The 143,471-nt window shown below is 53.1% G+C and overlaps 2 protein-coding genes across 3 annotated transcripts; both read right to left on the reverse strand.

The window, feature by feature from the left end:
* Positions 1-802: 802 nt before the first annotated feature.
* On the reverse strand, positions 803-54,496 carry Aqr (aquarius intron-binding spliceosomal factor). The gene is made up of 35 exons (XM_042687738.1): positions 54,355-54,496; positions 51,275-51,331; positions 50,556-50,596; positions 50,221-50,256; positions 48,675-48,795; positions 47,147-47,287; positions 46,249-46,317; positions 45,139-45,239; positions 44,065-44,141; positions 41,366-41,430; positions 40,701-40,817; positions 36,406-36,519; positions 36,125-36,228; positions 33,281-33,383; positions 30,026-30,146; positions 27,333-27,474; positions 25,190-25,368; positions 22,932-23,099; positions 21,259-21,428; positions 19,602-19,843; positions 18,152-18,298; positions 17,623-17,692; positions 16,240-16,350; positions 15,464-15,573; positions 13,618-13,753; positions 13,138-13,347; positions 12,883-13,020; positions 11,127-11,198; positions 10,223-10,410; positions 9,160-9,331; positions 7,750-7,920; positions 6,741-6,826; positions 4,386-4,560; positions 3,968-4,081; positions 803-1,305 (listed from the first exon to the last, which is right to left on the reverse strand). Exons 1-35 carry the CDS (start codon positions 54,427-54,429, stop codon positions 1,018-1,020), a joined length of 4,431 nt encoding a protein of 1,476 aa, XP_042543672.1. The 5' UTR covers positions 54,430-54,496; the 3' UTR covers positions 803-1,017.
* Positions 54,497-57,736: 3,240 nt separating this feature from the next.
* Positions 57,737-67,752, reverse strand: Znf770 (zinc finger protein 770). 2 transcript variants are annotated; one of them, XM_042687739.1, is made up of 3 exons: positions 67,685-67,752; positions 66,325-66,390; positions 57,737-61,916 (listed from the first exon to the last, which is right to left on the reverse strand). In XM_042687739.1, the coding sequence occupies exon 3, from the start codon at positions 61,859-61,861 to the stop codon at positions 59,756-59,758; it is 2,106 nt and encodes a 701-aa protein (XP_042543673.1). In that variant the 5' UTR covers positions 61,862-61,916; positions 66,325-66,390; positions 67,685-67,752; the 3' UTR covers positions 57,737-59,755. The 2 variants fall into 2 exon arrangements, with proteins under 2 accessions (XP_042543673.1, XP_042543675.1); XM_042687741.1 differs by lacking the exons at positions 66,325-66,390; positions 67,685-67,752 and having other exon boundaries at positions 57,737-61,610; positions 61,735-61,827.
* Positions 67,753-143,471: the final 75,719 nt, after the last annotated feature.

Here is a 143,471-nt window from a genome sequence, read left to right on the forward strand (position 1 = left end):
TTCCCCGTACACATGCCCACACCTGCTTTCCCATGTTTGTGACAGACTGCCGGGCTGGATCTTTACCCTGGTACCAACCACCTGCATTCCCAGCAGCTTTGGGCCTACACGTCCAGGGCCAGAGCTGGCAGACCAGAGGTTCGCGCAGGCCCCCCCCCCCCCCCCCCCACATCTAGCCAGCTGTTTCTGTGCTGGCACCATGCTCCCAGGGTCCTGAGGTCATTCACTGTTCTACCCTACCCCCGTGGCTGCGTTCAGATGCGGGACAGTGCTACTCAGAGCAGTGTGCTCAGGAAGCACTTGAATGAGAACTTGGTTCAAACGGGTTTAGATTGGTCCACACCACTCTTGCTGCTGTTTGCTAACTACATACACCTCCACTGCTGGGTCCTGTCCTTCTACCTGCTCTATCTGAAACGTCTTTGACCTGAGATCTCCACGTAGGTGGTGATGCACCAACAAAACTAAATCGACAGACACTCAGGGGCTCTGCCCACAGGAGCCAAGACCAAATGCACTTACTGCCTGTAGCAATCTGCTGAATGACAAACCTGCTCCTGTACCTGATTCTACCTTGGTGAGGAGAAACTGCCCTATTGTCTGGCCTTGTTTCATAGGTGTGAGCTGGGCTGTTCGAATCAGACACAGTCAGACTCTGGCAGACCAGAGAGACCTGTGGTGACTGGGCCATGCTCATCTTCTCAGAGAATACAATTTGTTACCTCGGACGCCTGCGCCAGGCTGCTCATGGCTAACTCCAGTGGCTTCGGTCTTTTCTTCTAGAGTTCACCAAAACCGTGAGTCTGATTTTATTCTATAGAAAATCATTTTAATGTGTGATTATAGAAAATTCAGTGAACAAATATCAAAGGACTAGGTTATTTGCCCTTGTAACTGAACAAATGAAATCCGAGTTCTTGATATACATATATACAAGACAGGGAGAGATCAGGTCACAGAAATAAGGACTGAACAGGTGTGCCACGACAGCTGTGCAGCATAAAATTCAAGAAGTGCTTAGTCCTTGGACGCCCCCTCCTCAGAAGGGTTAGCTGGGGGGTCCACTTGGGGCTCGGCGAGACTCTGGGAGGGGGCTCCTGCCACAGGAGCAGAGCTGGCTTCTGCCTGACAGGGGGGCTCCTCGGGCTGAGGGGCCAGGGTCTCCTTGCTGGAGCTGGCATCCGTTGGGCTGGGGATGATGTCACCTTGAGCAGCCAAGGCCTCTTCCTCAGTTTCCAACTCCACGTCTGGGGTCTGAACCTCCTCAGCTTCTTCTACCATGGCAGGCGGCAGTTGTAAGAAGGTCTAATAAAAAAGACAAACCCACAGGAAGAGAGGGAAATAAAGGGAGCAACCCCATTCACAATAACCTCCCAAAAACTAAAATATTTAGGAATTAACCTAACCAAAGATGTAAAAGAACTATTTAATGAGAACTATAAAAAGTTAAAGAAAGAAATTGCAGAAGACACTAGGAAATGGAAAGACCTCCCATGCTCCTGGATAGGCCGACTTAATATAGTAAAGATGGTGATACTTCCAAAATTAATATACAAATTCAATGCAATTCCTATTAAAATCCCAATGACGTACATCACTGAAATACAGAAAACAGTCCAAAAATTTATATGGAACAACAAAAGACCTAGAATAGCCAAAACAATTCTAGGGGATAAAGACAATATGGGAGGGCTATCCATGCCGAACTTCAAACTCTACTACAGAGCTATAATCACAAAGACAGCATGGTACTGGCACAAAAACAGACCCGAAGACCAATGGAACAGAATAGAAGATCCAGATATAAATCCACAGGCCTACAGCCAGCTGATATTCGACAAAGGAGCCAAAGACATACAATGGAAGAAACACAGCCTCTTCAACCGCTGGTGCTGGGAAAACTGGGCAGCCACATGCAGAAAACTAAAAGTGGACCCCAGCCTATCACCATGCACCAACATCAACTCAAAATGGATTAAAGACCTTAACATTAAACCTGAATCTCTGAAACTACTGCAGGACAGAGTAGGAGAGACACTTGAACTAATAGGCACAGGAAGGAACTTCCTGAACAGAGTCCCAGGGTCACAACAAGTTGGAGAGAGACTCGACAAATGGGACTACCTTAAAATAAAAAGCTTCTGCACAGCTAAATCTATCGCAACTAAGCTAGAAAGACAACCAACCAATTGGGAAAAAATATTTACCAGCAATATATCAGACAAGGGGTTAACATCCTGTATATACAGGGAACTCAAGAAACTAATCCCTCCCAAACCTAACAAACCAATTACTAAATGGGCAAGGGAACTAAAGAGCGACTTCTCAAATGAAGAAATAAAAATGGCAAAGAAACACATGAGGAAATGTTCATCATCCCTGGTGGTGAAGGAAATGCAAATAAAGACAACCCTGAGATACCACCTTACCCCAGTCAGAATGTCCCACATCCACAAATCAGCCAACGACAAATGCTGGAGGGGATGTGGAGAAAGAGGAACCCTATTACACTGCTGGTGGGAATGTACACTTATACAACCACTTTGGAAAGCAGTCTGGAGGGTCCTTAGAAAGCTAAAGATTGACCTCCCTTACGACCCAGTCATACCACTTCTAGGCATCTACCCTGAACAACAGGAACCAATATACAAGGACACGTGCACCTCCATGTTTATTGCAGCACTGTTCGCAATAGCTAGGATATGGAAACAACCTAGGTGCCCCACCACAGATGAGTGGATCCAAAAATTGTGGTATCTATACACAATGGAATATTATGCAGCCATTAGAAATGACAAAATAATGGCATTTGCAGGGAAATGGATGGAGCTAGAAGGAATCATGTTGAGCGAGGTAAGCCAAGAACGAAGAGACAAACGGTACATGGTCTCCCTCATAAGTGGATGCTAAATCCAAAAGGTTAGTGATACGACAAAACTAACAGGACTTAAGAAACAAAGAACTCCCGCTCATCTGGTTGAACCACTACTAAATATCCTCATGCTGCTGATCACAAATATGGTATATAACATGTGAACACTGTTATATATTACAGACTGTGGTAGACAATTTGCTCCAGGGAAGTTAGAATGAACTTGTGACTTTGAAATTATGTAATCATTTAATCACAATCAAAAAAAAAAAAAAAAAAAAAGAACCTCGGGGAAGGGAGGGAGGGAGGGGATGGTAGGGGGAAAACAATGGAGGGGGTAACAATGTTCAAGAGGAAGTGTACTCATAACCTCACTCATGTAACTGTGACCCTCTGTATAGTAGCTTTACAATAAAAAAAAAAAAAAAAAGACAAACCCAGGCTAGACAGGTGCTCTACTACTTGAACTATGCCTCCAGCTCTCTTTTTACTCTGGTTATTTTTGAGATAACCTGGACTGTAATCCTGTCTGAAAAAAAAAAAAAAAAACCAAAGCAGGGTGCCGGTGGCTCACACCTGTAATCCTAGCTACTCAGGAGGCTGAGATCTGAGGATCATGGTTCAAAGCCAGCCTGGATAGGAAAGGCCATGAGACTCTTTAAGTAACCACCAGAAAACTGGAAGTGGTGCTGTAGCTCAAGCGGTAGAGCACTCACCTTGAGCTGAAGAGCTGAGGGACAGTGCCCAAGCCCAGAGTTCAAGCCCCACGACAACAAAAAAGAAAAAAAGAAAACCCAAATTGCATTACTAGGATGAAATACGTTTAAGACATCAACTATAAGCCGGGTGCCAGTGGCTCACTCTTGTAATCGTGGTTCACAGCCAGCCCAGGCAGGAAAGTCTGTGAGACTCTTCAATAAACCACCAGAAAAACTAGAAGTGGTGCTGTGGCTGAAGTGGTAGAGTGCTCTCACCTTCAGCTGAGGGACGGTGCCCAGGCCCAGAGTTTAAGTCCCATGACCAACAACAAAAAAACTCAAATTCAGCTCTAAGCCGAAAACAGGTGCCCTCAAGAGTGCACGTGAGCAAACTTACCTGTTGGTAGTGATGTGTGGTCTGTATCAAATGCATGTACATGTTGTACACAAAGTTTGCCATCTGAGGCATGTTCTTTATGATCTGTACTTCATGAGGTGGTCTCTCTCCATTCTAGAAGGAAGACAGAGGAAGCAACTGCTAGTGAGAAAACCTAGATGCAAACTTTTCCACAGAACCCCATCCTAGCGTGAGACTGGCTGCCAACCCCATGGGGGATGGGTGTGGAGATCCTGTCTAAAGTCACAGAAGCCACTGGCTCTCCGTACAGCCAGGGAGGGCTGTCTACAGGGAGACAGGAGTGTACACAAGAGAACTTCAACATGGTCTAAAGCAGCAGTTTCTAATTGTGAGCATACTCCAAAGAGGCACCAAGGTAACTCAGAGAGGAAATACTGAAGCACTTTCCGAGGCCCACCTTCCTGGCTGTTGGGAACGGCTCTGTAGGAATGATGTGCAGATGGAGCGGGCGGGCGGTGAGCTGTGTGAAAGCTGGGGTCAGTTCGAAGCAGTTCTGGAAGAGGGAGACTCTGGCGAAGATGTAGAGCCCGAGTCGGGCTCTGGACATGGCCACCACTAAGCGACGGACATCCCTTTGGGAGCAAAAACACAACCCACCTTCAGTTCCATTACAGATCCAACCAAGTATTCTTTTTTTTTTTGTCAGTCGTGGGCCTTGAACTCTGGGCCTGGGCGCTGTCCCTCAGCTCTTCAGCTCAAGGCCAGCGCTCTACCACTTGAGCTACAGCGCCACTTCCCAACCAAGTATTCTTATTAAATTACAGCAACCAAGAACTAAGCTGCTTGAGCCAGACGCTGGTGGCTCACAACTGTAATGCTAGCTACTCAGGACGCTGAGATCTGAGGATTTCCATTCCAAGCCAGTCTGGGCAGGAAAGTCAGGTAGACCCTTAGCTCCAATAAACTACTCAGAAAAGGCTAGAACTGGCACTGTGGCTCATGAGCCAAAGCAGCTCAGGCCCGGCACCTAGGCGGAGTTCAGGCCCCAGGATGGGTACAAACAAAACTTAAACTTCTTGAACTTAGTCCTTTATCACTAGTTTTTTGGGGTGAGGAAAGAAATCACAAACAGATTGACAAAAATCCAAGTAACCCTACGTATGTATTCTTGCAGTTCTGGCCACTGAGACAGTGGGTCAGCCCCTTCCTCCTCTACTGACTCCCGTTCCTTCAGTGCCAAATGCTGCTCTATGGTTTCGTTCAAGGGAAGCAGCCAGAAAAGGTGAACGCAATGTGAGGAGTGGTCACTGGTAAGGACACAGCTTCTTGCTTAAGCAACAAAAACATGATTCAACACATGATTTTTTTTGTGGATCGTGGGGCCTGGGCGCTGTCCCTCAGCTCTTCAGCTCAAGGCGAGCGCTCTACCACTTGAGCCACAGCGCCACTTGCAGGTCTCACAGCCTGGCTATGAATCGCAATCCTCAGATCTCAGCCTCCTGAGTAGCTAGGATTAAAGGCGCGAGCCACTGGCGCCTGGCCATTACATAATTTCTTATCTCACAAACCCCACTGCAACGAGGACATAAGAAAGGTGAATTGTGAAGGTCTACGCAGTGTAATCTCAGCAAAGCTCTTATTCTAGGCTCTCTTGATTACAATAAACACAATGTTTTCCTGCTTGCAAAAGGCAAGATTCAGTCTATGTGGTGAGATTCTAGTTAGCGCACCTAGACCGAAGGCTCTGGGAGAGACCAGAAGTATGACAGGTACACCCCCTGCCAGAATCTGCACTTCTTCCAAAAGAAAATTTTGGCACGATCAAGTTATTTGAATAAGGTGTTCTTAAGAATATTTAGATATGCTAGCTGGGTGCTGGTGGTTCACACCTGTAATCCTGGCTACCTCAGGAAGCTAAAATCTGAGGATCATAGTTCAAAGCCAGCCCAGGTGGGAAAGTCTGTGAGACTCTTACTAACCACCAGAAAATTGGAAGTGGCACTGTGGCTCAAGTGGTAGAATGCTAGCCGTGAGCTGAGGGACAGCGCCCAGGCCCTGAGTTCAAGCCCCATGACTGTCCCCACCCCCCCCAAAAAAGTTTTTTGGATATGCAACGTTATTGAAATAGGGGTCTAGAATTTGAGAAAGGCAAGTATTAGGAACCACAGTGAGTTTTTAATTACCATAGCTATTATGAAACTAAATAATGCACATGCTTGACAATATACAAGAAGGAACTACGTATTCAAATGCTATCATCTTGAAGCAACTTCTGAAAACATGGCTTCAAGAGTACAGTTTCCTCTTCCATACGGCTAATCCTGACAAGAGGCTGATCTGATCACTACTGCAAACTCCACACAGACCTTAATCAGTGTTAGGGGAGAGACTAGTTAAAGTTAAATAACAAACTGGAAATGCAGGACAGGAAGATAAATGAAGTTAAATGGCTCCTTTGTAATAGGAGAATGTCATCCCTGTCACGTCTCCAACACATAAATATATCACAGTAAGGGATTAAAATAGATTGTTTTTACAGTTCTTAAAAAAACAAAGGCTGCCTTTATCTCTGAACACTGAAGCTAAAGGACCTTGTGTGGAGAGCAGTTCGAAACCCTGCACCATGAAAAGTCTACTCCAGGGAGACTTTTACCAGTCACCTCTAATTTCTGATGAGATCCCAGCAGACACAGAGTAGATTCATTGTGATTGATGACAAAACACTGTCTGAATGTAAATGAAGAAACAGTGACAGTGGCACGGATGAACTGAAGTCCAGTTCAGTAAAATCCTGAGAGCTTTTTCTACTCACCTTAGATGGCCCACTGCCCTGGTCCGCACTAAAGACAGTAGGATGTAGTCATTCTGTTGGCCTTGAAATCTATCCACAGTAGTCACCTATGGGAAATGAAGTGTTACTGTTTTTCTATTTTTTTTTTTTTTTGGTCGGTTGTGGGGAGTGAACTCTGGACTTGGGCACTGTCCCTCAGCCACAGCGCCACTTCTGGCTTTTTTCTGCTTATATAGTGCTGAGGAATCGAACCCAGGGCCTCATGCATGCAAGGCAAGCACTCTACCACTGAGCCAACTTCCAGTCCTTGTAGTGTTATTTTCAAAAGCACAACAGACCGTAGAATGCTATCCAATCACACATTAGACATTCAGCACCTGTTTTAACCTTCGCTTTTGCTAATGTGCAGAGTGCCAGTGTTCACGAAGGCAAGGATGATTACTTCATAGATAACTGGTCTGTCAGTTTAACACTCAGGAAAGTAGCTTGTTGTTTACCATACATATATCCCCAGTATCTCACAGCAACTGTCTGCTCCTTATTCATGCCTTGTTTTTGTTACTCAACTTTTTATACCTCAAGTTCCATCATCCAGAATTCTTCCATTTTTCTGGCTACATTATTTTTCAAGGTTACAGCAAATTGTAAATTTTAATAGTTGTAAATTATTATTGGAAGTGAAGCTGTGGCTCAAATGGTAGAATGCTAGCCTTAAGCAAAAGCTTAGGGACTGAGTTCAAGCTCCAGGACTGGCAAAACAAAAAACTCAACTCTTCCTCCTAAAGTAAAAATTATATCCTTGGGGGGAAAAAACTTATGTAGTTCATATTTCTAAATTACAATAAACGTTTTAGAGACATGGGCTTCTAATTATTAGTACTAAAAACATTCGGTGCGGTGGCTGAAAGTATGAGCTGTCACAGAACTGTAAGTTTTCCCCCTTACTTCATTTTCCCCCTTACTTGAGAGCACAGTGGAGACAAGGCCATGCACACAGACTCCTCGCAACGTTCCATTCTGAGTGACTCACCTTATTTGGCCTCCCGATGAGCGGGTTATTCCCACACCGTCTGTTGATGATGTCGCGGATAAGGTGCTTCTGCCCGTTGTATGTTGTTAGAATACTGATTCTGTCTGCCGGGTAGCCTAGCAAGCACATGTACATGAACAGCGCAACCACGTACTCTGCCTCCCCGAGGTTCTGGAACACAAGCAGAGCCACATGGGTAAGCTTTTGTTTCTACTTCATAGAAATGGCCTGTGTGGTACAACCTGGGTGCTGAGCATACTTAAAGAAGTCAAAAGTTAACCTGGACTCAAGCACACTGGCATGAAAAGGGCAATCCTGCTCTAGGCTAATACACTGGCACTTGCACCAAAGTTACCAACTTACAGGGCTGATAAGGATGTGGGACCACTGCATGGGACCACCACGGTAAGACCAGTGACACCTCACACACTACAACTGCACTTCCACCCGGAAAGTCACATCCAAGAAGCCAGTACAAAACCCAGTCTCAGGCCTATTCTAGCAGTGCCCAGCCTCAGCTTCCTTCTCACACTGCTGCTTGCTTTCTCTATGCTCTGTCTGCTCTCCTCCTCCTCACAACTGCCATCTTATCTAGAAGATCGCTTCCTATGAGGCAGGGTCTGGCTCATCACTGAAGATGAACCTACAGCTCAGTAGAGACAAAATCTAAATAGTAGATGAGGCAACAACATCAAGTGAGAACATAACGGATTAAGATGGATTTCAGGTGAAGGCAACAGGAAAATGTACTATTTCTGCAGGTGTTGGTGACACAGTTCTTTGGAAGACAGGAAAAACAAAAAATTGTGAATCACGGAATGACCATAAAAAGCTGGAGGTGAAATCCAGTCTCTACGATTTGGTATTTTTGGCAAGATTAATGCAATGAGGTCTCGAGTCATTTCTGCATCGTTCTCTGTATGAGACATCAAGTAGTGGCAAGGAAACAATGAAGATTCTATCTGTGCACCTCATCTTCTCACCCCGGTTCTTAAAACGCACCACGGAGAAAGTGCACTCTTAGCTTTGGGTCATAATGTTTCCAATTCTCTCTACCCACGCGGCTTACTTGTAGGACTGGGTAGCCAGTGTTGGTTTACATTTCTAGTACAGCAGTGTGGGACTTTTGTCGAGCCAGTGGCCATGTGGATGTCTAAATGTTTACAGGCCATACAAAATTGTCACTGCAGGCAGACTGCCCACAACAAACCTTCCCAAGCACCAAAGACTGTAGGGACTTACGCAGCCTGAGGATCAGATGCTCCCCACGCCTGCTTTAGTGTATCTTTTAGTTCATAGCTTTTTCCTAGTTGCAGTAAGTACTCTAAGGGTTTGGCACTGCTGAGAGTCAGGCAACTCTCAAGTCCTGCAAATGCAAACTAAACCTCAAAGCCACATGCCTTTCCTCACCTGGTAAAAGTATGGATTCGGTTCCGACTCTCCAACTCCCTGGAAATCCTCCACGTTGATGAGCTGGAAGTCATAGAGCAAGCCAGCGTTTGCGGTACTGAACTCCGGCAAGAGCTGCACGTGGGGTAAGTTCCCTAGGTTCTTGTATCGCCAGTTGTACAGGTTGCACAGGCTGTCCAAAGACAAACAGCCCCGAGGGGCGTCAGGCGCCCACATGACGCCCTCCCTCCCGGGCAGGGGCTTCCTCTAGCTGATACCACATCGTGCAGCAGTGCCTGACTTCTCCAAGGATCAGGAGACTTAAGAGACTGTGCAGACGTCAGCTCTGCTGTGCCTACAGCTTATTGATAGGCCAGCAAGTTAAGAAATGGCCAGGTGCCGGTGCCACATGCCTCTCACACTGGTTAGCAACATGGAGGCTGAGATCTGAAGATCATGGTCCAAAGCCAGCTTCAACAGCAAAATCTGTGAGACTTACTTCCAGTTAACCAGTGAAAAAGCTGGTAATGGAGCTGGCTCAAGTGGTAGATTCTAGCTGTAGCCTTCAAAGAAGCTGAGGGTCAGTGCCCAGGCCTTGAAGCCTGAGGACACACGCCTGTGTGCACAGACACACAGACACACACTGGGACAGCACTGTGTGTAGTGAGGTCAGGGCACTGGCGTATTCTCTTTTGCTTTAGGTTTTAAATTTTTACTAATTGCTGGCCATGTTCACATAACCCAGCTATCTGAGAGGTAAAGAGCAGAGGATCGTGTCTGTGGCCAGTCTAGGCAGGAAGTTAGTGAGACTAAGCCTGGACATGGCCAGTGGTGACCCCAGCGGTTCAGGAACCACAGATGGAAGTCTGAGCTGGCCAGGGGCCAACGCCTGGACCCTATCTGAAAAGGATGAATAGCTCCAGCTCTTCCTTAGCAAACACCAGTCTCCTAAGTGCTAACAAACAGGCAGCACCATCAAACTGTTACAATGTAACAATATACTGTCCTTGGGCCGTAGGGAATGCTAAGCCCTACAGAACTCCTGTCCTTAGATGGATGGCAGAGGTGCGCTTTGGCTCCTTACCTGGCCCTGGCTCTCCCTTGCGCATCGAGGTCCACAGTAGGAACCCCGACCCGCACAAAGCGGGTGAAGAGGGACTGCTCCATGTTGGAGTACTTCTGAAAGGCCATGTTCTTGATGACTGGGGGCAGCTGGTGGTGGTCACCAATCATGATCCATCGTTTCAGTCGACTAAAGCCATCCTGCGGGTTCTGGAAATGAAAAACGAGGACGTGGCAAAATATTCCAGTTTGTACAGCACAGTAGTTTCATGTTCTTTGCCTAACCGTGTCATTAGCTTATAAACCTGGACCGCTAGCCTCACCGCGCACGGGCATGTTCGTGGGCCCTGGACATGGCTGGCAGCGGGCAGGGAGAGCCCCTTTAACACGTGTCCTCCAAGAACACAGAGACACCCAAAGATGAGTCTGAACCTTCCTTAATTCCCAATTAACTACTTGCCATGCTTCCTTGAAACAGGCTCCCTACCGGATAAAATATATTCAGTCCAAAGAGCTCTGTGCAGTCTACCCTTCTTACACGGGAAATTCTGTATTTCATTTTCAATGCTTCAACAGTAAACAATACTGGATAGCCAAGAAACAGTACTACATCACTATTGAATCAGTAATTTAGGCATGAAATGAAAAAGTAATTCACTGAAAACTAGAAATACCAGGAGCTGTAAAGAAAGAAAGAGTACCTACCGTGCATAGTAATGTAATTTTCTTGATTAAAATGATTGCCTTTTCAAAACTACTTTGTAGATGCATTTCCCAAAGCTACAACTAATAACTCAGGAATAGACTAAAGGAAGATACCAATAGCTTTAGAACAGTGTCAAGAAAATGACAACTACCCCCCAAACTGCAGCTGCTGGTTTAGATCCTCAAGACTTGCACAGCTGTCTAGATTCTTTGCATCTTACCTGCAGAAGAAGTGGTATAAATGTTTCTATTTCCAGAATCTGAGCAGCCTCTTCCATTAAAATGTTGTCATACTGAAAGACATGCCAACGACTTGAGATTAAAACGTTATTCAGAAGGGAAGCTCACAGCCGTATTGATGGTGCTGTCCCTGCATCTCCAGTCGCACCTTAACCGCAAGAACGCTCCCGGGTGTGCCCTCTGTGCCTGCAGTGAGAACGCGGGCATCGTTCCTCGTGGTCTCTGCGCTGTACATAGCAGCAGCTTTGTAATTACATAGCCTTACCCCAGATGACTGCACTCATCACACACAATCTACTTGTGTGGCTCCATGCTACCCCTGAGGTAGGCCGTCACCTTCACAACCTGTGGTCACTCAGAGCTGCCCGGTGACTACTACTGGCCATTTCCACCTCCGCCCTCTGCCTGCCCAGCTCATGTTGCCTCACACTGGCGGGGAGACTCCTTCACATGGCCAACTGAAGGCACTGCGGACTACCTAATTTAGGTTGAGTTTGTCCAAAAGGCTTTTAAACTCTGTTTGAAAACAAAATAGCAAAAAAAAAAAAAAAAAAAAAAAAATCTCATGCTAAATACTTTTTTAACATAGAAAATGTCTACTGAAATTGTGATGGGAAACATTTTCAAATTCATATGGTTAGTAACTTGATACACTTTGGTTTGACATCAAGTCAGTATTTTAATTTATGTGAATGAAAAACTAGTAATTTGCAATAGGTAAGTTCACACTACCTTTTAATAACTTCCTGTGTATTTGTCCTACCTAGCAGCTGAGAACCTTTCAAAAGAATTCTGTCACCTGGAACTTAGCACTGTTGGTGAGCTCGAATACGTTAAATTGTTCTTTCAAGCTAGGCACTGCTGGCTCACACCTGTAATCCTAATTACTCAGGAGGCTGAGATCTGAGGATTGTGATTTGAAGCCAGCTCAGGCAGAAAAGTCTCCATGAAACTCTTATCTCTAGTTAACCACTCAAAATATGGAAGTGGCACTATGGCTCAAGGGGTAGAGCACTAGCCTTGAGCACACAGAAGCTCAGGAACAGCACCCAGACTGAGTTCAAGCCCCACAACAACAAAAAATTGTTACTTCAGGCAGGCAGCACACTGGTAACTTGGCATGCAAAGCCCGTTTTAAACAAGCTATGTGCAGGAAAACGATGCGTAGTAAAACCAGAGCTTAGGTTGGCGTCCCTAGTCAAGTCATAGGTTCTCGCATTCAACTTTGCTGCTGCTCAGTCATGACATTCCACTAAGCCAGGCCACAGGCTACCACCTTGTCATCTTGTGTGTGTGTCATGCGATCGAGACACTTCAACATCTCATCTTGAAGTCTAAATAGTAAGAGCATTTCCTACGCTGAAGCTAAAGGCTTTTATGTTTGGAACAAATGAGTAGCTAGGACTTTAATATGTGGACAGTGTGAGCATCTATGATGCCTCTGGTGAAACCACCCTGAGAGACTTGGGTAGCGTTAGTGCTCTTCAGCAGTTTCCCACAAGCGATGCTTAGTAAAAGTACCGTAAGTATGGGATTCTAGGTAGAAACCTGGGACTATGCATTAGTACTAACGAGCACTGATAATTAGCTTCAAGTCCATTTGCTATTCATACAAATGAGTTACTTGACAATATCTCTTAAAAGTGGATGACAGTGAGTACGAGAACTTCCATACACAGAAAATGGTGTAAGTAGTTAAAGACGAGCGGCCAGACAACAAATGGATGAAGGTCTTACCTTGAAGCCTAGCTTGACCAGGTCGTGTCGTTTTAAGGCAGCGTGCGTGCAGGTCATAGCAATGATTTTGGCTTCCTTCACCAGAAGGTACTTGGATCTGTCCAGGCCACTGCGAAGCAGCTCGGAAGCTCTGAACTCCTGTTGGGAGAGGGGGCGTCGACATGGGCCTTCAGTGCAACAAACCCAGGGATGCATACAACAGGTCAAACTTTAAGCCACAGTGTAAAAGAAAAAAAAATACCTGTGAACGCTTACCTCAAGCTGTGTGAAGATCTTCTTAATATGCCTGAAGCATCCCTCAGCAATCTCCATGTCTTCCTCGTAAGATCTGCCTTTAAAGATAGGCTGAGGTGCGTTGGCAAAGTACTCGTGGAAAGGGAAGCAAGCGGCCACCTCGGGCACCTCGGGCAGTGTGCCCCCTTTGCTCTTCACTCTGCTCATATACTCCTCCCAGCGAGACATCACCTGCGGGATGGACCTGAGCTTGCTCGCTGACAATATGGCTGCGTAACAGCGGTAACTGCAGCCTTCCACTGAATCATCGAGCAAAGGTTGCTTACCTTAAATAAAGCTCAGAGATGATAAAAGCACTTCCACATTCATAATCGCTTTGGCAATACCACAGGTTTTCATCTTAGTCCCCCTCCACCCATCCCCACAAGAAGCTCCTGAAGAATCTCAAGAACCCATCTGGTTTCCAATGGGCCTCCATTACAATGGCGTATGATGCGTTACCTGATACAAGAAGAAATACCCCGCAGTCTCACAGGTGTACGAAGCATCTCCAGGAACCCCCAGGCTCTTCTGCAATCGCTTGACTTCTTCCAAAAGTTCTATTCTTCGAGCCAGGACATAGTTTACTCTCCCATACCTAGAATTAGTTAGATAAAAAGACAAAACGGAGATAATTCATTAAGAGAAACTACAAATGGCCAAACCACGTTACTTCTTGGTTCACGTTATACAAACACTGCATAAGGTGGACTGACCCAGAACTTGCTTGTCCACAAATACATTATCAATCAGTCTCTTTAGTTTTATAACGAAACTTCCACCAGCAGGACAGTGTGTCCTGGTGCTCGCCCAAGAACAGTTTCCAGCGAGGTGTGTCAAGGCTCTGTGAAGCGCTCCTCTGCCATCCTGTTACCTATGTCTTGTGCAACTGGGTGCCCAAACCTGGCAGGCTGTGCACTTGCTGAATGAGTAAGAAAACACCCACAGACACAGGAAAGAAACTGGTGTTAGCAGTACCTAAAATAAGGCGGCTTTTTCAAGTTAGAAGAATACAAACACTAACTTTTTTCTATTATCAATAGTTAAATATTTTCTGCAATGAGGAATTTTTATCAATGGGAAAGAAAGGAAGAATGCTTATAAGACATGCAATAAAACATCAGACTCTTGTGATACAGCAACTAGACTATGAGATGTTTTCTGTGTAACTATGAGTGGTCTACCTCTACTATTTCACAAGGGAAAGTGGCATTACTTTTTAGTGTGTGTTTGCTAGTACTGGGGCTTGAACCCTGGGCCTGGGCACTGTTCACAAACTTTTTTTCTTGAAGCTTAGCACCTTGCCACTTGAGCCATAGCTCCACTTGCAGCTTTGTAATGGTTAACTGGGGCAAGTGTCTCACACGTTTTCCTTCCCTGACTGGCTTTAAACCATGGTCCTCAGCTCTCACCATCCTCAGTAAATGGCCATTGGCACTATTTCCCCTTTTAATGATGGTAAAGAGACACCCAGAATAATGAAATGAATAAGCACATATATTATTAGCAAGATAAAAGGCATAGACAAAGATGTTTTGGCATATGAAAGCGTTTTAAAAATTGTCTTATAATGTACTACTGTAAAAACTTCTGCTGTAAGTACATATTAAGCATTACGTCTGCACCTTTATTTTCACTTAGGTATATGATTTTCTAATCACAAAGAATGTCTAACTTACTTCCTAAGGTAGTTTTAACACAAGGAAACACTTAGGGGATAGTGCAGAAGTATCTCTGGCTGACTCCACACTAAAAATCTTGAGCCCCAGTAACCCAGTGTGTTTCCTCTGCACTGCCCAGAAATTTAATCTTCTTCTGATGTCTACGACCAGTTTACTCAAAGGTCATGTTTAATCCTAAACCTATTAATGATGCTTATTGTTTGAAGCTGCTGCAAAATGAATTTAAATATAATGAATTTAAAAGCTGCCATAAGGCAACTTTGAGAAAACGAAACATTTAATGGCAGAAGAAATCTGGTTTGTACAATGTTAGTCCACTTACACTTATACTATCAGAAAACCATTAATTTGCTTTTCACTAAAACCACCTCTTATTTTTGCCCTGAAACATATGAAGACTAAGTCTCTGCATGAGCAGTGACAAAGCATCGTCTGAAGTTGTTCAGTGTTGAACTGTGCTGAGCGTCTTGAGGAGTCAGCAGCAGAGCCTGTGAACAGAGACCCAGCCCAGCCAGACTTCCAGGGCCACACAGCCGGAATAGGCTGTGCCAGAGCCATGTGGAGTTAAGCTGGTTATCCTCAGCTCTTCAGAGGCAGCTGAACACACTTTTCGCACAACTGCTTACCTGCTGAAGTCCTTCTCTGTCTCCAGCTCTTCTTCTCCGTGACCAAGACGCAGCAGGTGGCGTTCGTCAATGTCCAAAGCCATAATTTTCTCAAACAACTGGTTTAGGGCCTGAGAACAAAACAAAAAAAGACAATGGTGAGTTCCAAAGTCTGTTGAAGAATAACAAAGACACATACTTGGAAGCAGTACTGTCCATAGGTGATCATCAACACAGAAACGGAAGGGAAAGAATTGCGCATATTAAGGTATCTATCATCTAAACAAAACTGCTTTTATGGACTTCGGATACTGCCATCTATGTATGTACACCTGTCGAAGTAAGTAACTGGAAGTTATAAAGCCCAGCTACCCACAGACCTCTGCTTCTAATTTATCTTTGTCGGTCTTGGGGCTTGAACTCTGGGCCTGGGCGCTGTCCCTGTGCTCTTAAGCTCAAGGAGTGCTCTACAGCTTGAGCCACAGCGCTACTTCCAGTTTTCTGGTGGTTAATTGGAGATAAGAGTCTCAAGGACGATCTCAGTCTCCGGAGTAGCTAGGATTATAGGTGTGAGCCACTGGTGCCGGCTGCTTCTAATTTATGAACAGAGAAAAGCCCTGGCTACAGGGACTTTCTTCCAAGCCACAACAATTCTTAGACCCTGAGTCTCACCCTACAGTAACTTTGTCTTACACACACTGTTACACAGGTGCAGAGAACTGAAAAAGGCTTTCCAGTGGCAAAAGGGCAGAGAGGAGGCAGCTGCAGCAGCCGCGCACACACCATCAGTTCCCCACCTGGTTGGAATGAGTGACAATCAGAGTCCTCTGCTCGGGGAAGTTGTGGTAGATGTTGGAGATGATCTGGACGGCCACGTCTGTTTTTCCTGTGCCAGGTGGGCCTACAACCTGAAAGCATGATGAACAAATCAAACACTGTTGCTGTATCTAAAAAAAGAACTGTACAACTAAAAAAAAACAGCAAATGGGGGCTGGGAAGGTGGCTCAGTGGTAGAGCGCTTGCCTTGCATGCCTGAGGCCCTGGGTTCGATTCCTCAGCACCACATAAGCAAAAAGAAAAAAGTCGGAAGTGGCGCTGTGGCTCAAGTAGTAGAGGGCTGGCCTTGAGCTGAAGAGCTGAGGGACAGCGCCCAGGCCCAGAGTTCAGACCCCCCCCCCCCAAAAAAAAACAGCAAATGACATAATTCACTGAACAGATTCAACAGCACAACAGACAGGACAGGTGACAGTAAACAAGGACAGGAAAATCTAGTATCCGGTGCCAGGAGGGCAACCTGTACAATATAGAAAAGAACTGTGAAGAAATAATAGCTTAAAATGAAGCTAACTGGTCCCAAGAATATGCTATTTAAAACTCATTTGTGTAGAATTAAAATGATGAGAAGTGTCATGTAAACACTCATCAAAAGAAAGGTGGATGACAGTATTAACACCACAGGGAGCTTGGGGAAGCCAGCAATGACCACTCTGCCCAACATGAAGAGCCAGCGCACAAGGTGACAGGACAGTCCCCATCACAGGGTTTCAAAATGCACTAGGCAAAAATCGAGAAATGGAAACACGAATTACACCTAGGGAATTCACTACTCTTCTTTTAATAGAAGTTGTTTTAGTTCAGAAAAATATTATCAGGAAAGATAAGTATTCAGCAAATGTGTGTGTGTGTGGGGGGGGCGCCTTCCTACAGGGCGGTTCAGTAGGACAGATCACACCGGGACGGATGGGCTGTGTCCGGCCTGGGCCATGGTGAGCTACAGGGGATGGACACGTGCTTCTCGCTGGCTGTGCACAGCCCGCCTACATACACTGATCGTTTCAGTGTAAGCATCCAAATGGCCCTTGGTAAAGAAAAGGGATTCCCCACCTTGTCAGTCCCTACAACAGAACATTAAAAAGAAAAACTGATCATACAAAGTACACGTGCTGACCGTGCCAGGCTTAGAGGAGAACCGAGCGGTGGCAGGTACTTAACTAAGCAGAGCACAGTGCTATAGAAAAGCCGCGGTTCTGGCCACATTCTCATTCTGCTGCTGCGAACTGAAATCGGCAGCACAAGATGCTTCAATTACTTGGCAGAAGTAAAGTTGGTTTGCTTTGCGCTTCAAATAGGACGTACTGGAAGCAGTCCACGCGGGAGCCCGTGTAACAGCAGCTCCTTACCATGGTCAGCCCGGGCTGCATTCCTGCACGGATGGCCTCTATCTGCGTGTGAGTGAACTGGATGGTATTGCTGTCAAGCAACAGTAAACAAAGGCTGGTTAGAGGCACACGTGACAAAGGACATTTCGTACAAGAGGGCAGTGACCAGAGGTGCAAAGATTTGCTCCGAATTTGCACCTACTTGCCCAAGCTCCTTGGCAAAGGGATGACTGCCCCCTCCCTTGCCCCACATTAAGGGCAACAAAACAAAGTCTATGGAAAGACTGGTCTCTGGTAGTGCACTTAGTTCAGACCTCATGTGGCCAACAGAGGCTCTGGTTCCCGAACACAAAGCAGAAACTACAGCAGGTGAACACGGCTGCCTTGCTTTCATGGTACCAGGCCTAAACCGCCTCAACTATTTGGCTGACTGAAAGAGTAGAAGGCAAGATGGTCTAGACTCTCCAACAGTACCCCAAGGTTTTAATAGAACCTGGAAGATGTAAAGCTACCCACTCGCAACAGTGAGCACGTAAGCCAGTCAAGTTACCGTTTGGGCTGGTTGTAAGGGTACGGGCCCCGGTTAGGGATGACGTGAGGCTCCACAATCAGAGTTTTTGCTTCCTCAGTGTCTTCGCTGTCCCCATTGGAATCTTTCCTTTTCTTCCCTTTTCCACTTCGTACCGGGAACGTTATCCTGTGACAAGAGCAAGACCTTTGTGCACGGCCCAGCATACACTGTCCAGTGCACACCGTGTAGAGTGTCAGACTGTTAGAACCACACTGTGCTCACTATGAGTACACAAGCCCAGAACCACAGAGCAGGTGCACAAGTATTCAAGTGGGGGTAAAAGTTGTCTCCCACGAATGGGAGAGTCAGACAACACACTGTGTCTCGTGCACAGCACTGTTTGGTTCATGTCTTTCACTCCTCCAGGAAAGAGACTTGGCGGGACAGGTGGCAGGGAGGCTGTGGGTTTTTGCTGCGTGTGGAGGCCTTGCTGTGACTTCTGGGGACATCAAGGATCCAAGGCCAGCTGCGGAGCCTGAATAGGAGGCAGCACTCCACGGATAGCCAAGACTTCAATCAACTTTCCAAAACAAGCCAAACCACGTATACTTTTCTAGTCCTCCTTTCCACTCTTCCAAGAGGAGTCCAGCCTAAGAGGCTCAGGGATGAGGCTCCAGCATGACGGCAGCTCCGCCAGTGTGGAGGGGAGAGGGATGGGGAAGATGCGCGGCCCGTGTCGGGAGGGCCTGGAGACGCGTGCGCAGGAGTGGAGGCCAGACCACGCCTGTGGCAGGCGTGAGGAGGGTCACAAATACTGGGTGAAGACAATGCTGAGCTTTCACAATAGGGAGACGAGAACAGTGACTGTGGAGGAAGACTAGGCCTGGGTGCTACAAGGGTGGTTTGGTTAAGGAGAAAAGCCCTGGGCTTCCATGCAGTCCCGAGCGTGCCAGCACCCAGAGCCTCAGCAACTTCATGCCGTTTCTACTCCAGTTGTAAAGCCAAAGTTCACGTACTGTCAGATGAACCTGTGTTTGGGATCTATAGCTTAGCTAACGTGTTCACTCAGATACTGGGAGGAGGCTGGAGACTTGTGGAAGGGGCATTTCTCACTGGATTTTCAGATTAGGAACGCTCAGCTGGTGAAGTCTCTGCTGACATTCCACAGGGTGAAGAACTCCAAAACCATTTCTGGTCCTAAGCATTTTCTATGAAGGGCATTCCATCGGTATTTAGAAGCTATGAAAGCAATCGAGACTAAAAGGAATCTTTTCCTAAAATCAGAATAAAGTTCACCATCACATGCCTGGGTACCTTAAGATCTTGTGTAAGATGCAGTGGTGTTCTTACTGCAAATGCTGTGTGTGTGTGCACTTCTCTTCAGACGCTATGTGTTTGCTGCGGGGAAGGCTGGGGCAGCCGCAGTGTGACACTGCACCCTCGGTCCAGCCCACGGGCTCAGGGGTGCGGGTGCAAACACTGACTTTACCTGAACGGGGGAATCTGCAGAGCGGGGTCGCCCACAGTCACTTTGACATTATGACCGGGAAAGCTGGCCTTCAAGTGTTCGATGGAGAGAAAGGTGTCGTTGAAGTCGAGGGTGGAGATCTGGTTGGGCATTTTTGAGTAGTGGGCGCTGCTCGGGTCCCCATAGCCCAGAATGATGTCGTGCAGCCAGTCAGGCACCACACAGTCAGTGTTCATCAGGTTCCGTATGGTCTCCAGCACCGCCTGTCAGCAAAGAGAAAAAAGTATGTCGGTGAGACCCCTCCAACATGGGTGCTGTGGAACGCAGAGCTGGCTCCGGGGCCCACAGGCTCCTAGTGGCTCAGCCAGGAAGCTATTTTCTGCTGACAGGTGCTTGGCTGGACTGATACCAAATGCTGAGTTAACTCAGCAAGAACAGTTTATCCTGTGGGTTCATCTGGGCAGTGAGATGCAGGGTCTGCCCACTGGACTCCTACTGAGTAGGACGAAAGTCAGACTCATGTAAACCCAACAGAAAAAGACTGTAAGAGCCATTCAAGAAGCTGCTGGGTGGGTCTTTCCGTCTACATCTCAGTGCTTCAGTGCTAGTCTCTCCCTGGGTCAGAGGCCTGCACCACATGTCTACTAAAATCAGCTTGCTAAGAACAAGGGATACAACAGACAGTGAACAACACGCTCAAAGTCGCTTCCAGTAACTTCAGAATTAAAGATTTAGGACTATAGAAAGAAGTTACCAGAGTACTTAACATCTGCACCGTCAAAGAGACAGCGCGGTGGGACTGACGGACAGAATGGCAGTGCTGCCTTTACACCCACCCTCGCGAGAGCTCAGGCTCCCTGACAGCACACACACCTCTCATTCACCTTCCAGAGGCTGAGAGCACTCACGCCAGCACGGACGGACAGCAGATGCTGATCAGGTGCGTCAGCCTCTATAAAACGTGAAACCCAGTTCTCTACCTTTGTCAGTAAGTACTTCATTCTACATAACGCAGCTGCAAAAACGACCCAGGTTTGGGGACAAGGCAAGAGCAGGGTGCCCACTGAAGGGGACGTGGGGTGGGTGCAGCCGCCCTGCTTCCCCACCAGAGGGCGGCGCACACGCCGAGCCGCCGTGTGCGGCGGAGGCACAGACCAGGCCAAGGCGTGGGTGAAGTTCTCCAGGCGAGGAACGCCATGGGCAAGGTCTTGTTACTAAAGAACAACAAAAGAAAAGAAAGCTCATGTGGCTGCCCTGAAATGAGTCAGGGAGGAGAGAGCGTGACCAGGGAGGCCGGAGGCCGTGTCAGGACAGGTCTAGGACTCTGCAAAGGGTCGAGGTGCTGCAGCGAGAAGAGCAAGCGCGGCGCAGGAAGGAAGCTGGAGGCGGGGAGGTCTGAGGCCCAGGTCGCGGTCATGAGGAGCCGAACCGAGCCCACCACACACCACACACCGTGAGCTAGAGAGCCACAGGGAGCCCAGCGGCCCACAGCCCCCGCGCCCGAGCAGGAAGAGCACTCCTGTGTGAAACCAACCAGCAGAAAACAAGGCTGGAGGCCTACGGGAGAGCCCAGTGCAGGCACCCCAAAAAGGATTCTTTAGAAGAACGCGTAAGTAGGACCGCCTTCTTAGCAGGTCTCTTCTACCCGTGGTTAAGCCTCCCCGAGGGCCAGCGTCACCTTGAAATTGTTCTCCTTGGGTTTCCTCCTCATGATCACGTTGAACGTGTCGTACACATCCTCCGTTCCATTCTGGATTGTGCTGGTCATGTCCTGCTGGTACTGGTTGGGGTCTAAAAATACTCTAAATGTCCTGGACTCCCCTCGAAGATTGGGTCTGGGTTCTGGTCCTAGAGGGGTTTTGCAAGTGTGTCAAATGAAATGTTCCTCAAATATTAACGTCAATGAACTGTGAGCAGGCTGCCCAGACCCGCTCCCCCCACAGCCTCCTGCAGATGCTTGCTGCTCCCCTGACACCTGCAGCGTGCCATCCCCGCCACGACGCACTGTCCCAGGACGCAGCCACTCGGCATGCGCACACACGCACATACACGCGCACGCACGAACCAAGACCTAACAAATACTTTTCAGATGAAGCTGTAGCTTCGTGTATCGAGACAAGCAGCCCCGTCAGGGCAGTGGCACCAAGGCTCTGGTCTCAAGATCAGGGCAGCAGAGGCCGACTTGAGTTCTTGTGGCCGAGCGGTGGGCGCCAGCAGGATGCAGTTCTCATGTAACGATGAGTGTCGCCCCCAAAGGCAGGGCAGTGGAAGGCCATCTCAAAGACGACTGGACCCCAGGGGCACACTGCTCCCAGAGCAGGCTTCCTCACCACAAAGGACCCGCCCTCAAACACCCTGTCACCACCCTGACCTCGGCACACATGTCCCCGGGAAGGGTAGAGCTGTGTCCAGCTGACAGCCCCTTTCATGTCGAGCCAAAACAACTGAAGCCAAGGAAGTTCCAGTAACTGTCAACACCTCGAGGTTTCTAGTAATTACATATGATATTATGTTTATATTTCTTTTTTTAATATTTAGAACTATTTTTGAATAAAGTTGATTTAAAAGATCATATCCTTTCCAATGTTTAGTCTAAAACCTTTTTAAAAACATTGGCGGGTTGGGCTGGGAAGGTGGCTCAGTGGTAGAGCGCTTGCCTTGCATGCATGAGGCCCTGGGTTCGATTCCTCAGCACTACATAAGCAGAAAAAGCTGCAAGTGGCGCTGTGGCTCAAGTGGTCGAGCGCTAGCCCTGAGCTGAAGAGCTGAGGGACAGCGCCCAGGCCCAGAGTTCAGGTCTCATGACCGACAAAAATAAACAAACAGGGCACAGCTTCAGTGTGATATTACAAAATGCCTCCCACAGGAGTTTTGAGTACTATTGCCTAAAACCATGGAGGTAGGTGGCGTATATATTTTTCAGTTTTTAGAGTAGATTCTACTTGGAAAACCGTAAGCAAACCAAAGATACCTATCCCTGCGCATACACTGAGAACACCTGTCCTGTGTGCACCACGCACACACACACAGCACACCTGTCCTGGGAGCACCGTGCGCACACACACAGCACACCTGTCCTGGGAGCACCGTGCACACACACACACAGCACACCTGTCCTGGGAGCACCGTGTGCACACACACAGCACACCTGTCCTGGGAGCACCGTGTGCACACACACAGCACACCTGTCCTGGGAGCACCGTGCACACACACACACAGCACACCTGTCCTGGGAGCACCGTGCACACACACACAGCACACCTGTCCTGGGAGCACCGTGCAGACATCCCGAGAACCCCTGTCCTCTGTGCAAACCCCGAGCACCGCGCACGAGGAGCGCAGGCAGCTCACCGTCCTCGATGACGCGCCCTTTGTCATCTAGCATGCCCTGGATCTCACAGCCGCGGACGTAAACCAGGCCAACCTGCTCCATAAAAGGTCGCCTCCGGTCAAATTTGGTCCCATAAGGTTTTGTGGGACGCACGGTAATTAAAAAGCATACGTCATGTTTACGGAGACCTAACAAAATAAATAGAAGGGCATTTTCATTTGTTAGAATGTTTTCAGTCCTTTATTAGAAAACTCTCAGCCTCCTCAAAGGACCAGAGATATCAAAACATTTAAAATGTAAGGGTGACCAGGGACTTTTTGCATTGTAACACAATTACGGGTTTTCTTGCCATCTTTAATCATATCTCAGAGCAATAATTAAAACGAAAGGCTATTTGATGTTAAAATTAGAAACTTTTATATCACGAACTCATTTCTGAACAAGGCCTCCGAGTCATGCTCCAGCCCCGGAGCTGGGTATTCATCACCATTCTTATTTTTAACACTCTTAATAACTAACCAAAAATATGGCTGGCTATAATTCATCTGTGTCACACGCAGCCTGCCTCTAACGTCAGCGTAAGCTACCGCCCGGTGCCACTCGAGCCACAGCCGGGCCTCTCACTCCAGGTCTCACGCTGCCGGTGACGTCAGCTTTCGGAAAGCGGCTGCGCAGGGTAAGTTTCAGTCAGCAAGGAGTCAGCGTTTTTATGGGTGATTAGCAAGACGCAGGAGACTGGCGCCAAAGCGCAAAGCCCCTCTCCATCAGGTGAAACAGGGCCTCTGCCGGCTCCCGGTCCGTTCAGAGGCAGGGGGAGAAGATGGCAGCTCCAGTGACAGCACATGCCACCTTCAGTTCTGACCCACGGGGTCCCCTGGAGCGCCTGGCCGTCAACGACTCTGCCTGCTCATCTTGGCAAGCAGACACACCAGGGACGTGAATGAACAACGTGCGTGAGGGGCCGGCTGCATCAGAGCTGCCACGGGAGTGTTCACAGAACACCGCTGCGAGGCCAGGCAGCAGCGGCCGTGGGAGGGGAGACGCGCGGCCGCCCACACTTCCAAGCCCTCAGTGGCAGCCGGCCGTGAGCAGGAGCCACTTTCTGGCAGAGCTGAGGACGACGCCTCCCCAGGGCCGCCTCAGACCTGCGCTTCCTACACCTCCACTGCAGTGAGCCTCGCTTCCTCCACCTCCACTGCAGTGAGCCTCGCTTCCTCCACCTCCACTGCAGTGAGCCTCGCTTCCTCCTGCCCTCCTCGCCGCGCTTTCTGGAGCAAACCACCATCCCACTGATTCACACGCGCCTTTCTGGGGGGACCTGGGTTTCAAGTACTCTTAAAGGGGTAAGAGGAGTGTTTAAGCTAAAAGTTATGAACATTTTAAAAACGATTCTCTCTCTCTGTAACACATACATTCTCGGCTGTACATCCAGGATGCATCCGTGCCCTGACCTCCTCCTCCTACCATATCCCACAATTCCGTCACTCACTCATCCCCCAATACACCACCGCTCCCAATGCTTTTCCCATCAGATAGAATGGGACCTGCCCATTCTGATTTTCCAATGGAGGCCTATGGAGGGCGGGGCGGGGCGGGGCGGGGCCGGGGAGAAAGGGGCAGAAGGTAGGGAACACAAAGGGGAGGTCAGGAAACATAGACGGCCAGGCACTGGTGGGTCACGTGTATAACCCTAGCCACTCGGGAGGCTGAAAGCTGAGGATTGCAGTTCCAAAGCCAGGCTTGGCAGCAAAGTCCACGAGATCCTCATCTCCAATTAACCACCAAAAAATCAAGAGGTGGAGCTGTGGCTCAAAGTGTGCAGTGCCAGACTTGAGCACAAGTGCTCAGGGACCGCACCCCGTCCCTGAGCCCACGCTCAAGCCCCCGTCCCCCATCCCTGTGATCCACTTTGGTTGGTTTTTCTTTTGAATCTACCCCCCCTTGTTACACATATGTGTACAAACTGTATGTGGTTTTCTCCCCTTTATGTCTTGCGAACTTCTGTTTTCAAAACTCACAGACATATTAAGATTCCGAAGTGTCTGGTACGATCCTGGTTAGTTTCACTTCTAATAGAAAAACCACCCTCCTTTTTGTTTCTGGACAGGATTTCCCTCTAGTCTGGGCCAGCTAGCCTCAAGCTGGCTGCGCACACTTGCAATTCCCACGCTCTGCAAGGAGCTGAGATTATAGCTGTGTGCAGCTGCGCTTGGATTCCCGTGTCCTTGTTATACACCCCTCAGCGAGCTGCTGACACTCTGAAAGGCGTGGCGCTTACCTTCCCACTCGTCTTTGATGTGGTCTCGGACATTGAGGTTGATGGTGACGTCCGCTCGGACCCGGGTTGGCCAGTTCTCACCGATATTGGGTTTGGCAACCTCGACGACCGTGAAAGCCACAATGGGCTGGGCCATTCGTGCCCAACCACCAAACACGACACCACCATACTCAGACTGCCTGGAAGCCAAAGAAAGGTGATTATGTAGCCAGCAGAGCACTCTGGCCATGCGCAGACGGGCGCACTTGCAGGAGGACAGTGTTCCCTGGTTGTGTGGGTGGGTGCCGGCACCGAGGCTTGGACACAGGGCCTCACGCTCTACCCTGTGGCCGCTGCCTTCCTGACGCCCAAGTTCCCTTATTTGTGCTTCAGATTTGCGCTCACACGGGAAACCTGAGGACACGCCCATCGTTTGTAGTAATACCCAAAGTGAGCGCCAGCACGCAGCAGCACGGCCCAAGATGCCGGCCTGCTGCCCAGCGAGGAGGCTGCCAGAACACACTCTGGAAGGTATGGCCTGGTACTTCTCTACTTACAGAGTTTAGGACACGCATTCATTGTAAGGATCGAGGCTGGGAACGTTTCCCCTCCTTCCACGTGCGGCAGCCAAGCGCTCGCCCCCCGAAGCCACTGCCCCGTGGCACGGCCCTGGTCCTCCTCTCAAGTCTCCTTGCAGCGTGACGTGCTCAGAGGTAGCTGGCTACCTCCTAGTAGCCACCCGCTCCCCCTGCCGCGTGGAGGTCTCCCGGCCTGGCCAGCGTGCCTGACAGCACAGGAGAACACACCACTGCCAGGATCCAGGCACACAAGAGTCCCTTCTCAAAGATGGACATCAGGAATGTAATTTAGAAGATTTTATTAGCATGAGTGAATGCCCTCATCCCACCATCAATGGTGGCTAATAGGTCATAAGAATTTCAGGTACTTTTGTTGTTACTGGTATTTAAATAAAACATAATGAGATCCTATCTGTTGGTGTGCTAGTTAATAAACCCCCAAATACCCACAAATAGGCCCAGAGTCCGAACACAGCAGCTCAGGTGCTCGGGAGGAAGTTTCTCAATCATTCCCATGGGGCCCGATGATGGGCAGCTCCCTGGGCCTCGCAGGGTGACGGCCAGGCCCGCACACTCACTCTGCCACAAGTTAAAAATACTCTGTTGTTTTACAGTATTACTCAAAACAACTTCACATAAGAATCCGTGTGTAGCACTGGGTATACGGAGCAGATGAACACAGCGCCAGCGTGAGTGGACTCACCCTGTGCGCTACGGTGTGGCCACTGTCTACACCAGTGTGAGTGTGCCTACAAGCTAACGGGAACCAGCTTGACACAATCACTGTCCTAGCGCGTGCACATGCACTTCACACGTAGAATGAAGCAGCGAATGACCCAGGTACTCAGTCACATCTAACAAATCTTCACAAAATCTCATGTCTGCACTGCGTTACATTATGTCCTAACAGAAACGAACCATCTCAAAGGAGGCTAGTAGGAAGGAATCAAATGGAAAGAGAAGAGTTGCTCAAATGAGTAGACCTTAACCTGTGCCCCAGGAGACCCTGAAGACTGGCCCCTGAGCGACACTCCCCCCCAACCAGGCCACTGCCACCGTGCCCCCCAGCCACGAACCCCTGCTCCCCAGCCTCACCTCCTCCTGCGCAGACACAGAACACGCAGCTCCTGCCAGCAGCTACTCAGGAGGCGGAGACCCAAGGTCCCGATTCAAAGCCAGCAATGTCTGTGAGACACTTACCTCCAAAAAACTACCAAAAAGCTGGAAGTGGCTTAAGTGGTGGAGCACCAGCCTTGAGCAAAAGTTAAAAAATAAAAAGCTCAGGGACAGTACCTCGGCCCTGAGCTGAAGCCCGAGGACTTACACACACACACACACACACACACATTGCCTCGAGTTCAAGCCCTAGTACTTACACTTATACACACACCATGCCTAAGCCTCAAGTTCAAGCCCTAGTACTTACACACTTAAACACACACTGCCTAGGCCCTGAGTTCAAGCCCTAGTACTTACATTTACATACACGTATGCGCGCACACGCGCGTGCGCACACACACACACACAGATAACTAGTCCCTATACAGAATCCTGTCTGTGTCAGTGTAGTATCTAGACTTACTAACCATGGCTTCATTCTGCTGACGCTGTCCTCGATGTCCTGACGAATTTCATATGTGGATTCTAAGCGGAAGAGGTTGAAATTCCTCAGGAGGTAGTCATGTAGAGTCAGAAACTGCAAGTTCAACTTGGGAAGAGCAAGGCAACCTGAAGAGAAAAGCAGCAGTAGGTGAGTGATTCCTCGTCAGTCATGGGGCTTTAGGGCCTGGGTGCTGTCCCGACCGCTTTGGTTCAAGGATAGAGCTCTACCACTTAAGAGCCATAGCGCCACTTCTAGTTTTATTCTGGTTTTTTATTTTATTTTTATTTTGGTTTTTATTTTAATTGGAGATAAGTGTCTCATGGACTTTCCTCCCTGGGCTGGCTTCAAACTGCGATCCTCAGATCTCAGCCTCTTGAGTAGCTGGGATTACAGCCACTGATTTCTGGCTGAATTATTCTTTGAGTCAGTCATTCACCCTATGTGTTAAAAACAGCACTCACATGAATCTAACGTCTGAAACCAATTAACTTGATATCATCTTTATTTGCACACGGTAATTAAAATCAGGTCGACAAATACAGTCTATTAAAAACTGAGGATAAAGGACAGAGTTTATTCATGTATGTAGTATGGGTATCACTGATTCATACACAAACAGTGCTTATTAAAAGCATTTGAGATATTATCAAATTAGTGTCCAGTGTGCACTGGACAAATGTTGAAATCAGCAACTGTACTGTAAACTGAGCTCAAGACAAAATGCACCATGACCCCCGGCTGGGTGCCTCCTGGGGATCGCGGGACACAGCGTGTCACTGTCCGCCGCCCCCGCGGCCCCGCCCCGCCCCCGGCCCGCACCACGGCCAGGCACCAGTGGCCCCGCCCCGCCCCCGCGGCCCCGCCCCGCCCCCCGCCCGCCCCGCCCCCGCGGCCCCGCCCCCGCCCCGGCCCGCACCACGGCCAGGCACCGGTGGCCCCGCCCCGCCCCCGCGGCCCCGCCCCGCCCCCGGCCCGCTCCACGGCCAGGCACCGGTGGCGCTGCTGCCGCTCTCTTCTCACGCGCGCCCACTGCGCAGCTTCATCCATACGACACGGCCATGGCTTATCTGATGCCGAGTCCACCCTTCATGATCCTTGCCACGTTATCAAACCAGAACCAGAACTCGAGGCAAGAAGCACCAAGGTACACACTTTCCGCATCACTCATTTTAGTAAATTCTAACCTGTAACTGGACTCTTTAGATAGCAAATTATCGTTTCAACAATTAAAATGTCACCATCTTGAAACCCTCAACTGAGTCAGCACATGTAAACACGAAGAACCAGTCATGGCTGGCAGCTGACGTGTGCCTCCATGAAAGCAGCGAGCGCCCGGCCCACGGACTCCACCGCGTCACGCTCCGCATGCGGGCGTCAGCTGCAACAAGGCTGCACTGAGGCAAGAATAACAGTCCAAGCCGGGCGACACGGCTCACGCTAGAACCCCAGGTACGCAGAGGCTGAGATCCGAGGACTGTGGTTCAAAGCCAGCCCAGGCAGGAAAGTCTGTGAGATTCTTATCTCCTACTAACCACCAGGAAACTGAAACTGGAGCTGTGGCTCAAAGTAGTAGAAGACTACACTTGAACACAAAAGCTCAGGGATAGCACCCAGGCCAAGTTCAATCCCCACACTGAAAAAAAAAAAAAAAATAATAGTCTGGAAAAGAAGAGCAAATGAACCATCCAGCTTCTTAAACAGAAGAAAAAGAAAAGGACTCACAACAGATGCCGTAAGGGCCTTTACAAATGAACCTCACCCGTCTGTCCCCAGCCCGGCACTGGCTGCACCTTCTTTGCTCCACCTGAAAGCAAGTACCTGCACAGCATGGCCGTTCCCATTCCCCTCCACGCACGGACCCCACACAGACCCCTACGCGGGGAAATGCGTGAGCTACGGACTGACCACAGCCTGAGACACAACTGTGAGACGATTCTTCTCTTAAATAAACGATGTCTTTAAAATAGACTTGTAATAATAATCTACCGTTCAGAATATTCCTGACATTCGTCTGAAATATGCCTTCAACCCGTACAGAATGCACGGTTTGTGGCAGGGTCTCTCTCCTCTGAGGACAAACAAAAGTGTCTTTTACTGCGTCTCATCAAATAGGAGGTGAACAAATGCACAGTATCTTTGTAGATCACAGCTAAGGGACATCGCCAACTAGTGATGTTTGCTTATTTATTTTTTTCAACTATGAGGGTTTGAACTCAAGGCCTTGTGCTGCTTTGGCTGGTCATTTTGGAGATGGAATCGTAGGGATTTTTCTGCCCAGGCTGGCTTTGAACCAAGACCCTCTAGATCTCCACCTCCCGAGTGTCACTGGTGGCGTCCAGCCGGCAGTGTCTTTTTGGTGTTCATTGTTTGACACCACAAAATCCAAGAGCTTTGAAATCAAACTTCAAAAGACAACTGCTACCCACTGCAGCCCATGCCTGACACACAAAGGCCGCGCTTTCTTCCTCCGTGACACGCAGTTGTGTTCTGCCACCGTGCTGTGTGGGGTGAGAGGCATGCTGGGGCATGATTAACACAAGTGCTTGTGCTCGGACTTCCTCATTCTGAGCGTGGTCTAGCTGCTGCAGGTGGACTTCAGGACATAGAAAAGACAGGGAAACGTTTTCAGGTAGTTTCCGTGTGAGTTCACCCTGGAGGTCTGAGCTTTTAGCCTACCTTCCCCAGAGTAGTACTCGGTCGGGACGATGTTCTCGTCCCACGCGATTCTCTCCGTTGGGTACAGGGGCATCCGATTCAGCTGCTGAATCTGGGAGATCCGGCGCTCGTGGCGAGAGACCTGGGAGAGCAGTGGTTATGGGGAGAGGACCCGATGAGCCAACCGCAGGAGGGCACGCCCGTGCACACCCACCAACCGCAGGACACGCCCGCGCACACCCACCAACCGCAGGAGGATGCACCCGCACACACCCAACTGCAGGAGGATGCACCCGCACACACCCACCAACCGCAGGACATGCCTGCACACACCGACCAACCGCAGGAGGGCACGCCCGCGCACACCCACCAACCGCAGGACACGCCCGCGCACACCGACCAACCGCAGGAGGATGCGCCCGCACACACCCACCAACCGCAGGAGGATGCGCCCGCACACACCCACCAACCGCAGGAGGGCACGCCCGCACACACCCACCAACCGCAGGAGGACACGCCCGTGCACACCCACCAACCCCAGGAGGACGCGCCCGCACATACCCACCAACCGCAAGAGGACACGCCTGTGCACACTCACCAACCGCAGGAGGGCACGCCCGTGCACACCCACCAACCGCAGGAGGATGCGCCCGCACACACCCACCAACCGCAGGAGGATGCGCCCTCGCACACCCGCCAACCGCAGGAGGGCGCGCCCGCACACACCCACCAACCGCAGGAGGACACGCCCACGCACACCCACCAACCGCAGGAGGGCACGCCTGCACACACCCACCAACCGCAGGAGGATGCACCTGCACACACACCAACCGCAGGAGGATGCACCTGCACACACCCACCAACCGCAGGAGGATGCACCTGCACACACCCACCAACCGCAGGAGGACACGCACACGCACACCCACCAACCGCAGGAGGATGCACCTGCACACACCCACCAACCGCAGGAGGATGCGCCCGCACACACCCACCAACCGCAGGAGGATGCGCCCGCACACACCCACCAACCGCAGGATGCGCCCACACACACCCACCAACCGCAGGAGGATGCGCCTGCACACACCCACCAACCGCAGGAGGGCACGCCCGCACACACCCACCAACCGCAGGACACGCCCACGCACACCCACCAACCGCAGGAGGGCACGTCCGTGCACACCCACCAACCGCAGGACACGCCCGCACACACCCACCAACCGCAAGAGAGCATGCCTGCGCATACCCACCAACCGCAAGAGGATGTGCCCGCACATACCCACCAACTGCAGGAGGATGCGCCTGCACACACCCACCAACCGCAGGAGGATGCACCTGCACACACCCACCAACTGCAGGACACGCCCTCGCACACCCACCAACCGCAGGACACGCCCACGCACACCCACCAACCGCAGGACACGCCCACGCACACCCACCAACCGCAGGACGCGCCCATGCACACCCACCAATCACAGGACGCGCCCACACACACCCACCAACCGCAGGAGGGCATGCTTGTGCACACCCACCAACTGCAGGAGGGCACGCCCGTGCACACCCACCAACCGCAGGACCTGCCCTCACACACCCACCAACTACAGGAGGGCATGCCCGCGCACACCCACCAACCCCAGGACCTGCCCTCACACACCCACCAACTGCAGGACACGCCCACGCACACCCACCAACCGCAGGACGTGCCCTCACACCCACCAACTACAGGACACGCCCGTGCACACCCACTAACCACAGGACACGCCCACACACACCCACCAACCGCAGAAGGGCACGCCCACACACACCCACCAACCGCAGGACACGCCCACGCACACCCACCAACCGCAGGAGGGCACGCCCACACACCCACCAATCGCAGGAGGGCACGCCCACACACCCACCAACCACAGGAGGGCACGCCCACACACCCACCAACCGCAGGAGGGCACGCCCACACACACCCACCAACCGCAGGAGGGCACGCCCGTGCACACCCACCAACCGCAGGAGGGCACGCCCACACACACCCAACCGCAGGAGGGCACGCCCGTGCACACCGACCAACCGCAGGAGGGCACGCCCGTGCACACCCACCAACCGCAGGAGGATGCGCCCGTGCACACCCACCAACCACAGGAGGGCACGCCCACACACCCACCAACCGCAGGAGGATGCGCTCAGGGGAGGCGCCAAAGCCACAGCTCCCCCCCCCCCCCCCCCCCCGCACCACAACCAATAGCAGAAAACAAAAACACGTTGTTTGGGGGAGGCAAAGGAGCAGAGGGAATGAGGGAGGCATGGGAAACGCCACCTCTGCATTCAGCGAGCACTGCGAAACGCTGGACTGAGGAGCTTGTGGGTCAGACGGGGAGGGACAATGCGGGGTGACGTCGTTCAAGAAGCCTTGCACTCATAACCTGACTTACAGAACGCTAACTCCTTTGTACAACTCCTCAAGGATAACAACAGAAAAGGAAAACAGCAGCATGCTTGTCTCATCGAAACCACCAACCAAGGACCTCATCCGCAGGGGGAGGTGCGGCCTACAGCCAGAGGGGCACCTCGGGGAGAACGTTTTATCTGTTTTGGGAGGGAAGCCGCCCAGCTCCTCCTGGCAGCAGGAGCGCACGCAGCCGCGCCGTCCAAGCCCGGGCTCCCGCCCCAGCGGTGCGGGTCAAGTGGCACTTGCCTCTCAGGTTTCTCATGAAGCACGAGATTCCAGGTTGTGAAACACTGTCAACACACCCCAGACACCTCAGGAACGCTAGCGAGTGCCACTAACTAGGATTTAAAAAAAAACAGAGGCCGGGCGCCGGTGGCTCACGCCTGTCAGCCTAGCTACTCAGGAGGCTGAGATCTGAGAACCTCGGTTCAAAGCCAGCCCAGGCAGGAAAGTCTGTGGAACTTTTATCTCCAGTAAACCACCAGAAAATTGGAAGTGGCACTGTGGCTCTAGTGGCAGAGCGCTAGCCTTGAGCTGAAGAGCTGAGGGACAGCGCCCAGGCCCAGAGTTCAAGCCCCACCAAGTACCACCACCACCACTGACAACAACAACAAAAACAAAGACCACAGGCAGAGTCCAGGTTACTTTTCATTGTTGCACTAGCTTTTCGGGAGGGGGTGGATGGTGGCACAGGGGACCGAGGAAGGGAGGGAGGGTTAGCAAGTGAGTGCGTGAATGCAACCTCCTCCTTACGAATGACAGGAGCAGCCCCCAGTCTCCTCACAGGACTCTCAGTGTTGAGCTACGCAGAATGGAAACACTGGCTCTGTACTCACCAGCAATTCCAGAAGAAATTCTTTATCGAAGGTGGTGTCTTCGTTCTTAGGAAGGGTTGGCAACAAGCAGAGGTATGATGCCACCTGGTGGAGAGTGTTGGAACTGCAGGACGAAAAACATTCACTTCAACAAGCATCTCTACAGATGGATGTTAACAAGTAAATACAATGCTACAGCAGGGCCAGGGAACGTCTAGCTAGGGGCTTTCGCTTGGATGTGGACTCCCACAGCACTCCTGCAGCTCTGGTGGGCCTTCCGTCCCATCAGGACTGCGAGCATGACTTCCCTCCCCCTCCCCCTCTGGCACAGCCCTGGGCCAATCGCCAGCAACCCCCACCCCCGAGAAAGCCTGGGCCTGCTCGCTTTTTAAATCTGGACCTTCAATACCCGTTTCTTAAAAAGTGTGTGTGCTAAATGCACACAATGCTTGAAAGGGTAACTCTTTGCTTTGAGAAAAAATGATTTTTACAAAATAGGAATGGAGAAAGACTGTAAGATCCAAGCCTCTGTCTGGAGCTGAGCATGGGAAAGGCGCGCTCACCAGCGAGCCACGCCACTCCAGGACTCCCGGCCCCTTCTCCCAAGCCCCCTCCGCGACCCGGCCCTGGACGCAGCTCTTCTGTTCTCAGGTGAGTGCGTGCTGGACCTGGGGCTTGGACTCAGGGCCTCGGTTCTGTCCTGGAGCTTCTTCTTGCTCAAGGCTAGTGTTCTATCACTTGAGCCATAGCTCCACTTGCCAGTTTTTATAGTTCTTTTTAGTTAAGTCTCATGGCCTTTCCCACCTGGGTTGGCTTCCAAATGTGACCCTCAGATTCAGCCTCCCGAGTAGCTAGGATTACAGGTGTGAGCCACAGCACACAGCGTAGTTTTACAAGGTTTTGTGCAAATACTCTCATTTCCTCTGGGCACATCTTTGCTCATTCTCCCATTTATTTGAGTCAGTTTTGCTTTGTAGCACAAACTGGCCTTGAACTTGCTCTGTACTTCATGCTGTTCCAAATTTACAGTCCTACAGGCTGAGCCCTCTGAATGCCGGGACCACCGGTGTGCACCCCGTGCTGTCCGTCGTTAAGTGGGAGATGTGAGCACACACAGTAACCTGTTTCAACGTCTCCCCAGTGGCTTCCCACCAGCAGTGAGGAATGTTCTCAGCAAGCCTTCACACGGTTCTAGTCCCATGTAGTGGCTGTCTTAGGACTGAAACATGCGTCTCTCTAAGGGCTGAGGATGCTGTGCACCACTGCGATGCGTCGGCAGCTTGCTGCTGCCTCCCTGGTGAAGGATTGCTTTCTATCTTTGTCACCTCAATGCGAGGTACTTTCTCAGCACTGAGGCTGAAACCCTGAATGGCCCGTGCTGCCTGCAGACACGGTTAGTCCATGTTTTCTTCTAGTTTGTCCTAACTCTCATCTCTTAACAGTGTATTTTCTTCATTATGCTTTGGTGTCCATGGATTCTTGGTACAATCTACCACAACAAAGGTTTGGGGGCTGACATCTAAGTTCACCATTAGTTCCAAGTTCATTTGTGTGTAGGATACAAATTACAAGTCAAGATTCAAGATTCACACTTTGCATATGCCGGGTTACATAACATGCATGTGTACAGGACACGGACACGGACACACACACACACACACGTGCGCACACACAACTCTGGTAGGTACAGGACTCAGAGCGACACCCTAGTACTAGATCCCTGGAAGTTGGACTCAAGCAGTCTGGGAGCAGCGGGCAGCACGCGCATTGTGGAGCCACACGGTGCGTGCACAGGCGGTACCCAGCACGGTGCGTGCACAGGCGGTACCCAGCACGGTGCGTGCACAGGCGGTACCCAGCACGGTGCGTGCACAGGCGGTACCCAGCACGGTGCGTGCACAGGCGGTACCCAGCACGGTGCGTGCACAGGCGGTACCCAGCACGGTGCGTGCACAGGCGGTACCCAGCACGGTGCGTGCACAGGCGGTACCCAGCACGGTGCGTGCACAGGCGGTACCCAGCACGGTGCGTGCACAGGCGGTACCCAGCACGGTGCGGGCACAGGCGGTACCCAGCACGGTGCGGGCACAGGCGGTACCCAGCACGGTGCGGGCACAGACGTTCACCTGCGTGCACAGGCGGTACCCAGCACGGCGCGTGCACAGGCGGTACCCAGCACGGCGCGTGCACAGGCGGTACCCAGCACGGCGCGTGCACAGGCGGTACCCAGCACGGTGCGTGCACATGCGGTACCCAGCACGGTGCGGGCACAGATGTTCACCTGCGTGCACATGCGGTACCCAGCACAGCGCGTGCACATGCGGTACCCAGCACGGTGCGTGCACAGACGTTCACCTGCGTGTACATGTGGTACCCAGCACGGCGCGTGCACATGCGGTACCCAGCACGGTGCGGGCACAGGTGTCCAGCTGCGTGCACATGCGGTACCCAGCACGGTGCGGGCACAGACGTTCACCTGCATGCACATGCGGTACCCAGCACGGTGCGTGAACATGCGGTACCCAGCACGGTGCGTGCACAGACGTTCACCTGCGTGAACATGCGGTACCCAGCACGGTGCGTGCACATGCGGTACCCAGCACGGTGCGTGCACATGCGGTACCCAGCACGGTGCGTGCACATGCGGTACCCAGCACGGTGCGTGCACAGACGTTCACCTGCGTGCACATGCGGTACCCAGCACGGCGCGGGCACAGGCAAGGCTGCAGCAGGGATCTCGGAAACTCTACTCCCCACAGAATGAAAGAGCGGGCTGCCGTGGGGAGGGCGGCTCCCGGTGTGAGCAGAGGTGAAGCCCACGTTACACATGGAAGGCTCACCCAAGGCCATCCCACACTGCCGTACCTCAGGGGGCTGAAGAGCCGGACCAAAGACTCGCGCGTGTCCACTTCTGCCACGTTGGAGAGGGCGAAGTCGTAGAGCTCCGGGAAGTGTGCAAAGGCGGCTCTCTAGGGAGAAGGGCAGTGTGGGCAGTCAAGCACCTGGCCAGCCGGCCCCGGGAGGCCCACAGCACACAGCACACATTCCTATCTCACGTGCCTCCTCCGTGAGCCTGGCCCGAGGACCACCGGAAAAGCCAAACAGCCAGCGCGGACCCACGGACACCGGGAGGAAGGCAGCACTACCTGCAGGGAAGTGATCCGGTCGTAGTGAATGGTGGTCATCTCGTTCTCAGTGAGCGCATTTCCCGTCTGGTCATTAATCTCAAACCCGGTGTAGAACTTAAGCATGTCTAAAAGCTGAAAGGATACGTGCCAGTGATCAGCTGTGAACTTACGACCAAGAGAGAGAGCACTAGTTACTAAGTGCTAGCCGGGCGCTGGGGCTCACGCCTGTCATCCTAGCTACTCAGGAGGCTGAGATCTGAGGATCGCGGTTCAAAGTCAGGCAGGAAAGTCCATGAGACGCTCACCTCTAGGTAACCATTAGGAAACCTCAAGTGCTAGGCTTCAGCAAAAAGAGCTTAGGGAGCGTCCAGGCCCCGAGTTCAAGCTGCATGACTGGGGGGAAAAAAGTGCTAAAAAGCGTTTGCAATGTAACACTACATTTTTGAGAGATTTCAGAACAAACCAGAACAGGTCCAACTCTTCTAGAATGAGGGATGTGTCTCCCTTTCCCCCTCATGGTACTGGGGACTCAACCAGGGCCTGTGCCTGCTCAGAGCCCAGTCTCCAGCTCTTTCAGTGCAGGGGCTGCACCCCGCTACTTCTGCTCCCCTGAAGCTGGGCAACAGGCATGCACCTCGGCGCCTCGTTAGTGCCTGGGCAGATCTAGCTGGATGACAGGCCTGAGCCACCACCAAGGCAGGAGCCTGACCACCAAGTGCTCAGTCCACTGCGCACACACGGTCCACACCGAGTGCTCAGTCCACTGCGCACACACGGTCCACACCGAGTGCTCAGTCCACTGCGCACACACGGTCCACACCGAGTGCTCAGTCCACTGCGCACACACGGTCCACACCGAGTGCTCAGTCCACTCTGCACACACGGTCCACACCGAGTGCTCGGTCCACTCTGCACACACGGTCCACACCGATGCTCAGTCCACTGTGCACACACGGTCCACACCGATGCTCAGTCCACTGTGCACACACGGTCCACACCGAATGCTCAGTCCACTGTGCACACACATGGTCCACACCAAGTGCTCAGTCCACTCTGCAAACACGGTCCACACCGATGCTCAGTCCACTGCGCACACATGGTCCACCCCGAGTGCTCAGTCCACTGTGCACACACAGTCCACACCGAGTGCTAAGTCCACTGCACACATGGTCCACACCGAGTGCTAAGTCCACTGCACACACAGTCCACACCGAGTGCTCAGTCCACTGCACACACAGTCCACACCGAGTGCTCAGTCCACTGTGCACACACGGTCCACACCCAGTGCTCAGTCCACTCTGCACACACGGTCCACACCGAGTGCTCAGTCCACTCTGCACACTAAGTCCACACCGAGTGCTCAGTCCACTGCACACACGGTCCACACCGAGTGCTCAGTCCACTGCACACACAGTCCACACCGAATGCTCAGTCCACTGCACACACAGTCCACACCGAGTGCTCAGTCCACTCTGCATACACATGGTCCACACTGAGTCCTCAGTCCACTGTGCACACATGGTCCACACGGAGTACTCAGTCCACTCTGCACACACGGTCCACACCGAGTGCTCAGTCCACTGCACACACATGGTCCACACCGATGCTCAGTCCACTGTGCACACATGGTCCACACCGATGCTCAGTCCACTCTGCACACACGGTCCACACCGATGCTCAGTCCACTGTGCACACACGGTCCACACCGAGTGCTCAGTCCACTGTGCACACACAGTCCACACCCAGTGCTCAGTCCACTGCACACACAGTCCACACCCAGTGCTCAGTCCACTGTGCACACACAGTCCACACCGAGTGCTCAGTCCACTCTGCACACAAGGTCCACACCGAGTGCTCAGTCCACTCTGCACACACAGTCCACACCGAGTGCTCAGTCCACTCTGCACACACAGTCCACCAAGTGCTCAGTCCACTCTGCACACTAAGTCCACACCGAGTGCTCAGTCCACTGCACACACGGTCCACACCGAGTGCTCAGTCCACTGCACACACACGGTCCACACCCAGTGCTCAGTCCACTCTGCACACACAGTCCACACTGAGTGCTCAGTCCACTGCACACACGGTCCACACCGAGTGCTCAGTCCACTCTGCACACACGGTCCACACCGAGTGCTCGGTCCAGTCTGCACACACGGTCCACACCCAGTCCACTGTGCACACATGGTCCACACCGATGCTCAGTCCACTGTGCACACATGGTCCACACCAAGTGCTCAGTCCACTGCGCACACACGGTCCACACCGATGCTCAGTCCACTGTGCACACACGGTCCACACCAAGTGCTCAGTCCACTGTGCACACACGGTCCACACCGATGCTCAGTCCACTGTGCACACACAGTCCACACCGAGTGCTAAGTCCACTGCACACATGGTCCACACCGAGTGCTAAGTCCACTGCACACATGGTCCACACCGAGTGCTAAGTCCACTGCACACACAGTCCACACCGAGTGCTCAGTCCACTGCACACACAGTCCACACCGAGTGCTCAGTCCACTGTGCACACACATGGTCTACACCGAGTGCTCAGTCCACTGTGCACATACGGTCCACACCGAGTGCTCAGTCCACTCTGCACACACGGTCCACACCGAGTGCTCAGTCCACTGCACACACATGGTCCACACCGAGTGCTCAGTCCACTGCACACACATGGTCCACACCGAGTGCTCAGTCCACTGTGCACACACAGTCCACACTGATGCTCAGTCCACTGCACACACGGTCCACACCGAGTGCTCAGTCCACTGTACACACAGTCCACACCGAATGCTCAGTCCACTGCACACACAGTCCACACCGAGTGCTCAGTCCACTCTGCACACACATGGTCCACACCGAGTCCTCAGTCCACTGTGCACACATGGTCCACACGGAGTACTCAGTCCACTCTGCACACACGATCCACACCGAGTGCTCAGTCCACTGCACACACATGGTCCACACCGAGTGCTCAGTCCACTGTGCACACATGGTCCACACCGATGCTCAGTCCACTGTGCACACACGGTCCACACCGATGCTCAGTCCACTGTGCACACACGGTCCACACCGAGTGCTCAGTCCACTGTGCACACACAGTCCACACCCAGTGCTCAGTCCACTGCACACACAGTCCACACCCAGTGCTCAGTCCACTGTGCGCACACGGTCCACACCCAGTGCTCAGTCCACTCTGCACACACGGTCCACACCGAGGGCTCAGTCCACTCTGCACACTAAGTCCACACCGAGTGCTAAGTCCACTGCACACACGGTCCACACCGAGTGCTCAGTCCACTGCACACACAGTCCACACCGAATGCTCAGTCCACTGCACACACAGTCCACACCGAGTGCTCAGTCTACTCTGCACACACATGGTCCACACCGAGTCCTCAGTCCACTGTGCACACATGGTCCACACGGAGTACTCAGTCCACTCTGCACACACGGTCCACACCGAGTGCTCAGTCCACTGCACACACATGGTCCACACCGATGCTCAGTCCACTGTGCACACATGGTCCACACCGATGCTCAGTCCACTCTGCACACACGGTCCACACCGATGCTCAGTCCACTGTGCACACACGGTCCACACCGAGTGCTCAGTCCACTGTGCACACACAGTCCACACCCAGTGCTCAGTCCACTGCACACACAGTCCACACCCAGTGCTCAGTCCACTGTGCACACACGGTCCACACCAATGCTCAGTCCACTGTGCACACTCTGTCCACACTGATGCTCAGTCCACTGTGCATACACGGTCCACACAGATGCTCAGTCCACTGTGCACACACGGTCCACACCGATGCTTAGTCCACTCTGCACACACGGTCCACACCAAGTGCTCAGTCCACTGTGCACACACGGTCCACACCGATGCTCAGTCCACTGTGCACACACGGTCCACACCGATGCTCAGTCCACTGTGCACACACGGTCCACACCAAGTGCTCAGTCCACTGTGCACACACGGTCCACACCGATGCTCAGTCCACTGTGCACACACGGTCCACATCGATGCTCAGTCCACTCTGCACACATGGTCCACACCAAGTGCTCAGTCCACTGTGCACACAGTCCACACCGAGTGCTCAGTCCACTGCACACACATGGTCCACACCCAGTGCTCAGTCCACTCTGTACACACGGTCCACACCCAGTGCTCAGTCCACTCTGTACACACGGTCCACACCAAGTGCTCAGTCCACTCTGCACACACGGTCCACACCGAGTGCTCAGTCCACTGTGCACACTCGTGGCAAGCCCGGTACTCGGGGCGGCCCACGGGCACTCACCTGGGAGAAGAGGTGGCCGTCCCCCTCCCTGCGCACAAGGTTGGAGAGGTAGCAGTGAACCAGGAGGTGGGAGTCGTCCAGGACAGTGTTGAACCAGCGCCTGGTGGGGAGCAGGGCCTGGGGGAGCGACATGTCAGGGCGCGGCCTGCACCCCGCAGCGAGCCCACCCCGACGCTGCAAGGCACCCGGGGCAGGGCGTCTGCAAGCAGCAAGGGGAAGGCACTCAACGTCCAGTGAAGCCGGCCCTGGCTGTGGCCACTTCCCCTCCACTGCACGCTCGGCCACGCTGGGCCACGCGGCTACGACTGCCAAGGTGGGAAAGCCCCGGCGAGTCACTGAAATAATGAGATAGAGCACGGCGCGAGCGCACAGCCACACGAGCGCTCCTGGGTCACGGCCCCACCGACACCACCGCACCAGCTCCTGTCAGATAGGAAGGAAATGGACCCATACACCACCCCAGCACTGGCTGCGGATGGGGACGGCACCTCACAGGGCAAAAACGCCTGCAAAAATCTTAAAAAAAAAAACAAACCCAAACTGAAGATAAGCGGCAGCCCATGCCACCCGCCAGGCGCCGGCAAGCCGCGAGGAGGCCGAGGCAGGCGGGGGCAGGGCGCCCCACGGGGACCAGGGAACGACGCGGAGTCGGTGCGCATGCTCACCTCCAGATCGATCATCAGCTCGAGGAACCGCTCGCAGTAATGAACTTTGTCCATTGTGACAGGCTCTAGGCGAGGGGGGGAACATGTCAGAACGTCACTAGCCAGGAGTGCTGCTGCAAAGCTGCCAAGTACCTACAAAGCCCCTGCGCCTCACCTCACTGCACAAACACCATGAAGGTGCACAGGCTGGCGGGAAGGGGCGCACCAGCGAGACCTTCACACGACCCTCCCCGCTGCACACCTCCACCGGCAGAGAGCGCAGGCACGGCGGGAAGGGGCGCACCAGCGAGACCCCTTCACACCACCCTCCCCGCTGCACACCTCCACCAGCAGAGGGCGCAGGCACGGCGGGAAGGGGCGCACCAGCGAGACCCCTTCACACGACCCTCCCCGCTGCACACCTCCACCAGCAGAGGGCGCAGGCACAGCGGGAAGGGGCGCACCAGCGAGACCCCTTCACACCACCCTCCCCGCTGCACACCTCCACCGGCAGAGGGCGCAGGCACGGCGGGAAGGGGCGCACCAGCGAGACCCCTTCACACGACCCTCCCCGCTGCACACCTCCACCAGCAGAGGGCGCAGGCACAGCGGGAAGGGGCGCACCAGCGAGACCCCTTCACACCACCCTCCCCGCTGCACACCTCCACCGGCAGAGGGCGCAGGCACGGCGGGAAGGGGCGCACCAGCGAGACCCCTTCACACGACCCTCCCCGCTGCGCTGCGCGTGCACTGCCTCTAGAACCGTGCATAAGGGGATTTAACACAACGGCTTACAAGAGCAGTGCACTACTCTGACAGTCAAATGCCAGTGACACACAGACCTGCTGAGAACTTTTGAGAACACATCTGCGCTCTTGTGAGCGTATAATTTTTTAACGCTTCTATTTTTAGGAACTGGTCAAGGAGCTGCCATTGGACAGCGCAGTTAACAAACACAGGGCTCCTGAGCGATGTCTCCCCACCCCTCGCTTTTCTTAATGTTTAGGTGGTGTATTGAGTTTTTCCAGTTAACAAAGCAGTTTCAGTGTACCATGCCTCCCGCCCGTCCACCCCACCCCTTCCCTTCCCCATTCTGTACAATGCCTTCGGGCCTGCATTCTGTAGTGTAGACAGCGCCTCTTGGCCTGCATTCTGTAGGGTAGACAGCGCCTCTTGGCCTGCATTCTGTAGTGCACACAGCGCCTCTGGGCCTGCATTCTGTAGTGTAGACGGAGCCTTCCGGCCTGCACTCCACTTGCTTCCCTGCTCATTCTTCTTCCCTATCCTCTCCACCCTCCCTGCTTGCAAATACCCATGTCCTAGTACTCATCTTGTTAGGCCCTGACTTAATCCTTCCAAAGAATTACACTGTTTTCCACAGATTCTATTACACACCAGTTAATTCACGTGCAATGGCTTGGGTACTACCCAGCGCTCACTTCTAAATTTTAGGCACATTTTGGTTTCCACGAATAAGGGGAACCATGCAACTTGTGCCTGAGTACAGCTTACCTCAACTAACATATCCTCTTCCAAGCCTCTCCCTACGAAGAGCTCCGAGTATTATACTTTAAATATTCAAAATAATTATCATTTGTGACTTCTCCGTACACCTTAAAAATCACCATTGTGTTGGTATATTGCCAACAAATTGAAATTGCTTGATTAACGTTCAGCACTAGTCTAAGAATTTTGTTTTCTGGTAATACAATAAAAATAGCAAATTCAGGTCAGGCACTGTTGGCATACACCTGTAATCCTATCTATTAAGGAGGCTGAAATCTGAGGACCTGGTTTGAAGCCAGCCCAGCAAGAAAGGTCTGTGAACCTCTTATCTCCAATAAACTACTCAGAAAAAGCCTGAAGTGGCGGAGTGGCTCAAGTGGTAGAGCGCTAGCCTTGAGTACAAAGAGATTCAGGGACACAGCCCAGGAGTTGGAGTGCCAGCACTATCACTCCCCCCAAAAAAAAAAAAAAAAAGGAGCCCGCCACTGCTGCTTAGACAAGCTCTGAGTGCCTGCAGCTGTTGGTCCTGGGGGGGGGGCTCTCGGCTTTTAGCACCCCGTAAGTGCACCCTGCAAGTACCTTCATGACTCGTATTTATAGTGCATGGGAGAATGGAAGGCTTCACGTAAAAGGAACGCTAATACTTCCCTGACTCTCATCTGGAAATGACAGCTGGACTCTCCTCCTTCAACTTTTTCTGTTAACATTCTACCTAAAGCTCAGACCCTAGGTTAGAACAGCTGGGAATGACTATGTGCATCTGTGCTGCATGGTTTCTGATGGCAATGACTATGTGCATCTGTGAAGTATGTGGCTATCTTCACCTATGCTGCATGGCTGTTTAAGGACAGCAAAGGAGCATTGTCTAACGGCGGTTTTACCATCCATGTAACTGTCCCTCATGTACAGCTGAAACCTGACAAGACCTTCTCTCCCGTACATGTGACACGGTGGTCAGAGACGTCTTTCCAGAACTGTATTCCAGCGCCTGGTTCAGAACCTGACTCCAGGAAGCAAATACAGCAAGGATTTGCTAGCTCTAAGGACCTTCCCGCGAGCCTCTGGTGCCACTGGAGACCTGCGCCAGGCAGTCCTGGTGAGCAGCCAGGACATTGTCCTCACATTCTAAAATCATCCTGAGGGACGTGTTTAGATGAGGAGAAAGTTCCAGAACATCTCCCTCAGTTCCCAGATGAGCCACAGAGAACAGTTACCAGAAAGTGGGATTGACTTCAGCACGGAGATGAACTTCTGGATGAGCTGTGAAAGAAATCTCCTTTCTCGGTAGGCCCTAAAACCAAAGAACACGCACCAAATTATTTTGAAGCAAGTTAAATGTTGACGGTGCCTTTCTGACACTGCTCATGTTCTATTTTTCTGACACCGAGATGATAAATGGAACACAGGGCATCTCTGTCACTTCAGTGCTACACAAGAGGAAGGGCCTGGCTGCGGGCTGTGGGGCCAGCACTAACTGCACACCGCAGCCGCGCTTCTGCTGACCTCGGCCACTGGACATTTAAATGCAGTTACACTGAGTACTGCAATGGCTAAAATTCAACCTTTTCTCAAAAACCAGTTTTCTGCTCCATTTCTATTCTTCCCAACATTTATTAGGTACTGGACAGTGTGGACGAGTGTGCCAGTCCTGCGGGAAATACAGGAGGGAATCATTAAGATCCGTCTGAGCCGTGAACCGCACTGTGCGCAGCACTGAGTCACGATGCGCCAGCAGGACCGACTCATCGCTGTGGGCCGCAGCCAGTGCCCAGTCCTCACACGCTGAGCCCCGCCGGTCACACAGCACCCAGAGTGGCCTGACCACAGCGGTGGGCGGCAGTCTCAGCTCAGAGCGCAGCAGGTGTCCAGAGGGTGGCGCCAGGCTGCCCTGGCTGGAATGGAGGGAGGAGGCCCCGGGGGAGAACGGCTGGAGGAAGTGCGAAGGAAGCACATGCAGCAGGAAGGGTAAGGCACTCGGATCTAATCAGGCTAGAGGTGCAAAACCAAAACGGCACAGAGACACGTCTGCGCAGCAGGGTGGCCTGAGAGACCGAGCTACAGGGACCCTTTCAGGGCCGGCCGAGTGGGAGGTGAGGCGCAGGCCGCGGAGGCCTTGGTAAGGGGTGAGGCGGCGGCTCGGCGGTGGAGCCTGCACTTGACAGGCACAGGGCCCAGGTCTAGCCACCAGCACTGAAGCCCAAAGCCCAATGATGCTGGACCCTCTACTCCCACCAAGCCCCGCCCCGCCCGGCCCCCCCCAGCCCGGTCCGGCAGGTGTGGCCACCTACTGTTCCCTTGCTTCTGCAGACATCTTCTCATCATTCTTTCTAATCAGGTTCCAGAATTTCCTGAGCTTAGGTGTCTTCTTTAATTCCAGTTCCAGCCGTGCCTGAAAGACAGATGTGGCATTAGACCACCCGAAGCTCAGCTTCACAACGAAGATGATGCCAATGCTTGAAAGGGTCCTAGGACAGGACTGCCAGGGAGGGAATGAGAGACTTGGACAACTAGGAAACGAGTAACTCCGCTAAAACAACTCAGTACGCTCGCCATCAAACTGCTCATTCCTGAAACTATGAAAAATATTAAAAAAAAATAAAAACATTTATCGACAGAATCGCTGAAATGCCAAATCCGCAGACAACTACCAAAACTTAAGGGTTGGGTTGCCAGAACAGCTGATCTGTGGCTACGCTAATGGGACAAGGAGATCTGATCAAAGGGGCGAGTGACCCACGCAGAGCGGCAACAGTACTCTCACCCCCGCAACTGACGCAGGCCAAGCGCAGTGGGACACGCCTGCAGCCCCAGCCGGGGAGGCAGGAGCATGGTCAGCCTCGCACACACACTAGGAAGCAGCAGGTCTCGGTGAAGGGGCCGTGGCCCGCTGCCACGGCATCCAGCGCTGCCTGTACGCGCGGCGTGGGAGAGACTCTGCTCCCCATCTGTCTGTGGCCTCCTCCCCCTCCCCCCCCCCCCCCCCCCCGCGTGCTACGCACCCATGCCACCCGAACCTCCGACCTTCTGAAGATGAGGTTTTTGGACTATTCTGCCTAGGCTGGCTTTGAACTGAGACCCACTAGCTCTCACTCTCCGGAGGAGCTAAGGTTACAGGTGTGAGCCGCAGCGTCCAACAGGAACAGATGTGTGAGCCACACCTCACCGTCTTCATGCTGGTTTTGTGCACCTGTCACCCGGGAGGATGGAAGCCTGGCGGCGGCCGGCACCCCAGGCCAGCCAGGGCAGAGGGAGGTGCAAGGGAGGCAGCACCCCACCTCACGCCAGGCGCGCGCGAGCCACACCGGCAGCTCCTCCCCAGTGCTCGGTGGGACGTGCCCGGGCTGCACAGCGACGACTTCCACGTGCCCCCCACAGCTGCTGCTCACGCGCATACTCACGGGCTGCAGGCTCAGCCACATGGGGAGGGAGATGAGCTGCTGAACCTGGCTTCGGATCAGGTCCACTTCCTGTTAAGCACAAAGAACACAAGCTCACGATCGCCCCAGGACTTCCGTGTGCGCTGAAGTGGTCCCGTGAGGACTCCAGCCTGCAGTGCTTCCCACTCACAGAGACGCCCACCGGCCCGAGGCAGGGCAGCGGGCAGACGCCCGGCATGCGGGCAGCGCCCAGCACGCACGCTCCCCACAGCTGTGCTGTGCACGGCGGGAGCTGCGGCTCCATCTACAGGCCACGGCCCTCGCTGTGCCCGGGAGGATGCTGCTCCTTCCTGCTCGTGCACTCTTTCTGGTGGATCCTCTGTTTATGACAGGCTCCAATACAAGGCAAGAGCTTCTCAATGTTCCTGGCAGCGTGGGGCCGTGCTGTGTCTTACTGACACAGTGCCTGTGTGAGCCAGACGTTCAGGACGGGGTGAGCGTCCCGACTGTGAGCTCGGGGCTCGTCGATGCCAAGGACAGTGAGGACAGTGGCCTTCACAGACCCAGGTCTCCGGCACCGCCACGGTCTTCACTCTACCACACGTGCGTCACGCTTCAGACAGCCACCCTGAAGAGCTCGCGTGAATATTCACTACTGAAGACACACAGACTGGCCTGGGGGGGAAGGGCTCTGGTTCTGCTGCTGACTAACCGGCCAGGCCCAGGCCGAGGCTGAGCAGAGGAGAGGAAGCGCACGGCCTCACTGCCGCTGCTGTCTGCACATCAGCTGGCATCTCATGCTGCTCGAGGGCTCCCTTCCATGGTGCACGCTATGGTGTCTCTTACTGCGACGCAGCCATGGGCCTAGCGGTCACCCCAAAACTACCCCCACCAAGCCCCTGGAGAGAAGGGCAGTCACCAGGCTGTTGAAGCAGTGGTCCAGGAACAGCAGCAGCACCGTCTGCTCATGGAGGGAGAAGTCGCCGTTCGTCTCCGCCAGCGCCGCTGTCAGGATGCGCTTGAAAAAGAACTGGAAGTGATCTGGCTTCTTCTTAAACGTCTGACGAGAAAGAACAGCAGCCCGCCTTGACCTGCCGCTCACCCGGCCTTTCCCTAAAGTCAGAGCCGCCTCCCGAGCGTCTGGGAGGAGCATCACCTGAGCACAAGCGAGCGCGCGGCCACACCGGTGGCCGAGGCCAGCGGCCCGTGGACGATCCCACGGTCACGTCTGCACCGCACCACGACTGATCCCCTAACAATCGGAAATGTGTTCACTGCTCTGATCTAAACAAAACGAACTGTTTTGGAAAAAAAATTCTTTTAACTGCAACTCATGTGAGGAGCAGCGTTTCCGGCTTGCATGAGCTCTTCACATGAGCAGTGAAGAGCACCGGCCTTCCCAGCCTCCCCCCAGGTCCCGGGGTGCACTCTCTCCCCACGGCTTCCACCTGCACCCCGGGCCAAGTCGGACACACCCCTGCAACCCTCATCCTCTTCTCTCCCTTGTGCCTTGTCTCCCTGCGCTTAACCAGCAGCGTCTCTGGTGCTGGTCTCTTCCCCCACACTGCCTTTCCCGTCACTACCACAGGCTCGCACTGCCCACACATCCCTAGGCTTCTCCTCTGCTCACCCCGATCCACTGATCATCACTCACACATGCACACACACACGTGTACAGGGAAGGATGGAGTACACGCTCACCATGAGTTCTGTTCATCTCTCCCTGTGCCCATCTATCCAGTGATCACCACACACACGTGTGTACAGGGAAGGATGGAGTACATGCGATCACCACAAACGTGTGTGTACAGGGAAGGATGGAGTACATGCAGGCTCAGTATGGTCCAAGCCAGTTGTCCACCGGGGGTCTTGGACACACCCCTGTGGACCAGGCAAATCTCTGTCCTTTCCCTCTATCAAATCCTAATCACCGTTCCTTTACAGCATCCAAGTTGATGACGCACCTCTGTGCTCTCCTACAAGCATGTGGCACAACTCACCCCAACACGCACGACCCACACTTCACCCTGTGCTCCGTGGACTGAGAACGGTACCACCCCCATGTCAGACCTCACCCGGCTCTATTCAAAGTCCCCAGCTTTACCTTCAGCCAGGCCACTCACTGTTTCCAGAACACTCAAAACTAACTTCATCTTATCACTTTTTAGTCACGGGAACTTGGAAAAAAGTACTGAAATCAAAAGAAAACTAGCCGTGGCTTTTGTGTATCTATTCGTTTTAGCCACAACCCTAGCCCTATTTTTGCTGGTTATTTTGGAGACAGAGTCTGGACCTCAATCCTCCAGATCTTGGTCTCCTGTAGCTAGGGTTTCAGGCATGAGCCTCAATGTCTGGTTCACATTCCTTCCCGTACTACTGGATAGAGCTCTGCCCCCAAGTGTACTTATTCACCCCGGGAGGAAGGCCAGGGGCAGGTCGTCCATTACCTCCCACGCAGGGACGTTTTCTCTGAACTTCTCGTTCACCATGCAGCAGATGGACATCAAGTAGGCCTTGCTGGACACCTCTGGAGAGTAATTCATCCAGAGATAGTTCTCGAGGTATTGGCTGTGAAGAGCAAAACAGCACCCAACATCTCACCATCAGTCACTGTACTGCAGCCCTCACCTAGAAAAACATATCCTTAACTTCCTAAAAGTGCGTTGAAAATCTGCATATCTGCGATTCCTTCAGAGTTAGCCACAGTCTAAGGGAGTGCTACCGGTGTGCATGAACACAATGCACCTGTGGGAGGCGGCAGTACTTTCACAGAATAAGATATCAAAGGCTCCAATAAAGTCTCTTACCCACAACTCACTAAGTACAAATGAAAAGTATGTGACAAATTATCAGCTCTAAATCAACGTATCACAAGCATGGTTAGGAAGAAAGCGATTGGAGGCAGTGGCCCTAAACCACAGGAAAAGCGTCTTTCAGAAATGCTAAGGTTGGGCTGGGAAGGTGGCTCAGTGGTAGAGTGCTTGCCTTGCATGCATGAGGCCCTGGGTTCAATTCCTTAGTACCACATAAGCAGAAAAAGCCAGAAGTGCCGCTGTGGCTCAAGTGGTAGAGTGCTAGCTTTGAGCTGAAGAGCGAGGGATAGCGCCCAGGCCCAGAGTTCAGGCCCACGACTGACAAAAACAAAAACAAGAACAAGAAATGCTAAGGTTTAGCATAGGGCAACAGTGGCTCACACTGCAATCCCAGCTACTCAGGAGGCTGAGACCTAAGGACTGTGGGATTCAACGTGAAGTCAGATTTCAAGGCCCTGACATTTCCTGCTCTGGACCAGAGGGCAGGGATTTCAGGCCGCACTGGTCCAACACCACATCCTCAGGGCCTCTGGGGCCAGGCTGCCAGAGGTATTGAGGATGTACCTAATTATTCCCACAGGTCACTAGAAACATCAAGGACAGAAACTGCTCAGCAATGTTACTAACCAGTGAGAAAAACCTCAGATACAAAATATCCTTCACATCGCATTATCTTTAAAAGCAAAAAATACATCATAAAAACAGGCGCCGGTGGCTCATGCCTGTAATCCTCTCTACTCAGGAGGGTGAGCTCTGGGGATCACGGTTCAAAGACAGCCCAGGCAGGAAAGTCATGAACCACCAGAAAAGCAGAAGTGGCACTGAGAGCACGCCTTGAACTGAAGAGACAGCTCCCAAGCGCAGAGCTCAAGCCCCATGATCAACCCAAAATATAAAGTAAAAAAAACCCTGTGTGTGTGTTTGTGTGTGTTACAAGTATAAATAAGCAAATCGCATATACAAAGAAAACACATTAATGATGGAACCTCTCTGTGTAACTAATATAGGATAGTATGTCCACAGATTTATCGACTTTGGTTGCTGGTGCTGAGGACTGAACCCAGGTCTCGGCGTGCTCCTTACATGCTCTCTCACATGGAGCCACACCTAACCACTACTTAGAATTACATAACGCACAGTTAAATCTTGCAGGTCATCAAACTGATGCCTTTTAACTTACCTAAATTCCAGCAGCATTATCTTTCTGATGGCAAACCTAAAAGCATAGAAAAGTAACTTTTTAAGACACGTAAACGCTTCAGAGTTCTTAAGTGCATTTGAGGATATTCTGTTTTAAAATGAAGTCACGCATCATCAGACTCCCCAAATCCGCTTCAGAGGCAGCGGTGCGCTTCCACACCCAGCCGGAAGGCACCGCCTGCGCTACCCACAGTGGCTCCGCAGCCCCTGCTGCGCAGTCTCCCCAGCATTCAACTAGCCTGTCATGCAGAAGACAGCCAGAAACGAAACGGACCACACTTGACCTACAAACTCTGTTGTGTAAGTCATGCCTACCTTGATTTGACGATCTCTTTCTCATATATATCTTCAATAACCTGTACCAAAAATATGAAAATGTTTACTATTTCAAACCTTAAACAGATGGATTCCAGTTTCTGAGATTACACAAAATGAGCAGGTTTGGGACTTTCAGATATTAATATCAAAATGACACTTGGGTATCTTTTCATCAGGGTGCTGGTGCATCCCATGCAGCTCAGCTGCTCAGGAGGCGGAGACATATGGACTGCAGATCCAAGCCAGCCTGGGTAGAAAGCCCATGAGACTCTTACTTCCAACCAACGTAAAGCCAGAAGTACCGCAGTGGCTCAAGTGGTAGAATCTCGGTTTCCAATCTCACACAAGAGAACAGATTCCACCCTAAATGGATGGCTGGAACGCTGGCATGAAAATTTCATACTTGCAAAAATATTTCACATAACATACATTTTAAATAATCTAAGACTTTGTAAAGAGAATGGTTAAGTAACGTATGTACAAATGTATTTGTGTAACGCTCTCAGGAAATTAAATAACTGAAGTTATCTCTGCTGATTTAATTATTAATCTAATGATTATTATGTGTAGTTTATTTTCCAAACTTCCTACCATGAGTAAAACTGTCTTTTTAACTTAAAAAAAAACGAGAGAGAGAGAGAGCATTTTTGTTTTCCTTATGTTTGTTTTCCTTATGTTTGTAACATTAGAGAGCAAGCCGCAACCAAAAACCTTACCTTTATATCAAAAGGAGACTTCTTCTTGATGTGGGGCGCCCAGTACTTACAGGCTAACTGCAAAAGGGAACAGCACAAATGGCAAGTCACTGTTGGTGCCCCGTGGAGAGACACGGAGCCCAGCCCCAGCGTCTCACACACACAGCCGGGCTCGTGCCGGAGGACAGCGCACGCGCATGGCTGCAGAGCTACGCAGCCGTGCACCGCGCTCACCACAAAAGGCCAGGAGTGCCTGGCACGGCAGCTAGCCATGACAGTTCTGAAAGCACAGCGCATCCCTTCCCGGCACTCCCGAGGGAAACAGGACCGCAAGCATCTTTGGAAAGGTGATGAGGGACTCGGGTTTTAAAAACGACATTATTTACCCAGTGTCACAGTCAATCTACAGCCAAACAAGCACTAAAAACCAAATTCAAAATCTTCACGTAGGCTGATATGTAAAATAAGAAACCTTTACATTACCATACACCAAAAACACATAAAAATTGTGAACAAAACATTGTGTGTATACACACACACAATCTCTCCAGAAACTTAAATGAATTTATAATGTTCAAGGAATAGCAGAACCCTGCAAATGCTTTTCAAACTAAAATGCAATCTCTGAAAAAATAGAAAACTCAGCCGGGCCTGGTTGGGGCCTATAATCCCAGCCCTCAAGAGCTGAAGCAGGGTTGTGAGTTCCTGGCCAGCCCAGGCTACATAATGAGATCCTTTCTCAGGACAACACCTAGGAATCTCTAATAACCACAAGGACTCAATATATTCAGAAGGAGGGGCTTGTACAGGTAGTTGGCACAATGGAGGCATTCAATGTTGGATGGGCGGGTGGTAAAATCTGAGATGGCACTGTTTCTGCCAGGCTTTCTTCAACTCTATCTAAAGATTATAATTGCTTCCTCTGTTTAGTAAATAACTTCATCACTAGTCCGTGTAATCATCTGAGTACTGCTCATTTAACTGAAATTCTTCAAACATGGAACCTGTCTTCTTTGCTTTTATAGCAAGAAACTTAACACTCCATTAAAAAGCCCTCAAAAAAAAAAAAAAAATAGGTTTAGGGCTGAGAGTGCGGCTCAGCGGTAGAGAGCTTGCCTAGCATGAATGAAGCCCTGAGTTCGGTTCCCCAGTTCCACGTACACAGAAAAAGTCAGAAGTGGCGCTGTGGCTCAAGTGCTAGTCTTGAGCACAAAGAGGCTCAGGGACAGAGTCCAGGCCCTGAGTTCAAGCCCTGGGATCAGAAAAACAACAACAGAAAGCTTAAAATTATTGTAGTAACCACCTATTTTAAATGACATTTTCTGAAGTTACCCTACACACTAAACACAAAGTCCCCGGCTGCCCTGGGAACTCCTGTGACCGGCCTTACTTCCGCTCTCTGATCTTTAAGGACATCACATAAAAGCTAACCACAAAACAAAAACAAATCCTTAACAGATCTAAGTCTCGTCTGCTTCGAAGGACTAGAGAACTTACAACTAAAAGTACACGTCTTAAACTCCTTACTGTTCATCTGAGCTGATTAAACACGTGCTAAACATTCTGAAAACATCAACTCTCTTTTCTGAGTTTCTTTTTTTCCTTGAGGCTTAACATACAATCTTCAGACATCACCATATTCAAACATATGCTGCCTGCCCCCAAACTCCCAGTCACAGGTAAATCAAAACTTCACTCTTCTTTAGCACAACAGCTTAGTGTGCTCAAAATACACCTTCCTGAAAGGAAAAACACAAAAGCATAAAACATGTGGTCATGGGGCTGGGAAGGTGGCTCCATGGTACAGTGCTTGCCTGGCATGTATGAGGCCCTGGGTTCGATTCCTCAGCACCACATAAGCAGGGAAAAAAAGCCAGAAGTGGTGCTGTGGCTCAAGTGGTAGAGCGCTAGCCATGAGCTGAAGAGCTGAGGGACAGCGCCCAGGCCCAGAGTTCAGGTCCCACGACTGACCAAAAAAAAAAAAAAAAAGTTATAAAGTACATGTCTTTCATCTCGATCTCAGCCATTCTCTCAATAAGTAATTCACAGCGCATTCTCCAGCCAGACGTGCTGCTCTTCATTTTCTTTCTTTAAAGGAAAAACTGGAGGTATTCAACTCCAGTGTCTCTCTTCCCTAGAATGCACTTTCTCAATAAAATCACTTCTGGAGATTCTTTCAAAAGGCACACGCAGTAGTTTACAATTCTTCATCAAAGCCCACCCCTCACATCTCCATTTTGCTGTTTCAAAGTCCCTAAAATCCCTTTTTTGAGCTTCTGGAAGAATCAAGCACTTAGGAGCACCTGGGGGACCTCAGGCTTTGGCTGTGACCACAGCCCAGGATCCCCTCCACCAGCTCTGAACGCCTCGGATGTTTGCTCATTAATTTACTCGCCCTCCGTTCAATCAGAGGTTTGTAATCTTAGCCACCTGTGTTTCATTCAACGCCAAGTGCTGGGCGCTCACGCGGAGTAACCCAGACTGGGCCCCGCCTCGGCTCTCACATCCAGTGTGGAAAACCATAAAAGCTGTGTCTTGACTCAGTCCTGCAGTATCATCTTAGCTCAGTGATTCCCACTTACATTCAAGGCACAGCGGTCGGGCTTAGTAGGCTCCAGTGCCTTGCCAACCACTTCCACTGATGTCTGCTGGGCATGTCAGTTGCCAGGGCCCAACAGAGACGTCCTTCCCAGATCCCCACCCCGGACGCCCGGGCCGCTTCCCGGCTCCTCCCCAGGCCTCTGCCCCGCGGGGCCCAGGCCCGCAGGCGCTTCTCCCCTCGCCCGCCCGCCCCCCCACCCGCAGGCCCCCCCACCCGCAGGCCCCCGCGCCCGCAGGCCTCGGCCCGCAGGCCCTTCTCCCCCTGCCCCCCCCCGGCCCCCCCGCGCCCGCAGGCCCATCTCCCCCCACCCCCCGCGCCCCGTCCCCCCGCAGGCCGCCTGCAGGCCCCGTCCCCCCGCAGGCCCCCCGCAGGCCCCGGCCCCCCGCAGGCCCCCCGCAGGCCCCCCGCAGGCCCCGGCCCCCCGCAGGCCCCCCGCAGGCCCCCCGCAGGCCCCGGCCCCCCGCAGGCCCCCCGCAGGCCCCCCGCAGGCCCCGCTCACCTGGGTCACGAACTCCGCGTTGATCTGGGACACCGTCGGGGCCACGATCTTCTTGGGCTGCGCGGGGGCCGCCATGGCCGCGCGCGTCTCCGCGGGTCTCGGAGGAGCCGGGCCGGGCGGCCGCGCGGGTGCGTGAGGGGAGCCCGGGGCCCGCCGGAAGCCCGCGCGCCGCGCCGTTCGCGCGTCCCCCGGAAGCGGCGCGCGCGGCCGGAAGTCGGAGCAGGAAGTCCGGCCACAGGCGACGCCCGCGGCTCCTGCGCGCGCGCCCCCGAGCGGCCGGCGGGGGAACGCGCGGCGCGGGCGGCCCGGCTGGCCCGCTCCCTCCCGGCCGTCCCCTCGGAGCCCCGGCGCCCGCCCCGCGCCCCGCCCCACGGAGGAGGCTGCGGAGGAAGCCGCGAGAGCGCGGCCGGCGGCCCGAGGGCGGAGCGCCAGCTAGCGAGGACGGCACGCAGGCCCGAGCTCCCGCCCCGGCGGGCACGCGCCTGCGCGCGCGCACACACACACACACACACGCCTGCGCACGCGCACACACACACACACGCCTGCGCCCGCGCACACCTGAGCACACACACACACACACGCCTGCGCACGCGCACACACACACACACACACACCCGCCTGCGCCCGCACACACACACACACACACGCCTGCGCCCGCGCACACCTGAGCGCACACACACACGCCTGCGCCCGCACACACCTGAGCACACACACACACACACACGCCTGCGCACGCGCACACACACACACACACACGCCTGCGCACGCGCACACCTGAGCACACACACACACACGCCTGCGCACGCGCACACACACACACACACACCCGCCTGGGCCCGCACACACCTGAGCACACACACACACACACGCCTGCGCACGCACACACCTGAGCACACACACACACGCCTGCGCACGCACACACCTGAGCACACACACACACGCCTGCGCACGCGCACACACACACACGCCTGCGCCCGCGCACACCTGAGCACACACACGCCTGCGCCCGCACACACCTGAGCGCACACACACACACACACGCCTGCGCGCGCACACACCTGAGCACACACACACACACGCCTGCGCGCACACACCTGAGCACACACACACACACGCCTGCGCACGCACACACCTGAGCACACACACACACACGCCTGCGCACGCACACACCTGAGCACACACACACACACACGCCTGCGCACGCACACACCTGAGCACACACACACACACGCACACACCTGAGCACACACACACACGCACACACGCCTGCGCACGCACACACCTGAGCACACACACACACACACACACACCTGAGCACACACACACACGCACACACGCCTGCGCACGCACACACCTGAGCACACACACACACACGCACACACCTGAGCACACACACACACGCACACACGCCTGCGCACGCACACACCTGAGCACACACACACACACGCACACACCTGAGCACACACACACACACACGCCTGCCCGCGCACACCTGAGCACACACACACGCCTGCGCACGCACACACCTGAGCACACACACACACGCCTGCGCACGCGCACACCTGAGCACACACACACACACACGCCTGCGCACGCGCACACACACACACACGCCTGCGCCCGCACACACCTGAGCACACACACACACACGCCTGCGCACGCACACACCTGAGCACACACACACACACGCACACACCTGAGCACACACACACACGCACACACGCCTGCGCACGCACACACCTGAGCACACACACACGCCTGCGCGCGCACACACCTGAGCACACACACACACACGCCTGCGCGCGCACACACCTGAGCACACACACACACGCCTGCGCGCACACACACACACGCCTGCGCACGCACACACCTGAGCACACACACACACGCCTGCGCACGCACACACCTGAGCACACACACACACGCCTGCGCGCGCACACACACACACCTGAGCACACACACACACGCCTGCGCCCGCACACACCTGAGCACACACACACACACGCCTGCGCACGCACACACCTGAGCACACACACACACACGCACACACCTGAGCACACACACACACGCACACACGCCTGCGCACGCACACACCTGAGCACACACACACACGCCTGCGCGCGCACACACCTGAGCACACACACACGCCTGCGCGCGCACACACCTGAGCACACACACACACGCCTGCGCGCGCACACACCTGAGCACACACACACGCCTGCGCGCACACACACACACGCCTGCGCACGCACACACCTGAGCACACACACACACGCCTGCGCACGCACACACCTGAGCACACACACACGCCTGCGCGCGCACACACACACACCTGAGCACACACACACGAGCACACACACACACACGCCTGCGCGCGCACACATACACGCCTGCGCACGCACACACCTGAGCACACACACACGCCTGCGCGCGCACACACACACGCCTGCGCACGCACACACACACACGCCTGCGCACGCACACACCTGAGCACACACACACACACGCCTGCGCACGCACACACACGCCTGCGCACGCACACACACGCCTGCGCACGCACACACACACGCCTGCGCACGCACACATCTGAGCACACACACAGGCCTGCGCACGCACACACCTGAGCACACACACACACGCCTGCGCGCGCACACACACACACGCCTGCGCACGCACACACCTGAGCACACACACACACGCCTGCGCGCGCACACACACGCCTGCGCACACACACACCTGAGCACACACACACACGCCTGCGCGCGCACACACCTGAGCACACACACACGCCTGCGCACGCACACACCTGAGCACACACACACACGCCTGCGCACGCACACACCTGAGCACACACACACACGCCTGCGCACACACACCTGAGCACACACACACGCCTGCGCGCGCACACGCCTGCGCACACACACGCCTGCGCGCGCACACACCTCGGCACACACGCTTGCGCACACACACCTGGGCACACACACACGCCTGCGCACACACACCTGAACACATACACACACCTGGGCACACACGCCTGCGCACACACACGCCTGCGCACACACACACACCTGGGCACACACACCTGGCCATACACACACACGCCTGCGCACACACACACACACCTGAGCACACACACACGCCTGCGCACGCACACACGCCTGCGCGCTCACACACACGTCTGGGCACACACACGCCTGGGCACACACACACGCCTGGGAAGACACGCCTGGGCACACACGCCTGGGCACACACACGCCTGGGCACACGCACACATACATGCATGGGCACACGTATGTACGTACACGCACATGCACGCACACATGCCTGGGCACCACACACACACCTTACCACAGACAAAACAGTCACCCGGCCATGCGCCAGCCATCCAAACAAGACGTCCAAGTTATCTTTATTTTATTTTCTTCCAGAAAACCAAAGGAGTTGATCCACAGCACCCACAGCTCCAGCACACAGCGAACCGTCACTTAACATCTGCTTTCTGTTCAACCCTATAAAATTTCCATACGAAGCTTGCAATGATAATAAAGGAAAATAAGCATTTTGTTACAGGTACTTCAAATAGCACTACAGTACATCTCTGACAAAATTTTTACAATATTCCAACTTTCAATATGAAACAGCTTAAATAGGCACGGGCCAAAGAAAAGCATATCACTTAGGCAAACAAAGTCCCATAGTCACACAAACATAACACTCAGCTGCCCCTGTCCAGGCCAGGACGGGAGTAAGACAGGTTCTTGGAATAAAATTATATAAATAGCTTAGGAAAATGCCAAAATCCGTAACTTTGATACACGAAGCAAATAATTCTTCAGCTTTTATTCTCGGAAAAATATCAACTAGTGATTCTTTGCCCTTATGTAACAGATATGTATTCTTGGAGAATTTTGTGCAAAGCAAACACTGTTAACCATGTCTTGCTCATACTGGAGAAACATATCTCAAAGAAACAGGGAAATTAAAACATGTGATTTTCCTCTGTTTTAGCTATATGCCTCTCCTAAAAAACAAAACAAAAACCCAGGTATTTGTACATCATTTGGGCAATTTAGTCATACTGTCATATTTCTACTCTATAAATGAAACCCAACTTACTTAAAAAACCACTTGTAGTAAAGCAAGCAGACCAAACCCTTCCTCTTCCCTCCCCCCGCCCCCTTCACAAGACAGTTCTCAGAACATGATGCAAACGTACAATCATCCACTTACTCAAATCTCAATGGAGGGTTTCCCCCAGACTGAAGTATGCTGTTCTCTTCACGTTACAAACACAATGGTAAACTTTTTTTATTGCTAGGAAGTCATTCTTGAAGATTTCTTAAAGTATGGCAAACACGAAGTTCGATTGTGTGATTATGAAAAAAGTCTCTTAGGATTAAACGTTTTCCAGATCATGACCATTCTATTAAGAAAAATGATACCTTGGACTCTATAAGCATCTAATTCCTACACTGGGATGATTACCTTATTAATGAAAATAAAAATGCTGTAAGGATCAAATAAACTCTTTAGCATCTTGCGATAACACGAGGAATGAAACCTAAAACTAGATAATTCATGCCCTTCTCAGTAGGATAGGCTCAGTAGAATAGGCTTAGGTAAGTCAAGATGCTCCCAAGTAAAGCAAAGGCTTACAGAAACGCCATTTTCTAGGCAGGCTTGTCTATGCCATGGCTCCCAACCAGTAAGCAAACAGATGAACTGCAAGTTTTCCTCCAAAAAAGTAGAACTGCAAACACATTTTCAAGACAATTATGACACTTAGAAAACACTCCTGGTAAGAACTATGGGAAATGGGTGTGAGCGCAAACTAGCCTCTCTCCTACTCTTACATTCTTTTGGGAAGGCAACAGCAACCCTGACAAGAAAGAAAGAAGAAAACAAAAAATCACCTGGTAGATCACTGGTAACACAGCCAGTCCCAAGCCCAGCTTTGAAAAGACCAGTGCAAATAGTTCTACTCTTCACATGTATCGCTATGACTTTTAAACTTACGGAGAAAAAAGAAGTCTGGCGATAAAACTTGAGCCACAGATGAAAGTTAGGCTCCCGTGTAAGAGAAAGCGCAGTGGCCTGGCGCAGCTCATCTGCAGCACGCGCATCCGCAGGGAGGGGTGGCTCGAGGAGGCAGACAAGGCTGAGCGGCTCCACTACCACGGGCTTCCAACAGAGCCAAAGTATGCTTAGAGTATGAAAACAAATGCTTAATGACACCAAACCATACCCTTCCCTCTACGATTTCAACTGTGATTCCTAAAACACTATTTTCTCTAGCTACCTTACTCTTACTACGCAGGGCAGATGACTGCCTGTGAAATCAATCTAATGCCGGCCTTCTGAGAGGCCGGCGCGAGTGTGCACGCTGGGCAGGGGTCTCCAGTTACACAACTGGATCTCCAGCAGCTACCTTCTCCTGTGAACGTTCTTTAAAGTGTGTGAGCTGGTGTCTCTTCCAGTGTGGAGCCTGTCTGAACCTTTTGCCACAAACTGAGCATTCAAATGGCTTCTCCCCCGCGTGGATGAGATAGTGTCTCTCGAGTTTGGAAGGAGAGCGGAAGCTCTTGCAGCACACACTGCACGGGTACAGGAGACCATCGTTTTTCTCAGGGTAGCCCGGGTAGCCACTGAAGTGACCCTGCTCGGCTCCCAGCAGCGCACTGGGGAGGAAAGGCCGCTCACCCCCGCCATAGGCACCCAGAATGAAATCCTCCGTTTCTGGCTTCACTCCCATCTCTGATAACTGATTCGACTGCGAAACCTCGTATTTCTGAAAACCAAAAGCCTGATGTTGAGAAGCATTATAGCTGTCACCACTTGGCGGGATAAAACTGTTCACATTTTCAAAGTCTAGCTGGTAAAATGATCTTCTATAGAGATTCTTTTCAATATGAGTTTCTTGATGTCTTTTTAAGTGAGCAGACTGTCTGAAAGATTTCCCACAAACAGTACAGCCAAAAGGCCTCTGTCCGGTATGGATTAAGTAGTGTCTCTGTAGCTTAGAGAGAGAAGGGAAGGCCTTCTCACATTTGTCACAGGGGTAGATCTTATGTCCAGTCAGTATGTTCTCACTTGGAACTGGGAAACCACAATGCTGGAACACTTGACAGTTATTGAAGAACCCCTCACCTGACGAACCATAGGTTGGCAGGTCTCTGTTAGTCGCAGTGCTGTCCACAGCTAACCGGCTCTCTGAGGATGTAAGGATATCTTTCAAACTTTTCCCCCTATTCTGACTCTGGAACTGCTTTTGCCAAGAAAATGGCAACGCGGGTGTTTTCTTCTTCTTACTGCCAATTCGCTTATACGATCCCTGCTTTCCAGAACCCAGAGTTCTTCTCTTAGTTTGTTCAGAATTCTGCTGACTAGACTGGCGACAATTTTTCAACAAACTACTTTTAAATGCTTTTCTCTCTGACCGACAGTTACCTATTTTTTTACCCCCCGCACGTTTAAGCTTAGCCAAGATTTTTTTTACAATGATTTTATAGTTGTAAGGTTTTTTGAGCCTGCTCGGGGTTTTGCTGCCACCTCTGGCAGGAAAACACTTGTGTCCTTTGAGAATCTGCTCGGATTCAAAGCATTCTTCACACTCGGAACACTGGAAAGGGACGATATAAATAGAGTGGACATCAGGTGGGTTATTCACCTCAGATTCACCCACACCACCATTTTCAAAACTTTCCTGATTTATATTTAACATATGGGGCAGGAAGTATGACTCTGAACTCCTCAACTTTGATGCAAGTGCCTGAAAAGTCTTGCTCTTAGTATGGATTTGTTTATGCTTCAGGAGTTTGCTTTGAACCTTAAATCCTTTTTGACAGAAACAACACTGAAAAGGTCTTTCTTCTGAATGGGTGAGCTGGTGGATTTTTAAATGACCTGACTGCCGGAAAGACTTACTGCACAGGAGGCATTTAAAAGGCTTCTGCCCAGTATGAATAAGTGAATGCCTATCGAGTTTTGACTGTGACGGAAATATCTTGCCACAGATGGCGCACGCATGAACGTTCTTCCTTCTTTTCCCAGTGCTGTACGCGGGATCAGATTTGGCGCATGGTGTTAAGGCCCATCTGTCCTCTGGGGGTAAAGTCCCAAACACGCCACTCGCTGGCTTTTCCTGTTTGGCCTCCATCAATCTTCGGGCCTGCTTGACATCATTCTGATAGGTCTCACTGTGGCGCTGTTGGTGCTTCATAAATGTCTTCAGATGTTTAAAGTGGCGTTGACAAATGCTACATTTAAAAGGCATATTGTGAGTTAACTGATGCCGCTCCAGGTGAACTAGTTGCCTGAAGGTCTTATGACACACATCACATTCAAATGGCTTTTGACCAGTATGAATGAGATAATGCCTACCTAATTTCGATGGTGTTTCAAAGTGCTTGAAGCAAATATTGCAAATATATGGCTTGCTTCTAGGGAGTTTGCTGGCTGCTACACACTGCTGAATCTTTAGCACTTTTAGACTGTTTTCAGCCATCATATTCTTCAGGAATACACTTGCACGAGCTTCATAGTGTTCTCAATGCCATGTAGGTCTAAAAGTTAAACAAAAAATTGTTACTTTTTGGGGGTCTAGTCCTGGGGCTTGAACTCTGTGCCTCAGCTTTTCTGCTCAAGGCTGGCACTCTACCACTTGAGCCACAGCTCTACTTCTGGCTTTTCTGGTGGTTAATTGGAGATAAGAGTCTCACGGACTTTCCTGCCCTGGCTGGCTTCAAACTTTGATCCTCAGCCTCGTGAGTAGCTAGAATTACAAACATGAGCCACTGGCATCTGGCAAAAAAAAAAAAGAAAAGAAAAGAAAAAAGAAAGACAAAACACCACTGTGTCCTTTGAGAATCTGCTCTGATTCAAAGCATTCTTCACACTCGGAACACTGAGAAGGGATGGTATCAATGAGTGAACGTCAGGTGAGTTATTCGCCTCAGATTCACCCACACCACCATTTCAAAACCTTCCTGCTTTACAGTTAATGTAAAAATGATTTCTTCATATGGAAATAATTTAATTTGTTCTTCAGCTGAAGATACTGAGGATAATAAAATTTGGGCTTTTCTTTTGCTTACAAGTAAACTAATAATCACTTTAGATGAGCTCTTTAGAATCATAAAACTAATTTCACACAGAGATACGACTCTCTAGAAGAAATATCTAAAGCTGTATAGCTTTAAGCTATTTTCTACTTAAGAAGCTACATTAAAATCACACTAGGAATTCCCTAATATTAAATACATCTTTCCGGAGGTGGCGCTGTGGCTCAAGTGATAGAGTGCTGGCTGAGCTGAAGAGCTGAGGGACAGCGCCCAGGCCCAGAGTTCAGGCTCCACAACCGACCAAAAACAAAAAAAGACACATGAGTTAAAACATGTGTCTGCACTTAGTTACAGCACATACTGTACATATACTCATATACTCTTCATCATGTTTCTATTTCCTTAAGTTTTTTTTTAAGCAAAATAAACAATTGCTTTCAATTACTTTTTCTTTTTTTTTTGGGGGGGGGGGGGTCCGGCGGGTGGCCTGAACTCTGGGCTTGGGTGCTGTCCCTCAGCTCTTCAGCTCAAGGCTAGTGCTCTACCACTTGAGCCACAATGCCACTTCCAGCCTTTTTTTTTTTTCTGCTTATGTGGTGCTGAGGAATCGAACCCAGGGCCTCATGCATGCAAGGCAAGTGCTCTACCACTGAGCTACCTTCCCAGGCCCTTCAATTACTTTAGATCAGCAAGGATGACTGGGAAAAAGATTCTAAGGCATGGTGTTAGTCCTGGACTTGTTACTCTGTTCTTGGTGACAATATGAAGGAAATGAGAGTCTTTTAACAGCGGAGCTGTATCTCCTAAACTGTCTCCATGGCAAACTGCTGTGCAAATCAGGGCAGAAAAATCGTGAAGAATTACGAGCTAAGTATTACTTAGCTCAATATTGATCAAACTTAAATTTTTTTTATTTCTAGCTGGACCCTGGGGCTCACACCTGTAATCCTAGCTACTCAGGAGGCTGAAACCTGAGGGTCATGGTTCAAAGCCAATATAGGCAGGAAAGCTGTGAGACTCTTACTTCCACTAAACTACCAAAAAAAGCTGGAAGTGAGCTGTGGCTCAAGTGGTAAAGGGTTACCTTCAGAGATAGCACCCAGGCCCTGAGTTCAAGCACCAGGACTGGCAATAAAATAAAATTTCTATCTCCTTGATTACATTTTTTGGCTTTCTAACTGATATAAACCTATTTGTTTATAGTTTTATTTCTTTTTACTGTGTTGTGCATTCCAAATAAATAATTCAGAAAGATGAAGCTGACAAATTGCATTGTTATATACTTACTTATGAATAACTTATAAATAATGTTGAGTCCACTATTCAAACATCATTAAAAAATTAATCATTTTGGTCTTAGTTAACATGAGACCAGGTACCATAGCTCATGCCTATAATCCTTGCTACTCAAGAGGCTGAGATCTGAGGATCATGATTGGTAGCCAGCCTAGGAAGGAAACTCATTGCCACTACACTTTTTTTTTTTTTTTGCCAGTCTTGGGGCTTTAACTCAGGGCCTGGACACTGTCCCTGAGTTTCTTTTGCTCAAGGCTAGCACTCTACCACCTGAGCTACTGCACCACTCCCAGCCTTTTCTGTTTATATGGTACTGAGGACTGAAACCCAGGTCTTCATGCATGCTAGGCAAGCACTCTACCACTAGGCCATATTCCCAGCCCCTCCATGAAACTTATGAACCACCAGAAAGCCAAAAGTGGAGCTGTGGCTCAAGTGGTAGGGCACTAACCTTGAGCAAAAATATCAGAGACAATGAATAGGCCCTGAGTTCAAGAACAGGCCCTGAGGTCAAGATCCAGGGAGCTGGGTGCAGGGGGAGAGGATGACATGGGAGGGAGGGGACTGGGACGGACAGACGGACTTGAACATGAAGACAGACACGTCATCCGTAGCACATGTGAAAGTTCAACGGAGTTTCACAACTACCTTCTCTCTCTCTTTTTTGTTGGTCCTGGGGCTTGAACTCTGGGCCTAGGCTCTGTCGCTCAGCTCTTCAGCTTAAGGCTAGTGCTCTATCACTCGAGCCACAGTGCCACTTCCGATTTCCTGGTGGCTAACTGGAGATAAAGAGTCTCACAGATGTTCCTGCACAGGCTGGTTTTGAACCATGATCCTCGGATCTCAGCCTCCTGAGTAGCTAGGATTACAGATGTGAGCCACCAGTGCATGGCACTACCTTCTGTTTTATCAAAGAATCTAATTTTCTTCTCTTACTGTATTATTTTAAGGAGTCAGAGATTAAAAGTATATATAATGCTACACTCTCTCAGCCTAACACTTGTACCTTCTATAGGAGAGCAAAAACTACCTGAAACCCAAGAGTGCCTTGGTCAGCAGATGTGGCAAACAAGCCATGTATTTGCTGGTTATCATCTTCTCCTAGAGGACAGAGTAAACACAGACTGGAACCCAGGCACTGTTCCCATTTTCAGCAACTGGAACTGGAAAAGTGTTTGTCACACTGCGGGTCACTACCCATTGTTCAAACTCTGGGGCCAACTCAGTCGCTCTGTTTAATAAAACTGAGTGCAGGGTACCAGCACACACAGCACACAGCAAGGGCAGATGCTGCTTTTGTAGGAAGGTTAAGGTTCCTGACAGCTTTCCATGGGTCACCTGCACACAGTGCAACCCACAGGACCTCAGTGACTACTCAGCGTGGCCACGTAATCGACCTGGGTGACCAGAGTGCACTCACAGAAGCAGGCGAGTATCAAGCAAAGCAATGCTTGCTTTTCTTTCCTTCATCATTTTATTTTAAAATATTTAAATAACCGTCTAACTAGAGCCAAATGGGGGGAAAAACCAATTATACAAATGTAAGAACGCATCGTGTAACAGCAGACACCAGCAACCTCAGCAAAACTCAGTCGCTGCTGCTATGAATCTGCCATTTTTACTACCCTGAGCTAGAGAAGTCATGGTGCACGTCCAAAATCCCAAACATGCTGACACAGAGCAAGAGTTGGAGGATTTAAATTAAGTCGTAAATCCAGTGAACTGCCAAGAACCCAGTAATTTATTTAATTCCTATTGGGCAACTCATTTAATTCCTGTTGAGCAATCAGGTGTCAAGGTGGGCAATCAGGAGAACCAGCCAAACAAACTCAAAGCAATCATCAAGCCTTTACTATGACAGGGTCTACAAGGGGCAAAGAGAAGCTTGGTTCGCTGTGGCCTACTAAGCAGGATTCCAGGGGAGGGCCAAGTGAACACACTGCACCAGAGGAAGCCTTGTGCAGAGAATCTTAATACCAGGCCCTTGCTTCCCGCAGGACTGTGGGCCAGGAGTAAAAGAAAGGAGCTGAGGCCAAGATGGAGAGCTGAGCAGTGAGGCTGCTGGGAAGGCCTCAAGCAGAGTCCCTGACAGCGGAGTATCCAGAGGCACCTAGGCCAGCAGGCCTGGCAAAACGAGGGCGCCCTCCTTCACCTCTCGCCAAGTGCAACAATGCCCTGGCCCTGCATTCGGTCTCTAGGGAGGGCAGCTCTGCCCTTCCCCCAGGCTGGGCAGGCAAAGCCTACCAACCGCCTAAGGTCTGAACACAGGATGCAGATTGGAACTTCTACATCCTTATTTGCACACTTCTTCCATTTAATAACCATTTCTGTGGAATGGGGGGGGGGGTTCCACTATACTCACACAGCGCAATGATCTCCCACGGTAACAGGAATTGGCTACCATGTATACCTCCTGGACAAAAGGTCTACAGTTGATTACTACTATCCCCGATACTTACTTTGTGTCACCTGCCTTTGCATCATGTGCTAGAGCATTTACCAAGAATCCCGCACTGTTGGGACCACGGGTGGCACGCAGTGATCTCAGCTCCTATTTATAATTAAGAGGTCAGGGATTCCCACAGGCCAAGGGCACACCCATCCCTGTACTTACACATGGCGGCACTCACAGCTCTCTCTTACAGATTTTGTGTTCTCCCACTGGTTTTTGTTTTTTGGTCTGTAACAACAAAAACAACAACAACAAAAAAAAGCTAAGACTGCAATTGTTACATGAAGTTGAAATAAAAGTAAGTGTGCTCAATGGTTCACCTCTGAATTTATGTTGACAAGATAAATTGAGAAGACCATTGAGCTGGCCTCAATAACGACACTGGCTTCAGATCTTAATGCCCTGAAGAAGGCCCGAGGCTCAGGCCTGTAATCCCCTACTCGGGAGATTGAGGTCTGAGGATTGCAGCAGTTCAAAGCCAGCGCCAGGCAGGAAAGGCCGAGACTCTTATCTCTAGTTAACCACCAAAAAGCTGGAATGGAGCTGGGGCCCAAGTGACAGAGCGCCAGCCTTGACTGAAAAATCTCAGGGCAGCAACCAGGCCCTGGGTTCAAGCTCGGGAGCTGCAGAGAACCTGCCACGCAGCCAGGTGCGCGCGCATGGAAAGCTGGGGAGCAGGTAAATCATCCGGGGTGGCCTTTGCCCCCTCCCCCGCCCCCGGTCCGGCCTTTGACCCCTATCTCCCTCCCAGCGTGACCTCACCATAGGCGGAGCACGACGAGCTCGGGTCGCAGGGAGGCCCGGCCAGGGGGGAGACCGGGAGACCCCGATTCAGAGAGGCCCGGGACCCCAATTCCGACGGGACCCCGGTTCTGAAGGGACCCTGGTTCTAAGGGGACCCCGATTGTGAGAGACCCGATTCTGAGGGGACCCCAATTCCGAGGGGACCCCGGTTCCGAGAGGCCCCGGGACCCCAGTTCTGAGGGGCCCCGGTTCTGAGGGGACCCCAATTCTGAGGGGACCCCGGTTCCGAGGGGACCCCAATTCTGAGGGGACCTCGATTCTGAGGGGACCATGGCTCTGAGGGGACCCCGGTTCTGATTGGACCCCGATTGCGAGAGGCCCCGGTTCCGAGGGGACCCCGGATTCTGAGGGGACCCCGGTTCCGAGAGGCCTGGGGACCCTGATTCTGAGGGGACCCCGGTTCCGAGAGGCCTGGGGACCCTGATTCTGAGGGGACCCCGGTTCCGAGGGGACCCCGATTCCGAGGGGACCCGGTTCCGAGGGACCCCGGTTCCGAGGGGACCCCGGTTCCGAGAGGCCTGGGGACCCCGGTTCCGAGGGCCCCGGTTCCGAGGGCCCGGCCGCGCGGTGGTGGGGCGTCTCCCAGCCCCCTCGGCCGGGCCCGGAGGCCCCGCGCGCCCGCCGGGGTGGCGGGAGGGAGGCGGGAGCTGGCCGCGGCCCGCCCGGCCCGGCCTCCCCGCGGCGGGCGCACCTGCCCCGGCCCGCTCCCCGCACGCACCTGCGGCCGGAGACCCCGCAGCAAGGCCGGGCGCCGCGGGCAGCGAGCGCGTCCGCAGGGCGACGGCGTCGGGCGGAGCGCGCAGGCGCGGCGCGTGGGGGCGCCCGGGACGTGGTCCGGGTGGAAACCGGCTCCCCGGAACTCAGGGCCGCGCGCGCCCTGGGACCGGAAGTCGGGCGCGCCCCGCCCCCAGCGGTCGCCATGGTTACCGGGCACGCCGCCGCCGCTGACCCTAGGAGCCGTGAGGTTACCGGGCCGCGCGGACGGACGGACGGACGGACTGACAGACGGCTGCGGAGGCATCACGGACGGGGCTGAGCGCGAGTGAGCGTGAGTGTGTAAGTGTGTGAGCGTAAGTGTGTGTGTGAGTGTGAGTGAGTGTGAATGTGTGTGTGTGTGAGCGGCGGTCCGGGCCTGACCCCCGGGCCCCTGGGCACTGACCTGGGGGAGTATGAGTGTGTAAGTGTGTGTGTGAGTGTGTGTGAGTGTGTGAGTGTGTGAGTGAGTGTGAGCGGCGGTCCGGGCCTGACCCCCGGGCCCCTGGGCACTGACCTGAGGGAGTGTGTGTGAGTGTGTGTGAGTGTGTGTGAGTGTGAGCGGCGGTCCGGGCCTGACCCCCGGGCCCCTGGGTGGGGACGGCCGGAGCCCGGCCCACCTTCCCAGGCGGGATTTGAACTCGCGGCCCCGAGGCCGAGGCCGCGCTCACACTCGGATCGGCCCACCGGGCCCGGGGACTGCACACCGAGCACCGGCCACCACCAAGCACCTTGCGGGGTCACGTGTGTGTTTGGCCTTTGCCCTTTCCTGCTCCTCTGACTCTGACCCTAGACGGAGACTCCTTGTAGCCAACAGGGCGCCCTGTCGGGTCGGGCTTGGCTCACTCAGTAGGCTCGTACTCGTTTGCCCCACCTGGGGAGGGGACTGGGAGGGGGGGAGGGAGGGGAGAGGGGAGGGAGGGGGAGGGGGAGGGGGGACCACCAAGGGAAGGGGGGACTGTGCTCCCCAGGAAGCGCCTCGCCGCTCACTCGCGTGGCCTGACCGCTGCACAGCTCTCATTCAGCAGGGAGAGGTGTGGGCCCAGGGTGGGGTGCAGCCAGGGTCCTGGTTCAAGAATAGGAGGACGGGCGGGGCCTGTGTTGGCGTTGGCGACGTCGTGTCCTCGGGGGTTTTCTGCCAAATGGGCACACGAGTAATCACTCATTTTTCAAACTGTGCATCATGAGCAGACGCTAGGTGTTTACTTCTGAGGGCACACACATCTCCCAACAGATGCAGCGCTTTCTTTTCAGTGGTTTCTTGCAGCACAGAAGTACACCTTCCTGCACCAGTTCCGGGGTGAGCTGGAGAGGGGCACTGGAGGGGACGCAGTGACGGCGCACCGCACAGCCACGTGTCCCCTCCTGCCACTGGCCTCCGCCACGACCCCCTTCCCAAGGGCTGCTGGGAATTTCCATAGCTCCGTTGGTGAGGACACCTCTGGATTTCTGGGTCACCCAGCCCACCTCAAATTCAGAGGCGCTGGTGGCAGCCGTGGCCCAGAGGTGGAAAGCTTGCCCAGCACGTTCAAGGCCCTGGGTTCCATTCCCAGAGCCACACCCACCCCGAGAAAAAAAATGGAAAGCAAAGAAAACCAAATAGCACTGAAGTTCCGTAGTTAACTAGGAAGGAGGAGGGAGCACTCGGCTAATGCTCAGCCCTGGACTCGACCTCCCGAAGCCCACCGGGCAGCCCTGCGCAGCCACAGAGGGATGGGACCGAGCGAGGGGCCCTGGGTGGGGTTTCTTTTTTTCTTTTTTCTTTTTTTTGCCAGTCCTGGGGCTTGAACTCAGGGCCTGGGCGCTGTCCTTCGGGTTTGGGGTTTGTTTTTGTTTTTGTTTTTGCTCAAGGCTAGCACTCTACCACTTGCAGCTTTTTCTGTGTCTGTGGTGCTGAGGAATGGAACCCAGGGCTTCATGCATGCTGGACAAGCACTCTACCACTAAGCCACCTTCCATTTTTGTTTGTTTTAAGGAGAAACTCAATTCCTTTTTTAAGTTCTTAGTCGATTGTCTGTGGAAGAGGACGCTGTTGCCTAGCTTCATGGGTTTCCTGTTTGCCCGTGTGTGGGGGCTGCCCGTCCCTAACCCATCCCCTCGGGACCTGGCTTTGCAACCAGGCCGTCAGGGGTCCTGCTCAAGAACCCAGAGATGTTGCATTGTGCACTGCTGCCCAAAGTGAGGACCCCATTTCTCCCGTGACGGGGCTTTGGGTAGTGACAGAGAACCCGACACACAGAAGGAAAGGAGCAGTGACTCCGGCCGGCTCTAGTTTTTGAGGCGCCAGCCATGAGGGTGGAGGGCAGGAGGCCCAGAGCTGTTCACATCCGGGCATCCACTCGCCCTCCCCGAGTGACCTACTTCCTACAACCAGGGCCCACCCCAGGCCTCTCCATGAGTCACCAGGGTGAATCCAGCCATTAAGCCAGACTCCTCACGGTCTGTCTCCGGAAACACCCTCAAACAAGCATCCAGACACACCCAGCGTCATGTTTCACTCATCGCCCGGCCATTCCTTAAGTTGGAGATCAAAATTACCCACGAGAGGCGAGCAGAAAGATGAAGTCTGGTGGCTAACCCCACCCCCTACTGCTGGCTCTGAACAGCTTGGTAGCGCCTCTCCTCCACTGCTGAGTTCTCTGGCTGCTGGCCTACCCTTGAATAACTTCTTTAAGAATAAAGAGTAGGACCAGAAATGTGGCTCAGTTGTAGATGCTTGCCTAGCATGCATGAGGCCCTGGGTTCGATTCCTCAGTACCACATACACAGAAAAGCTGGAAGTGGCGCTGTGGCTCAAGGGGTAGAGCGCTAGCCTTGAGCTCAGAGACAGTGCCCAGGCCCTGAGTTCAAGCCTCAAGAACAACAAAGCACACACACACACACACACACACACACACACACACACACCGAGGCACAGATGACCCCCTCTGTCTACGAAGATCACGGGGTGACCTAGGGTGTTTCCCAGTCCCCCACCTACGTAAGCATTCACAGAAGGCTGTGTTCCACACTCAGGTGAGTCAGCCACAGACGGTGGCTAGGATGTTAGATCTTTAACAACAAAACAAAGACCCGGGTCCGTGCGCCACGTGGCAGAGGCTGCGCCGGAGCTCCGTGAGCGCCTCCTGACCTGAGGGCTGCGTCTTGTCACCCAGGGAGGCCCAAGTCAGCCTCCACACACTGTGTTCTTTTCCTGTTAAACCTCAATACCCCTTCCACTACACTTCCCGTCTGCTCGGAAGTCCTTTCTCGTAAGACAAGGCTCACAGCAGCTTCTCAGACCCTCAGTATTTACATAATTACGTAAAATACAATTAGGTATATTCTAAGTAAACATATACGTTTATGTTGTATATTTAAGATCCTTTATAGTTGAAAGATGTGCTTCCATTTGTGCATAAAATATATGACAAAATGATATATGATAGTCTATATTCGCTGTATAGTTTTACACATGTGTACGTCTATCTTCTGTCCCCACCCTGAAAGATTCTGAGTGTCCCATCGAGCCAGTGAAGGAGGACAAGAGGAAAGTGAGCTGGGTGCTGGCGGCTCACGCCTGTAATCCCAACTACTCAGGGCTGAGAGCTGAGAATCGCAGTTCCAGGTCAGCCCAGGCTGACGAGACTCTCACCAAATGATCAGCCAAGTGCCAGGAGTGGCACCATGGTTCAAGTGGTAGATGACTACCAGCCTAGCGAGGTTCAGGTGGTAGACTGCCGGCCTAGTGAGCAGGAGACCCTGCTCCCAGTGCTGGCAGAAAATGGCAGTGTTATCTGCCCAGGTCCGGTTCTTTTGGCATTTATTGAACATAAGTTAATGCCCCTCTGCAGTCATCCTGCCCACGGCCGGTGTGGGTTACCACGCCAGGAGCTTTGCAGAAGAGATCAGCACTATCCACCTGGACTGGTTATCACAAGCAGACGGCGTTAATCACAAAGGCTCGGTATCCCATAATTAACGCCTTTTCCTAAGGACAGCAAAACGAGTAGATATTCATCTTGGAGCAAGCAAGGATCTAATTAAAATATTTCTTATTCGGGTCAGATGTAATGCAGTCTTTATACACACCAAAAACCTTCCCACCCCGCCTCATAGTTTGCATTGCTTTCGTTAAACTTCTACAAGAAACACGGATCTTTATTATTATCTTATTAAAAGCATTGCTCCGTCCCCCAGGGAAGCAACAATTGTTCCCCACTTTCCTGACAGGGGCTTCCATTTCATACATCCTCATTTAAAAGGAACTTAGGTCATTAAACAACAAGATTCTTTCAGAATTACTAAAAGCTGCCTTCTGAGAGGCTGAAAAATGTGTTTAATGTGGTCTCAGATAAGGTGACGGGAACCCCCTCCCATCGGTGGGGACGGCCCTGCCCACCCGCCTGCCCGCGCCCTGGCTTCGGTCCGCACACGGCCCCTGCCCCCAGCCCAGCTCATCCAGCCTCAGGAAGGGAATTCCTACCCCTGCCCGGGAGCCAACGCCTCCCCGGCCCAGCGCACGAAAACACTGGTCACAAAACCTCAGCCAGGTTTTGCGTGTGAATCTCTGCTGCTGGCATGCAGCAGCTGGCCTCGCGCACACAGGCGGTGTGTATCACGTGTGTGTATCTGTACGTGTGTATGTCTGTGGCACACACGCAGGTGAACTCCTCCCCGGGTTCCCACGGCCGTGGGCCCGGCCGCGGGGCAGCTGCCCGCGTTACCTCCTCCACCCCATTTCCCGATGAGTGCTCTTTTCGTTTCTTTGCTTTTCATGGCTCTGCAGTCTTCTCTGCTGCTAAGATTGTGACCACCCTGAGGCCTGAGTTCATGAGGAGCTTGGAGACCGCGCGCGGGCCCAGTGCTCTCCGTCTACAGCTAGAACCCAGGTCCCCAGGAGGAGGATCGGCTGGTTCAGTGTCACCCAGATTGGAGATGGGGTAGAGTTTTCCCAGCAGAATTCTCTCCTAAAACCGTTTTGTGTTGTGTTTTGTTTTAGTTGGTCGTGGGCCTGAACTCGGGGCCCGGGCGCTGTCCCTGAGCTCAAGGGAGCGCTCTACCCCGGAGCCCCCTCCCCAGCCTGACTCCTGACACGGCTTTATGGGCACGCCTCCTCATCCGGGCCTTTCCAGAGCGCACAGCACACAGCGGGGCTGGAGAACCAACGCCCCGTCACCTCTCAGACCACCGTGCACCCCCACATCCCCACATCCCCACGCCAGGCCTGGGGCTCCAGCCCGAGGCTGAGGACTGGCCGCCATGTCCATCCAGTGAGTTTTTCTGGGATGATGATGCGTGGTGAACACGGAGTGCGGGGCCAGGGCGACGCGTGACCTCCAAGCCCGGGTCAGCGCCGAGAGAGGAAATGGGCAGCCAGGAAAACACCAGCCAAGCACTGAGAGAGGACGACCAGATTTAGCCAATCCACAGACTTGGGACATAGAACAAAGCATTATCCATGGTCTGAGATTCAAAGTTAAGGCGATGCCTTGCGTTTGGCAACCTTTGCTAAAGGCTACCTCCTTTCTTTTCCCATGGTTCTGTTCTAGTTATTCCATTGCAAATTAAATGTTTGTGGGAAAAAAGAGTCTGTTCTAAAGAAATATTCATTCTTAAATGAGTGCTATTGCTTTGTGTTTGCAAGTGGCAGTACACTTCAAAATAGATATTCTTTTTCACTCATCTGTTCCTATGGAATATTGGGGCTTAACTTACCTTGGTGATTCCTCATTTGAGCTTTAGATCTATCTCTGTGTGTGTGTGTGTGTGTGTGTGTGTGTGTGTGTGTGTGTGTGGTAACTGGGTTTGAACCTGGGGCCTTGTGTTTGCTTAGCTTGTTCACTCCTGGCTAGGGCTTGAACCATGCCTCCAGCCCAGGTTTTGTTAGTTTGGAGAAGGGTTCTCAAGGACTTTATGCTAGGGATTGGCCTCAAACCTCAATCCTCTAGATCTCATCCTCCTTTAAAGAAATACATTTCCCAACGTCTTAACTCTGTTCTCGACCTCTTTTGAGGCTGGTTCATCAGTGGGTATTTGGGTTGTTTCCCATCTCTGCTATTACAAATCATGGTACAATGAATAGCACTGCACGTGTATTACTTTTGTTTTTGTATTCCTGAGAATGTACATTTGGGATAGACTCAGAGATAAGATACGGCGGAGGCGCGGTGTAAACGAGCGTGTGTTTTGGTTCAGATTGCCAAGTTCCCCTCCGCTGGGGTTGTCGTATTTTGTGTTTCAATCAACAGTGCGCACGGCTCCTCCCATAGCGTCTCCAGAACGTGTTGTCAAACATTTGGATGTTTGCCAGCGGCAAAGTGAGAAGAACTGGCGTTCCATTGTAGTTTTAATTGGCGTTTGTTTCGTAGCGAGTGAAATTAAACATCCTTTAAACGGTTGGAAGCAATTTGCGTTTTATTTCCTGTAAAATGTCTGCTCATATTGCCGGTCCCTTTTTTTTTTTTTTTAAACATAATAGTTGGTCTATGTAATTGCAAAACTCTGCGCAGAAGCTGTGTTTGAATTTCAACCCCATGAGAGGAGAGAGGTGTGAAAGTTTGACCCCTCGGATGAAAGTTGTAAATCTCCTGTGGTCCTTTGGCCCATTTGTGTTGTACATTTTGGCCTTGTCCCAGTTTAAAAAACGTTGTTACTTAATTGTTTTTATTTAAAACATTCAATTTACCAATCTTTTCTTCTTGTGGTTTCAAAGGAAATGAACACAGGGGGTGGGGGGGTGGGTCCCCACTAGGGAGGAACTGGAGGGAGGGAGAAAAAATGTGGAAGTACACTGAATGCACATACAAAGAGGTGGTCACAAAACCCATGTTAACAACCTGCAAGGAAGTTAGCACAGGCAGGGGCTAGGGGAAGACAAGCGTGAGAAAGCAGGGAGGCGGAGCGCGAGCAGCTGAGTTACCCACGCGTGCGTGTGGAAACCCCTCAGCTTGAACAACACATGCATGCCGGTGACGGGCTTTTTAAGTGAATGACAGGAAAGTGACCGGGCTCTGAGGGCAGTGGTAGAGGTGGGGAGGAGGGGAGGGGGGGAGGGGGGCTGACAGGGCCACCAGGAGGGTGGGGTCTGCGGAGTCTTCATCCCTCAAAGCCTGGGGCTGGAACTCTGGACCTGTTGGATGTCCCTGAGTGTTTTAGTTCAAGGCTGGCACTCCACCACGGGAGCCAGGGCTCCACTTCTGGACTTTCTGTCTGGTTGTTAATCGGAGATAGTCTTACGAGGTTCCCGCCCCAGCTGGCTTCAAACCGTGATCCTCAGATCTCAGCCTTCTGAGAAGCTAGGGTGGCAGCTATGAGCCGCTGGCACCGGCCCTCTAATCTTTCCTCAGCTTTCTGGTCTGACAGTGGCTCCTTCTTTGCTTTCTGGTTCAGGGGGATCCAGAAGTATGACTTTCTGAGTAAAACTGGGAAGAAACGGAGGTTGCCCTCAACTCAGTCTGCCATTTTGAAACAGGTCCTCCTTGCTGCCGTGTTTTGAAATTCTCTCAGCATGTCACTGTGGGTGTGCTGGCGAGCATCACGTTCACTGCTGCCCAAAGTCTCGGTCCAGTTCCCTTCATCCGGCGTGAGGGTCCTTAAGTCGGGAACTCTTTGTTGAATAGGTAACGGCATATCCGTAGAACTTCCTACGGTCACTTAGGCTGCCTGAGGGCTGCAATAACTTGCTTTGCTTCCTTTGAAAGTGAATATACCAAAGCTAAGCACCAGCGCTTTGCTTTACCAGCATCCCTCTCTGCTGCTGAGAAATGAACCGCTCAGGAGAAGGAAGGGGCCACTGGCTTCATCGCCGGAACCAGAGAAGCTACTCAGGGAAACCGCGTGGGCCTCCCATCTTCCATTCCAGCTAGCTTTTCCTTAAAAGGAAGACAAGGCTTTGCACCTGAACAGGAGCAAGGGAGATTCCAACCGTGGGCTCGCTCACTGGCTTAGCATGTCCCCTCCAGAATAGTGCCACGTGCCAAGGGGAAGTATTTCTTCTGAAGTTGAGGAGCCGGCCCGAGTCCCAGTCGCCCCCCCCCCGTCCCCCCCCCCCCCCCCCGTGGGGACTGTGCTAAGCCGTCCCTAGTGACTGTGTCTGTGTCTGTTCAACTCTGTGTTTCCAGGGAGGACTTAATCAGGGTTTGAGAAAACGTGGCATTGGGTCCAGTTTCAAATTAGGAAGACTCTCTGGCTCAGCTCCTTTCGTCTCTCCACAGCCCTCGGAGCCTTTGTGGGATAATTAGTTGTGAACAATATCCATTATACCTAAGTGGACGAATTTAATTACTACAGGAGACCCATTGACGTTTTAAATTATCATCGACTGTTCAGCGGTTGTCTTAGTGTAAAGACGTGTACGTTCGGAATCTTTCACTGGTTTGTTGAGAAGTGGTTTCCCCCGCCCCTGCCCCACCACGATGAGTGCCGCAGACCTCGCCGCCGCTCCCGGGGCGGAGGCTGGATGGTGGGGGCGGCATGGGCCCGGCGCGAGGTTCCTAAACGCAGAGTGCGGAGTTCAGTCCTACCACCAGCTCTCAGGGAAGCTGGCTCAGGCCGCAGCGGGGACCGAATGCGGAACTGGCTTCGGCCGGATGAGCCACCGAGAAACCCCGGACACGCCACCGGGACCGAGAGTGTGGGAGGCACGGGCCTCAATGTAAACCCTTCGCTGTGTCCAAAGCCCTGCTACTGCTGGACGTTTTCACCTTTTAATCCCTGCGCGATAGATCCTTTTATATCCGCACCTGTTTGTGGCCACGGCTCCCGGCCCAAAATAGAGCATTTAAATGATGATGACATGCGGTCCTCTGGGGATCTGTTGCATGTGCACTTGCCGGCTACCTGCTTTGTTAATATTTACACCGGAAAACAGGACATCTGATCAGAGTGAGGGTTGAGACTCTGAGGCTCAGCGTGCTGTGCAGGACTGTCTGACGGTTCTTTTATTTTTCGGGTGCTGTGGATGGAGCGTCGGAGGCACAAGCCCAGCCCTGCGCTGCCTGTGGAACCGAGGTTATTGGGACAGCCCGCCAGTGACCCCGCAAACACGCGTCTCAGTGGAGAACTGACTCAGAGACCCCGGGAGAGCCAGGCCTGGTGCCCTGCCCTGGACAGAGGGTTGTGCCGTGTGTTGCTTTCTCTGAGCTCGGCTCGGCCCAGCCGGATGCGGCGTGGGGCTCCCGGGCGTGCTCACTCGCGCTGGTGCTGGGTGTTGCGCAATGGCAAACACCCAGCTGCTGTTCCTTCTCGGACGGCGCCAAGCACGCGTCTGTGCGGAGGAACGTGCCGGCCTGGGTGTGGGCTGAGGAGCCTCCCGGATGCTCCACAACCACCAGGCAACCCCAGGGGCGGGGGCACCACGCGCTATTTGTGATCAGCTTGGATTCTTGCCTCAGCTGTCTGCAGGACACCCAGGCCCTCCGCACGGTCCGCAGGGCCCCGCTGCGCTCTCTGCACGCTGGCACCGGTGCAGACACACCGGAAACGTTTCCCACACAGTTCCTGCAGGAGGGCATTGTGACGTTGGGAATGAAGGCTCATTTTATTTGCATCCCATTGTTAACCACTTGTGAGTAGCACTTCCCAAGTGCGTCACGTCTAGTTCATGGCTCAGTGGGGGGATGTGAGATACATTGTTCCTATTTCAATTACGCTTTGCACCTCTGGAACTAAGGTCACGCTAGCATTTTTCTTATGAACGAGTCCGCGTGGAGCAGTTTTTATCTGAGCTACGCAAGTTGGTTTCTAACTCACATTGTGGCGATAAACGTGGGTGTCTGAGGGACCCACACTGAGCACACGCGATTCCACGCGATTCCCCGTGGCGCTCCTGCTTTCTGAAAAACCTCCCAGTCTGCGTTCTCCACGGATGGCGCGGGGATGGGAAGTCTAACACTTCCCGGCTCCTTGGCGGACACCGGACGCCACATCACGTGAGGACACGTATACCACCATCACGTGAGGACACGGACACCACCATCATGTGACACAGACACCACCATCACGTGACACAGACACCACCGTCACGTGACACAGACACCACCGTCACGTGACACAGACATCACCGCCACGTGACACAGACACCACTGTCACGTGACACAGACACCACCGTCATGCGAGGACACGGACACCACCGTCACGTGACACGGACACCACCATCACATGACACAGACACCACCATCACGTGACACAGACACCACTGTCACGTGAGGACACAGACACCACCATCACGTGACACAGACATCACCATCACGTGACACAGACATCACCGCCACGTGACACAGACACCACTGTCACGTGACACAGACACCACCGTCATGCGAGGACACGGACACCACCGTCACGTGACACGGACACCACCACCACGTGAGGACACGGACACCACTGCCACGGGAGTCCAGTCAGCATTTCAAACAAACTCCCACCCCATGCCGCGGTGCCCCGCCTGGTCACTCTGGGGCCGTGTGCCGGGCCCTGGGGCCTGAGGCCCGCTGGGTCTGGTGGGCGACCTCGTCCCCTGGTCCAACGCCATGTGGACGGCACCGGCGACCACATGGACAGCAACAACCCACACACGGCAACCCACACGGACGGCACTGACCACACGGATGCACTGACCACACAGATGGCACTGACCACACGGTTGGCACTGACCACACGGACGCACTGACCACACGGATGGCACTGACCACACGGTTGGCACTGACCACACGGACGGCACTGACCACACGGACGGCACTGACCACACGGACGGCACTGACCACACGGATGGCACTAACCACATGGATGGCACTGACCACACGGACGGCACTGACGACCACACGGATGGCACTGACCACACGGATGCACTGACCACACGGACGGCACTGACGACCACACGGATGGCACTGACCACACGGATGGCACTGGTGACCACACGGACGGCACTGACCACACGGACGGCACTGACCGCATGGACGGCACTGACCGCACGGATGGCACTGACCACACGGACGGCACTGACCACACGGACGGCACTGACCACACGGATGCACTGACCACACGGACGGCACTGACCACACGGACGGCACTGACCACACGGATGGCACTGACCACACGGATGGCACTGACCACACGGATGGCACTGATGACCACACGGATGGCACTGACCACACGGACGGCACTGACCACACGGATGGCACTGGTGACCAAATTGTTATCAGTGCACCCAATGGCAGGTATAGTGGAAGAAGGCAGACCATTTTGTTAATTTCAAGAGAGTGTGGAATCTATGAGGGGCAGTAAACCTATTTATGGAATCCGAAGATGCTTTTACTGCTACTGCGAAAGCATCCCATGCTACCAACAGAAAAGAAACATCTCATTATTAAGCAAGGGATGGAGGAATACCTTTCTCCTATCTTTCCTTTTAGTCCCAACTCAGATAATTCCTTCTCCAGGAAATTACATCTTATACAGAGGCAAAAATAACACTTTTGTGGCCCAGAATATACACACAGACTTCCCACATTGTTTACCGCCGCGTAATCCTTAGCCCTGTGTCAGTTCCTCTGTTTATTAATATAATGGGATTCCCTGTTTACTTCTCTAGCACTGGGCGGGTGCCGTCTCTAGAATGAACACGGAAAGCAGGCAGAGGGTCGAATACAGGAAAACGAGGAATGCTCAGGGGTATGCTGCTTGTAATCCCGAAGAAAAATGGCTGACAGGCAGGAGGAATCGCACACCTCTCGGTGTGGAAGCCCCAAGTGTGTGACAAGCACCTGCTCCTCAGATCAGCTGAGCGGACGGTCTAAGGGCTAGCTGAGTGGACGGTCTAAGGGCTATCTGAGCGGATGGTCTAAGGGCTATCTGAGCGGATGGTCTAAGGGCTATCTGAGCGGACAGTCTAAGGGCTAGCTGAGCGGATGGTCTAAGGGCTATCTGAGCGGATGGTCTAAGGGCTATCTGAGCGGATGGTCTAAGGGCTATCTGAGCGGATGGTCTAAGGGCTAGCTGAGCAGATGGTCTAAGGGCTATCTGAGCGGATGGTCTAAGGGCTATCTGAGCGGACGGTCTAAGGGCTCTCTGAGCGGATGGTCTAAGGGCTATCTGAGCGGACGGTCTAAGGGCTATCTGAGCGGACGGTCTAAGGGCTATCTGAGCGGACGGTCTAAGGGCTAGCTGAGCGGACGGTCTAAGGGCTATCTGAGCGGATGGTCTAAGGGCTATCTGAGTGGATGGTCTAAGGGCTAGCTGAGCGGATGGTCTAAGGGCTATCTGAGCGGATGGTCTAAGGGCTATCTGAGCGGATGGTCTAAGGGCTAGCTGAGCAGATGGTCTAAGGGCTATCTGAGCGGATGGTCTAAGGGCTATCTGAGCGGATGGTCTAAGGGTTAGCTGAGCGGATGGTCTAAGGGCTATCTGAGTGGATGGTCTAAGGGCTCTCTGAGCGGATGGTCTAAGGGCTCTCTGAGCGGATGGTCTAAGGGCTAGCTGAGCGGATGGTCTAAGGGCTATCTGAGCGGATGGTCTAAGGGCTATCTGAGCGGATGGTCTAAGGGCTAGCTGAGCAGATGGTCTAAGGGCTATCTGAGCGGATGGTCTAAGGGCTATCTGAGCGGATGGTCTAAGGGTTAGCTGAGCGGATGGTCTAAGGGCTATCTGAGCGGATGGTCTAAGGGTTAGCTGAGCGGATGGTCTAAGGGCTATCTGAGCGGATGGTCTAAGGGCTCTCTGAGCGGATGGTCTAAGGGCTCTCTGAGCGGACGGTCTAAGGGCTATCTGAGCGGACGGTCTAAGGGCTATCTGAGCGGACGGTCTAAGGGCTATCTGAGCGGACGGTCTAAGGGCTAGCTGAGCGGATGGTCTAAGGGCTAGCTGAGCGGACGGTCTAAGGGCTATCTGAGCGGATGGTCTAAGGGCTCTCTGAGCGGATGGTCTAAGGGCTATCTGAGCGGATGGTCTAAGGGCTATCTGAGCGGACGGTCTAAGGGCTATCTGAGCGGACGGTCTAAGGGCTCACTGAGCGGACGGTCTAAGGGCTCTCTGAGCAGACGGTCTAAGGGTATCTGACCAGATGGTCTAAGGGCTCTCTGAGTGGATGGTCTAAGGGCTATCTGAGTGGACGGTCTAAGGGCTATCTGAGCGGACGGTCTAAGGGCTATCTGAGCGGACGGTCTAAGGGCTAGCTGAGCGGATGGTCTAAGGGCTAGCTGAGCGGATGGTCTAAGGGCTATCTGAGCGGATGGTCTAAGGGCTATCTGAGCGGATGGTCTAAGGGCTAGCTGAGCAGATGGTCTAAGGGCTATCTGAGCGGATGGTCTAAGGGCTATCTGAGCGGATGGTCTAAGGGTTAGCTGAGCGGATGGTCTAAGGGCTATCTGAGCGGATGGTCTAAGGGTTAGCTGAGCGGATGGTCTAAGGGCTATCTGAGCGGATGGTCTAAGGGCTAGCTGAGCAGATGGTCTAAGGGCTATCTGAGCGGATGGTCTAAGGGCTATCTGAGCGGATGGTCTAAGGGTTAGCTGAGCGGATGGTCTAAGGGCTATCTGAGCGGATGGTCTAAGGGCTCTCTGAGCGGATGGTCTAAGGGCTCTCTGAGCGGATGGTCTAAGGGCTATCTGAGCGGACGGTCTAAGGGCTATCTGAGCGGACGGTCTAAGGGCTATCTGAGCGGACGGTCTAAGGGCTAGCTGAGCGGATGGTCTAAGGGCTAGCTGAGCGGACGGTCTAAGGGCTATCTGAGCGGATGGTCTAAGGGCTCTCTGAGCGGATGGTCTAAGGGCTATCTGAGCGGATGGTCTAAGGGCTATCTGAGCGGACGGTCTAAGGGCTATCTGAGCGGACGGTCTAAGGGCTCACTGAGCGGACGGTCTAAGGGCTCTCTGAGCAGACGGTCTAAGGGTATCTGACCAGATGGTCTAAGGGCTCTCTGAGTGGATGGTCTAAGGGCTAGCTGAGCGGACGGTCTAAGGGCTCTCTGAGTGGACGGTCTAAGGGCTCTCTGAGCGGATGGTCTAAGGGCTAGCTGAGTGGATGGTCTAAGGGCTCTCTGAGTGGACAGTCTAAGGGCTCTCTGAGTGGACGGTCTAAGGGCTGAGTGGACGGTCTAAGGGGAGCACTCCAGGAGACGCGGGACAGGGAGAGAAACATGCGGCGCATCATCATCCAAACGATACTCAGTGAGAACAGACGCCAGTAACAGCCTTGGCTCAAAGAGTAATTGGGCAAAGAAAACCTGGGAAGCAGGGGGAGAGAATACACTTAAAAAGAATCTTCTACGATTGCAATACTTGATTTGGAAAAGTGAGATTCACTTTGCCCTGCCCTGCCCTGCCCTGCGCTGCCCTGCCCTGCCCTGCGCTGCCCTGCCCTGCCCTCCCCTGCCCTGCCCTGCCCTGCCCTGCCCCTGCCCTGCCCTGCCCTGCCCTGCCCTGCCTTGCCCTGCCCTCCCCTGCCCTGCCCTGCCCTGCCCTGCCCTGCCCAGCCCTGCCCTGCCCTGCCCTGCCCTGCCCTGCCCTGCCCTGCCCTCCCCTGCCCTGCCCTGCCCTGCCCTGCCCTGCCCTGCCCTGCCCTGCCCTCCCCTGCCCTCCCCTGCCCTGCCCTCCCCTGCCCTGCCCTCCCCTGCCCTCCCCTGCCCTGCCCTCCCCTGCCCTGCCCTGCGCTGCCCTGCCCTCCCCTGCCCTCCCCTGCCCTGCCCTGCCCTCCCCTGCCCTGCCCTGCGCTGCCCTGCCCCTGCCCTGCCCTGCCCCTGCCCTGCCCTCCCCTGCCCTGCCCTCCCCTGCCCTCCCCTGCCCTGCCCTCCCCTGCCCTGCCCTGCCCTGCCCTCCCCTGCCCTGCCCTGCCCTGCGCTGCCCTGCCCTGCCCTCCCCTGCCCTGCCCTCCCCTGCCCTGCCCTCCCCTGCCCTGCCCTCCCCTGCCCTCCCCTGCCATGCCCTGCCCTGCCCTGCCCTGCCCTCCCCTGCCCTGCCCCTGCCCTGCCCTCCCCTGCCCTGCCCTCCCCTGCCCTGCCCTACCCTGCCCTGCCCTCCCCTGCCCTCCCCTGCCCTGCCCTGCCCTGCCCTGCCCTCCCCTGCCCTGCCCCTGCCCTGCCCTCCCCTGCCCTGCCCCTGCCCTGCCCTGCCCCTGCCCTGCCCTCCCCTGCCCTGCCCTCCCCTGCCCTGCCCTGCCCTGCCCTCCCCTGCCCTGCCCTGCCCTGCCCTGCCCTGCCCTGCCCTGCCCTGCCCTCCCCTGCCCTGCCCTCCCCTGCCCTGCCCTGCCCTGCCCTCCCCTGCCCTGCCCCTGCCCTGCCCTGCCCCTGCCCTGCCCTGCCCTGCCCTGCCCTGCGCTGCCCTGCCCTCCCCTGCCCTCCCCTGCCCTGCCCTGCCCTGCCCTGCCCTGCCCTGCGCTGCCCTGCCCTGCCCTGCCCTGCCCTGCCCTCCCCTGCCCTGCCCTGCGCTGCCCTGCCCTGCGCTGCCCTGCCCTCCCCTGCCCTGTGCTGCCCTGCCCTGCCCTGCCCTGCCCTGCCCTCCCCTGCCCTGCCCTGCCCTGCCCTGCCCCTGCCCCTGCCCTGCCCTGCCCTGCCCTGCCCTGCCCTGCCCTGCGCTGCCCTGCCCTGCCCTGCCCTGCCCTGCCCTGCCCTCCCCTGCCCTGCCCTGCCCTGCCCTGCCCTGCCCTCCCCTGCCCTGCCCTGCCCTGCGCTGCCCTGCCCTGCGCTGCCCTGCCCTGCCCTGCCCTGCCCTGCCCTGCCCTCCCCTGCCCTGCCCTGCCCTCCCCTGCCCTGCCCTGCCCTGCCCTGCCCTGCCCTGCCCTCCCCTGCCCTGCCCTGCGCTGCCCTGCCCTGCGCTGCCCTGCCCTGCCCTGCCCTGCCCTGCCCTCCCCTGCCCTGCCCTGCCCTGCCCTGCCCTGCCCTGCCCTCCCCTGCCCTGCCCTGCCCTCCCCTGCCCTGCCCTGCCCCTGCCCTGCCCTGCCCTCCCCTGCCCTGCCCTGCCCTGCCCTGCCCTGCCCTGCCCATGCCCTGCCCTGCCCTGCCCTGCCCTGCCCTGCCCGCTCCGCCTCTCCTCTTCTCCCGCCCCCCTCCCTTCACTCCTCCCTTACTTGTCTCTTCCTCTCCGCTCTGGGCCTGGCTGTGAGCCAGGGGCTGGCCTGGAGCTCCCCGTGCTGGGATCGCAGGGTGCCTGGCCTCGCCCGGCCCTCCCTGTGGTGCCGGGTGCGTGGTTTGTGGAGAGGGTGACCCGTTAGCAGTTTCTCCATCCCCACCCGGTTCAGGCTCACCTGGTCCACGGTGGCTGGGCCCGCGTCCAGCCACGCGTCTCCCGTTGGCATGACACGGATGCTTCCGTTTAAGTCGACATCTGAAATGCGGCAAAGCAGAGAGTAAGGATCTGCGGCCGAGCGGGCGCTGCGTTCACGGATCTAAAGCCGGCAGAAGGGGAAGCTGTTTCCAAACCCGAGGCATCTTTCGTGGATGTGGTTGGAAGCGTTTTGCCCTGCGCTCACTTCGAAGCGTCTGACCGGTCCATGCTCAGGGGCCCCGCGCTGGCTGACTCGGGGCCGCCCGGGGTCGGGACCTGGCACGGGCCACACTCCTGCTCTCCTGAGCACCAGCTGGGCCTCCTGGGAGGCCACGTGACTGTAGGTTCACGCATCCTCCTGTGTGAAGCGCGGGTGCTCACGGCGGCTTCGGCCAAGGGCCTCGTGGCCTGTGATTGCAGCAAGCCCTAACGGGTCTCTGGAGGTCAGTTATGCCCGGGCCTCACACACGCGTCCGGGACCGTGGGGCACCGCCAGCACGTGTCTTCCTGTTTTCTAAATACGCTTCCGGCAGCGCTCTTGGTGGAGACTTCTTTTGTTTTCCTCCAGTTTTTAGTTGGGGCGGCATACACTGAACGTGAGATCTGCTGGCTCGGCCATTTGAAAGCGTCCAGCTCGGTGGCTCCGATTCCTGGTAGTCCACGGTGGTCCCGCCCACCCCAGAGCGCCTGCTTTGTCCTGTGAACTGGAAGCTGTGCACCCCACGCACAGATCCCCTCTCCCCTCCTCCGGGCTGGCCGGCGTTCTGGACTGGTTCTGAGCTCCGTGGTCCTCAGCGCCCTCCTGCGTCCCACGGTGGCTGTGCGGCCCCCGTGGTCCCAGGGACGCCGGTGGGAGGAACGGGTTGGGGGGTGGGGATGGGGGGCTGGGTGGGGATGGGGGGCTGTGCGGCCCCCGTGGTCCCTGGGACGCCGGCGGGAGGAACGGGGGGGGGGGGAGCGGGGTGGGGGACCTGCAGGGAGGAAACGCGAAGTTCAGGCACACACGGAAACTTTCATGTTTGGCAAACAACTGGCTACTGTTATTCTTCTAAAATTACACGCTAACAATGCGCGCGAGATACGTGGAAATGGCTTACGATGCAGGCGGCTCTCCTCAAGTCCTGTCCATTTCAGACGAGGCTAAAGTGTGATGGTTAGACATAGTGAAGAGTTGTGAGCCACCAACCACGCCATTACCAAATGGCATGACGCCGGGCGCGTGGGTGTGAACTGTGTGCATGTGTGAACACCCGTGTGAGAGTGAGCATGCGTGGTGAATGTGTGTGTGTGTGAAATGCCCACAAGGTGCACAGCGAAATGCCTGCAGCCATTCTAGGCAGCGGGATGGCCGGTGACTTCAGTCTCTTCTTGGTGACTTTTTGAAGGCCACGTAACTGCCGGCGCAGAGCCGGAGAGCGTCAGCAACGCACACTTGAGCGGGTGGAGTAGCCGTGGCGGCTACCGTGTGCACAGCTCCGTGGACGCGCAGGCTCCTCGGGGAATTGCGGCAGCACGTCGGCTGGCGGTCGGCTGACCCGCGCCCAGCCACGGCGTGGGCACGCCGGGCACGCCACTTCGCACCCGCTTCCCTTTCCAGAACACTGACCAGCACAGGCCGGGCCCGCAGGAGCCCAGGCTTCACGTTAGGCCCCACAAGAAAGGACGTAGAGAGAGGTTGTCTTCAGAACAGTGATGTGATAACTGTCCACAGCCCCCTTGCCAAGGCCAAGGGTCCTATGCAATAGGATCTGCCAGCCAGGGGTCCCTTGTGACCGTGACCGGGCTGGTGGGCTGGGGGCCGGGCAGGGCCGCCGCTCCACTCCAGCCTCCCCTCCACGCCCGCAGAGGGTCGGCCTCCCCGAAAGTCACCCCAGCACAGTGATTCCTCTCCCCTCCCCACTCTTCCCCTCCCCACTCTTCCCCTCCCCTCTCCTCCCCTCCCCTCCCCTCCCCTCCCCTCCCCTCTCCTCCCTTTCCTTCCCCCCTCCCCTCCCCTCCTCCCTCCCCTCTTCCCCTCCCTTCTTCCCCTCCCTTCTCCCCTCCCTTCCCCTCTCCTCCTCTCTCCCCTCCCTTCCTACCTCCCCTCCCCTCCCCTCCTCACTCCCCTCCCCTCCCCTCCAGTCAGTCACAATCTTGGGGCAGCGGCTCAGCTCTCACGCCTCCTACCCACACGGCTTCCCACAATGGAGCTCAGCGGCCACCCGCATCCAGAGGGCAATCTCAGCAAAACCTGAATGAACGTGATCTCCATCTCAGAGACTTCACCATGCGGCCGTTGCTTTGTATGTTTTTGTTTGGTGGGTCGTGGGTCTTGAACTCTGGGTCTGGGCGCTGTCCCTCAGCTCTTCAGCTCAAGGCAAGCGCTCTACCACTTGAGCCACAGCGCCACTTCCGGTCTTCTGGTGGTTACTTGGGGATTAGAGTCTCACGGACATTCCTGCCCTGGCTGGCTTTGAACCGTGATCCTTGGGTCTCAGCCTCCTGAGTAGCTGGGATGACAGGCGTGAGCCCCAGCACCCGGCTTGCTTTGCATTTTTGAAATCAGGACACACAGACCAGGACAGCAAGGATGTGACGGTCTCCTGGGAAAGCAGTCTGGCGGCTGGCGTCCGTCCGGGGACTCTGGCAGTGGAAACGCTCTCCGTCCTGGCTCCTCTGGTTTGGACACTGGAAGGGTCCCATCCTGGGCTTCTTCCCACAGTCACGCTCTTAAGAGTCTTGTGAGGCGGTCAGAACCCGCGGAGGGGGGGGCGGGGCCCCCTGGGGTGAGGGCGATGGCGTGTGCCGCCCCTCTGCCAGGGACGAGCCCTGCCCTGACCCGGCCGGAGAGAAGTGCATCGGAGGTCCACCCGCCGGCCAGCTGCGTGCTGACCACGTGAACACTCCCGGGCACCGCCGTGCGCTGCGCCTCCCGCGCCACGCTGCCTGACCTCCCCGAGCGTCCCGGGGCCCAGGCCCCTTCTGTGCTGGCCGTCGGGGGCGCTAGGAGCCGAGCCAGGTCCGTTCCCGGCCGCTCCCGAGGACACCCGCTGTGTGCGATTCACCCTCGCCCAGTGTGGAGACTTCTGGAAGGCGCATCTTGGGGAAGGGCAGGCAGCTCAAGGTTGTTTGGGGCTGGAAGCCACTGCTGGTCCCCTGCCCGCGTGGGCCCTGCCACGGATATGACCCGGCCTTCCGGAAGGCCCCAGAATCCACATACCGTTCCTCAAACACTAAAAAAGTTAGGAATCATCTCCGGCAGTCATCTTTTACGCCCCGCTGAATTAAATGCATTTTTTAAGGTGGAAGGGGAGTTCGTTTCTTAGCAATTCAACAGGTCCCCATCGGATTCGTTACCTGCGTCGCAGATGCAACGCAGGTGACGGAGCAATTAAGACTGGTCTCAAACGCCTGTCACTCATCAATGGACGCCGTTCCATCACGGCGCTGCGTCTCACGCAGGATTTGCTCATGGAAGAATCCTAGGGAAGACTTACATTTTCTTTTTAACTTGGCTCAGTCCGATTCCTATCATCCACAGAAGACATTTCCCTCCGTTAGCCAAATCAAAGTGCTCAGTTTCAAGGAAACCGATTTCCTAGGCTTTTGGTGATCTTCTCTACACATATAATACCTTGCAGTGATTATTCCTTAGCCATCTGAATTAGAAAAAAAAAAAAAGGTTAGTGTTTCTTCCCAAATATTTCAAAAACAACTGTTCAGCAAGCCGCTGGGAAGCCGGGGCCAAAGCTGGATTTCAGTCCCATCACAAGGGTTGTGACGGCCGATCCATCACTCCCATGGGTAAACGGCACACGGGGGACACTCAGATAGGAGACGAGGAAAATAAAGCCTGGCTGGAGACCACTGGGCCGGCCAGCCGGCTGGTGGGTAACGTGGCTCCCAGAAGCCTCTGGAACACTGCCGCAGCCATGCCAGTTCACACCCAGAGGAGGCTACGAATCATCTTGCACAAAAATTCCACCCCCAGACTAGGTTTAGGACAATTTTTTCCCTATGAGAATATGACTTATGCCAAAAAGTTACCCATTTTTTTGCTCTAAAATAATGGCTTTCACCTGTCGTTTGATTTAAGGTGGCTAGCTCCTTTGGAATAAAGTTACAAAGTACTTCTTACCTTAGAGGAGGGTTGCAGGATTTGAGAAATATGATAGCCGGACAAATGTATTCCTTTCTTTTAATCATTTCTGTTCTTACCACATTTCATAATATCTATAAAATGCTGCAGGTTAAAGCTACACCTTTCTTCTATTAAAAAGAAAATGCTTGATGGATGCCTTTGGCAAAGCCATTTTCTCTAAGCTGCCGGGACAAGATGGGTCTCATAAACCTCCCGGGTTCCAGGCTGGAACCAACACCCCGAGCTGAAGGCAGCCTGCAAGAGTTGCCAGCTGTCCGGGCCCGGGGCCTGCGTCCGACATTCTCTCTGGCGGCCCTCGGCCTCGCCGGCCCCTCTGTGTGGCAGGAGCCGTGCTCTCCTCCTCGGCCGGCCGGCACCACGCCGCCTAGACGTTCCCGGGGCTGTGGCCCCAGCCCACGCCAGGACATCCCCATTCTGCTCTGCCTCCCTCGGCCTCTGGGCATCCGGGGCTTTCTGTACCATCACACCTCAGAGAGGAAAAGAGTCAACAGAAGCCAGGGTCTGAGGGTCGTGGTTCAAAGCCGGCTGGGGCAGGAAAGGCCGTGAGACTCTTACTTTCAATCAACTACCAGAAAACCAAAAGAGGAGCTGTGGCTCAAGTGGTAGAGAGTAAAAAAAAAAAATCTCATGGGCAGTGTCCAAGCCCCGAGTTCAAGTCTCAGGATCCAGAGACAGACAGACAGACAGACAGACAGACAGACAGACAGACAGACACACACACACACACACACACACACACACACACACACACACACACACAGAAATGAGCATGAAGCAAATGGAGAAAACCTAGCTATTTGAGGGAAAGAAGAAATGTATAGGTGTTGTTCTGGCAAGTGAGAAGAACAGAGGAGAAAATCAGCTAACGATGGCGCTGCTGCCCAGAGCGGGCTTCCAGCTTCGAGGGCAGCTTGGCTCCCAGGGCCGGCCTTGGAGGGAGGGAGGGAGGGAGGTGTTGGTTGTTCAACTCCTTAGACTACGGAGTGAAGCACTGGTAATGACTGTAGAGCAGGGAGCCATTCTCGTCTGCCACACTGTGCCCTCCTGTGTATAACAAAATAGGGCAAAGGTTTCCTTTGCTGCGTCCCGGGTTCCCGGTGGGCCTTCTCTGTGATGCACGGCGCGGTTGCTGAGCGTGGCGAGGAACGCAAGGGGCCCGACTCAGGTCAGACACTTCTGCACCATCAAGAAAAGGGGGCGCCTCTGAACTTCTGGGCCAATATTCACCCTTTTAAAAACAGGAGCCGGGCGCTGGTGGCTCACGCCTGTGGTCCTAGCTACTCAGGAGGCTGAGATCTGAGGATCTCGGTTCGAAGCCAGCTTGGGCAGGAGACTCTAATCTCCAATAAACTACTCAGAAAAAGCTAGAAGTGGCGTGGTGGCTCAATGTGGTAGAGTGCTGGCCTTGAGCACAGAGAAGCTCAGGGACAGCGCCCAGGCCCTGAATTCAAGTCTCAGGATCAGGGGGAAAATATATTATTAATATATAATAAATATATAATACATTATATAAGATATCTAGAGCCGGGTGCCAGAGGCTCCTATTTTGATATAGTGATAGTTGTTGATCAAGCGTGAAGACGTGCTCCAGGCTTTCAAAATGAACACACTCGCCTGCTCTTTAAACTCAGTAAGGCTGCGGGGCCGGTGAAGGCTCTGAGCAAGTGGAGGCTGGCGGCGACGGTGCGTCGGGGCTGGCTGGCGTGCGGGGGCCTCCCTGGCGGAGGCGCGTGGAAGGCACGTGCGTGTGCGTTGCTAGTGTGCTCAAGGACCCTGCGCTCAGAAGACTTGATTATTACGGCTTTTTGTTGCGCTCAGGGCCGGGCGCCGGTGGTGGAGACAGCATGGCTCACGCCCTGGCTCCAGCGTGGGCAGTGGGGGGAGCCGGGGGCCAGGCCCCCCATCCCCACCCACCTGCTCATGGCAGGCAGACTTGGGGTGGACCCCGTGTGCACACGGGAAGGGCTTCTGGGGTTCGAGGTACGTCCAGGAGAGAGGTGGGCGCAGTCTGGCGAGAGAAAGCCAGAGCTCAAGCAAACAAGGTGTCAGCGAGTGACGGCGGCGTCCGGAGAGGCGCTGGCGTCTGGCTCCACCAGAGCCCCTGGGCGATGGAGAAGAGCTGGGTGGCTGGGAAGTCTTCCCACGGCCCGGGCCGTGTGGCTTGCCGAGAAGGCCTATCACCGAGAAAACGCGCGAGGGAGGAAGAAAGAGGAGAAGGCAGAGCACACGCTCCTTCGTGGTGAGTTATGCTTTGGGTAAAATGCCTGTTTACCTTGACATTCAAAAGAGGGCATCCAAACACGGAATGCCAAGGCCAAGGTAACAAGAACTAAGTTTTAAGGGGATTGGCTTGAAGCCTGTGTTTACCCCGTGTGGCCACCAGAGGGTAGTGTTGCCCATCAAATGCTCAGGACCTTGCATGGGGCTGAGGTTTGCAGGGAAATTCACGGTGAGCCCTGGGTCCCAGGGCTGGTTCAGCTCACGCCGGGTGCTGTGTGTCCTCACGATGACTCCTCACAGGCCAGGCTCACGTCTTGCACTCTGCATTCTGCTTTCCTGACAACAATGTGGGTCATTCCAGCGATGATTGTGGCCATGAGTGGACAGCACACAGCCAGGGCTTCTTGCTGCTTGTGTGGGGCAGGCGGCTGCCTTGGGGCTGGCTGCTGCCTTGGGGCTGGGCGTTGTGCTCGCTCTGGGGCAGGCGGCTGCCTTGGACTGGGCGCTCTGTTGGCTCTGGGGCTGGGCGCTCTGCTGGATCTGGGGCTGGGCGCTCTGCTGGCTCTGGGCTGGGTGCTCTGCTGGCTCTGGGCTGGGTGCTCTGCTGGCTCTGGGCTGGGTGCTCTGCTGGCTCTGGGCTGGGTGCTCTGCTGGCTCTGGGGCTGGGTGCTCTGCTGGCTCTGGGCTGGGTGCTCTGCTGGCTCTGGGGCTGGGTGCTCTGCTGGCTCTGGGGCTGGGTGCTCTGCTGGCTCTGGGGCTGGGTGCTCTGCTGGCTCTGGGGCTGGGTGCTCTGCTGGCTCTGGGGCTGGGTGCTCTGCTGGCTCTGGGGCTGGGTGCTCTGCTGGCTCTGGGGCTGGGTGCTCTGCTGGCTCTGGGGCTGGGTGCTCTGCTGGCTCTGGGGCTGGGTGCTCTGCTGGCTCTGGGGCTGGGTGTTCTGCTCATTCTGGGGCTGGGTGGTCTCTTCACTCTTGGAGTATCTTCCAAGATCCCCAGTAGGTTCTGGAACCACGCACCGCAAGGAGTCAGGGGATGGATTGCCTATATAAAAGGACTGATGATAAAATGGAATTGCCAACGAGGCACAGTAAGATACTAATGACAGCTAATAAAACAGGATGATTTATTAGGTCCTGGGCTCTTTATCTCTCTAAGTATTTGATTATACTGACTGTGCTTGTCCAGGATTTTTTCCTCGTTTTTTCGTTGGTCATGGGGCTTGAACTCTGGGCCTGGGCGCTGTCCCTCAGCTCTTCAGCTCAAGGTGAGTACTCTACCACTTGAGCCACAGTGCCACTTCCGGTTTTCTGGTGGTTTATTGGAGATAGGAGTCTCATGGCCTTTCCTGTCTGGGCTGGCTTCAAACTGAGATCCTCAGACCTCAGCCTCCCGAGCAGGTAGGATGACAGGTGTGAGCCACTGGTGCCTGGCACGAGATTTCTTGAGAATTCCATTATTTTCTCCTTCCCAACTTCCCTCCGGCATGCCTGAGTGGCTTTGGGGTGCAAGGCTTCCTTGAGCAGGAGCTCCGTGACCCTGGGGTGGGTCCCCCAGGTGGACTCCCCGGACGGACAGATGGACGGCAGTGCACACAGGGCAGACACGCCGGGCCAGGTGGGATTCCTGTCCGGGTGAGACAGAGCGGGGTGGCAGGAGCTTTACACACTGTTCAGGATGAACGACAAGTTTAGGACCTGCGGGTGAGAGGCAGAGCCTGGCGCCCCCCCGTGGCATTCCTGGCTGTGGCTGGCTGTGGTAACGGCTGCACAACGTGAAGCCGCTTCCGTACCAGCCCTGGCGCACCCCTCCCCCGCCCCCCCCCCCCGTGGCATTCCTGGCTGTGGCTGTGGCTGTGGCTGGCTGTGGTAACGGCTGCACAATGTGAAGCCGCTTCCATACCAGTCCTGGCGCCCCCCTCCCCCGCCCCCCCCCCGTGGCATTCCTGGCTGTGGCTGTGGCTGGCTGTGGTAATGGCTGCACAATGTGAAGCCGCTTCCGTACCAGCCCTGGCACTCCCTGTGGCATTCCTGGCTGTGGCTGTGGCTGTGGCTGTGGGTAACGGCTGCACAACGTGAAGCCGCTTCCGTACCAGTCCTGGCGCCCCCCTCCCCCGCCCCCCCCCCCCCGTGGCATTCCTGGCTGTGGCTGTGGCTGGCTGTGGTAATGGCTGCACAACGTGAAGCCGCTTCCGTACCAGTCCTGGCGCTCCCCGTGGCATTCCTGGCTGTGGCTGTGGCTGTGGCTGTGGTAACGGCTGCACAATGTGAAGCTGCTTCCGTACCAGCCCTGGCGCCCCCCGTGGCATTCCTGGCTGTGGCTGTGGCTGTGGCTGCGGCTGTGGCTGTAGTAATGGCTGCACAACGTGAAGCCGCTTCCGTACCAGCCCGTGCGGCCTGTGCACCGGATGCCACCCCTCACAGACGAGTCCAATTTAATCCAAAACTAACAAGCGAACCCAGAATTGCCTTTTCAACTGTCTGTCGTGACGAATGTCTTCACTACTGAGCGTTTTATAAACCAGCAAGCAAAACACAACTCTCCAATAGAAAATTAAAAATGGAGTATAGGTAAGTTAATGAATAGCCACCAAAATACGAAAAGGTCTCTAGTATTCATCTACATTTAAAAAAAAAATCTGAAAATTAGGGGCTGGGAAGGTGGCTCAGTGGTAGAGTGCTTGCCTTGCATGCATGAGGCCCTGGGTTTGATTCCTCAGTACCACGTAAGCAGAAGAAGCCGGAAGTGGTACTGTGGCTCAAGTGGTAGAGTGCTAGCCTTGAGCTGAAGAGCTGAGGGACAGCGCCCAGGCCCCGAGTTCAGGCCCCACGACCTCTGAAGTTGGCATTGCCAGTGATCGGTGTGGGCTTGGGGGTGGGGCCATGGCTGTGCCCCTTGGCAGGAATACACATTTCTCATTTGTGGCTCAGAGAACTATTTGGCCATGCACTTGAAGACCTGAAACCGACTTAATTTTCGGTTGAGGAGGCTGGCTTTTGGGAACTCTCTCTGCTGCTATAGCCACCCAGGTAAGAAACACACCTGCGCGTGCAGAGGTGGGCCTGAGCCTGGGCATGCGGTGGGAGAGTGGAAGGTCCCATCCTGCCCGCCAAAGCTTGCTGGGCAGGGCCCGGGGTGGGAAGCAAACTCACCGCGCTTACAAACGCAAGGCTTCACTGCTGCCATCTGAATTTCTCAGAGATGCTTCCTTAGAAGTTCAGTAGCATCCTCTATGACCACTTTCCTGGTTTTTAGCCCGAGGACAGAGTGTCAGGAGTAAGTCATACACATCACTGCCGTCAGTGCACACTGGACCGGGCCTCCGTCTCCCTGGCTTTCAGTCCACGCAGCAGCCTGCAGATTCTCACCTCAGGAGTGAGTTGACACACCTTTACCTAGCTGGGTTGCATGTCTGAAAGAAAAAGAGAGAAATTTCTCCAATGACTCTTGCAGGGCATTCTGCTTTGAAGTCTGTCTGAGGAATGACTTATGTGGGAGATGAGTTACGTGAGGCCCTTGGGTGGATGAGTGAAGGAGAGTACCACCAGTGCCGCAGCGGGCCGGGCAGGGGGCGGGGCAGGGGGCGGGGCAGCGGGCAGGGGGCGGGGCAGGGGGCGGGGCAGCGGGCAGCGGGCGGGGCAGCGGGCGGGGCAGGGGGCGGGGCAGCGGGCAGGGGGCGTGGCAGCGGGCGGGGCAGGGGGCGGGGCAGCGGGCGGGCGGGGCAGGGGGCGGGGCAGGGGGCGGGGCAGCGGGCGGGGCAGGGGCGGGGCAGCGGGCTGGGCAGCGGGCGGGGCAGTGGGCAGCGGGCGGGGCAGGGGGCGGGGCAGGGGGCGGGGCAGCGGGCAGGGGGCGGGGCAGCGGGCGGGGCAGGGGGCGGGGCAGCGGGCGGGGCAGCGGGCAGCGGGCGGGGCAGGGGGCGGGGCAGGGGGCGGGGCAGCGGGCAGGGGGCGTGGCAGGGGGCGTGGCAGGGGGCGGGGCAGCGGGCCGGGCAGCGGGCGGGCGGGGCAGGGGGCGGGGCAGCGGGCGGGGCAGGGGGCGGGGCAGGGGCGGGGCAGCAGGCTGGGCAGCGGGCGGGGCAGTGGGCAGCGGGCGGGGCAGCGGGCCGGGCTCGGGCAGGGCAGCGGGCCAGCCCGTGTGGTGGATGACGGATCACCATGCGCTCTGAGAAGGCTGGGCGAGTGGACTCGGCCTTTCAGTCCCGACTGCACACAAGACTGTCCACCTCCAGTCCTGTGCAGCGAAACTTCAACCCTCTTCTTGAAAGGTGAAGTTCCCACTATCAGCAGGACGCCCGTGGCTCACACCTGTCATCCTAGCTACTCAGGAGGCTGAGATCTGAGGATCCGAGTGCAAAGCCAGCCTGGGCAGGAAAGTCTGTGAGACTCTTATCTCCAACAAAGCATCAGAAAGCCAGAAGTGGCGCTATGGCTCAAGTGGTGGAATGCTAGCCTTGAGCAAAAAAGCTCAGGGACAGTGCCCAGCCCTGAGTTCAAACCAAGGAAGCCCCGACCACCTCTGATTCCCATTATGTCTAGACAAAATACAATTCTCAAAATGGGGTGCAAACTCAAGTACAGTGTGCCTCGTGAACCTGAGAGAGAGTGAGTGAAAGCACAAAGTTCAAAGTCAACATTAGGTACAACAAATTCCTAGGAAGTTAATTCTATAGTCACTAGATAGCCAAATATAAGGGTTCAAATTCTTGCTCCTTGTTTTTGTTTTCCAATGAAATTTTAGGCCATTCCAAAAATCTTCTAACATTTGGAAGAGAAAAGGATAAAAAGGTTGCTAGAGTAGAATATTTCAAGATTCAGCTCTGGAATCCAGGCTAATATATCAATAAAGGTTACTCTGCCAAAAAAAAAAAAAGAAAGTATAAAAACATCATAAATGGGGCTGGGAAGGTGGCTCAGTGGTAGAGCACTTGCCTTGCATGCCTGAGGCCCTGGATTCGATTCCTCAGCACCACATAAACAAAAAGAAAAAAGCCAGAAGTGGCGCTGTGGCTCAAGTGGCAGAGTGCTAGCCTTGAGCTGAAGAGCTGAGGGACAGCACCCAGGCCCAGAGTTCAGGCCCCACGACTGGACCCAAAAAAAAAAAAAAAAAATAAAGGCATAAAAAAAACCCATCATAAATTAGTCAGATTCCATGGCTGTAACCTATTTGCCCGACGTAAGATGAAGTGTTAGAGTAGCTGGGAAGCGGTAAGTACTTACACAACAGACTTTTGTTTTACGTATGAAATGGGTAGGTACCAGTATGCAGTTCAGAAGAAGTGGCAATGGTTGAACTTAGCCAATGGTAAGTCTTCCTACTTTATGATTTCAGTGCTCATTTAGGGAACAAGAGCAGCGTGCAGTACCAGTCCTTTATTAAATCGATGCATTCGTGGTCTGAAATCAAGGTTTTACTCAAGCACTGTCATTGGATGGGCTGACTCCAGCCAGGAAAGCCTGTCTGCTGAGCTGGGCTCAGGCTTTGCCTGAGTCTCTCATCTTCAAACCATTGAAAATGAATGTGAAAAGACTCGTCAGGTCCTCAATTGCATTGTTTTTCTTTTTTTAATCTTAGCAGAAATCCTACTTGTACGATAGCTGACATTGTAAGGTCCGCTCCTGGATGGCTAGCAGACTCCACCCTCCTGGCAGCAAAGTCTCCACCCAGTATCTGCGTTACCTAGGCAACTGGGACACCTGGAAGAGGTCACATCTGCATCCGCTGAGGTCACATCTGAATTTGATGTGGCCACACCTTTCCCCGCCCATACCCTACATAAGGCCTAGCCCAGGCCCAGACGCTCTCTTTTTCTCGCTCTGTTCTTTTCTAGTTCTCTCTGCTCTCTCTCTCTGCTCTAGCTCTTTCCTCTCTCTTTCCCAGCCACGTGGAGTGCCAACCTTGCCTGGTCCCAGCAGGTCTACTGAATAAACCTACCCCTTACCTGAATACCACGTGCGTGCTACTGTTCTTACCCCTCTCTCTGCTCTTTTCTAGCTCTTTCCTCTCTTTCCCAGCTCTCTCCTTCCCAGGCCTTTCCCAGCCACGTGGAGTGCCAACCTTGCCTGGTCCCAGCAGGTCTACTGAATAAACCTACCCCTTACCTGAATACCACGTGCGTGCTGGTGCTGTTCTTACTCGGCTACCTCTTTTTAAAAACCTAACATAAATGGTGCCATGACTCGGATAAAGGCTTATAGTCAGGAAAGCTGGGATTTCTGTTTTTTTCCTCTTTTTTCTTTTTTTGTTCTTCCCTTTTTGCTCTGAGGAATACCCACAGTTCTGATGGCCTTTTGCGAACCAGTCTGTCTGCGGCGGAATCAGTGCATCGATACCATTGCTGCCTTCACATCCACGTCCACACCACTTCTCTACTCTGGTGAGTGAAACTACTCTACGGCTCTCTGTTACTCAGTCTCTGTCCAGACGTGGCGCCACGCCAGAGAGCTCCTACGGCCTTTAGCTGAAAGGCCGGTCACCTCTGAAGCCGAGGACACTTGGCTTTGGGGGCTTGGCCATTTCTCTCTAGAGGGCTCTGGGGGAAGTCGGGACGCCGCTTCTGCCTGGTCAGCTCTCCTTCACTCACCAGACTGACTCTACTCATTTAATGGGGTGCTACGAATCACGCCTGAGCCGTGAAACCCCTTTGAAATGTCTCTTGCGCTCCCTGGAAAGCCAGAGAGCCTCATTTTTATGCCATTCTCAGAAGTACAGTTTTTGCTACTGCAATGGTAAATGATCAGAAGTCTGTTTACTTTCGGGCTCTCTTTGCTCTCTCTCTGCCATTCATGTCCAACTTTCCCTATCTCTCCCTTTCTCTTTTCTACATTTTGGCTTGTGCCTTGAAGAGTGCGACACAGGCTGGGTCCCAGGGATCGCCCTCTAGGTTCCCTCTCAAAGGCTAGCCAATGTAGGCTTGGTCTATTTGTTCAGGCTTTCTTTGCATTCTTTCAGAAATTCGCCATCTTGAATTCGCCATCTTGGCCACGTGGTGGGTTAAGGGTTTGGCCCCATCTGACCCTTAACCTTCCACTAAGTTTACTACTCCATCCATCTATTCTAAGGTGCCTTGCTAACAAGTTGCTCTTTTCACAGGCCCTGGTAACGGAGGCCCAACCATCTGATGTGCTTTGTTAGCAAAGATGTCTAAACGTTGTCGAAATTTTAGGTTTTAAGTTTTGCCTTTTTGTTTTGTGTTGAGTATTCTACTACTGACTACGTGGTTCTAAAATACTGGGCATATCTGTGCTAAAATTCTCATCACATCTAATGAGTTTTGTCATTTCAGAATACTTATTGGCAATTCTTGATAAGAACCAGGTAAGCTCTACTTACTCTACTTGATCTCCTTGTTGCTTTAATTGGAAATAATAAAGGGCTTTTGTGGCAAAGATTGCAGTTCAAAGCCCACCCGGGCTGAAAAATCCCTAAGACTCCGTCTCCCAGCTAAACTCTGCAAGTGGTACTATAACTCAAAGTGGTTCAGTGCTAGCCTTGAGCAGAAGTGCTCAGGGACAGTGCCCAGGCCTTGAGTTCAAACCTCCTTAAATACTAGTGGTACTATAACTCAAAGTGTTTCAGTGCTAGCCTTGAGCAGAAGTGCTCTGGGACAGTGCCCAGGCCTTGAGTTCAAATCTTGAATACCAACTGGGACAAGCCTTATATTCTTGCCTTTGTCCCCTGACTTCTCTACCTAGTCGCCAGATGTCAGAAGTATCTAGGGACATTTCTACCAACATTTTCAGCCCCAAGTCCTTCCTCTTGTCATTTATTTGCTGCTTAGTATTTTTTTTTCCAGCCCCTCAATGCTCATGAGACTTCTCCAGACTTCACCTAAGGACTCACACCACCAAGGGACAGCTGCTGCTCACTGCCTTCTCAGGGAGGGGACCAAACTCCAGCCTTTTACCCCTATTGTCGACGCCCCTTGTCAGCAGGAAGTAGCCAGAGAGAATCCGTGCCCTATTTCATGATTATTAAAAGGCTGGAATGTAAGGTCCGCCCCTGGATGGCAAGCATACTCCACCCTCCTCGCAGCAAAGTCTCCACCCAGTACCTGCGTTACCTAGGCAACTGGGACACCTGGAAGAGGTCACATCTGCATCCGCTGAGGTCACATCTGAATTTGATGTGGCCACACCTTTCCCCGCCCATACCCTACATAAGGCCTAGCCCAGGCCCAGACGCTCTCTTTTTTCTCGCTCTGTTCTTTTCTAGCTCTTGCTCTTCTTTTCTAGCTCTCTCTCTGCTCTAGCTCTTTCCTCTCTCTTTCCCAGCCACGTGGAGTGCCAACCTTGCCTGGTCCCAGCAGGTCTACTGGATAAACCTACCCCTTACCTGAATACCACGTGCGTGCTACTGTTCTTACCCCTCTCTCTGCTCTTTTCTAGCTCTTTCCTCTCTTTCCCAGCTCTCTCTCCTTTCCAGGCCTTTCCCAGCCACGTGGAGTGCCAACCTTGCCTGGTCCCAGCAGGTCTACTGAATAAACCTACCCCTTACCTGAATACCACGTGCGTGCTGGTGCTGTTCTTACTCGGCTACCTCTTTTTAAAAACCTAACAGACATAAGAATGCCTTTTCTAAGAGCAAGAAGTGAAATTCCGATAGGGCTACTTCCAAGGAAGGAAAGCAGCCCCAAAGAGACGGTGAAGACCTGGCTGGGTCTGGGCAGGTGTCTGCTGTCCCTCTGATGACAGGAGAGGGTAAAACGTGAGGCAGTGCACACCATAAGGAGACGGCTGGAGGAATAAGAAGCACGCATTTTGTTAATAAGTTATAAAGCAACAAGAAAACCACCCAAATTATCTTCACAGTACCATCCAGCGTTACGGACAGTGACGTTCCTCAGATAGCAGTTTCCGCTGTAAACAGAGAAAATTCTCTACTGACGGAGACCACGGCTAAGCTGTCACATTTAGGCTAACGACCTTTAGTTCTAATTGGATGACTGAATTTTAATTGGTCAAGAGATGGAATGAAATTCACAAAATTTGCCAAGAGAATAACTCTTTGGTTCGCATTTGACAATTTGAAAAATACCACGGCTAAAAAGAAAAAATAAGAACTCTCTATCACACGATCCAAGGGCAAGAAAGCACTTGATTGTTTTTTTTCTAAAAGCAGCTTTGCTTTTGTGAGCTCAGGATGAAAGACGTAGCTTAGCCACCTTTGTTGAATTTGTAATAGATGTTTGTTTTAAATATCCTTCAGACTAATTTCGTCAGTGAACATTTTAAGTGAGTTCTGTCTCCCATATGTGGTTAATGTGTAGCCGACTTCTTACTACAATCACATGCGACGACGCTACGCTCACAACGATTAATTAAGAATATAGACGAAATGAGAAAATGAGCGCGCAGGAGCGTCATCTACAGGAATTAAGTATTTCGGTGTGTGTGGATTAAGACTGCCCATCCCTGGGTTTGTTGCATGGTGAAAATGTTGACACTAGAAGTAAATACTGAGAGCAGTCAGGACGATGCTCAGTTGCGGGTCCTAAGGGTCAGAGGAGTTCTTGTTTGATGTCAGGAGCAACTTAGGCTGGGTATTGGAATGTTCAGTAGAGTAATAACTATGAAGGGTCAGACGAGGGTTCTGTTGTAAACTCTGATTCCGGGTCTGTATCACACAGTCTGCAAACGTGTGAGACCGTGTGGAAAAGCACTTCAGGTACACGCGTGCCGTCCAGATTCACGCTTATCTTTTCTTACCACCTCTCTGGCCTTTATAGAATTAAAAAAAATTTAAATACCTTGAAAATTTTTTTCTTTTGAAAATGATCTGGCACCTCTAAGTGAGCTATAAATGATAAATACTGCCCAGGGGTGCTCTGTATCAATTCAACCAGACCCGGCTGGCTGGCACAGCCCTGCGTCTCCCGTGGCTCCCGGGGACGTTAGTACCACGTGGACACCTCGCTCCAGCACACTTGATGGTTTGGCCTACTCAATTACTAAACGTGGGTTTGTGTTTTAAAGAAAATCTTACATTTCACTTAACTAACTAAAAGCATTTGTTATTTTGCACTGGATACATTGTGATTTGAACTGCAGACAAATAAGACAAATATAATATGTACACTTTATATGTACTGATGCCCACGTGTACAAATAGGCCCGTACCACATCATAAAATAAGAAAGTAAAAAGGTAGTTCTGTTCATGTAGCTATTGCCTGGCTTAGAATTCAACGACATCATTTATTTCCTTATTGTTACTGTTTTTCAAAATCAATATGAAAAAATTAAGAGTATAGATTTTTAAATTTGGAAGAAAGGTTGCATCTTTGCCGAGGCTGGTATGTTGCTAAAGTACTAACTCCAGTACTTTAAAAAAAAGTCCCTAATGGGTCCAATTAAATAAAGTTCAGCTCTTCAAGCCCTTTCTGGGCAGCGACTAAGTGCTCTCCCCTCCCGTGACCTTTGCTCTTGAATTTAGAATGTACAGATTCATTCAAACAGCAGAGGCGGGCATTGATCAGTCAGGAGAGAGGCCGGCGCTCTCCTTTTCCATTGCATTAAACAAAATACTCATTAGCGCTTGGCATTTTCCCAAGCAGACACAATCTAGGTGTCCACCGAGGCCTCACTGTGCGGTTAAGAACTTTAAGGAGACCTTCTAGGCGTCAGCGAGCGACAATTACGCAATGGGTAAAACTGCTCCCCCCCCCCCCCCCCCCCCCCCCCCCCCCCCCCGTAAGAAGGCTGGAATTAGTGGAAACAAGCACACTGGAAGGGGACTGAAGAGCAGACAATCTTGATGATCGATTAGGTGTCCAAGGAGATGAAGATTAAAGAAAGAGAACTCTCCTTTGTAGTCAATGCTTTCCATGAGGAAAACGCCCTGTGCTTGAGCACAGGAGTGTTAGTCACATTAAAACGAGATCACTTCTAGACGTGGGGCGTGAAAAGCCCTGGGGGGGGGTGGTCTGCCTCACACCACGACTGTTCCTCACTCAACCAGCCGGGAAACAAAACGCTAGAAGTACTAACAGGTGATAACAACAAATGTGAGGTCCCTGTCCGCTGAACTGCCACAATATGTGTCACATCCCAAATAGTTTCTGGAAAATAATCACTGAGATCAACTACTAACACACAGTCACACTGACTACCTTGCTTTTTTTTCAAATGCTTTCTTCCTTGTTTTCCCCTTTATTTTTTCCATTCCTTCCTTCCTCCCTCTCATCTATCCATGCATCCATTCATACACCCATCCATCCATCCATCCACCCATCCACCCATCCATCCACACATCTACCCCCATCCATCCACCCATCCATCCATCCACTCATCCTCCCACTCATCTATCCATCCACCCATCCTACCACACATGCATACACCTACCCATCCATCCATCTACCCACCTATCTGAAAGACCCCCTCCCCAACCTACCAGGCCCTGAGTCCCTTTTGAAAGAGAACAGTTTTATGTCTAACCAAGCAATTTCTGGCTTCTGTAACATGCTTTGCTAAGAAAATTACCCCATACTCTCCCTTTAGTAATTAAGTAGTAACCACCCAAGTTAATCGATAAGCTCACATCCTGCTAGCCGACCCTGAAGCTGGCAGAAACAAACCCCAGGTGCTGACTGGATAGAGGTCATTTCCTCATACCAAGGGCCGGAGGTATGCAACTAGGCCGGAGGTATGCAACTCGGCTGGAACACCCTGTTGAACCCCACCTAAACAATAATTGGTCAAGGTGTAAGATTTATTTTTAAAAGGATTGGCTGCCTGCGTGCAGACCTGGTTGTAATACTTTAAATTTACTGGCTGAAAAAGCGCGGACTCTACTGTAACGGACTGAGGGGTCCTATAAAAGGACCAGCCCCGAGACTGCTCGGGGCTCCCAGCCACTGACCCGAACCTTGCGGATCTCGAGGTCACGTGCACCTGGGAGCCTGGGCATGCCCAAATAAAATCCTCTTGCCTTTGCATCTGGTGTCATCTGACTGGTGCTTGGGGCAGGGAGGTCCTGATTTGGGAGATACCCGAAGTCGGTGGTCTTTCATATCCATCCAGCAAACATTCATTAAATACTTCTTCCAGTTACCATTCCAGACAGACAAAGTTAGATCAATGGGAAGTAAAGGTTAGCCTTACATGCTTATTGTTGCTGTTTGCATTAAAACAATCATCTTTGGGAAATTTTAATCAATGACTAGTACATGAATTACTTAAAAAATCATTCCTGTTACCTTCAAAACTTCTCTTATTTTTCAGGAGACACTTACCTTCCAGCTTTGGTTAAGATCTAATTTGTCAGTAAGTTCTAGGAGCAAATGCTCGAATATAACTCTAAAAAGAATGTGGTGTAGTTTAAGCACAAAAAGAGCGGAGTGTGCTCCCCACCGACCATGAGACCTGCTGGGGTGGCCCGGCGTCCGGTCGCTGGCTGCCGTTTACCTCACAGACGCCATTCTCCAAGCCCTGTACACGGCCCCTCCCCCAGGCCCCAGAGCCGGCGCGGCTGCCGCAGACGTGAGCAGTGCAGCGCAGGCCTGTGGGGGGTGTGGGGTCTGACGTCAGCCGAGAGTTCAAATCCCCACCGAGGCACCCGACGTGCAGCATTTAACCCTGCGCCCAGCACCAGCATGACTGTTCACCAAGTACTGATACCCCCACGTCCCTGGCAGACTGTAGATGACTCTAGTATCTGCTGGTTACTAATGGGGTGGATTAGTGTGTGTGAGTGTGTGTGTGAGCTTGTGCACGCATGCGCACACACACACACAGGTCGAGTCTCTGCCACGTGACTGTGGTGCTAGGTGGCTGAATGGGACGGAGCGCTGTGAAGCGGGCACCTTGCGCCCTGAGCTCTCCGCAGTGACCACTCGGCAGCCCTGGTGTGGGTTAATCAAAGCTGTCTGGAACAGGTCTGACTTCTAAGGGGACGCAGGAGGAGGCTGTCTCTGCAGTTCAGACAGCAGGCAGAGGCTTGCTGTCACGTCAGCCGCCCGCCAGCCGGGCCAGGCCCCGCCGTAGGCCTCTCCTCCCATCACCGGGGAGCAGCGGAGGCCGAGCGGGAACACTCCTGACCTTACCAGCTCAGAGGGAACTGGGCTCTGGTCTACAATAAACACATTTAAAGATGATTCCTCGGGCTGGGAAGGTGGCTCAGTGTAGAATGCTCACCTTGCATGCATGAGGCCCTGGGTTCGATTCCTCAGCACCACATAAGCAGAAAAAGCCGGAAGTGGCTCTGTGGCTCAAGTGGTAGAGCGCTGGCCTTGAGCTGAAGAGCTGAGGGACAGCGCCCAGGCCCAGAGTTCAGGCCCCATGACCACCTCCCCCCCCAAAAAAAATGATTCCCAGAAGAATATGGCATAAACTATCCTATTTGTTATTTGTTTGCAAATAGCTAATTGTCCAATAACTAGTTGTTCAACCCCAAGATGAACACGTTTGCTTAAAACCGTCCTGTGGGATGCATTCACGGCTCTACGGCAGGAGTCGCACCTATTTAAACTGGTTTTGTCGTCTGCAGAAGAACAGCGGGCCAGGGGAGGGCTTCAGACGGCGAAGGCTCTGCTCAACACCTGTGACACTGCAGTGTGCTCGGCGCCAGGGAGACACAGCAAGCGAGGTCTGGATGCCGGACGGAGGGAGACACGGGGTCCCTGCGTGACGCAGGGTGATGGAGGGAGACACGGGGTCCCTGCGTGACACACGGTGATAGAGGGGAGACACGGGGTCCCCGCGTGACGCAGGATGGAGGGAGACACGGGGTCCCCGCGTGACGCAGGATGGAGGGAGACACGGGGTCCCCGCGTGATGCAGGGTGATGGAGGGAGACACGGGGTCCCTGCGTGACACAGGGTGATGGAGGGAGACACGGGGTCCCTGCGTGACGCACGGTGATAGAGGGGAGACACGGGGTCCCTGCGTGACGCAGGACGGAGGGAGACACGGGGTCCCTGCGTGACACACGGTGATGGAGGGAGACACGGGGCCCCTGTGTGACGCACGGTGATGGAGGGAGACACGGGGCCCCTGCGTGACACAGGGTGATGGAGGGAGACACGGGGTCCCTGCGTGACACAGGGTGATGGAGGGAGACACGGGGTCCCTGCGTGACACAGGGTGATGGAGGGAGACACGGGGTCCCTGCGTGACACAGGGTGATGGAGGGAGACACGGGGTCCCTGCGTGATGCAGGACGGAGGGAGACACGGGTCCCCTGCGTGACACAGGGTCTACGCCATCATTCCCTCCCCTTTATCAAGCTTTGATTAAAATACCTGAACCAAACTGTGCGTGTTCTTCACCCTGGGACCGACTGTGCTTCGTGAGCTGTCCGAAGGAGCTGGTCTGGCTTGTGCCCCTCGGGCTCGGCGCTGGCCTGCAGAGCGCCCTGTGCCGCCGGCAGCTCCTCACGCCGTGTTTGTGGGAGAGAGCCGTCTCTGGGCCACGCACATAATTTTCTGTACCTGGTCCTTCTCTCTCTCCAGAAAGACTACGTCTCTCTCCACAGGTGTGTCCGGGCGCGTGGGAATTTAACCAAAGGAGCACTCCTGACCCTACACAGGGTGCTTGCGGGGAGACGCGGTGGTTCAGTCCCGCGGTCAGGTGGCCATGAGTCAAGCCTGGCCGACGTCACACTGGAGCCGTGGGCTGACACCGTGGTGGGAAGTGGGCAAGAGGAAACAAGGTCTAGTTTCCTCTGTGAGCTTGCAAACGGGGAGGAAACCAAGGAGAGGTGGATGGCACCGGAGGAGTGGAGGCAAGAGGCTGGAAAGGCTTCGGAGGCCGCTGAGTTTCCAAGACGGAGGCCAGACGCCCGGGCCACGCGTGACCTGTGAAGCAGCGACCGTGCAGTTTCACCGTGGACGGCTGTGCGGAGGTCGTGGCAGCGGCAGTCTGATCAGGAGAAACCGCAGTTCACCTTGTTCAGAAGGAATTTAATACAGGAAATTGGCCTAATGGAGGGGAAGGGCTAGGGCGGCCAGCCGCACACATTGTCGGGACTCAGAGGTTGGTAACTCCAGGGGCTTGCCAGCAACCTTCGGTTTGCAATGACGGGACGGCGGTGCTTCTGGAGCTGGGATACAGGGCCACTGCGCCACACAATGGAGCCAGAGCGGGCAGCCAGCTGAAGCGAGGACAGGTGGACCTCTGCGGAGAGGAGCGGGACGCAGCCTGCCCCTTCCGGCCGCCGGCCCGTGTCCCCGCTGCCCACGTCCAGCCTCCCGGGGTCAGGCCCTCCCAGGTCACGGTCAGCAATGCAATCCACCGGAAACACGCGAAACGGTGACAGAAGGACTCCGGGCTGAATCTCAGGGAGAGAAACTTAAACCAATCATGTAGGAAACAGGCATTTTAGGCTTCTGGGCTGGGGGTAAGTACAATGGGTGCTTTGGGAATCTATGGCCAGAGCATGAAGTGAATTCAAGGCGGTTGGGAAGTGGCCACGGGCCCGAGGTGGCTGCAGAGCCTGGCCCTCCTCCTCGACAGGCGGCCTTCTCTTCTGCCCCCTGCGGTCCAGGCCGGCCCGGGGAAGAGCAACGCTGTGCCAATTCTGAGACATCTGATGGCAGATTCCATTTTGGCACCTTCCTGGGAAAGCGGGAAGGAGGGCCGGGTGGGGCTCCTCCGGGAGCCAGACACCCACACGGTGTCCGAGGTCAGGCCGGCCGTCAGATGGACCACGGAACACACGCATCTCTTAGCCCGGCATTGTTAGGCGTAATGCAGTGGCTGGGTGGTGTTGAGTACTTGTTCCGTCACAGGAATGACTGGAAGGGCAGCCGGGCAATGGCACGGACACTTTGGGGCAGCAGGATGGAGGTGAGCCACGTGATTTTTTGGGGGGGAAGATCTAGAGTTTTCTTTTGTGTTTGTGTTTTCTCTGTAACCACTTTTGGCTTTGAGAGACACGCGGCGTCTCCTGCCGCTACTCAACTCTATTACAGGGCGAAGAAGCCACCGGCACCACGCGCATGGGTGATGTAGCCGAGTTTCAAGACATTTTAGTTACAGACACTATTGCCTGGGACTCGGGCTGGCCAACGGCTGGATGACCCCGGGTTTCTGACGGCTGAGCAAGTGCGGGCAGGCTGCAAGAATGGGGTTCCGTGACCCACCACTGGAGAATATTCTGGGAGACGTGTACTGTGGTGTACCTTCTTGTTTCTAGCTCATTGTTCCTTTTGAATGTTGTTAGGGTAACTGGGGACGATTGGGGTCCACAGGGTAGACCCACAGAACGGAGGGCCTCCCAATGCGCAGAGGACAGAGGTACACAGAGGATCAGACGCAGAGGTGCACCAGACCAGTGCTTTAACGCCAGCTCGATGCAGTCTGCGAGTACATGCTACATGCGTTTTCCCTGACGGTGGCTAATACCATTCTCACTTTTAATTCGCATCACCTTCATGATTTAGTTGAACAGTTTTGAGTCTGGCGATATTTCTTGCTTGTGTGTGAACGTCCACAAGATTAATCTCAAAGTATTTATCTTGCAAACTGTCCTAAGGAGTCGACGACTACTCCCGTCATGTACGATATGGTGGAGGTGTTTTATCATGCTATTTGCTGTATGTCATGGGAAAAAAAGCCTGACCTTTGCGGAAGCAAAATGAGCCGTGTTTCAGCTCTCCTCTGGACCCGTTGGGTTGATGGATATGTAGTGTAGGCTTTATAAACACTCCACCTGGCCGCTGAGCAACGAGGCGCATGCAGCACGTAAGTTCTGTTACATACAGTCTGTCCCCTGCCCCTGTGGCCCTGTGCGTGTTTGGCACCGTGCGGCCCCGACACAGAACACACATGAACGTAACGAACGCTGGAGAGCTGGAATGCACAGCCAGCAGGGCTTGATCCCACTCGACGCCGAGAACTAACTGTGTGAGGGCTTGCGTTTGGGGCCTGGTTAAGAGCAGAGCCTTCCGGGGTGCTCTCTGCCTTTGACAAAACGCCAACCTCGCCGCACTCCCTCAGACCTGCGGCCGAAGGACTCCCTCCGGAGAACAACTTCTCCGAGAGACCCTTCTAGAGGGTGTGTGAGCAGTTCCCGTGAGGGACAGGGTTTTAGTAAGACCGGCAGGGCTGGCCCCCGGGGGCCGAGGCCAGCCCCATGGAAGGGTGGCGCAGCCGTTTAGCTCTAATGGCCTTTCCTTTTTCTTCCCCCACCCCACCTTGGTGGCTCCGATTCAAACCCCGCGTGGGACACCTGCTCATTGTGAAATGAGATTGGCGGGTCTCACTCCATTTGTGGCTGACTGAAATTTTCCATCTTCCTTTCTAGAAAAATGGTCCATAAGGAAATTAAGTGAAAAGAGTTAGGCGTCACACTTGGATTCCCGGCGAGGTGTTTGCAAGGCCTAGATAATCTTCCTGTGTGAAAAGTACAATATAAATCCAGCGCTGGTCCATTGGCTCATCTGCTCTGCTCCCGGCAGCTCTGAGACACCAGGGCGGCCCAAACGCCGGCGACGCGCAACTTCAGGGACACCTTTCACTGTTCTGAGCCACTGCATAATTTGAGCTGAGCCAGTAACGTGGCTTGAAATTGGCTGTGATTTGCTGCTCCATTTAAACAGGGATGGGTATGGAAATAGCATAAGAGGTGATGGTTCTGTGCTGCTGTACTTTATGTAAATAGGTTGGAGGTCTCTGCAAATACTGAAGAATACTCAAGGTATACACGGTAAACAGGCCAGAGCCTTCTGAACACACCTTACCCAAGAGAGAGCGTAGACGGCCAAACCTGGTTATAAACCACGGCAAAAGTAGCCTTTGGTGGTATGAATTTTGATTTCAGAAGTCAAAAGGATCCTTTCCATATGCACTGCAAGCCAATGAAGACTTTGTGGGACTTGCTAAACACACAATGAGCTTCTCGTTACCATAGTTTCTACTGATTCAGATTGGGTTTGTCGGCATGGGTTAATCAGAACGACCAATACTGCGATCTAGGTGGCTCGAGGGACCGGGTCCAGGCGAGGCCCCAGGTCACTGTTTCCAATACTTCAAGGGGGTTTGAGGGGCCTGTGTGACAGCTGGTATTGAGCAAGCAGGGCTTTCAACTACGGCCCGGCAGAGAGTCATCGCTCCTTATATTCGAAGACATTACCCTTACAGTCTGATGCCTGTGTGAGGCAACGAGTTATCATCGCATTATCAGCAGCCCTGGTCATTATCCATAGATATGTCCATATTTGTCTTCTCCCGTGGGAAGCGGCAGCAGCTGCTCTCTGCGAGGCCCGGCGTCTGGCGTATCTGTCTCTGTGTGATGTCTGCCCGCAGTCCAAGCCAGCCTGCCTCCGACTGGCTGCCCACCGCGGCGCTTTCATCCGTGAAACAAATGGCGGGATCATTTCTTTTCCAGGCGTGTGTGCACATGCGTGTGCGCACACGCGTGTGTGCGTGCATCTTCTTTCTTGGCCTTTCAGGTCTTTTCTGAAGTCTGGGGCTGTAATGTTCTGATCTTTCCTCGGCGGAGCCCACACTCCAGGGACAGGTCGTAGCCCGTCTCCTGGGCTCTGACGTGAGCCTGCCTGGTGTTTCCTGGGCGGGATGGTTAGCCCGCCGTCCATGCTGGGCATTCGTCTGGGCCATCGGCTCTCCGGCACAAGGTCTCTTTGCCCTTCACCTCCGGCTGCTGGAGCTCTAACAGAGGGGCAGGAGGGAGTCTTGTTCTAAAGACTCCCAGCTTCCAGTCCCATGGAATCTGTCAGTCAAAGGGGAAAAAACGAATCCTACTTTGTGTTTTCCTCTGGGGGTGGGCCCTGGATTAAGGAAAAGCAGCTCCAGCCAGTCTGGATGGAACGTGAGCATGCCTGTCTTCCCGCGCGACGGCCGTGCTTTCGGCGAAGGATTCTCCACCAGGGTGGAGGCAGCGTGGGGAGCGGCAGGGATGACAGCCCGGCCGAGCCCAGGATGTGCCAGTACTCCTGAGGCAAGGGCCCAGACACACAAGAGGAGGGTGGAAATTTCCAGAAGGAATCTGGCGCTGGAAGAGCAGACCACACCCCTAGCGGAGTGGACACAGCGACATGGTGGAGGAGGAGACTCAGATCTAGCAGTAAAAGGGCAGTCTGCGAGAAGGCCCGCACATCGGGCAGGGAAGGTGGCTCAGCGGTAGAGCGCTCGCCTTGCATGCCTGAGGCCCTGGGTTCGATTCCTCAGCACCACATAAACAAAAAGAAAAAAAGCCGGAAGTGGCGCTGTGGCTCAAGTGGTAGAGCGCTCGCCTTGAGCTGAAGAGCTGAGGGACAGCGACCAGGCCCAGAGTTCAGGCCCCACGACCGGACCAAAACAAAGAAACAAAAAAGAAAGAAAGAAAGAAAGAAAGAAAAGGCCCGCACACGAGTGCAAAATGAGGAAAGCAGCCAGAAAGATCAGGAACTCCCTAGTTCCTGCTCCCCCTGGGAATAAAACCGCCTTCTGTTTGTCAGTATCTTTCGCTTACTTTTTTTTTTTTAAATTACCCTTTCCCTTACTTTGTGCTCTATCTATCATGCGAAAATAAACTGGCAACCAGGAGCTAGGTACGTTTCTCTTTCCTCTTGCCATCTTGGTTAGTTCTAAATAATGATCATAAAAAAGGAAGATCGTCCCATCCCCAGACCTTGCGTTGAAGATTTACAATTCGCTCAGTGGCGGGGGAACGGGGGGGGGGGGGGGGGGTGATCAGCACAATACATTTTTCTCTCCATCATCATCAGTTTTTCCACTCTCCATACCGATAAAACTTTTTCTCCCTGTTCACAATGGTTTACAACTTAAATAATTTAATACAATAGTTGTTATACTTTTATTGCAAGCTTATAAAACAGGTGCCGTAAGTCTTTTCTACGCAATATATTACCAAAAAGTGACTCTGGAGAAGGGGACTGATGATGACTAAAACGGTAATTCAATCTTCGGGGTCTCGAGGTGTCGTAAAAACGTCTCTGCCTTGCTTGCGCACGGCGGGTACTGTCAGGAGGCTCCCGGGGAGTGTCCGCGGACACTCCCTGGCCCCCTCGGCGTTATACTACACACAGTAAAAACCGGCTTCACAATGCAAAGGGGGCGGTGTGTTAAGCCCGACCGTTCTTAGATGAGGTTTCATCTTGGAATTAGTTTTGATATCGATGGCTGTCAGGCTGTGGAAACTGAGCGGAACCAAGCGGCTCCCTTTCCCTTTGTGCTGACTCCCAGGAAGCGGTAATTAGAAAAATTGCACAGATTTTGTACTGTGCAGAAGAACATTTAACTTGTCATCCTACCTATTGTCAGTCTCAGCCCCAGTGCAGGAACGATAGGTAGCAGATCCTATAAATGTCTATATTTCATGTATTTTAAAATCACTTTGCTTCCTGTCACATGAGCTGTCAGGAAATAAGGTTTTAAAATTCCCACTAATTGAGTCTATGGTTCCTGCAGCGTGTATGATCAACAATGTTTTTTTTTCAGACTTAGGACTCTAGCATGGGAGGAAATGTGTTCCCTTAGGAAGACAGAATAGCTGCTTGTTCGTACTTCCTGCCAAACGCCGTCATTCAGCGGTCTTGGCATTCTGCGCGGACTTCAGGCTAAGATGAAGACCACCAGATTCACAGCAGCTCCTGACATGTCGGACGTGCAGCCAGCGCGCTGGTGGTGTTGGCAGCGTTGTCTTTCTATTAACAATGCCTCTTTGCCTATTGTATTTGTATCGCAGAGTGACGTTGTACAGAACCCTTTATAAATCCTTCCAGGATTTATAATATCGGACGGTTTGACAAAGGTGAAGAGCTGGATTTTCTCAATACGGCTGATGAGAGATGAACTGCAGGGCTGGGGGATGGAATTTTCCGCCGGGCCCTGCCGTGTGGCTGGCTCACCGGGGCCTTTCGGGGAAGCCCCGGGCGGTGCTCCCTTCTGGCCGCAGCAGGCCTGCTACGCCCGGACCATGGAGCGGTTCCAGTGGGAGCACAGAGAGATCGGCAAGGGTAAACTGAGCCACGGTCAGCCCCCAGGCCTCGCTGTTAGGTTGTTTTGGGAGCACTTACTCACTGAATTCCTTAACATACTGAGGAATACGCGGTTTGTACCTGAACATTCGGGCTTCGGCCACATCCGCAAACTAAAGGTGGCACCGTGGGCTTTACTGGGGACAGTAAGTCATTGTGCTCTTCCAGATAAAGGAGGTGATACATCTGTCCTGTGCATGTTATTTTGTAAGTCAGCTGGTGTCATGTGATCTGACTAGGTCATCTGATTACGTTGTCGTTTTCTTTTTGACTCAGAGATGTAATGCGGGGCAGCAAAGGTGGCAACACCTGTGGAGATAGCTGAGTCACGAGGAACAAGTTCCAGCCTCTCTGGCGCAGTCCAGTAGGCGCGCTGGATGCTCTCCACCACGGGGGACTGCCCGGTGCAGGGGTGAGGAGGCCGCGGTGGCCCCCAGGCCCGGCCCAGGGCTCGGCCTTCCCACCAGGGACCCGGCGCTGGCTGGCTTCAGGTCCCCCTGGCAGTAAGAAGGCCGGCCGGAGCCCGGAGCGCATTCTGGTCTTTCACCCGACCTCCGCTACCCCGAGAAGCTGCATCACGACGTAGGCACATGGTTAATTAAGTGCATAGATCCTCACTGCGTTAATGACAAGAACAACAGCCCAAACTCACATTGTTCAATGGGCGTCTGCCTTCCCTCGAGTTACCGCGATTCATCCTGACAGCATCACAGGCTGCCTTTGCAACGGCTCCGTTTTACAGGTGAGCAGCTCCAGGCTCTCTGAGGTGGGTGGAGCTCTGAGCTCCGCTGAGTTCTGGAAAGTTCCAGGGCTAACGAATCCAATCGCTTTGCTCTTCAGGGATTCTTGGCTCTTTGCAGCAGCACCACTTTGGGAGTCAATGCGGGGCATGGGTTCTATAAACGTGCCTCTTAATAAGTTAATAAAACAGAGATCTTCTCATTGCCTCTCCATCAAAGTTCCAAGGGAAATGAGAATATTAAATGCACGAGGAGAAGGAAGATGTGCTCCATTTGCTCTGCAATGATAATCTTTTACAAAAGAGGATTTTTATTATTAATTCTTTGCCTTCTGGGGATATTATAATTTTCTAGAATGTGGAACTGCCTTAAGCACAGTAATTTGCTGAGCTAGACTGAATCTCAAAATGTTTCAAATGAGCTGATAAACAACTGCATAATTAGCCATTATTAGATCAAGTCTGTGTGTTACTGATAGCCGCACGGACAAGCTGCTGGATGGGCAAACTGCGGATGCAGCGTTAAAAATGGGGAGCCTGTGCTTTATTTTTACGTGGCTCATGGCTTGTCCTTTACAACATTAGAAGCCGTATTTCATATGCCTATTTAAAAAGAAATTTAGGTTATTCTCTCAAATAGACCCGCGGGGACTTACTCATCCAGCACACACTCCCCTTGTGAGCAGGGGCGGCCCCGAGGGGTGGCCCCGCTGCTGCCCGGGGCCTCGCCTGCCTGGGTGATGCTCTTCCCACGCCACTTTCATTTAAGCCCATGGTACGAGACACCTTGGCCCTGATTACAAAATTTGTGTGCTCAGCTCGGGCAAGGACGATGTAGTCTGTGTCTGTGCTGAGACACAGGCACCTTGTTCCGGTGGCAAGCGCCCCCTTGTTCCGGTGGCAAGCGCCCCCTTGTTCCGGTGGCAAGCGCCCCCTTGTTCCGGTGGCAAGCGCCCCGCGCAGAGTGTATCGATGCTGCTGGTGAGCCTGCCCCTCCTCTCTCGCTCTCCAGATTCAACGTCGGGCCACACGACGTTGCCTGGGCTGGAACTCCTCGTGCAGGATTCTGGCCCACGGGTGTAAGTTACTTTAAAATGCATTTCAATCAGCCCAGCAATTTCCACTCTGCGTTCGGGGGCCACAAACCCCAAACCCAAGGAACAGGATAAATGCACTAGGAAAGGACCACACCAGCAAGATTCCCGAGGACAGGGAGCATGCCTGCTTCTCCCTCCCGGCCGGCGGCACAGCAGAGCCAAGTCCCAGGTCACAGCGTGCAACGGTAGTGAGGCCAGGTAAACCAAAGCGTTTGAGGGCCGGGAAGGTGGCTTCGTGGTAGAGTGCCTGACCAACAGGCGCGAAGCTCGGTACCGCATACACAGATAAAGCCAGAAGCGGCGCTGTGGCTGGCCTTGTGCGCGGTGGGGGCCGTCTTCCGGGGCCCCTGCAGCCCGACACAGGAAGCTCCGGGGGTCTCCCGTGCCCCGCAGCCTCGTCCTGCGTGCCGACACTGCCTGCGGATCGCGGATCGCTGCCGCTCCCTGGGCCCGTGTCTGCAGGGGCGGTGCTCGGAACCCAGGGAGACCCGGCCGAGGATGGGCACGCTGTAAGGAAGGAGCATGCGCCTCCCTCTGTTCGAGTGCCAGGTGTCAACACCCGTAAGTTCCTTCACAAAAATTACACGTCATCCAATGTTGTTCCCTGGATGGTGTGAACGGTTTCACAGAATGACATTCTACAGTTAGTCCAGTTACAAAGCATACATGGGCTTAGAGGGCAAAAACCGCACAAACTGATGACGTGAGGGCTTTATCAGCAGCTGCAAGCTGCCTCCACACCAGGAAGGTTTCGTGTGGAAAGAAAACCCACCCAGAACCTAGTGTTTTGCTAGTGTTTTGCATGATGGATAGAGTTTAAAAGTTATCCTTAGAAAAATGATCAGTGAACTGCAGAGGTGAAAACATGGCACTTCATTTATGGCAGCGAAACAGGGCGCTGAGGCACCCTCTCTCCTAGAGAAGCTTCCAGGCACCCTCTCTCCTAGAGAAGCTTCCGTTCTTTAGCCTGGGCCTTTGGAACCTCCCACCACTCCTGGGGGACAGGACCGTCATTACCTGAAACAGCCCGGCCAAAGTGGCTACACCACAGGGCAGCCACCGTCTGTTGATCCACTGCATCAACTTGTGTTGGAAGATCTTTAGCAACCTTTCTGTCATTAATGGACAAAGTCTGTTCTACAGATACATCCATTAGTTGCTAAGAACTATTATGATCTGATTAAAATATCACCCCCTCACTTTCCCCTCCATATGCTCAGGACTGTGTGCTGCTGAACCCCACACACCTCCAGTTAATTGTCTTTTCCCCTCCCTGGTGGAAGTCAGTGAATGGGACCGCGTGAAAGCTCACAGATCTGGCCTCAGCCAATGGGATCGTGTGAAAGCACACAGATCTGGCCTCAGCCAATGGGACCGCGTGAAAGCACACAGATCTGGTCTCAGCCAATGGGACCGCGTGAAAGCACACAGATCTGGTCTCAGCCAATGGGATCGTGTGAAAGCACACAGATCTGGCCTCAGCCAATGGGACCGCGTGAAAGCACACAGATCTGGCCTCAGCCAATGGGACCGCGTGAAAGCACACAGATCTGGCCTCAGCCAATGGGACCGCGTGAAAGCACACAGATCTCATCTCCTGCATCTCAGACAAAAGGGCCATGAAGCAAGCATGTCATTTGAGAAATACTTTCAAGGATCAATTGTGTAAAACAGCGACAAAGTGTTACAAAGTATTAAAAACGTCTTTAAGATGGAGAGATGATCCTTACAAAGAAAGTCATTATTGGAGAAACAGATCTGAAATGAGCATCTAAGGAAACAAAGGAGATCTAACGTTTCTTGTTGCTACTGTGCTTCTCAGAGGCAGGGAGCCTGAGGACCCTCCCTGAGACTGAGGGCCTAGAGCTGGTCTTTTCACAAAGGGCGGACCTGGAGCCACAGAAAGAACCCGATTGAAGCAAGGTCTGTGCATCCACCATACGCCTCCTGCAGGCAGAGAGCTGACTCATCTCACGCCCATCTGCAGAGCTGGGCACCGATTCTGACACACCACTCAGCAAATGTTGAGTAACTTAAACCTGAGCTGTCGACTTTCCCCGGTCTCGGGCATCTAAGTTTCCAAAGCGCTTCCAGGCCGTGGCCGCGGGAAACACACTCCTCCAGACGGGCCAGCCTGGGGGCCCTGGAACCCAAGGGCGGCAAGAGCCTCACATCCGAAAGGAACAAGCAGCCGTCAGGAACGGTGTAGCAGCAAAAGCCACGAGGCACATCGTGAAACTGAATTAAGAAAGTAAAGAGCCAGAAACCCGCTCACCTCTGTCGCGAGGAAAGGTGCAAGCGTAGGGGATCAAGAGATGCATGCACGTGGCCTGGAGAGACTCACATTCTGAGATTTAAAAATCACATACCCCTTCCCTGCTAAGCATGAATGCTACTTACTAACGGCCAGAGCTCCCGACGACGACGCTATTTTAATCCCTATCAGTCACGAGTGAGGCGATTTTTTTTTTTAAATTCCAAAACGGAATGCGAGAAGGAGAAAGAAGCTGCTGAGGAAGAGTCCAGGGTGGGGATGAAGAACCTGGCCCTTCCTCTCCCGCCCCGCCCCGCGGCGCCACCTAGCTCCCTCTGGTGGATACCTGCGGCAAGGCCATCCGCAGTGCTGGAGAAGAGAGAAAGCTGGGGAAAGAGGGGGGGGAGGGGGGCGCTCAGGGGAGCAGCTGGACAGCACGGGTTTGGGACGGGGCAGGGGGCAGCGGAGTGCCTGGATGGGCAGCCCGGGGCAGGGTGTGTGTGTGTAGGGTGAACACCAGAGACCTTGGTCATGGGAAAGATCCAATCAGCGGCATGGGCTGCGGGCTGTGCCTACCTGGTGCACTCTCTCCTTAGAGATCAAAACAGAGATGGCAGGGATAGAGGAGAGCCAGTGAGAGGCGCTGTGCACCGGGGCTGGCCGAGGGCGGCGAGCAGGTGCAGCTCTGATCACGGGGGGGGGGGGGGGGGGGGAGGGGGAAGCGGGGGGGGGGGAAGGGAGGTGGGGGGGAGGTCCCCAGGGAACTCGTTCCTTGCAGCCTGATGGCTGAAGGCTGCCCACTGCTAACTCTTGTCAAAGGTACTATTTATTGTGCCTCCCTAAGTGACTCTCGATGTGCCTGACCTGGGAGATGGACTTTGAGAAGTGACTTTCTGTGAGTTGTTTTTAAACTAAATTATTGGGAGTGCTTTGTTCCTCTCATATTTACATCTCTGGTATATTTTTTAATGTGTTGTAAAAGAAAAGCATTCTAATCATCAGAACAAAAAGGCATTTTCGTAGTTTTTAGCTATAAAGAATAGAATTTACTTTTATTTTTGCTGTCTGCATGTATTTGATTGGTTATTGTTGAAAAGAGGAAGAGAGGTAGCTATTTTTAGGTAATCAAAGCGCAATTATTCTGAAGAATAAAGGCAAATAACAACACAGAAGATTCAAAGGGAGTCAATTTTGAAGTGTTTTAAAGAACACTCATTTGTTATATGTAGTTGGTTATTGGCCTTTTGCTAAAAGATTAAAGTAGGCTGCAGTTTAAGGTTACCTCTGACTCACCACAGGTCTATGAACCCTGCCTGCGAAACTGAAAAATGCAGCTTCGGAACAAAGTGGTCCAGTTGCAAGGCCAACGCGAGGTGGAAATGTAATATTACAATTTGGTCTTTTGTAAATTCAGACTCTAAGTCAATCTAAGTTATGCCTTCTGAGCTCCATTGTCCTGGACGTGTAGAAAACTCACAAAAATGTATACATTTTCCTTTCTTTATCCACGTGGGAAGAAGAGATGAAGATGATAGAAGTGTGATGGCAGCCGGGTGAAGGGAGCAGACCTCAGCACCTCTACCATTGGCCATCTGTGTACACCTGGGGCTGCAGAGCCGTTCTCCTCCGGAGAGCACCTCAGCTCAGCATTCCGCCCTGCGCGGCGTGGAGAGGGCCGTGCTGGGGTATGGTTTGAAGCCGGGGACACCTGAGGGTCTCGGGGAGAAGCCAGCTTGCTCTCTTCTCACAGCTGGGTCAAGCTCAGCCCGGCTCCAGGGGTCGGCTCTGTGGTGCAGGTGTGAAGTTGGACCCCGCTTCTTGGCCGTGGACTGACCACATCTGCTCCCTCAGCTTTCCCTTTCCATGTCTAGCACCGGGTTTGTTGCGCAGCGTGCGCCGGCATGCACCGTGGAGTTAGAAATGCCGTCGGCCCTGGGTGTGACGTGTGGGATTTCTCTGAGGAGGAGCTCTGAGGGGGGGGGGGGGCACCAGGGAGACTCGGCCCTCCGTGTGTCCCTCCTCCACGACCACAGGCAGCGGTGACCGGTGCGCACACCGCCTTGCTTGGCTAAAAACTTACGACAGCGTCTCCCTTCCTCGATGGGAGCGGTGAAATGCTCGTCAGCAGGGCCCCGTCCCTTGTCTTGTGGAACCGGAACTTTTGCACGCATTTCCCGGCGGTTTCGTTTTTCTTCTGTCTTATTTTTTAAACACGGTTGAGGCTCACAGGATTCTTGTGTAGCTTAGAATTGAAAACGGCATTGTATGTAGAGCCAGTCACGTAGCATCTCTGGACATACTGCTTTTAGCTTTGCATGGCATTTGAATTGAAACAACCCCCCCCCCCCCCCCGCACTTGTGATGCAGGAGGCGTCTTGTGAGGACGCTCACAGGCCTGTGTGGTAGGGCTGCTAGTGGCCAGCCCTCCTTTTTACTTCTTTTCTCAAGTGGCCGTCATTCATTGGGACCTGACAGGAGGAATTTGGGGTTTGAGGATGAACAGTCTATAAGTATATGTTCAACATTAATTTACCGTAACTCACTTGGGGTGCTCACACCACTGGCCATTCCAGATGTCAGGTTCCCCATAACTCGAAAACAGACACTGACGGGCCAAAAAGAGTTCCACATTTAAAGAGGCTTTTTCCCCCCCCTCCTAAGTAGCATTTACTGGCTCCGGTCCACCCTGACATGAGACGTTCTGGTTCTAAGTATAGATTCTATATTCTAAAGGCGAAGAATTATAAATAAACGCTGAACTGTGGAAAGTGAACAACTTTTTTAAATGTTACTGTTTACCAGAGACATTTGCATTCAGATTTTTCCCCTCAAATTAGATTGCTGGCACGCTCTCCTGCTTTCCAGCTCTGTATCTGCCGAGTTCAAAAATCCGTCGCACAAAGGCAAACGCAGGCCTTCCCTGGGCGATCACAGGGCTCTGGCAGCGGCTTTGTCCTGAGGGCCGCACCCGTGCACTGCGTGCGTGTCTGTCTGTGACAGCACTGTACCCCGCGGGGCTCTGGAAGGACATGGTTTGTGTTTGAACCTTGACTCCCATCGTACCTCACGGAGAGCTAGCCTCGCACTGTCTTCCAGAAGGCAAAAATCGATCCCAAGCTTTGTGTCCGTTTGTTTGTTTGTCTGTTTTTTAGGATGAGGCCTTTTCCTGGCGAGGCCCACGCTTCCTGTGTCCACAGTGCGGCATCACCTTCTCTGCCAGCAGCCCGGAGACTCGGTGATTTGGATCCATCCTCTACTTCCCAAGGTTCTGGCAACATCTTCAAACCTCTTAGATATAGATTCTGCTTTTGGACTTTCCTGACATCTTGATGTTGTGATTTCCAGCATGGTTTTGATGGCGAAGGTCTTACTGGCTTATTTCTGTCACGTGAGAAGCACATTCTCCTCTCATCAGCTGACTGTTCCTGTTCTTAGCTTTCCAAGGGACGGCTCAGCACACCTCTGGACTGGTTCCGTTCTATCAGAAACGCTGTCTAACCATGTTCACAGGCACGCCCAGGGGAGGCGGGGCCCATCTACACACACACACACACACACACACACAGATACTGTTCTAGCTGTGAAGTAACACAGCAGGGCACAAGATAGAAATCAATCACAGGAAGGAAACTAAGCCGAAGGCAGGGCGTGGTGGCCCACACCTGTTACCCCAGCTACACCAAGACCCTGTAGGAAAGGAGCCCAGGCCGGAAGGCCCAACAGGTAGACATCTTCCTCCTAACACAACACTCTCAGTTCCATAGGAGACAAAAAGGAGTCCGAAGACACACAAGTACTTACAGAACAGCCACACAGATCCAGGAAACGAGGTCAGACCAAACGCAAACAGAAAACCCCAGTCTTTGATTTAATGCATAGAAGTACTAGTAACCTGGGTGGTGGTGCCACCGCTCTGTGAGTTCAAGGCCAGCTGGGCGACACAGAAGTCCGTCGCAGCCCTGCCCTCCAAAAAATCACCAAAGAGAAAGTCCATGTGCTTACCTGCAGTGTGTTTCTCTTTTAATCTTTAATTTTCTACTCCTCTTATCTTAACCAAAGCCTGACCACTGGAGCGGAACGAGGCACTAGAATTGACTTTTTCATAAAGAACCGCAAATGGCTGGTGCATGTTGACGGCCAAGCAGCTGCCCACTTCCGGAATGAGCCATTTCCGGAGTGCATGGAGGTGGGGGTGGGGTGCGGGTGGGGGTGGGGGTGGGGCGGGGGCGGGGTGGGGTGGGGTGGGGGTGGGGGGGCAGGCCGAGGGGTTCACCCTCAGTCCATAGTTCTCATTGTCATCAAACAGGAAGCAACTCCTGCCTCTCCATCTCCTGCCTCTCCATCTCCTGCCTCTCCATCTCCTGCCCCTCCATCTCCTGCCCCCCCATCTCCTGCCCCCCCATCTCCTGCCCCCCCATCTCCTGCCCCCCCATCTCCTGCCCCTCCATCTCCTGCCCCCCCATCTCCTGCCCCTCCATCTCCTGCCCCTCCATCTCCTGCCCCTCCATCTCCTGCCTCTCCATCTCCTGCCTCTTCATCTCCTGCCTCTCCATCTCCTGCTCCTCCATCTCCTGCCCCTCCATCTCCTGCCTCCCGCTTCCTCCAGTATCTTCTGTGGTAAGCATCAGGGAGATCCTCAGGAGGCTCCTGTCCTCCAGCTTTAACCCCTCGCTGAGGGAAGCAATCACGTGAAGGCACGGGACCGCATGGAGTGTGGCAGTACAGCCAGGTGCTTTCAGGAGCTTCCCAAGGCTTTCTGGGGCCTTCTGGGCCTTCCTGGGCCTCCCCAATAAAACCAGAACCTGGGCAGGCACACAGGCAGCATGTGAAGTGGACTACACATGCACAGAGCCATGGATCTGCGGGGAGACAGCCTTCTCGGGGCGCATCCTGGCCAGGCGCCCCCTCCCCCGGGGGCCAGTGACGGCCTTCGGCCTTCTCGGGGCGCATCCTGGCCAGGCGCCCCCCATCCCCCAGGGCTGGTGACAGCCTTCTCGGGGCGCATCCCGGCCAGGCGCCCTGGGCTCCTCCCGGCCCGGGAGGCCTCGCTGGCATGCTCTCACAGCCGTGGCAGAGAACTGGCAGTGTGTGGCCCCTTGGCGTGTGGCAAGGGGGCTGTGGTGGAGGAGAGCCGGCGGGAGCCGGAGAGGCCCAGCTGGAGGCCACGCGGGGGCCGCACCCCAGGGCCGAGCTGAGACCCGTCCTCAAGAAGGAACGGGGAGCCTGCTTCTCTCCCCCCCCCTCCCCCCCGCCACGCAGAGAGTCTGCCAGAGCAACGGGTTTGAGCCTCCACAGAACAGTCCCATAGACTAGGTAGAAATGAGGCCCACGGGCAAAGATGAGAGAGGAAATGTGAGGCGTTAGGAGCAAGCCAGGTCCCGGCGGGAGCCGGAGCGGCTGCGTACCCTCCCGTGCTACCTGCGCGGGAAGCACCCCGCAACCCCAGCTCCCCGGAAATAGAGCTTGCTGAACCCATTTGCTCAGACGGACAGGTGGGTGACAAACGTCCTGACATCTTGTTTCAGTTGATGTGATTTTCAGTTTGAAAAGTTTTGGAGGAGATGGAATCAGACGCACCTGAACCAGAACACAGCCTGAACAAAGCGCTCACATAATGTCTCTGTTTAGAAATTCCACGGCCTGATGATTTGCCAGAATGACTTATGACATTTATACCAGCCCAATTAAAGAAGCCAACTTGCTGGGGTTGTCTTGTTATTTTTAAACCAATTAAAAAGATGCGGCAGCCTAACAAATACCTTCACTTTGGTTTTCGACTCTTTGACAGTGCTTAGCTTGTGGGTGGGGGGAGGGGCTGCCCGTGCAAGTTACCGTTAGGTTTGCAGGATGAATTGTCTCAGCCTGAAGCGCTTCTGATGAAGGAATCTTAACACGTATATCCAGATGCCGTTATATGATTATTTCGTAGGGCTGGAGAGAGGCCGAGTTGGTGGAGTACTTGCCTTGTTTGCATGTGGCCTTAGCTTTGGTCCTGAGCACTGTAAAAAAAATAGAAACAACTGAAATGAATGAGAGACAGAACACAACCCGTGAAAAGCAGTATGAGGCGGCCATGTTAAACACGTGTCCCTAAGAAGAGCAGGCTGGCAAGGTGACCCCGAGGACAGGGCGTCCATTCCTGTTCCTGTTCACGGAGGGGAGCGTTAGTAACAGCTGCACACAATCTGAAAGCGCTCCGGGAAGCTGTTTCTATGAAGTAGGGAAAGCATGGCAGCGTGGTACGAGTCCCTGGCACAACCCTGGGGTGAAGGCTGCCGCCCTCCCCCCCCCCCCCCCCCCGTGGGGAAATCGTCCTGAGTGACGAAGGCCAAGAGTTGGCCGTGGCTGGCTGAGGTGAGCTGTCAGGGCTCTGGCCAGGCTGTGGTTTCAGGGATCAGATGGGGAGCCTTCCTGAAAATGGAGCAAACGGTAGACTCCGGCCAGGAGCACTGGGGCTAGTCAGTCAACGTTTATAACCAGCCGTGAAGAGGAGCGGGCGGTGCGGGGAGCGAGGGGGCGGCTCTGGGGGACCGCGTGGGCCTCCGGGGCTCTCCAGCGGCACGGGACGCCGGGGCAGCTAGCTTTGAGGCATGGTGATGAGCACCGACTCTCCCCCACACCCTGCGGCTGGGACGCGGTCAGAGGCCATGAGGCACGCCGCACACGCGTGCAGAGCACACAGGACATGGCAATGACACACGGCCCAGGAAGCCTCTCCAGAGCTGGGCGTTCTAGAGAACTGTGATCACTACTCTAAGTTTTGCTTCAAACTTTTCCTTTGGCATAAAAGTCTCTGGGGGCTTTAACTGGAGGCAGGGTGTTTACTGCGCTGAAACTTTACATGTTTAAAACCTCGTATTATTTTATCTGTTTTTCAGAGGTCCTACTAGACATAAATGTGGGAATTTCCTAAGAGGTGGAGCGCAGACGGGGCTGTCATTGAATCTGGAATCTGGCTTTCCCATTGGCTGGGCGACTCTACCTTCACTTGTTCGCTTTTGGAAGAGTTACATTTGTAACAATTCACAGAGTAATACCATGACTCCTTACTGCCCATCACCTGGCAGTGACAGTTGTTACGTTACAGGGCGGAGGAATGTCCCTGTCCTAAACCCGTGAGTGGCCAGGCCAGGCCCACCACACGGGTCCGTGGATGGCGAGCGGCCGCTGCCCGCTCACGCTGGGAGCAGGGCCGGCCCGGGTGGAGATGCGGGGAAGGAGCATTCTCGGCTGGAGCCCCCTCAGGGACACAGGCTTGCCGCCGCTCTGCTTCTGGCTCTGCAAGGCCCCTTTCAAACATCCGACCAACGCAACCGTCAGGTAACAAGGCTGTGCTCTCTAAAGCCTCCAGGTCTGTGGTAATTTCTTTCTTTCTTTTTTCTTTTTTTGGTAGAAAGAAGAAAGAATGAATCCTTAAGGTTACAGATAGGAATTTCTTTGGTTAGTTTTCAAGTATCTACAACCTTAGGAAAGAAAGACAATGATTGAATTTGTAGAATTTTTACTGTAACAGAGCTATATCTGAGTATCTGTAAGAGAGTTGAATATATGCTGCCTAAAGCTAAGAAGATACTTAAAATTGCTACTATGATTAGTTTTATTAATTATTTAAGCAATTGGAACCCATTGCTCTGGTCTTTACCAATTGTGCTAAACTGCTTATCTCCATTTCTTAAATTGTAAATTAGACAGTCTGGCTAACTAAAATGTATTTATGGTGATTGCTTCTGATGGCTTGCCTTCACATGCTATTTGTCATCCAGATTAACAAAAAGGCAAATAGTGGGGAGATAAATATACTATTTTATAAAGCTACTGAGATTGTTTAGACTTAGTAAGATTTATTATTTGCAATAAATCCAATTAAAAATCTATGACCATTTTTTCAAAATCATTCTCTAAATTTCCATTTATATTCATAGGTTCTCTTTTCCAGTGTTGGTAAATAATAATTTAGTTTGAGTCCAAAACCAACTAACAACTAATTACTCAACCAAAAGAATAACCCACTCCACAGACATAAAAAAGCAAAGACAAAAAATTGAGCAAAATGAATAAATTAAAATTTATAAGCAGTAACTTTTGAAAATTGATGCAAATGGCCTGAATGAGATTTCTCATGTTATATATTTTTATCCTGCTAGTTAGTGTTAGAGCAAAGGAAAAAAGATCAATGTAGAGATTACTAACGGCACATCTATTTCTTTTATGTTTAAAGCCTTTCTTCTTTCAGACATCTAGCCATAAAATTCAGAATCTGAAGGGAGGTTTTACCAAATGTTAGTATTGAAAGTACATTCAAAGTACAGATTACATTCCTTTGAAAACGTGGAGGGGAAGTTCTGTGGAAGCATACTCTTGCTTTGAAAGTGTAAGTCGAGCCAAATGTGGTGGTTCACTCGTGTAACTCCAGCACTCGGAAGGCAAAGACAGACGGATGTCAAGTGTGCAGCCAGCCGGGGCTGCATATGAAGAGCCTGTCTCCCAAGAAAACGAAAGGGAAAGGGAGTAGAGGAGGGGAGGGAGGAGGGGGAGCGGACACCAGGAATTCACCGAGAACACAGCACCAGCGTCCACAGGGGCACACCCCTCACCTCAGAGGTACTTGCTGCACCTCACAGCGGACACTCATGTCAGTCTTCAGGCATACCGCGAGAAAGTCAAACGGACAAAACCGCACGTACAAAGGGGCCCTGCATGCGGTCTCTAAAGCGGTCCTTGAATTCTGTGTGACAGTGAGTTACACATTTTGTGGTTCAAATGCCGAAAGCAGACGGAAACCCCAGAACACTCAAAGGTGGCCCTCAATGTGCCTCTGGGGGCTGTGAAGGTAATGGACACGGTGCTTGCTCCTGTGTGTGGAGAGGCCGTCCCCCGTTTAGTAAGTGTGTACACAGGACTTCTGTATGGCAGAACGTGCTCTGAATGCTTTGTACGATGCGTCTGTTCTTCTGGAAATCCAAGGGAGAGGCGCAGGACAGCTCTTATTTAACAGATGTCAAATCTGAGGAACTGGTGGTGAGCACACTTGTCCCAGGCCACGTGGCTCCTGAGTAGCCAAGGTGGGCTTTGGCACCACAGGGTTGAGCTCTGGAGGCCCTTCTCGTGTGAATCCCAGGGCTACTCAAGCACGAGGCCCTTCTGAAATGTTTAGGATGAGGTCAGGTTCCCATTTTCTTCTTTTGGCTCCAAGAAACGAATTCTGAGAGTCCCAGCGAGACCTGGACACACGTCGTTTATAAAGCCGATGCTGGCCACGGCCGGCAGGCCCAAGCACCTTTCTAAATCGAGAAATGTATTTCACAGGCCATATTAATATGGGACTTGATTTGAAAGCCAAGCTGAAAAACATTTAAACTACAAAACCAGTCTTCTGCTGTTGCTTACGAGAGGTTTATCCCACAATTTGTGACTCAGGTTGTCTCCTCCAACAATGCTACCAGATACACTTCACCTGAATCCAACATTTTTCTTTACATGGAATTAGCTGTGTCCTCTGTCATCTGACTCAACCGACGAAAGTCACTTCTTTCGACCTCTCGAGGGAAAAGCGTGTCCGCCCCGGGGCTGGGGAGGACTTTTACTCTGCACTTTAAAATGTTTGCTCTGTTCCAAGAGGATATTAGGATCAGTTGACTGACAACAGGAAACATTTTCCTGGCAGTGGAGGAAGCCGGAGGAGATTCATATGCAGACAAAATTTTAACTATCAGGCTGTTTGTATCCCCCATGTCTATTCTAATATGCCAAGTGGGGATAAATCAAATGGGCTCTAAAAATGCTAGATAAAAATGCGATTTCACAATAATTCTGGAGTTTTGCAGACATCCATCTAAAACATTTCTTTTATCAATGCTATTTATTACTGTGTGAAGAAGCTAAACAGCAATTTCAATACATGCACTCCTCAAAGGCAAAAAAAATCCACGAAAACTGTGCATTTAAGAAGTGTTATGAAGATGAGACAGTGTTGCTGAGGCCCCAGTGTGAGTTTAAAGCGGCTGAGACTGGAGGCGGCTGCGATCTGGAGCGGAGGGGGCCTGCGGCGCTGGGTGGACGTGCCACGTTCCGGCTGGCCGCGCGTCCCGGTGCTCGGGTGTGGCCGGGGCCCCTGCCGCTTGCCATGGGCTGCTTTCCCAGCCATCCCAAGGTGGGCAAGCTCCACTGCCTGGGGGCTGCAATCCAGGCTGGACGCAGAGAGCAGGGCGCAGGGGTGCATGCTGCGGCAGACGCGGGTAACGAGGCTGGGCGCTCGAGATGGCCCCGATCTGTGAGGTACACAGGTGTACCTCTGTGTAGGAAGGGGCGTGCACAGGCAGACATAGCGACGCTCTGATGGCCCAGCTTCTCAAGGAGAATGGAGAAGATCTGAGAATTAGAAGAACAATGGTTTGTGGACACCATCTGTCACCCAGGCTCCCCAAAAGTGGGGGAAGTTCTGGATTCTTAGAGGCCGGGGACGATGGCGCGCACCTGCGTCCCCCGGGCTCCCCCTCCGCGGCTTCCGGGCCTCGCTGCCGCTGCCGTCTCAGCCGCTCCCCGGCCGGTCTGTCCTCTCTGGAGCACTCAACAGTGCTCCTCCTCAGCAGATCCATTTTGAAAAAAGAGAACTGACTAGAAAACAAACGGCACAAAGCAACATTCAGGTTCTCTTTGTAATAACGTTTGTGGGGTCATGTTTTGTTGTTGTATGCCAAAAGGAAACAGAACCCCCAGAGCACTCAAAGGTGGCCCTCAAAATGCCTCTGGGGGCTGTGAAGGTAATGGATGCGGTGCGGTGCTTGCTCCTGTGTGTGGAGAGGCCGTCCCCCGTTTAGTAAGTGTGTACACAGGACTTCTGTATGGCAGAACGTGCTCTGAATGCTTTGTACGATGCGTCTGTTCTTCTGGAAATCCAAGGGAGAGGCGCAGATGTGAAATCTGAGGAACCGGTAGGTGAGCACACTTGTCCCAGGCCACGTGGCTCCTGAGTAGCCAAGGTGGGCTTTGGCACCACAGGGTTGAGCTCTGGAGGCCCTTCTCGTGTGAATCCCAGGGCTACTCAAGTGTATTGTATTCCTTCGATGTTTGACCTTTTACAAACATGGAGTATGATCCTATGCACGCGGGAGGTAAAAGAGAAAAGCACGAGGCAGTTTCCACTTCCGGGGCCGGGGGGGGGGGCGTCTTCAATAAAGTCAGAAAGATGGATCCGCAGCATAAAACTGTAAACAGTACCCAGCACTCAGATGTGGTTCCAGGAGACATTCAGTGTGTTCTCCTGGAACTCCAGGGTGGTCAGGTTATGAACCGTGGAGAAGAGCTGGGAAGACTTTACGTATCTGGATTTTTTTTTTTTTTGAGACATTTAGCCCAAAGATAAAGATGCTTCTTACCCCGTAAGAGTCATCTGAAATATGGATAGTTTAAAAATGCATCTCTAGCTCACTAAGACAGATGGTCTGAAGCAATTTGAATCATCTGTGGGTAGAGGGAGTACTTGATTAAACCCCAGCAGGTGAGTGAGAATCCCTAATACAAAACAAAGGGATTTAAAATACCATTATTGTGCCATTAATATAGAAGAATTAGGGTGAGCAGATAATTTAAACGCCGCCGCCTTGATGCCTTTAAAAGTAGGGCACGCGATGCCTTGGGCTGCAAACAATTAGTCCTGCATGTCTCAGAAGCTTGGAGGTGACACCGCCCTCTGACAGCTCTGAACGATGAGCCAGTGCCCAGGAGAGCAGCAGTCAGGACCTGACTTGATTTGATGCTTCTTTTTGTTTAAAGCAACCAGCGTTCCCGTGATCGAGTGCACTCCGGGGCTGTATTTATTTACTCTTACTGTAATGCAATTGTTGCAGCAGACATAATGGGTAAGTGAAATAACAAGACCGATGCACCTCAGGATAAATAAGGCTACAGGAAAATTTAAATTGTTCAAAATCCTGCATATTTGCTCCTGCCGTCTCTTGTAAGTTAAAAGAAATCATTGGTGTTTTTTTTTTTTTTCTTCCACTTGTCTCGCATGCAGTAAGATGTCGCTCATTATCCAAGTTCAGTGTGTTCCATAAATCCCACAGTTTTAGGGAATGTGTTACTTAACGTTCATGTTGCTCATAGAGCTGCCTAATTTGCGTATCAATCAAATATATAGACTATTTCAATAGATACTAATATTGTTTTCAGTATGTCTACTCTCTCCAAACTACAGATCTGGGACTCATTCTTGGATCTCTTCTCTTCTCAGCTCACATCTAGTTAGCACGCAATCTTGATCCTGCTTCTTAAGTACCTTCTAGCGGTGTGTGGTTATTTCTGTGGCCCAGGGGCTCCCAGGGCTCTGCCGAGGTGGAACCCCTGCTCTGATTCCCGGCTCAGCCTTGCCTCTGCGCTGTGACACTTTAGGACAGGGTCTTTCTTTTAACTCTCATCTGACCTTTCTCCACAAATACCTACAACTGTAACTCCTTGCACAAAGCCGGGACAAGGCACAGAAGAAAACCATGGATGCATATGAAGCACTGGTGATGCCCAGATGACCCTTACCTCCAGGAACCATGCCTCCGCTGTACTGCGAGCGCTGTGTGGCGAGTGTCGTCCGGGTGGGTTTCTTCACCTGTGATTTGGGTCTCACCCTCAGCAGAGGGCTTGGGTCCTCGGGAATCTTGCTTTGACAATCCTTCCTCCTCTTTTGCGCTTTCCTTTCAGCCCATACATAGCTTTATAGACTGAAAAGATATGTGTCTTTAGGTTTCTTCCAACTTTAGAAACAGCAAAACAATGAAAACCCTTCGGGGAGAGCTTTCTCTCCCTCCAGCTACCCGGAGCCGTGTGCGCCCCCCCCGCCCCCCCCCCTCCGTCCCCCTCCAGCCTGGCCCTACACGCTCTCAGCCAACACATGACCGCCCTCACCGTATTTTGCCAAAGTCAGTGGATACTCTTTTGTGTGTGTGTGTGTGTGGTGGCCATTGGTAGAATTTGACACAAACAACCCAATCATTCAGCCAATGGCTACTCAGGCCCTTCTCTGGGGCAGACATGGCACTAAGTGCTCAGGAGACTCCATGGCGTCTCCCAAGAAGCAGACTCCGGCAGCACTGCAGCCTTCCTGCGGCCCCCCCCCCCCCCCCACTTTCCTCTGTGCCGTTGGCTGGCTACGGCCTGGGCATGCTTCCGGAGGCCTCCTGCCTGTGGCAAAACATCTCCATGCATTGCACCTGGCCATGGTTCCCAGACGTCCTCCCCAGAGGGACCCACGTGGGCCACCGTGGGGAGGGGCAGGCCTCCCCAGGGTCAGCCCCAGCGAGCCCGGCCGGACAAGCCTGCGGAGCGCAGCCAGACGCAGCGATGGGCGAGGGTGTGAGCAAGTGTGAGAATCCCGTGCGGACCATTCTGGAAACCTCGCAATGCACAAGAAGAACACGGGGACACCTTCCAAGGCTCTGAGCCAAATTTCCCCAGACTGAATTGGACCAACTTGAATATTAATGAGAAAAATAACGGCAGTGAGTAACACAGACCAGGCATATTAGTCCATGAGTTCACAGGCGAACGAAGAGCATCCACAAAACCTCGTTGGCTATACTTGGAGGACACAGGGGAAGCAACTCATTATCCTCAAAAGATGGAAATGAAGCATTTAACCTTTCAGTTCCAGCTGGACCTCCTGTAATCAAAGGCTTCTTCTTATGAATATATTTCATCTACTACTAAGCAGGAACTGATGATTATAAAGGTTAAGTGGTAAGTGCTCATTGTTTTGCTAACCCTTGATGGCATGAGGGTCAAGGTGATTATAACCCAAAAGCTACAGAACAAGTTCACTTACCAACGCTGCTACAACAATTATAAAAGTTCTAGCAAACAAAATCCAACTGTTCATTCAAGACAGGAGAGTCATGCCAGAGCTGTAAGAATGGGTCAATACTAGGACCTGGTTTAACGGAATTCATCGTATTATAAACCTCAAGGCAAAAATCATGAAGTGATCTCCACAGATCCTAAAGTGGCATTTAACAAAACGGAACATGGGTTCTTTAAGAGAATATAACACAAAAGGAGCCCAAAGATGCTTCGTTAATTATTCTGTGTGGGTGCCGGTCCTGGGCTGGGACTCAGGCCATGGGCAGTGTACACTGCACCTGAGCTTTGCTTCTTTGCTCAAGACTGGCACTCTTATCATATGAGCCACAGCTCCACTTCTGGCTTTTTTGGTGGCTATTTGGAGAGAAGAGTCTTTCTGGGCCAGCCTTGCTCAGATCTCAGCCTCCTGAGCAGCTAGGGTGACTGACGTGAGCCACCGGAATCCTGCTGACCCTTCATCAAGTTAATCAGCCCAACAAGTCCTGAGCCGTTGCCTAAACTGGAACTGGGACAAGGCAGCCCACCGTCACACTGGTGGTCAGCAGTCAGCGCCCCAACACTGGGGCACTGGACAACAAGGACCATTACCAAAAGCACAGACATGGGAAACGGGGCTGCAGGGATCATGTAATTATATGCCTGGAGAACGGAAGAAAACCAGCTACTAAACAAATGTGTACGGTTAGGACTGATTAGAAAGCTAGTTGGAAACAAACCCCATGCTTATAAATATCCAGTCGTAAGCTAGAGTAGAAGAAGGCAATAAAAAGGCGATTTAGGAATAAATTCCATGGAGTGTGCGAGAGCCTCACGTGAAGAACACTCCCGATGTAAGTGCAAGGGAAATGGCGCACACTCCCGACGTAAGTGCAAGGGAACCTGGGACCATCAAGGACAAACACCAGCCAGACGAGGCGACTCAGCACTGCGGAGACACCTGCAGAGCCCGCATCCACACCACATCTCACCCCCACTCCCACCTTCACAGTGTATCAGCTGGTCCTAAAAGATTGGTCCGGGGAGGACTCTACTCCTCAGATAGTGAGACCAACTCCAAAGCCCTGAGTGACATCAGGCTGACAGAGGAACCCAGTGCATGCTAAGCGTGGGAGAGTGGGGTCCAGGTCAGTGGGGGGGAGGGGGACCGAGAGCTGGCCCTGGCTTTCTCCCAGGGGAATAGAAGACTGTCCATGGGGAGTCTCACGGCTTTTTACATCTTTGTCTTTTGTTCATAAGTAAATTGGAAACCAGATTTTCACAAATGATGACGAGGCGCTGTGGCTTAAGCGGTAGAGCCCTGGCCTTGAGCTGAAGAGCGCAGGGACAGCGCCCAGGCCCAGAGTTCAAGCCCCACGACCCCAACAAAAGAAAAAAAAATAGTGATTGTTTACTGCCTAAGAATCAGAAGTAAGACATCCTCATATTTAATAATACTGCTTGAGAAAGTTTTTCAGACTCACCACTGGGTGGCACCTGCTAGGAAGAGAGAGAGGACTCCTGCTGTGGGGGGGAGATGGGGGGCGGCTGGGGGGGCCACACCGGCACACCCCCCCCCGGCGTGGAGAGAAGAGCCCCACAGCAGCGCGAGTGTGACCCTTTTTGGGGGGTGGTGGGGAATCCCCCAAGACCTTCCAATGTGACCTTTTTTTGGGGGGGGGAATCCCTCAAGACCTTCCAATGTGACCCTTTTTTGGGGGGTGGGGGAATCCCTCAAGACCTTCCAATGTGACCCTTTTTTGGGGGGTGGGGGAATCCCTCAAGACCTTCCAATGTGACCCTTTTTTGGGGGGTGGGGGAATCCTTCAAGACCTTCCAAGTATGAAAACGAGGTGAGGGTTTAACGTGGGGGTTTACAGCGCAGTTTCACACCCTAAGAGGAGAACTGGCTGGACAGCAAGGAAGTGAGCAGAGACCAGAGAGGCAGCAGGACTTCCGTGTGGCTGTGTGGCCCAGCGATTGCTGCCGGCCGGGTCGCCGTGGTGGCCGGCATGCCTGCCTTTTGGTCCTCGTGGGCCAGCACGCGGCCCGGAAGCCGGGGGCAGGGCCTCAGCAGGACAGAGCTGTTACCTCCGTCGTTCCGGGGACATCTGTTCTATAGAAAAGACAATTTTTCCCTCCATAGCAAATGCCAGCCCAGTGTGAGGCGTCGGTAAGGTGGGCCGCTGAGCCAGTGTGGGTTGGGAAGTTTCCGGCAGTTTCTACGCTCACGGTGACCTGGAGATACGCGGCCTGCACTGTGGCACAACATTACACAGAAGCGATCCTAATCAGACCCACAAGTCTGATGGAGACAGAGGCCAAGAAGGTAGCAGGAACCAAATCTGCGCTTCAGAAAAACACGGGCAAGAAGAGACCCTTCCAGAAATCTGTGTCCTACCACGGGCCGCCTTTCCCTTGTGTCTGAAGGCAAGACAGGTCCAAAAGGAAACACAGACCTTTGGCTGCGTCGGACCCACGCCCTCACCGGGGCGTCACCGGGAAGGTCTTGGACAGCAAAGGCAAAGCAGGTCTTCTCCCACCACGGGAACGTGACCAAGGAGTGGATTCACAGGACTCCTGACAACTGGAACAAGAGGCAGAGCTCTGTGCAGGCTGGGCCGGGCTTCCGCGCTGTAGCGTGTGCATCCACAGCAGCGCCGAGCCTGAGCCGGAGGAGGCCTCTGCCAGGCCGGGTCTCGGGCCCTTTCCGCCACACCCGGCTCTCCTGGGCCAGGAGTCCCCCGCGGGCAAGCGGCAATGCGCACGGGAGCCTCTGCCCCCCGGCGTGCACAGTGCTGGCCACGGGCCTGCTGACCCGGTGAGGCACCGGCCGGGGTGACATTTATCATGGGGGGCGTTCGCGCAGAAGTGACACGCGGCTCGAGGGGGCCGGGCCAGTGCTCGGCGAGGTGAGCAGGGGTGAAGTTCAGTTTGGTTTGAATCATGTTCCAGCAAGAAAGACAAGGGACTGTTTGCGAGACGCCGTTGTCACTACAGTGATCGCAGTACCAGGGTTTTGTTGAAAACGAGTTAGACCTGCACTGCTGGTGAGTGTTCATCTTCTGCGGGCCAGTTTGCAAGCGATTCAATCAAGTTTCTCTGGAGGACTTTCCAGAGGGCGTCTGGGTGTCTGTCCGGGTCTCTTCAGTGAGATGAACGCAGTCTCAAAGATTCAAGAGCTCTGGGGGTTGCTTTAGTAAAAACCCAGCCTAGATTCCCACGTGAAGTACGAAACATACACTGTGTACATACACGTATCTACGCACATATTTCCTTTTTCAAAGCCAGGAACCACAAAAGTTGACTGTGAGGTTGGAGTTTTATACTTGTTTTTGGATTACGCTGTATGAAAGGAAACCATAAACATCAATGGCAAAATTAAATAAAGTTTGGTAAGTTTTTAAAAATAAAGGATAATAAATATTTGAAAGCATAAGCTAAATGTCCTTTTTTTGTAAACATCTAAAATGCTAGTACTTAAGTTCTGTTAGCTAGAATAGTACATGAGAGAAAAGAGTTTAATAATATTCTTTTGTGATTTAAGGTTAAAACAGCATGGCTAAGCCCACTGTGTTTTTCTGCACGTTGAGTTAAATTTTCCCTGCTATTTAATATGCATGTGCACATGTGCGTTTCCTGTGTATGCACGCGTGTGTCTGAGGTAAGGGAGATCAGGTGAGTACATTTACCAAAGGGAGATCTGAAAGTGAGCAGAAAGACAAGGGGGGCTAGCCCCGCACTCCTGGAGGCTTTCAGAGAAGCCATTTCACACAGTATTCTTCTATTACACGATTGTCTTTTTAGTTAATGGCTGTCCTAATTTTTATGCCTTAGTCCATAAGCCTTTTGGATCGATGAGAAAATGCTCACACACAGATACACACACACACACACACACACACACACACACACACACACACACCCTTAGATATCACTACACCTCCACATCAAATTTAAAACTTAGTATCATAAATAATAGACTGGCTGCATGTACTTTTAAGAGTATGTAATGCAGTCCTAATTTTTGAGACATGAACATTTGATATGAGTTTCAAGGTCGTGTGTGTATGGATAAACCCTTTCTGTGTGTGTGCACCTCGGCTTTCATTGGATTGTCAGCAGCTGACAGTCTTCCATTCAGGAGAACCGCTGATAATGACCACGCAGCCTTGTTTTCACGAGGCCATTAGAATACAGGGACCTGAGACCAAGGTTTAGTACCTGTACCTCCCACTTGTGGTCCCTTCTCTTCACCGCTGTCCACAGCAGCCAGTGTGGAGAGACACTAGGATCTCAGGAGGGCTGTTTCTGTGGAATCTCCCTCTTCAATTCTGAGTAAGGCATGGCCCTTGAACCTTAGCTCCTCCTCTTGTTGAGCTGGACATACAGGAAAGGCTTGGAACCTTAGCTCCTCCTCTTGTTGAGCTGGACACACAGGAAAGGCTTGAAATTTCTTCGTCTCTACTCTCAAGTGAAAAGCCTGAAATTTTAGGCCTAGATTTGGAGCTATCATAGCCAATCTCAAAGGCATGCAAATCTACTCAGCTAAACAGAACGAACCCCTGACACCATACCATATCTTCTAGAGTTATATCGTCCATGGGGAGGGGATGGCGGAGGGGGGAGGAGATGGAAGGCTGCAATTCAAATGGACCAAGATCTCCAGTATTTGTTGTTTGTTTTGTTTAGCTTTACCTCTCAATTGAGCTCTATAAGTGGTCTGGGATTTACTTTATTAGCATTTGGATTGCTACTTTCATCCTAGCCTTTAGAACACTAAATCCACAAATGATTTTCATAGAATTAAGGAGTTATATGTATTCACTAAATAGTATCTGATTCGCTGAAAATAAGCTTCTTCATATGAATAACATGTTTTTCTGAACATTCTTATAATGATTTGTTTTGCAACACAAAGGTACCAATGTTAATAACATCCACAATTATTTCTATACAACTTATGCTGCTGTGTATTATGTAAGAAAACTAGTGAGAAGGCCAAAAAAAAAAGTCCTCAACTTGAATTAAATAAGTGAGAGATAGGACAAATTACAGCACTTATGTTAGAAAAGCTATTTTGCAGCTTTTGAATTTTTGTGATGGTATGACTAAGAAAAAAATCGTACGCCCACAGACCAGCACACACAATGGGTTTCAGTTAGGGAAATTCAGTTTGAGCTAAAGGCAAATTGAAACGATTTTAAGGGGGAAAAAAGCCTTTCTGTACCTTTATTTTTCTGAGCAAACCCCTCCACCTCTTAACAATCCAATTTTCCACCTACTCGCTGCCTACACCACAGACCAAGGGGGGCTGGGGCCAAGCCCAGGGCAGCTCACGCACACAGGGCTCGCCACTCACCCTCTTCTCCAGGCTTATGTGGGCCGCCAGCATCCAATTACATGGAGCCCTCCATGCCTTCTGCCCAGGGGTGTTTACACCCCGGCCTCCCCGCCCCTCCCCTCCCACGCTGCTCCAACGCACAGCACGTCTGTCTCCTCCCATCATCTGGTGGCTTCTTATTTCACTTCAAGATGGAGAAATCAGGAAGCATTTTCCATCTTCCCACTGCCAAATCTACTGCATCCACTTTGCCTTGATGCTCTTCATGCTAGGGGGGTGGGGGGGAGTGTGTTCACACCAGGGGCATGTGGTGCTCACACCAGGGGAGTGTGGTGCTCACACCAGGGGCATGTGGTGCTCACACCAGGGGTGTGTGCTCATACCAGGGGCGTGTGCTCACACCAGGGGCGTGTGCTCATACCAGGGCAGTGTGGTGTTCACACCAGGGGCGTGTGCTCACACCAGGGGAGTGTGGTGTTCACACCAGGGGCGTGTGCTCACACCAGGGGAGTGTGGTGCTCACACCAGGGGTGTGTGCTCACACCAGGGGAGTGTGGTGCTCACACCAGGGGAGTGTGGTGCTCACACCAGGGGCATGTGGTGCTCACACCAGGGGCGTGTGCTCACACCAGGGCAGTGTGGTGTTCACACCAGGGGCGTGTGCTCACACCAGGGGCGTGTGCTCACACCAGGGGAGTGTGCTCACACCAGGGGCGTGTGCTCACACCAGGGGAGTGTGGTGCTCACACCAGGGGCGTGTGCTCACACCAGGGGCGTGTGCTCACACCAGGGGAGTGTGGTGCTCACACCAGGGGCGTGTGCTCACACCAGGGGAGTGTGCTCACATCAGGGGAGTGTGGTGCTCACACCAGGGGCGTGTGCTCACACCAGGGGCGTGTGCTCACACCAGGGGCGTGTGGTGCTCACACCAGGGGCGTGTGGTGCTCACACCAGGGGCGTGTGCTCACACCAGGGGCGTGTGCTCACACCAGGGGAGTGTGGTGCTCACACCAGGGGCGTGTGGTGCTCACACCAGGGGCGTGTGCTCACACCAGGGGCGTGTGCTCCCTTGCGAGGCGACCCTACCACTCTCCCAGTGGTCTCTCTTCCCTAGGGTCATGGCAGACCTTCACTTCCACAGAGAATCCACCACTCTCCTGAATCATCAGAGAAGACACAGACCAACCTCATAGAGACTGTATTAGAGAAAATAACTTACAGGCTATAATCTCTCCACTAAAATGCTCCTTGTCTGTACCTCCGTCTTACTCTGTATACAATAGCACACCTTGACGGTGTGAAATCAGCTAAAACGTGTTTTGTGTTAGGAAAGATGGCGGACTAACTCACAGACCTATCGGCGAGGATGGCCACGGCCAGCGCCAACTCCTTTCAGAGTGGCCAGGGGCGTTGTCGGCAGACCGCAGCTCTGCTGAGACAGTCACGGTGACAGGCAGGAGAGCGGCGGCTCTCCGCTGCCGGACGCCATCTTCGTCCCGCCCGTGCCGTTTGAACCGAGCGGCCACCTCTGCCCAGAAGGCTGCCGGGGCGCCTGCCACCCAGGCCCGCTAGGACAGCTGGTTGTCTCAGAGCCTTTAGCGCTGCCCTGAGCCCAGGCTTTCCTGCCCTTTATCTGCCTTTGTCTTGAGCGCCAATGCTGCCATCGGCCTTACCGAGACCAGTGCCACCCCCACAGACGCGCCACCCCGCAGCCCTTTCCCGGGGCTCCTCTAGAGAAACGCAGCGCCAGCCTCGAATTACTTTGAGAACCGTTCACGTGGAGGACTGGTCGGGACTTCCCACTCAGCTGTGAAAATGTGCTGGCGGCGGCACCTCCGGCTCGGTAAGCGGCACCTCCACAAGTCACAGCAGGTGGTGCATCCAGTAGTGGCCTCGGATGCATCTCAGGGCAGGGCCTCCGGTCACTGGGGGGGACACGTGGGGCTCGGGGCAGGGCCTCCAGTCACTGGGGGGGGGCACATGGGGCTCGAGGCAGGGCCTCCGGTCACGGCAGGGGAGAGGGGGGTGGCAGGCCCATACGGCGGAGGCCCAGCCGTGGCACTGCGCGCACAGCAGCATCTGCTAACGACAAGCTTTTCATGGCTCCTAGGTTGGCCTTGGGCAGCAAAAGGCAACTGGATTTATTTTCTTCTGGAGGCAGCTCAGTGGGAACATAAACCAGCGGAGCCGGGGAGCAGAAGGCCCGTGAAGACAGGAAGCGGAGCCGTCCGTCTGTGTGTGCGTGTGCATGTGCGTGCGTGTGTGTGTGTGTGTGTGTGTGTGTGTGCCGTTCCACACCTCTGCTGCCGGCCGAGCCGTGCGAGTGGTAAACACTAACATTTTCAAAGAATTGTCTAATATTCATGGCGGAATCTATAAAAGGCGACTTTGAATAATCTCCTCCCGGAAAACCTGTAAAAGTTTTATAAAATATGCTGCAAAAATGACTCACAGTCGATGTAATTACCGTGCAACCTTGGAAACTGGTATAAAAAATTCAGCTGCCAGCATGTTAACGGCCACCTAATATATGGGTTGTTTGATTGGACTCTTTGGGCAAAACTGCAAAATTCCTAACCCAGGGCTGCTATATATTTTATCAGGGCCAAATTTAGCTACTTTCATTTTTTAAAATGCCATTTTAGACATCACAGTGAATCAAGTCGGTGCTGCTTAATTGCTTGCATAGATTACATCCTAATCCACGTCCCCAAACACTCATTTAACTATTTTTTATTTTTGGGGGATGGCAGCGGAGTTCTAATGCCTGCAGTGTGAAATGTGGCAAAAAAATCATTGATTTCTTCCCCACAGCACTCCCGTAAGTGTCAACAGTGAAATTTTCTCCTTTAGCCAGCAACTGCGGAGGGTTTTAAATATGCATATGTATACAGACATATATATTTAAAACCTATGTAAATACACACACATATGCATCTCTTTTTCCATCCTGAGCTGGCAGTTTAATATCAGATTCGTTTGTTGGGACATGGTCTTTAATGGTCATCCGGGTGTTGTGGACGGGTGGAGGGAAGGCTGCTGTAGAAGGTCTTGGGCTGGATTCTCCCCTGTGGCTGGCCGTGGTGAGGGAGATCAGACACACTGTCAGCTAGCAGCTAATGCCAGCCGAAGGTGTCAGCTTTTGAAAGATGCCCTCTTATTATAAAATGTCCGCTCCGTGGTCCTCACCGTTCTAGGTTTTGCTCTCCTGGGCTGTCACCTTCAGAGAACGGAACATAAATTGAATTTTGCAAAATTGGTTCTATGTTAATGTCAGTCATACAGGTGTATGCTAGTTAGATGACCTTAACAATGAATCTTCCAGAAAAGAGAACCTTTCTCCTGTTTTGTAGGCTAGCTTACTTGCTTAGCAAGTTTACAGACAGAACCTTTTATTCGGAGCCGGACCCTCCCAGCCACAGGCGAGCAGCGGGATGGGGTCGGGGACGAGGAAGGGATGCGCAGGGGTCTTCCGGCCCAGGAGCCACGGGGGGCTGGCGGGACGCCCCGATGGGGCCGTGCACAGTGGAGCCCCGGTGGAACCCTTCACTCTGAGATCCAAGCAAGCAGTGAACCCAACACACAGTGTTCAGTAAGAGTCTTAGCTCTGCGCAGGTGACATGCTGCCTTCGCTTACTATGTGAACGCTCTGCTAGCATCCTCCGATTTACATATAGGAAACGAATACTAATTTCACAGGAAGCACCTTTTAAAACAGGCCAAGAACGGGGAAGCTCTTAGGTATATTAAGAACAATAAAAGCTCTGTTTTTTTCTTGCAAGTTTCATAACTAAAGGTATCAAAACTCAAATTGTTCTACATAATTAGTTTTGGTTCTATATAAATATGCTTCTATGCTGTATAAAATCGAATTTCCTAGCATTGGATTTAGTAGCTTTTGAGGTATTAAGTTTATTATCTTTTGAGGACGGGAGGTATGGCTCACCTGGTAGAGCACTGGTCTTCAGTGAAGAAGCCAAGTAAGAACTTGAGGCCCTGAATTCAAAACCCAGTGCTGATACACAGGTACACACGCTCACACACGGAGACGAGACACACACACAGAGGAATCAGAATATTTTGTTCCTAGTATAGGACAGCAAATGCCAAATCCAGAAGTTATTTCAAATGCAAATGCTGCCTAAACTTTTAGTTAACAGAAAGCTTTCTCAAGTCATTGTGATAAAGGTGGAAGACTCAGCCTGCCTGCCCGGCAAGTCTTAGTATGTAAAGCTGAACAATCAACGTGTCAGGATGGTCACTTCCGAAGTCTGTGGACTACACAAGACTTAGAAAGCGTTGAAATGTCCAGAAAACTGCCAGATGGCGTTCAACATTGGTAACGCTTTCTACATCTTAGCATCTTTGAGATTCAGCTCATGTCAAGTAATTTGGGGAGCAATCAAGTTACTACAGAAAACAACATTAAGAGAATTCAGATTTGCTAACGAGCACCTGACCGTTGGTGCCAGCGCAGGTGCCTGACGCCCTCCCGCCCTTCCTCCCTGCACGGCCCTGCGAGAGACGGCCAGCTCTTTGCTTTACGTCTGAAATGGATGGCGTTCGCGATCTAGTACCTTGAAATATGGTGGCTGGAAGAAGGATGGGGTAGATTTTCGGACTTCCCGGGCCTCCTCCACCGAGGTAGGCCGCAAGCCTCTCCTGGGATGGACGCCCTCCCTCCCTGTCCACCCGCTGACCTGGTCTTCTCTGTGCTATCCTACTGACTTTGCAGTAGCATGAGATGTCTAGGCTTAGCCAGTTCTTCAAACATGTTTCCTTATGAAAGCCCTCTATGTCATATAACATTCATGTATAAACCTACATGTATTCAAATATAAATCTACATGTATGCTTTTCTCCTGTGAACTTTTCTTTTTTTGATCACCAGGGCCCAGCCAAGAGTGCAAAGGGAGGGAAGGAAGGAGGGGAGGAAGGAAGGGAGGGAGGGAGGAGAGGAAGCAAGGAAGCAAGGAAGCAAGGGAGGAAGGAAGGGAGGAAGGAAGGGAGGAAGGAAGGGAGGAGGGAAGGAAGGAGGGGAGGAGGGAAGGGAGGAGGGGAGGAAGGAAGGGAGGAAGGGAGGAAGGAAGGGAGGAGGGGAGGAAGGAAGGGAGGAAGGAAGGGAGGAAGGAAGGGAGGAGGGAAGGAAGGAGGGGAGGAGGGAAGGGAGGAGGGGAGGAAGGAAGGGAGGAAGGGAGGAAGGAAGGGAGGAGGGGAGGAAGGAAGGGAGGAAGGAAGGGAGGAGGGGAGGAAGGAAGGGAGGAGGAGAAAAAGGGAGGGAGGAGGGGAGGAACGAAGGGAGGATGGAAGGAAACCAAGAGTTAAGAATTTTTCTGCAGCTCGAAGACGTGGCACCCGCAGCGGCTGCTACGTGGTGTGGAGGCCCCCAGGGAGCTCCCTCAGGTGAAGGAACCCCATTTATAACGAGCACCCACTGAGCCAGACGTACTTAAATGGATGCCTTAGAAATAGGGGGTCTTCTTCCACGTTAGTAGTCCGCAGACCGTGACCAAGAGAAAAACCACACCTATGCACTTGGGAAGCCACTCGGGGTCTCAGAGCGGCAGCAAGGACGGGGGAACCACCTGCCTTCCGCTCTGCTTGGATGATGACACGAACGCCGTGGCCTGCGTCCCGGTGAGAACCACGCGCACCGGGCGGCTGGAGAGGGGCGGCCGGCTGCCGCCCACACTCACGGAGGTCGCTTTACACCCTGCGCGGGCCTCGCTGTCTTCCATGCTAGGAGTCCAGCGCCGGCTCTTTCTGAATGAAAGATCAACGGCACGCACCTGCCCATCCACTTCGGACACTGGCAATTTAGGCGGATGGTTTGTGGGCATGGACCGGCCTTGCCCCAAATCCAGAACACCGGGTGCTAGCCTACAATGCAGGCACAGGAAAGAAGCCATCTTGGCCGTCTTCCCGATCCTGTTCTGAAGGGCGCTGATCGCCCAGCGTGTGGAGGGCGCGGGAGACGGCGGGCGACAGCGGTCCCATACTGTTCATCCCCAGGGACGGCAGTCTGGCCCCGTGCATAGTTCTGATTCTGCTGCTGGAGGTGACACAGAAAACCAAGATCCTATTGCGCTTCCAGAATGACACTGGGATATTTCAGAGACAGAAAGGACCTAAGATTCGGTTCAGCCCATTTCCCCTGATTTCACCTTTGTCACCTACATGCTGACACGTAGGGAACTATAGCAGGCAGGGAAAGCACTTCTCTGAGATAATTTTTCATGCTTAATTTACAGTGGCACCTTATTTACTGCCTGGCACCTCTGACTTCCGGTGTTGAAGCCCGCACGGCGGCCGCTGGATTGGCCTTCATTTTTCTCCTGAGCCAGATGGCACTGCCCTGTGTGGAGAGGGGAACGTCGTAGCCACGGCTTCGCAGGGAAGGCCGCCTGACTGCCCTGGAGTGGGCTTCGGGCGTGTTGTGTCGAGGCGCGCACCGCCGCTATTTCGTCCCTCTATATTGATAATTTAACGCTGGCTCTGAATTCCATGCCAATTGCCTTTTTGCCAGAAAGCAGTTCTTGCTGATGATAATGATGATGGTCATTAGAGCCTCAGAGGCGCGTGGAGAGACTCGGGGAGGAATAAATGGAAGCCGCGACGACTCATTCAGCGCCCAGTGCACGGGTGTAAGGCACAGCTCAGCACAGCTCTTCCGCACAAACGGCGCAAATGGCGCACTTTCAAATGTATGCTACGTTTCTTTTTTAAACAAAATGAGTATAATTTATTCAGAGAGTATTATGAGCGCGCAGAATGCCAGCAATCAAGTAGGCAAGCTGCAAAAGAGGAAATGCACTTTTCCCCCAGGCTGACTTTTCTCTAAAATTAGTCCTAGTGGAATGAGTTCCAGCCTGCCAGGCTGGTCCTTCACTCCCGGAGGACGGCTGCGTGTTCTTCGCCACATTTTCACGCTTGCTGCGTGTGACGCTTTAAATCTATTAGACAGTGTGCACCGGAGTTTCCCTCTTCCGTTGCTGCAGGTCGGGTGGAGGGACGGGGGTCTTACGGCACTGACTTTTCCATTGGTTTAATCGATTCGCACGGATACACATTTGCATCATACTCACAGAGTGTGAATGTGGACACTCTGCTCCCACAGACCGGCACGCAGGTCGGGACAGACGCACCCGCCATTCTCTTTACAAACACGCGCGCCGTTCCCTGGAGCTGGAGGGGGCGGACGGTGCGCTGGGAGACTCGTGGAGCACTCTGTCTCACAAAAGACCAGTGGACAGAGACCAAGGCTGGAAAGGGCAGGGTGCGGCCACGGGGCACTGCGGGCGACGCGGTCTCTTCCTCGACAGCGGGCCTCTGGCTCCAGAGGGCCGGGGCAGCCTTTGAAGGGCGCACGTGGGCCGCAGTCGCTCGGTTCCTGGGTTCGCTTCCTGGTCTTCTTGCAGCACACGGTGGAGCGGGGGGACCCCGCGCGCCAGGCCCGCGGGCCGCTCCCACCATGGAGTCGGCGAGGAGACCGCCACCAAGGAGCGAGAGACTGAGAGTGGGCTTCAGGAGGGTTCTTGTATTAACAGAGATGCACGCCATTGAAATCTGCATGTAAGCGAAGCTGAGTCAGCAGGCAGCCTTCCAGCGAGAGACCAATGCAGCACCGGAAAATGCTCAACTGTCTTCCTGATCGTTAAGCCGTGGTCTGAGGGGTCACCGGTCAACGAATCTGTGAAGGACCTTTCGAAAGCTAACTCCCCCGGGACCTTCCAAATACAGTTCCGCGTGCAGACGCCGACTTGGAAGGTGCCGGGCTGAGGCCCGCAGAGCAGTTCTCGCTAAGCCTGACATCGTGTGGGGTAACAGCCTGTCGGCTCCACATCGTTTGTCCAGCCGCTCACACGGGAACTCCACACACTACTCACACCAACCGCTCACACGGGAACCCCCGCACTACTCACACCAGCCGCTCACACGGGAACCCCCGCACTACTCACACCAGCCGCTCACACGGGAACCCCCGCACTACTCACACCAGCCGCTCACACGGGAACCCCCGCACTACTCACACCAGCCGCTCACACGGGAACTCCCACACTACTCACACCAGCCGCTCACACGGGAACCCCCGCACTACTCACACCAGATGCTTACACGGGAATTCCCCTCCCTACTCACACCAGCCGCTCACACGGGAACCCCCGCACTACTCACACCAGCCGCTCACACAGGAACCCCCGCACTACTCACACCAGCCGCTCACACGGGAACCCCCGCCCTACTCACACCAGCAGCTCACACGGGAACCCCCGCCCTACTCACACCAGCAGCTCGCCCATGCCGCTGCCTCTTGAAGCGGGTCTGTGCGAGGAGAAGGCGCGGGCCCCGGCTCACACCAGCCGCGCACACCAGCAGCTCACCCACGCCGCTGTCTCTTGAAGCGGGTCTGTGCGAGGAGAAGGCGCGGGCCCCGGCTCAGACGCCAGCCGCGCAGCAGAACCACCCAAGTGCACACAGGAGCCTTCTGTCTTGTCCCTGTCGTAGAAGGTTCTGGGAACAGGAGTGGCGGGCCTGCTCTGGGCGGCCGAGCTGGGTGTGCACGGATGGGGGCATTTCCATGGGGGCTGGCGTGGGTCACGTCAGCTCTGAAGTATGCTGTTCGTGGCCCCGCTAATACACGTGCATAGGTGACCGGCGCGTGCTCGGCATGGTTTGGAATGTGATACGGAGCGCTGCATAGCTTCCTGCCCACGCGGCGGTTCTCAGCTTGGGCGCGTGCTCTCTGGGCCCCGTTGTGTGGCTGGCGCTCCCAGCACACCTGCAGCCCATCCTTCACCTGGTTATTAGCACTGCCACCGCCATTTATCCTACTGCTTTGCGGATTCTACTCCTCACCCGATGACAGCCAGGACTCTCCTAGGGTTATTGTTTGTTTGGCAAAATGTCTACCATTACATGTTCAATGAAAGAAGAAAAATGGAACAAACGGGAAGCAATGTATTTCTTTCAGCT

This window comes from Dipodomys spectabilis, unplaced genomic scaffold (genome assembly GCF_019054845.1).
Source record: "Dipodomys spectabilis isolate Male_0828 unplaced genomic scaffold, ASM1905484v1 ptg000108l, whole genome shotgun sequence".
Lineage (NCBI taxonomy): Eukaryota > Metazoa > Chordata > Mammalia > Rodentia > Heteromyidae > Dipodomys > Dipodomys spectabilis.

Bases quoted from the DNA above. Each gene is read 5' to 3' on its own strand.
- Aqr (XM_042687738.1), bottom strand. From the start codon at position 54,429: ATGGCGGCCCCCGCGCAGCCCAAGAAGATCGTGGCCCCGACGGTGTCC. The intron at 19,844-21,258 runs GTGACGCTGGCC...CTTTGCTGACAG, and splicing joins CCAAGGAGAACAATTTCAAG to GCGGTGCTGGAGACCATACG. The intron at 4,082-4,385 runs GTGGGCCTCGGA...TCTTCCTTCTAG, and splicing joins CGTTCCCAACAGCCAGGAAG to AATGGAGAGAGACCACCTCA.
- Znf770 (XM_042687739.1), bottom strand. From the start codon at position 61,861: ATGATGGCTGAAAACAGTCTAAAAGTGCTAAAGATTCAGCAGTGTGTA.